General features: G+C 37.9%; 3 protein-coding genes and 1 long non-coding RNA gene across 8 annotated transcripts; 1 reads left to right on the forward strand and 3 right to left on the reverse strand.

The window, feature by feature from the left end:
- Positions 1-19,342: 19,342 nt before the first annotated feature.
- Positions 19,343-21,469, reverse strand: LOC145074771 (UDP-glycosyltransferase 76H1-like). The gene is made up of 3 exons (XM_079021099.1): positions 20,892-21,469; positions 19,857-20,756; positions 19,343-19,538 (listed from the first exon to the last, which is right to left on the reverse strand). The coding sequence occupies exons 1-2, from the start codon at positions 21,373-21,375 to the stop codon at positions 19,885-19,887; spliced, it is 1,356 nt and encodes a 451-aa protein (XP_078877225.1). The 5' UTR covers positions 21,376-21,469; the 3' UTR covers positions 19,343-19,538; positions 19,857-19,884.
- A 19,572-nt stretch (positions 21,470-41,041) lies between these two features.
- LOC145076936 (UDP-glycosyltransferase 76H1-like) lies at positions 41,042-51,260 on the reverse strand. 5 transcript variants are annotated; one of them, XM_079022728.1, is made up of 3 exons: positions 50,504-51,256; positions 49,464-50,363; positions 41,042-41,208 (listed from the first exon to the last, which is right to left on the reverse strand). In XM_079022728.1, exons 1-2 carry the CDS (start codon positions 50,982-50,984, stop codon positions 49,492-49,494), a joined length of 1,353 nt encoding a protein of 450 aa, XP_078878854.1. In that variant the 5' UTR covers positions 50,985-51,256; the 3' UTR covers positions 41,042-41,208; positions 49,464-49,491. The 5 variants fall into 5 exon arrangements, 3 of the variants coding, with proteins under 3 accessions (XP_078878854.1, XP_078878855.1, XP_078878853.1); XM_079022729.1 differs by lacking the exon at positions 41,042-41,208 and adding an exon at positions 44,754-46,557 and having other exon boundaries at positions 50,504-51,260; XR_013692875.1 differs by lacking the exon at positions 50,504-51,256 and having other exon boundaries at positions 47,068-49,493.
- A 30,324-nt stretch (positions 51,261-81,584) lies between these two features.
- On the reverse strand, positions 81,585-83,121 carry LOC145073990 (UDP-glycosyltransferase 76H1-like). Its single transcript, XM_079020438.1, has 2 exons — positions 82,598-83,121; positions 81,585-82,453 (listed from the first exon to the last, which is right to left on the reverse strand). Exons 1-2 carry the CDS (start codon positions 83,079-83,081, stop codon positions 81,585-81,587), a joined length of 1,353 nt encoding a protein of 450 aa, XP_078876564.1. The 5' UTR covers positions 83,082-83,121.
- Positions 81,658-85,380, forward strand: LOC145073991 (uncharacterized). Its single transcript, XR_013691636.1, has 5 exons — positions 81,658-81,797; positions 81,892-82,489; positions 82,607-82,741; positions 82,825-83,050; positions 85,097-85,380. It is a non-coding gene; the product is annotated as an uncharacterized LOC145073991 (long non-coding RNA).
- The last annotated feature ends 58,799 nt before the right edge of the window (positions 85,381-144,179 follow it).

Genomic DNA, 144,179 nt, shown 5'->3' on the forward strand with positions numbered 1-144,179 from the left:
ACTCGGCGAGTCCAGGCGTCAGGAATGGCCAGATTCGGGATTTTTTCATAATTATCTTATGGAAACTTACCTTAATCATAATAGATCAACCTAGATCCGATTTTTTGATATATATGACTATTATCTTGATCTAGTTAAAGGTATTTATCAACTAATAAAATATTTAATTTCCTTATATGATAATTAATTAATTATTTTAATTATTTTGGTAATTATCTTTCAAAGAAATCTTGAATAAAATCAAATATAGATAATTATGATATTAATTGTTAATTGGAATTATTTGTTATTTGATCCTCTATGTTTTAAATGTTTAAAACTTGCCCTCAAGTTTTTGAAATTTATAATTTGTGATTAAAAGTTTAATTTAGACAACTTAAATTTCAAAACCCTAGATTTTAAAAGGTTTAAAATGCAACCCTATACTAATATGATATTACTAGTATAATATATATATATGTATAACTAAATGCTAGTCTTACCGTTAGTAGGCCTCATTCACAAAGCTGATCTATAAGGTGGGTATAAGGTTGCGGCCTATAAAATGGCGCTTAATGGGTGTACACTCACACCCACCGCTTGCTTGATTGGTGGAGGGTCGTTAGCCGAACGGGTAGGATAGGGCAACCTCATCCTCTCATTAAAAGTATAATAAGTAATACAAAGTAACTACATATTTTTTTAAAATTTCACAATCTTAGTTACTTTAGGAAAAGTGAATTGATGCAATCCCATGAAATTACACTTTGCACCCTCGCTAAGAAGTTAGTGGAGCGTGTGTGGTTTACCGGCACACTAATTGGTTCTAAGCAAAGGTGGCAAAGGGTGATCCATTGTTTATCATAGTTCGATGGAGCGTGTGTGGTTTACCGGCACATCGAATAGGTGATCGTTACAATGAAGGCACAATGTGAATTTGCATGGTAATTCACACCCGCTTTGGGATCCTCGGTATCCCAGTCACAAACAAGATGGGCATATCGAGATTTAAACATGCCATTGAATAGTTTCAATGAATCTCATTCGAACCTAGGAATTCTCAATACATTTAGGACTAATAGTTTAGTTTTGTGATGGAGAATTAGTGAATCGTCATTCACTTACCTTTAATTTATTTGCATGTTAGATTACGGCATCCCTTTTCTAGTATGTAAATGTTATTGTTGGATCCTAGCCCTAATTTTCTTATTGGGTGATAATTAGGGATTCTTATTCTAATCTATCTTTGTCCTTTTTCTTTTGTAGATGTCGAACGCAAACAACGCTGCTGCTAGTTCTTTCACGTTGATGAGCCTTTGCCAAAAGGTCACCTTCGATGGAACGAACTTTAGCGAATGGATAAGGTACATTCGCACCATTGCTCGCTATGAGGACAAGGAGTATGTCCTTGATGAGAAGCTCGAGAAAATCAACCCTGAAATTGCTACTCCGGCCGAGATCACCGCTTTTGAGACTCATGAGCGAGATGCAACGAAGGTACATTGCATCATGATTGCCACTATGAACTCCGAATTCCAAAAGTCCTACGAGGACATGTACCCGTACGAGATGCACCAAGACTTATTGGAGAGATACCACCAAAACGCGAGACAAGAGCGTTATGAGATTTTCACCAACATGATTTCCGCTAAGATGGGTCATTGAGAATCTCTTACCATGCACTTGCAAAAGATGCAAAGGTATGTCGACCGCCTTCGCAAGTTAAATGTTGAATTTGGAGAAGATTTGGCGATCGACATGGTGCTTCACTCTTTGCCTCCGATGTACAACCAGTTTAGGATGACCTACCACATGAACAAAGAAGAGGTCACCCTAAGCAAGCTCCAAGGTCTCTTGAGGGTTGCTGAGAGCAACTTCAAAGACAAGTCTGTTGCACCGACTCCCAATCCACCTACTGCTCCTGTCTTGGCTATTGGTCAAGGAAAAGGAAAGAAGAGGAAGGCTTCATCGAAGAACTATCGCAAGGTCAAAGCCCGAGATGGTGCCTCTTCTAGTGGGACCAAAGTTGATCCCGCTAAGCCCTGTCCTAACCCGAAGGAGGCAGAGTGCCACCACTGCCACAAGATAGGACATTGGAAGAGAAGCTGCCCAGAGTACCTGCAAGCAATCAAAGAAGGAAAGATCAAGCCATCTTTCGCAGGTATATACACAATTAAATCTAACGATTCTAATCATGCTATTTCTTGGGTTCTTGATACCGGTTGTGGTTATCACATTTGTTCTAATGTGCAGGGACTAAGAAGAAGTAGGGATGTGGAGCAAGGAATGATCAATCTAATCATGGGAAACAGAAGATCGTCGCCTGTGACCAAGATTGGAGTGTATTCTTTAGTGCTTAGGAATAATTTGGTTTTAGATTTGAACAATTGTTGCTATTCGCCAGAAATGGCTAGAAACATCATTTCATTTCATGGTTTATACAGACAAGGATTTAGATTTTCTTTTAATAATGAGAATGGTTCTATTTTGGCTTATCTAAATGGTGTCTTTTACTTTGAAGCTATACCATGTAATGGAATATATGAAACTGTTATGATTGTTGATAACTTAGGAAATGATGTTTTGAATATTGATTCTTCCACTAGTATGGATAAAGCATCCTTGTGGCATTGTCGTCTTGGACATGTCAACAAGAAACACATAGCCCAACTCCAAAAGGATGGAGTGTTGGAGTCATTCGACCTTAGGGAAGATGACACATGCGAGTCTTGTTTACTTGGAAAGATGACTAAGTCACCCTTCACGAGTACATGTGAAAGGGGTGAAGGTCTATTGGACCTAATACATACTGATGTATGTGGACCGTTTAGATCAACCACGAAGGATGGGAACCGCTTCTACGTGACTTTTACCGATGATTATAGTAGATATGGGTATATCTATTTAATCAAGCAAAAGTCAGAAACCTTTGAAAAGTTTAAAGAGTTCAAGAATGAAGTGGAGAATCAATTGGGCAGGAAAATCAAGATGCTTCGATCCGATCGAGGAGGAAAGTACCTAAGTCTTGAATTCCACGATTATATCAAGGAGTGTGGAATAGTTTCGCAATTGACGCCTCCTAGGACACCGCAGTTGAATGGTGTGGCAGAAAGGCGTAATCGAACCTTATTGGATATGGTTCGCTCTATGATGAGTCGTGCTTCACTACCTATCTCTTTCTGGGGGTATGCCTTAGAGACTGCCGCCCATATCCTTAACCGAGTCCCTACCAAGAAGGTTGCCAAAACACCTCACGAGATGTGGACAGGGAAAGCTCCCTCGTTGGCACATATCAAGGTTTGGGGTTGTGAGGCTTTCGTAAGACGAGATACTCACGACAAGCTTGAACCTCGAAGTGAGCGATGTATTTTCATCGGCTACCCGCAGACATCCTTTGGATATCTCTTCTATAGACCGAAGGACAATGTTGTCTTCGTTGCGAGGAGAGGAGTTTTCCGAGAGTGAGAACTCATAAGCCAAGGAGACAGTGGGAGGCAAATCGAACTTGAAGAGATTCAAGAGTCGATAGATGAAGGAACCTCTACCGCTGGCACTCAACCCGAGGAGGAAACTCCGGTTGAACCAATTGACGAATCCCTACCTCTTAGACGTTCCGATAGAGTTAGAGTTCTACCCCAGTTTTATGGTTTTCATATTACTACCGAAGGGGACACGTATATTAGTGATGGTACACTAATAAATCTTGATGAACCTAATAGCTATAAGGAAGCCATGGCAGGCCCGGAGTCTGCAAAGTGGAAAGAGGCAATGGATAGCGAGATCCAATCCATGTATGATAACTAAGTTTGGAATTTGGTTGATTATGTGCCCGGACGTAAGACCATTGGGTGCAAGTGGATCTTCAAGAAGAAGACCGACGTGGATGGAAACGTGCACACATATAAAGCGCGATTGGTTGCGAAGGGCTTTACTCAAACTCCCGGAGTTGACTATGATGAGACCTTCTCACCAGTCGCGAAGATTAAATCTATTAGAGTGATGCTAGCTATTGCCGCATTTCATGATTATGAGATTTGGCAAATGGATGTCAAGACCGCTTTCCTTAACGGGAAGTTGGCTGAGGATGTTTACATGGCTCAGCCAGAGGGGTTTGTGGATCCGAAGCATCCAAATAGAGTGTGTAAGCTTGAGAAGTCCATTTATGGACTTAAGCAAGCGTCTCGCAGATGGAATCTTTGCTTCGATGAGAAAGTCAAAGAGTTTGGATTTGTACGAAGCGAAGACGAGTCTTGTGTATATGTCAAAGCCAGTGGGAGTATAGTAAGCTTCCTCGTTCTATATGTCGATGACATATTACTCATAGGAAACGACATCCCGACTCTGTAGGAGGTTAAGTCCTGGCTCGGGAAGTGCTTCGCTATGAAGGACCTCGGAGAGGCTTCTTACATTTTGGGAATAAGGATAGTAAGAGAAAGAAGTAAGAGACTAATTGGACTTAGTCAAAATACTTACTTAGAGAAGGTACTAAAACGTTTTAGTATGGAAAACTCAAAGAAGGGAGAATTACCGATACAAAGTAATGCCAAGTTGAGTAAGACTCAAAGTCCGAGTACTGAAGCTGAGATAGCAGAAATGTGCCGAGTACCATACGCTTCCGCAGTTGGCTCAATCATGTACGCTATGACTTGTACTCGCCCTGATGTAGCCTTCGCTTTGAGCATGGTTAGTAGATATCAAGGGAACCCTGGCAGAGCACATTGGATTGCGGTGAAGAATATCCTTAAGTACCTTCGGAGGACGAAGGAATGGTTCTTAGTCCTCGGAGGGAGTGATGACTTGAAGGTGCGAGGGTATAGTGACGCCAGTTTTCAGACCGACAGGGACAACTACCATTCGCAGTCGGGCTGGGTCTTTACCCTAAATGGAGGAGCAGTGACATGGAAGAGTTCCAAGCAGGAGACTGTAGCTGATTCAACGTGCGAATCAAAGTACATTGCAGCGAGCGAAGCATCGAAGGAGGCAATATGGCTAAAGAACTTCATCGGTGATCTTGGAGTCGTACCTGCCATAAAGGAGCCAATGGAGATTTTCTGTGATAACGAAGGAGCGGTTGCCTTGACCAAGGAACCGAGGGATCATGGTAGATCAAGACATATCGACAGAAAATATCACTTCATCAGACATCGTGTAGAAGAAGGACAACTCGTAGTGAAGAGGATATCATCAGAAAATAACCCAACAGATCCGCTCACGAAGGGACTGAGTAGGGTTAAGCACTTGCAGCATGCTAGGAGTATTGGGCTGAAGGATGATATTAGCATATATTAGATAGTATTAGAAACGTGTAATAGATAAATGTAATTAACATTTGATGATTAAATAAAGGAGTTTTATTTATGAGTAATGTTACTGTCTTATGTTAATTATTTAACTATTGTTTCACTTTGCATGTTTTGACTTCCAGAATAATTGAGTTTATTAGTAATAATCGAATTGTTCAAATTATCCACAATCGTTCATATGTTGGAAGTAGATATGAATGAAGATTGTCATGAATTGGTGTGTAGATTGTCTAAATGGTTTTAGACATAGCAAAGGGTTGCTGCAACGTTCATGAGTGCTTATGAACTAGTTTTGAGCATTGGAACAAACCCGCGCTTGCTGGAATCACCTTATGGAATATGATATAAAAGGGTGATCGCAAGACGATAATATCATATAGTCTTAAAACCTAGATATATGGTTTGTTATTTGTTAATTGATTGTACATTGATAATGCGAAAACGCATCAGTAACTCGGTGTTATAAAACGCATTGTTGTGTATAGTTGGTTAATGAATAAGTAAATGCATATAAGTCGAAGTTTATCTGTAACTTTTATCTAAGAAGGTAAAAGTGATATCTCGGCCGCTCGATGATTTGATTTGACTTATGTGCCGGGCCCGGTCAGAACTGAATTGATGTGTTCGATTAAGTTCTATGTCGAATAAATCAGAGATCGAGAAACCTGAATGCTTGACTAACTATTCCATAGGATTGTCAGCATGATATCTAACCGAGGACTGTACGATCCCTTATCTAAAGGACAAGATTGATTAGATCAGAGTTTGACAGTGTCTTTGAGAGCTACGATTGCAAACCGAATTGTACTTGTACATATAGTTGCTAGACTTATCCAAGTGGGAGACTGTTGGAATAGTGTCTAAGGCTGCAACTATATTAGGAAAGTATTTGACCCGGTTGTGCATGGTCCTTTTGGGTTGCCTTCACCATAGCAACTTGATAGGATGATTTATTAAGAGAGAGTAAATATTATTAATATATTATGAGAATAATATAAAGAATAATATATTGTTATTTGATTAATATAAGTCATAGAATTAATTGGAATTAATTTGGTGACTTAAAGAGGTTAATTAAATAAAGGGGTATAAACTGTCAATTGTTTGATAGTTAAGCTTTAGACTATAAATCGTTATAGATATACTAGGGACGAATTCTAGAAGCTAAAGGATAGCTAAATTCGTCCATGGCTTATCTAAGGAAAGGATTTGGATAGCCTTAAGAGAAGATTATCCAATTAGGGTTTAGGTTGTAACCCTTAAGGAGTCTACAAGTATAAATAGACCCCATGGGCAAGGGAAATCGGCACCTCACCTAAAGTAAGAGAACCCTGGCCGATTTCCTTTCCTCTCCTCTCTCCTAAATCATCTTCCTTGCTATTGGTGTTTGTAAGCCATTAGAGGAGTGACATTTGTGACTCTAGAAGCTCCAAGACCACAAGATCAACAAGGAACTCAAAGGTATGGTTCTAGATCTGTTTCAATGTTGTTATTTAATCTAATTAGCCATTAGAAGTCTTGGATTCAAAGCATGTTTATTTAGAAAGACTAGATCCAAGCATTAGGGTTTTGCATGCGCACATAGGAAAGTTCTTATGGCTAAAACCCAACATAAGCTGCATCAGGCTAACCCCGTCATCAGAGGCTCCAATGAAACCACCCTGTTTGAAGTTAACAAACAAAAAAGAATGAAAACAAAAGTAAACGAACAAAAAAGAAAGAAACAAATGAAAGGTATTCACATAGGTTAATATTTAATAATTAATAATTAATAATCTCTCACTATGAAAAGGGAAATATCGTAATTTTAACTTTTCTGTAAACAGGGAAAGAAGAATTCGGGCTATAGAGGAGAGAGTATTGTAGAAAGATATTCCAAGAACAGCTGATGATTATGAGAAGATGATAAGAAGCTCCCCAAATAGCAGCTTTATCTGGATAAAATACATGGCATTTTTTCTCTCCTTGAATGAAGTTGAAAAGGCTCGATCAATGGCTGAAAGGTATATAAAAATAAAAATTCTTCATAGTTGATTAAAAAAATTATATAAATTTACAGTTTTTTGGTTGTTGTTTAGGGCTTTGAAGACAATTAATATAAGAGAAGAGTTAGAGAAGCAGAATGTTTGGGTTGCATACTTTAACTTAGAAAATGAATACGGGTCCCCACTAGAGGATGCAGTGGTAAAAATATATCAAAGGGCATTACAATTTTTATTTAACAACTATATGCTTAGAGCTTCCAGTTAAGAAGATGAAGGTGAGTTAGTTATTGTTGTTGATTCTATTTTTTTACTTATATGGTTATGATTTATATATATATATATATATATATATATATATATATATATATATTTGTTGGATTTTGGAGTTTTTATTTAAGAAGTATCTTGAATTTGAGAAGAGCTGAATATGTTAAGGCGGAGGCTCTTAATTTTATTAAGAAGTTCTCTTACTTTTTTTGTTAAGCATGTCATATGTAGAAAAATGGAAAATACATCAGTAGTTTGTTTTTTAATATAATAGCTTACTATCTCATTTGATTTAGGGGTATATCTGTAATATCATAAATACTTTATATGATATATTTTTATGGTGATTTATCATAAACATATATTTTTTGTGACAAATACAAAGGATTTTACTAAGATTCCAACAGATAGCACTAGCCGAAAAAGTGGAAGATGGGAGAAGGAGGCTTATATGGGTTAGTCTGGACTTTACTCATTTGAAATTTTGGATTACTGTTCTTTCTGTTTTGACAACTTAATTAGGATCTTTAAGTGCTTTGGCTGATGTATTATAATCTAGGATATGTTTATTCTTATAAAATTTATTTATTTTAAAATTCAGAATATTTGGGTTTGTAATCTTATCGGGAAAATGGCTTAGAAGTAGACAAATACGCTGCAAAAGAGTGTTTGTTGTTGGATCCTGATGCTCGCCCAATACTGAGTGAAGTTGTTCAGATACTTCTAACTATAGCACCAGAAAAATCTAAAAGGCGGAATTTCTCCGTTGACTGCTTTCAGGTTTGACTTTGACTTTGAATTTGTCTCTGTCTGTTAAGTCGTTTTTTCTGTGCTCTGAAACAAATCTTAATTTCTTTAATAGGTTTATACCATTAGAATGGAACGTGAGCTTCAACAATTGTCATCCAGTAGATCATTTTCGTCTGAATCTTCATTGCTTGTGCATACCCCTCATGAAAACGAAGAACCAGTTACAGTTACAGGTCCCGGTTCACATTATGCACTGGTGAGGCTGCTGATTGATTTGACAGGATTAGGTGACCTTGATCTCTACGACAAGGTTAATATGTTTATAGTTGTACTGGGTCTCCTCCTTCAAATCTTTTATTTATATACTTAATTAATTATTAATTGGGTGTTCGTTAACATGAATTTTACATAGTAGTTTCCATCAACTATCTCCTAACATGAATTTTACATAGTAGTTTTGCATTATCAATGGTTTGTTGGATCCACACCTCTTTCAAACTTCACCCCAATTCCAAATGCTACAGCTGAGGTAATTACTAATTTGTGGTTCTTTTCTGAATTATTGCTTTTAATGATATCTCACTCTATGTAATTGTTTTATTCTTTTTGTTTAGGTGTACTGGCTAGATATCCCCCTATATTTGCTCTATCTTCACCAGTCTCCCCAGGTAAATAACAAAGAAAAACCCTAAACCCTAAACAACCTTTCCTAATTGTGTCATTTAGATATTAATTTTATCCTTTTTGCATAGGAACCAAATGCCCAAAGGTTTTGAAGCTTGATGTGCGCGGAGAACTAGTGGAGGGAAACATAATTACATGCCACCTAGAGGTTGCATGGTGTGGTGGGACCCCAGCAAATGGCATTTCTAGGTAAGCCATATTCATACAATTACTATGTAATTTGACTTGTCAACAGAAGGCTTAATTAATACTTGTTGCTTTTTTCAGTTGGTTAAGGAGAAGATGGAATAGTAGTCTAGTGGTGATTTCTGGTGCTAAAAATGAGGAGTATTTATTGACTCTAGATGACTTTGATTCATGTCTAGTTTATAAGATTACACAAAATAGGAGAAAATTTTGCTTCTAGATCTTGTGGTGATTTGTAATTCCATTATATTATTATTATTATTATTATTATTATTATTATTATTATTATTATTATTATTATACGTGCCCATTATTATTATTGTTTAATTTAACTCTGAATATTCTCTATCTTTTTTTTTATTCTTGGCAACGCATCATAGAATATATGTTGGTCAGGAAGTTGCTGTCAAAATTCTTAGATCCGAGCACTTGAATGAAGCATTGGAGCATGAATGAAGCATTGATCCTTGACAAGGCAGATATGGACAATGATCTTGAAATGGTATTTACTATTTACTATTTACTATTTACATTATTATGTCCACCAGGACAGATAATCTCTTGCCCTTGGGTTTTCCCTTGGCAGTTAACTTTTTCATGTCCTTTAAAAGTATTTAAGGAGGTGCAGGAAGAACATCATACAAGCATTTACAAGGAGCTGTTGTATCTATGCAGACTAGACTTAGAACAATGGCTGCACAAGATGAGTTCAGAAGAAGAAGAAGAAGGAGCAAGGCTGAAACTATAGTTGTGAATTCTAGCACAAGATATCGTGTACGTGTTCTTGTGTTGCTATTGTCGATTCGGGAACATCTTTGCTTACGTACTGGTCCAACTGTAAATAATTTTTTTTATGGTATTTTATATGTATTTTATTTTGTATTTTGTATGACATTAACTTTTGTGCAATGGATTGTACTTTTTGTATATGGTATTATATTTTCTATTATGAGACATGAAATGCAAATTTAATTCGAAAAATAGTAAATCTATAAATAATTTCTTTTAAAAAAAAATTAAAAATTACGATACGCAAAAATGTGTGTCATCTTCATTTATGACATGGCATTTCTTGACAGCGGCTTTAATGATACGCATTGCATGTCATAAATGCGCGTCGTCTCTCGTTATGACATGGCCTTCCTTGACGCGCAAATGCGCGTCAAGGAAGGCCCTGTCATAAAGAGAGACGACGCGCATTTACGACGCTCATTTACGACGCGCAATTACGACGTGCGTTTACGACACGCAATGCGTAAGGAAGGCCCTGTCATAAAGGAAGATGACACGCATTCGCGTGTCGTAACCTTACGACACGCGTGTTAATGACACGCAATGCGTATCAAGAAAGCCCCTGTCAAGAAAGGCCATGTCATAAATGAAGATGACACACATTTTTGCGTATCATAATTTTATATGTTTAAAAAAAATATTATTTATAGATTTATTAATTTTCAAATTAAATTTTCATTTAAAGTCTCTTAATAAATAAAATATCATATACAAAAATACAATCCATTGCACAAAATATAATGTCATACAAATAATCGTTCCATGGAAAGATAAAACAAATCAATAAAAGTTGTAACGAAAATTTACAAACTAATTAGATACAAGAAATATGAAAAACTTGAAATCTCTAAGATTAATAATTCTAACAGAAGCTTCACGTGAGATACATACAGTTGGACCAGTAAGCAAGGATGTTCCCGAATCCACAATAGCAACAGAAGAACACGTACACGATATCTTTTGCAAGAAGGTGCTGGTCCAAAACTACTGTTGAAGGTTGCCATGATAGCTGTTAAGATTTAAGCATAACAAGAAACTAATCAGTGACTATAATAAGCTAGAAAACAAGCAACTAATAAACAAAATAAGCAACTAATTAAGTCAAACTATGACTATGTATTGTTCATACAAGAAAAAGAAGGAAAAAATGTTGATTTATTGTTGTTCATACAACACTCTCCAGACGACACTTAATTGAAGAAAAGAATAAGGCTAAACTTACAAAGAAAAAGAATTCAGGAAGAAGACAAGTTTGAAAGCATACAGAATAACGTTTAGCCAAGCAAGTGTGATCTACCTGTAAAGTTGAAAACGCAAAATTCTGAGTAAATGACCTAAATACCCTCAGAATCATAAATCATAATAACACGTAACAGACCTTGTAGGAGGCAATGCAGAGGTTTGGCCAGATGGGTTTACCTGGCAAAAATGTTGGAGCAACCGGGAAATTCTGATCACATGGATCCCAATGACCACCATCTTATCATTCAACCAAGCTAAGAGAAAGCTATCAACCCCTACCATATATATATATATATATATATATATATATATATATATATATATATATATAAATTAATTGAAAAACTTGTAGTGTTTCTGTTTCATCATGTATTAAAATAGCATGAACGGTTGTACCTCTCCATCAGGTGAGAAGCTCAAAACAGAAATTGTTGTATTCCCATGCATATAATATTAACCAACAACTATAACACATGCATATAGTATTACAAATTACAACATTACCCCTTTCAAAAGCGAATGTGCTTCACTTGACAAGAATCTTGGAAGCTTTATCTTGTCCTTCACTATTTTCTCTTGAATCTTCTGCTTGTTTCCACCTCTAAACGAAGGCTGCAAAGATACATTGTCGAACAAAATTACATTATTACCCTCACGCTAAAAGTAATGGGAATTTAATAGTGATTTATTAAAAGTAATTAAGGGTGACAACACACCAACCTTTCCAGAAAGCATTTCATACATTAAAATTCCAACACTCCACCAATCAGCGGCCTTATCATGGCCCCTCCCTTGTACAATTTCAGGTGTCATATATTCTAATGTCCCACACATGGAATTTAACCTTGTGCTTTCATCAAATTGCATTGATACCCCAAAGTCAGTCAACATAACCTGAATAATAATAATTCAGTAAAGTTAAACCAAAACATTTTACCACAATAATAAACATCATCGTTTTAGTACAAGAAACATAGCCAATTTAGTTAGGCATTGATGTGGTGAAGAAAACCAAAGGAAATAATGGATTTTTTTTTCAAAAGAAGCTACAGGGGGGAAAAACAGTTTTCGAGTCAGGGGCATCAAGGGAATTTCTTGAAAAATGAAGGTTCAGGGGTTTTTGCTGGAAACCGCAAGCAGGGGCAAAAAGGGAATTATCCGAAAATTGGAAATTCTGGGGCTTCTGCTGGAATTCGCTATCAGGGGTATAATGGGAATAATCAGGAAAATTTGGAATTTAGTTTTGATAGAGGTGGGAAGACAGGGGGTAAAAATGGGCAGGGGTATTATGGGAATATTCAGCCAATGAAAGGAAAGTCTAATGATTCAAAGATTGAACAGGGGCAAAGTTGGAAAAGTAACAAGGTTATGGGAAAGAACAAGGATGGGGGTGATGTTTCGGAAGTCAAAGGGTTTGTGGGGAATAATTCTATGAGTCGGCCTGACCAGGAAGCTAAAAAATCAGAAGCAGGGGTGATCTGGAACATCAAATTGGAAGGATTGGGACAAAATTCTTACCATACTAGTTACCAATTCGAATATAAAACTAATCTGGAACATCGAATTGGAAGGATTGGGACAAAATTAGCGATCAATACGAACTGAAAAACAAATTTAGCGAATCACTTTGTTCTTCCATTTTTGTCGAGGCGATGCTTAGGGTAACAACAAATTTAGCTCCTGTTTCATGATCACGTCTATTTTCAAATGTCCGAAAAGGGTAACAACACGTATTACGGACTGATCTACAAAGAAATTTATCCAAAACTAAACTCACAAATTACACTGAGAAGAGTTGTACCTGCACGAAATTGGACATCAAAGTGGTAGCTGCAGCGACGATGAGCAATGGTCTGCGAGGATCTGTAAGGCGGAAAGGAGAAGAAAGCGTAGCGGCGAGCACTGTAGGAGATGAGGTTAGACACGAAAGGTGGAAGAAGGCGGTGGCGGGGACGGAAGTGGTTGTAGAACAGAGTAGGGAAGAAGATAGAGGATCGATAAGCGGAGGAATTGAAGCCATCTTTGGTGGTGTTTGTCGGTGTGTTGTTAGATAACAAGTGTCGATCGATCCCCAGTGGAGATTTCACGGAAGCGGTAGGAAAAAACGAAACCCTAATACACGCCTGGATCGCACAGTCGATAAAATCGCTCAACATCTGCACAATAAATGAAAATCGTTAGAATTCAAAAACATGTGCACAATAAATGAAAATCGTTAGAATTCATCGGCTGTAAATCACCCAAAAAAACTGTAAAATAACATGCAGTTTAAGAAGCACTTAGCGTTAATTTTGAATTGGGGAAACAAACCTTAGTTCTTTTTTCTTCGCCATGGAAAAGCACACAAACGGAAGGATGTGTATGATGTTTTCCTTCAAGATCTTCGCCTTCATGGATTATAACAGCAATCAAGCCGTCGCCCTCCGGAGTTCCCACCGGAGCTGTCTGCATCGCACTAACTTCTTCAACGCCAGTTAGCATCTGGTATTCTCCGAAGGGTTTGTACATGAATTCAAACACGATTTGACCTCGTGATTTATCATATGCGAATCATTGAGATCCATGTTCTTGAGTAGATTGTGAGTCAGGGTTTTTGGTTCTTCGAGAGTTAGATCTTTCAAAGGTACACGATTCATCTCCATTTTATCATGCTTCCCTACCGATTCCTAATCGAAAACCATGATTTCTAGAGCTTGAACTTTAGGTGGGGGAAGGAAGGAAGCATCATAACTAGAGCAAGAGGGAAACAAAAATGGAGGATAAAAAAGAAGCGGGTTTTCAAAATTTTGGGGATTTCATTTTCCCCATTATCTACTAAAACCCTGGCCTAGCACGTGCTAGAGAGAAGGGAGGTGGCGATGGCTTAGAGTTTACAGAGAGACGGGAGGTATAGAATGAAGGGAGATCTAGAGGAGAGAGTATTAGAGAGAGGAGAGTGGATTGCAAGGATGAAAGATAGATAGAAGATAGAAAAAACAAGGCGGGTTTTCAAAATTTTGGGGATTTCGTTTCCCCCTTGTCTACTAAAAGCGCGTTTCATTAAAATTATAAAGCGACAGGTAAAGACGACGCACGTTTAAGATAAAGCGCCCTCCGTGTTTTTAATTTTTTTTCTTGAGACACTAAATTAAGGGCACGCAGTAATGCGTGACATAAATCCTAAATTTTTTTGAAGAGATGACACTATTTTAAGGGCACGTCCTTTTGCGTATCATTAATCAGCGCGTGTCGTAAAAAGCGCGTCATTAAAGGTCTATTTTCTAGTAGTGAAATAAAAAGGAGAGATTGTAATAGTGTTTAAAAATGCAAGTACACATTGCCTCAATATAATACGATATGGGGAAGGAAATGACTAAACTAACCTCATTCCATGGGCATATGTTAGGTGTAAACGACGAAAACAAACAGAGTGAGGCATAAGGGCCACTAATGCAACTTTTAGAAACCACAATGAATATTTTCATAAAAAAATACTAATGACTAAATGTATGAATTTTTGTAAAACACAATGATCGTTTATGTAATCTTATCTGGACTATATGTCAATTTTTAATATTTTTAACCAAAAAAAGTTTTGTTAAAAGTTATTAGTTTGTAGTTATGAAATTATTAAAAAAAAATTAAAAGCGGATACTCGATATCATCATCGGTTCCAAAATCTAGAGAATATATATATATATATATATATATATATATATATATATATATATATATATATATATATATAAAGTTCAAATAAAAACAGTAAATAGTGTAAGAACGTAAAAACACTATGTTTATCTTATTATTCTGTATGTGTATTGTTGAACTAATTCTAAAATGAATATTAACGTTTGATTAGTCGTATATTAATTAGAATGTTATTATTTTTTTTTTTATAAATTTATGTATATGCATTTTTGTAGTAAATTTTAATTTTTAATCGTAAACTGTGATTATTCATTTATCATCGCTAAATAAAGATATAAAGTTGTGGATACAAAATTCATTGCAGAATAATAACATAAAAATAATGTTTTTACGTTCTCACATACTATATATATATATATATATATATATATATATATATATATATAGACAAAACTGCAAAAATGGTCCTTATGGTATGCATTTTTTCTGAGGTTTAGTACAAACCTCGACTTTTTTTTTTTGTCTTCGTGGTCCTTTTGAGTTAGTTTCGTTGCAGATTTGGTCCCCCAGTAAACTGAAATAACTGTAATACCCTTGGACTATTTGTTTTCTATTTTTCTTAAATCTAATATTTGTTTATTTATTTAAACAATTAAAAAATAAGAGGGCCCCACCTCATATATATATATATATATATATATATATATAACTCTCCTAAAACCTATAAAAGGGCCTCGAAGATCTGGGTATGCATCAAGAAAAAATTATAGAAATTATTTCATTGATTCTGGAACATTATGCTGCATATAAAGTTGAAGAAGGTGAGCAACTTAACAAAACCCATAATGTTGTAGGAACATGTTTCAAGTTTCCATGGATGTCGTCGACTCAGTGGGTCTCAAGTCTTTCTCACTTTCTTATTCTTTATCTTATATATAATACACATTCTATTTTTCATCTTGACAGTAACATTGTATCTCTGTTATATAAATTTGAAGATGATGTTAATATTCCTACTTCAGTTGCTTTAATTGATCTCGTCACCATGAATGTGAACATGATCCTGATAAAAAAACTTGCCACCATCACAGTCAACCAAAGTGAAATACAATATCCCAGAAACTAAACCAAATAAAATGAAATCAAAACCTAAAACCATTGAAAAATCAATACCTAAAACTAAATCAAATGTGAAAAGGGTAAAAATGTTTTTTACCTTTAGAAACTTGGTGGGTACGAACGCTTGTACTTCTGGTGGATGGTTTTCTGATTGGAGCTTGTAGTGGCTTCACGAGGTAGAATCAAGCTAACTATTGGTGGTCCAATTTACAAATTGGTACCCGAACCTGGAAAAAATGATCGGATTTGTTGAGAATATGAAGGAGAAGAGTATTAGGGTTGTTTCCAATGAGAGAAGAATAGAGGGTTTTCACGATGGTGATGCTTCTCCATTTAAACCTTATGGTGGGAGGTTCTCCAAGAATGTAACTCATGTAAGCTGATGCCTACTTTTAATATCGGAAAGCTGCTCACCACCATGTTTCTCAAACCCAATACCAACCTTGTCGCTGAGTTGAGCATAGAAGTGGAGAAAGAAAAAATAAAACACAGACACACATAGGGATAAACACGATGTCTCAGATTCTGTAACGCCCCATTTCTGGTATGTGATTTATATAAAGTAATTTTCTTTTCTTAAGGGGTACTCGACGAGTCAGTAGCCTGACTCGTCGAGTAGAGATGGGATTTGCACGCGGTTTAAGTTGGCGACTTGACGAGTCCATATTCTCAGAGTCGGCGAGTCTGCCAGTCGGGATGAAACCTTAATTTCAAGGGTTTGCACCCTATTTAAACGTCATTATAGCCCCAAACCAGCCTCCTTCACTTCCCAGAGACTTATTCTCGAAACCCTAGCCTCCTTGAAGTGTGTGTGAATGATCTTTACCTTGTGAAGGAGCTTTTGGTGCATTTTGGAGCAAGGAGAAGAAACAGAAGGTAGAAGAAGTCAAGGAAGAAGAAGTAGATCCAGAATACACTCCTTTTTGGCCATTCCTTCTGGTAATGAAGTTTCCATCTTGAGTATTGTGCTAATAGATCTAGTTTGTCCCCAAATGGTTTGTTTTAAGCTCAAAAACCCTAAATCCTTTGTGATAAAGCCTTATGATCGAGTCATATCTCAGATCTAGCCTCTCTTGAGCTCCAGAAGCTCAAGGAGACCACCTTTTGGCAGCCATGTCTTTGTTTTAGTCAAGTAAACCCCCATAATAGCAAAGTATGAGTGTTATTCTCTCATTGCATCTTAGATACATGTAAAGTTAGCAAATTTACGTGTTCAGATAGTCCCAGAAGCTTAGATCTACAAATTTGATGCATTAACGTTGATTAGAATCGATTATATGGAATCTGCATGCAAAGGACTCGGCGAGTCATTCTTCCGACTCAACGAGTCGGGTCGCGAGTCTTAGATTCCCGGTTCAGTTGTAGCGAGCCTGTGTAGTGAGTAGAGTAAGGACTCAATGAGTTAAGACTTGGATCTGGAAGCAAACGGACTCGACAAGTTGTTCATACGACTTGGCGAGTCATAGACCAGGTGTGTTCTTCTGTTGAAGGGGAACTCGACGAGTTGTTCATACAACTCGGCAAGTCGGATGAAGTTAGACTCGATCTTAGCATCGAAGAAGAACTTGTCGAGTCTTTGCCAAACTCGATGAGTAGAAGTGGGTAGAGGATTAGAATGGATGATAGGGACTCGACGAGTTGACAGCCTAACTCGGCGAGTCCGGTTAACTGAAAGTTGACTTTGACCAGGGGTAAATAGTCATTTTACCCTGAGATTAGTTATCAATATTTGATTTAGTGTTTATGGGATTTGTAGCCGGGGAGTTTTGGAGCAGCAGTCAGACAGTTTCAGATCTAGCATCTCAGCAGCCAGAGCTACGAGATGAGTTTTTCTTCCAGTAGGAATGGGTCTACGGCCACAATGCCGACCCGTTTATTTAGCAGTAGTTCCAGACTTTGGTCCGATGCAGTAGTTCAGTGTGCTTGATGTCTTTGTGATTCAAGCATGTCTTTGTGTTATGTGTTCTGGACTTCGGTCTGATGCAATATGCAATTTATGTGTTATGTTAGTAGATATGATTATGCTATGCTATGTTCAGTCAGTTTCCGGACTTCGGTCCGAGGCAGTTTCCAGACTTCGGTCCGATGTAGAGGGCAAGGCCCTGGTTAGTTTCCGGACTTCGGTCTGATGCAGAGGGCAAGGCCCTAGTTAGTTCCGGACTTCGGTCCGATGCAGAGGCAAGGCCTTGGTTGGTTTCCGAACTTCGATCTGATGCAGTTTCCGGACTTCGGTCTGATGCAGTTTCCGGATTTAGGTCTGATGGAGTTGGGAAGGCCCAATATGTGCTTTATATGTAGTTGTATGGTATGTGGTAGTTTGGGGGAACTCACTAAGCTTCGTGCTTACAGTTTCAGTTTTGGTTTCAGGTACTTCCGCTAGCAAGGGGAAGAGCTCGGGATGATGGCATGACACATACCACAGTTACAGTTTTATCCTGGGAGTTTTATTCAAATATTTTGATATGATGTTGACTTCAGTTTGATTTGACATCAGTTGTGATATGAGATATATTTTATGATATTTTGAGACACACGACTTATGGTTTTATTATATGATATTTCGATATATGGTTTTAGTAATGTTTTTAAACAAAAATTGTTGACTTGTATTTTTGGGATGTTTCAGATTCAAACTCAATAAACGCTGATGTAATCAAAAATCGATTTTGATAGTGATGGGGTGAAATTAGATCCTGACTTTTTGCAACCTTAGCGAGTTCAAATCTCCATCCCAGATCCTAGAGGGATTTGAGTCTAGTGTTGTCATGTACGATTTGTTTGTGAAATTTTTTAATCCTTCTTCATCTTCTTATTAACCTTCAAAACAAAAAATGGATCTATGTAGTAATGAATGTCAATTTTGCTGTTAAAGTGAAAGTTTTTCTTTTGAATGAAAATGATGGCGATGATGCTAAGAGAGAGAGAGAGAGAGAGAGAGAGAGAGAGAGAGAGAGAGAGAGAGAGAGAGAGAGAGAGAGAGAGAGAGAGAGACTTCTTATTTTTTTAATTATTAAAATAAATAAATTAGTATTAGATTTAAAAAAATAAAAGAAAAATGGAAAATAAACACCCAAGGGTATTACAGTCATTTCACTAAACTAGAACAAAAGGACCATGAAACCAAAAAAATCGAGGTTTGGACTAAACCTCTAAAAAAATGTATACCACAGGGACTATTTTTGCAATTTTGTCTATATATAAATAGTTCCAATTCTGATTTTAACATTTAAAGAACAATTGATTCTAGTTCATATTAATTCGAGTACTCGTCAATGCTCGCTTCATATGCCAACTGTACTAGCAAGCAACTTTGTATTAATTATCCAAAATCCAACTCTAATTCGGCATTAACATTTTCCTCATTATCAAACGATATAATCGGTTAATTATAAATATTTTGATAAATAAAGCAAATCATGTCGTTGTTTCCTCTTTGTCTTAGATGGATTAAACTCGTTAATAATTAGTATACATCCAAATTTATGGAACCAAAAAGACTGCAAGGTTCATGAATTTTTATATATTTATAAAATGAATATTGAAAAAAAAAAACTTCAATGCGTTCAAATGCTCCACTTGGCCGGATTTGTCCATCCTCGAGCTGCAAATACGTGTATATCTTTAGAAAATAGTAAAAACCAAACAAAAATAACAAGTTGGATGGTACTATAACAAAATCAAGTGTTGACTCTATTTCTGGTTGATGTATTACTCTTTTAATTTCTAGTTACATCAACTTGACTTCGGACATTTATTTTGCCATATTAAGAGAACAGAAACATGATATTTGAGATACTGATCAGTATATTCGAAATGTAATTAAGTTTGGCCAACAACGAAATTTTTGAGCTTTAATTTAAGACTCGAGAAACCTCATTTGAATGTGAATAAGTCGATCATTCCATTAAATATTTTGTACCTTGCAGATTCATCACATTTCTTGACTATCAACAAGACGAGATAAAACCCACTAACTCCTCCAACGAATCATATGAACAACCACCATTTTGCACTGCTTCTTTAACCATTTCCTTCATTCCGATTGCTCTAACTCTCATCTCCTCCCCTTCTTCATCCACCATAACTCTTCTAATCATACTTTCCATTTCCTCACTCTTTAAATCCTCCAATTCCAACCCTATCTTCCATACATAACTCACGTAACGTGCATTCACCATTTGGTCTACATTAAATGGTTGGCATATCATCGGAATCCCTTCCGAAATACTCTCCAATGTCGAATTCCAACCACAATGACTCCAAAATCCACCAACGGCAATATGCGCCAACACTTTCCTTTGGGGCGCCCATTTTACAATCAAACCACGTTCTCTCGTCTCCTCTATGAAACCCTCCGGCAAGAACTCAGTCCATTCCGACTCACCAACTGAACCCGGTCTAACTACCCATATGAACCGCTGGTTGCTTTTGGCTATCCCACATGCCATCTCGGTTAGCACTTTTTTATCCAACGTCATTAAGCTTCCGAAGCTAACGTAAATTACGGATTTGGGAGGTTGTTTGTCGAGCCAGGCAATGCAACTAGTGTCCTCTTCGAGAAAACTAGTAGGGAGATCAGTTGGTGTTATTTTGTGTAGAGGCCCGACTGAAAAAACAGGAACCTGGTAGTACTTCTGGATTTGGGTTAAGGCTTCATGTTCGAGAACTTTAATGGTGTTCCAAATAACTGCAGAGGGTCGTATCGATTGGCTGATAATGGCAAACAATTGCTGCCAATCTTCAATAGGTGATTTTGAAAAGGGCAGATCTTTATACCTGAGGGGATGATGATTTGGCACCATCTCCTGCATCACATAATCTTTTCAACAAATGGGAGTTACCTTAATTAGTTCGTATACCGAAAGTTAGCTAGTGGTGCTTTCAATTGAAAAAGTACTAGATTAATTAATTGAATCTTTCATCTACATATATCAAGGTTGTAAGTTTGATGTACCTTGTTCAAGATATCTGCTTTCTTGATGGAGCTGCTGACGGACAAGGTTAGCCGGAAAGTACGCTGCACTGCAACTGCGGAAGACTATGGCGACAAGATTCAGATCGACAGCAACGCTTCCTGCACAAAACATAAGGTTGTCATAGATGACAACGATTGATTTATTTCCTCTATTTTGTTCACCGATCAAACGAGTCATGTGTTTTTGGAAGGATGGTTTGCAGTTTTTGTTGAGAGTGTGGATGAAATTACTGAAGTTACCGGAGTCATCAATAGCGGATAAGTTGTCGGAAAGAGGGAGGAAAATGAAGGAAGGATGGTTAGAAGGGTTAGGAGGGTTCAGTTTGGAGTGAGCAATGGCTATAGAGAACCCATTGGCATGAAGGGCTTTGGCTAGCTGGAGAGTAGGGGTCATATGGCCATGAAACGGGGATGCTGCAAGCACCACCAGTACTGGCCACCGTCTTCCGCCGTGTTCTTCCATCTCTCTATATCTATTTATCTAACTTGGAACACTTTTTTGTTTTCTTTAGAGGGAGGTTAGTGCGATGGTAACAATGTTGGTTCCAATGACAGAATATTTAATAAAATACGAAGAAAAAGGAGTAGTAGGTAGGCATTCATTCGTCTATATGCGAAGCCACCAACATTCACATGCATGGCATACGATTGGTTTAATTAGTAGTTAAAAATTATTATCATCCATATTAATTTATTATCATCCACGATAGACATTATATTGTTTTTTTTGGAAACGATAACTTTTATAAAAAGAACCAACGACTAGCAAGAAACTAGCGAAGGAACAAACCAACAGACGTAAACATCATTCAAACTAAAGTAAATACAACAGAACGACAAACGAAAATTAAAGACATCACCCAAATGGATATGTTGACCATTCTTCCCAAGTGCACATTACTTGTTTACCCCTGCATTTTAACCAAAAATACATCATTGATTTTACTGCTTCAACACCAGTTCCAGGCTTTGCGAATACTCCTTTAAACACACGGTCATTCCTGAGTTTCCATAAGTTCCATATAAGTCCGTGACATATGGTGACGAATCTCTTTCTCGTCTTCAAATTCCGACCCCATCCGTTTGCATATTCCAGGAGTTCACCCACCGAGGTGAATGAGTTATGTTGCACACCACACCAAGAAAGGATTTTATCAGTAATAAAACGAGCAAATGGGCATTGAAGTAGTATGTGATCAGCACACTCGGATTCATTGATGCATGCATTGCATGTAACTGTCGTGAGATCGATACCGCGAGATCGTAACGCCACCGCTGAAGGGATCTTCTTTTGTAATGCCCGCCAAATAAAACAAGTTGACTTTATTAGGAGATACCTTATTCCATTTGAAGACAAAGCTGGTGGAGGCGCAAGAGGGGGATGGGGACAATTTTGAAGCAATCTTTTTCCGCATGGTACTCACCGAGAATGTCCCGCTATTATCTAGGATACAACGCCATTGATCCTCACCTGATAGACATTATATTTGGGAAGTGATACTTCCACGGCTATTTTTTATTGATCCAAGATTCTTAAAGTCAATTGACGATTTTACCCTTCAGGATGAAATGAATATTATTCAAAAAATGCTTCTTCCCGTATCTCAAAGACTACTTTCTTTCTATCTCATCCCATCCAAATGGAAAATCATAGGGAATCTCTCCTCTTTCAATAATCAGTCTGAGGTTTAAAGAAGAAGGATCACCCCATCGCTTTACGAGGCTGTGACAATCGCTGTTCACAACCTGTTGTGTTGTTTGTGCTTGCAGATGCCGCCATCGGCAATTTTAGTGCCGACTATTACAACACCTTGGTTTATTCGTCGTCTCAGTGCCAAGTCTTTCATCCCCACCGTTTGCTATTCCTTTGAAAACACATATTACGTTTCCCAATTTCCCACTCTACCGAGACCTCTCTATTGTGCATCTCCATTTTTTTTTTTTTTAAACATTAATGGGATTATTCACTTATAGCCATTTTAATTGTTAATTTAATTTCAAAGGTGAGAACCAGATAAAAGAGTTTCTCTGGTGCCCAATTCCGTTTCAATTTTCGATCTCCAAAATGTAGAGCGAGACAAAGGAAATGAGAAGACTCAATTTAGTATCCAAATTTCATTATCCCTTTCCGTTTCAGTTTTCCATCTCAAAAAGAAGAAGAATAAAAGCTTTAATAGTTGGGTCACCGGAGAAAAGAATTAAAAGTTGAGGTAGACGGAAGAAATAAACTTAAAACATTAACAATTAGTTGCGGGAAAGAACAATGACAGCAAAGAAGAAGTCGTGAATATATATATATATATATATATATATATATATATATATATATATATATATATATATATATATATATATATTAACATTATTATATTAATCAGTATATTTGCCACTTAGTCCCACCATTTTTGTGGGATACTGTTCATTCTTACATTTTGGCGTTGACGATAGCGGTCAGTTACAACTTATTTGGCCTGCAAATCACCGTTGTGCAGGTACATTGGAGTTGTCTAATGGTTTACTTAAAATCAGAACATATATATCTATGAATAATGGTTTACATTCTAAAATATAAACGAAGGGCATTATCGTCAACTTCCTTTAAAAATCTATGAATATATAAAAGACAAAACTACAAAAATGGTACTTGTGGTATGTATTTTTTTTGGGTTTTAGTCGAAACCATGAATCTTTTGGCTTCGTGGTCCTTTTAGACTAGTTTGTATGTGAAAATAGTCCCTTCGAAAATTGAAATGACTATAATACCCTTGGGGTATTTATTTTTCATTTTTCTTTCATTTTTTTTTAAATTTAATATTTATTTATTTATTTTAACATTTAAAAAATAATGGAGAGTCCACCTCTCTCTCTCTCTCATAATCACCCGAGAACATCTTCATCACGTTAAGAACATATTCATGAACTGAAGAACATCTTCATAAAGTCAAGAACATCTTCCGCCACCACTACTCTCTCTCTCTCTCTCTCTCTCTGATAATCACCCAAGAACATCTTCATCACGTTAAGAACATATTCATGAACTGAAGAACATCTTTATAAAGTCAAGAACATCTTCCGCCACCACTACCACCGGCTGCTACTTCCATCTCCACCTAAATTTTTTCTACCACTTCACATCCATCGCGATGTGAAGACTCTCCCTCCCCGTTTATGGATCTAAAAAACCCTTCTCAAATTTGTTCATCTCGTATCTGTTTAAATCCTAGGTTGGTCACATGAATGTTCACACATACATGTGTATCTGACATTGTAACAGATAAGAAGCACACAAAAATCACCACTCATCCCCTCCTTCTCATCTCTCAACATATATAAAAGTAAAAAAATCCACCTCGATTCCATCTTCGTCTTCAAAGAACTCACACCTTTATCACCGTATTTTCTTCTTCTTCTTCTTCAGGCGAATCATTGTTTTTTTGTTCATAAACGAACTCGCACACAAACACGCAAATTGATAGTTGCAGTCTTGCAGATATGTAGGGTTTGGTTTTCTTACTTTTAACTCTCAAGAATAAACCCTGAAATCAAATAGGAACTTGAATCTAAAAACTTAAGCAAATATGAACTTGTGGTTGTAGATATGCTGGTATGTTCTTGAGCGCTTTTCTCTCTCTTCAGATGAAATCGTAGTTGTGTGTGGGTGTGTGAAATCGAACTATCTTTCTTCTCTTCAAGAACAAAATCAAAATTGATACGATTTTTGCTTTTGGTTCATTAGATTTGGATACGATTTTTGTTTTTGGGTGTTCATCAGATTTGGATATTATATTTGGTGAAAGGCGAAGAAGATGAATAATAGAAACCGATGATGGTGTTTGGTGGTAGCTTCATTGAAAGGTGTGGCTGGTAAGAGAGAGAGAGAGAGAGAGAGAGAGAGAGAGAGAGAGGCCCAACTTAATTAATTATTTTCTTTATTATTTAAATTAAATAGAAAAAAACATAAAAAATAAATCCTAAGGGCATTACAGTCATTTCAATTTACCAAGGGACCAAATCCGCAACGAAACTAGCTTACAAGGACTACTAATCCAAAAAAGTCGGGGTTTGAACTAAAACCCCCAAAAAATACATACCACGAGAATCATTTTTGCAATTTTGTCTACATAAAAAGGTTGTGGACAAGATATTAAGTTATTAACTAAACTAACACATAGGCATAGCTGCTACATCAATGACACTATATTAGTTTTTCTTTTCTTCTCAAATCTCAATGTTCCACTCCTTACATCCCATCTTTTCATCACTCCCATTTTATTCAAATTTTAATTTTAAAATAAATACAAATTAATTAAAATTATACAAAACTAATTTATAAAATATAAAAAACATACAAAACTAATTAAAAAACTTAAAAACTATATATGACAGAGTTTAGGTCATATGTGACCACTTAGCTTTTGGTTTTTTATTTTGTCATTTAACTCGTTTTAAATTTTACAAGGTCTCTTAACTTTTAATTTTTTTTGATAAAATGTTAGCATATCTTTTTTAGTTATTTAAGGTTATTGGATTTTTTTTTAGGTTACTAAATTTTTTTGTAATATAACTAGTCGACAGACTTTTGAAATGGTGCTCATTTATTTTAATATATATATTTTTTTCCACAAATCATTTTTAATTCTTTGTTTTTTTTTTTTTTTTTTTTTTTTTTTTTTTTTTTTTTTTTTTTTTTTACTTTTGTGTTTACATGTTATATTTCATAATTATTTCTTAATATCTTCAATTTTATTGTATTTTTGTATTTTTTTTTCACAATCTATTTTTACAACTGAATTTTTTTTACTTTAATTTCATGTTTTTTTTTTTCAAAATTCATTTTACAACTTTTCCCTTTTTATATATGTTTTCATAATATTTTTTTAGAGCTTCATATATTTGTTTTGTCAATTAAGTATCAATATTGAACTATATAATTATTAAACCAAGTGATAATCCTAGAATTATTTGTTTCTCGTGCATCCAGTAAAGTTACATAATTAACAACTTTTTTATATAAAGTCTACATATTACAACAGTAACAACATCACATATATGTTTCTCAAACAAAAGAAAACATCATTCTTTTTTCGTTTTTGTTGTTGGTTTTTCTATAGTACTAAATTTTCGGTTTTGTCTAATTACTGGCATTATGGATCCAAGATACAATTCTCTTCGGTCAGTATACAACTTGATAACAAGAACTATGGATACTGTAAGTTATGTAATTATGTATTTTTTTTATGTGAGAAACATATATAAGGTATTGTTACTGGTGTAATAGGTAAACTATTAGATGAAAAAATTGCTAATTATGCAATATCACTAGATGCATGACAAACTGATAATTCTAGGATTATCACTTGGATTAATAATTTTGAAGTTAAGTTAATTTACATCTAAATGGAAAAACAAATATACAAAGTTTTAAAAACATTTTATCGAAAAACATACAAAAAATGAAGTTATAAAATGGATTTTGAAAAAAACATGAAAACGAAGTAAAAAAGTGAAGTTGTAAAAATAGATTGTGAAAAAACATGAAAAATAGAGTAAAAATGAAGTTAATAAAACAAATTATGAAAAAACATATAAAATGAAAGCATATATATATATATATATATATATATATATATATATATATATATATATATATATATATATATATATATATATATATATATATATATATATATATATATATATATATATATATATATATATATGAAGCATATAAAAACGAAAGAAAAATGAAGTTATAAAAATGAACTTTTGGTGTCTTGGCAAAATTGAATGGCTATGGTTTATCTATTATTTTCTATTTTCTATTAAATTTGAAATGATAGATTTTATAATTAATTCGAAATATTTAGAAAATTTCCGGAAAGGGTAAATGGTTAGGGGTTAAAAGTGTCAAAAGTGGAAAATCCATAATGATCAACAAACACCAGGGGTGAGCGCGGTGCAGTTCGGTGCGGTTATTGACCAAAACATTATCACTAACTGCAATGCGGTTAATCCATTTCCAAAATCGATTGGTGCGGTTATTTTTGCGGTGCAGTTAGGCGGTTATTTTTTCGGTGTGGTTTTGTTTTTTTGTGTTTCGATTATTAACCGTATGAATTTGATGCGGTTATTTTGTGTGGTTTTTAACCGCACTTTGGAGTTCAAACAGTTTTAAGAGTTTAAAGATATTACTTGTAATAATAAAAACCATAAGGTATAAAACAATTAGTTTAAATTACAAACAAATAATATCTTAAAAACGTTAAATCACTAGTAATTAACAATAAATATCTTAAAATTGTTAAATTTTACAATTTTCCAAAGTTAAACATAAGTAAAAACAAACACTTTTGTCCTTTAGAATTTTATCATTCTTTTATCCTTAAAACTTGTCTTACTTGTAATATTTAACATATTAATAATTAATAATAAAAAATTGTATATAATATATGTGGCGCGGTGCGGTTTTTTTGCTGTTTCTGAAAACTAATAATCGCACCGCACCGCAGATTTGCGGTTTATGAAAAACAAAAAACTCACCATCATTTTTTTTTTTATAGCGGTTACGGTTTATGTGGTTTTGCGGTTAATTTTAATTGTGATGCGATTTTTGCTCACCCCTAATCAACACAATAGACACGCCTTGATAATCGTACCTCCACTACATTACGTGTCCTCCACCCTCTAGTGACACATATCTCTTTTTGAGTATTTGTGTGTATTTATTTTTCCATCCATATTGATATAATTTTTTTTTTAAAAAAACCAAAGTTTTTAAAATTTAATTTTTTACAAAAGAAGCATAATCATGAAAACTTGAAAAAAATTATTATTATTTTAATTTTTATTATTTATAAAAAAGCCATAAAAAATTCTCCTAAAATTATAAAAATTTAAAGAATATTTATACTCACTATACTAATGACTTTGTAAAAGGAATCTTTTAAAAAAATAAGGTGTTTTAGATACTAAACTTGATTTTAAAAACATGTTAAACATAATATGATCCAAAATGAGACGATTCAAAATATTTATGATTAAAAAAAATATTATTCAAAATGTTTATGATCCTTAATTTGTTATGATCTAAAAATATTTTGATTCAAATATTTTATGATCTATAATTATCATATCTTTATGATTTAAAATTAAATGATTAGAAAAAAACTAATGATCTAGATGTTGTTATGAACAAAAAATTATTTAATACAATATATTATGATTCAAAATCATATGATGATTAAAAAGTTATATGATCCAAAATAATATGATTTAAAATGATAAGATAAAAAATGATATAATTCAAATTTTCATGATCTAAAATAGTACGATGCATAATATTGTTATGATTTTTTTTTATAATTGTTAAATATCAAAAACTCAAATCGATATTTCATTCGACAAAAAAAACATGAAAAAAAAACAAAAGCAAACACAATAACATTTAAAGGTGTATTAAAAACCTTAAAAAAATAATAAATAAAGGAAAAAAACTAAAAACAAATGCAAAAAAAGTGAAAAAACTACAAGCTACAAGTTGTCCGCTACGCGCTACGCGCTACCCGCTACCAACTAATTTTGCCGAACATACCCTTAGTATTTTAGGTTTTCATGTAGCACCTGGTTCCTGGTACGTAAATCTTATTTGAGTATTTCTCTTCTTTTAGCCTTGGACTCGGCGAGTCACAGGTCCGACTCGCCGAGTAGATGCGGGACCCGGGACACGTTTAAGTTGGCGACTCGGCGAGTCCATATTCTGGACTCGGCGAGTCACCACTGTTGGATGAAACCCTAAGTTTCAGGGGTTTGCACCCTATTTAAATAGCACATCCACCCCAGGCCAGCCCCCATTCACCCCCCCAGAGCTCCCAACCCTCGTTTAAGCTTGTTCTTTGAAGAGTTGAAGCATTTGTTGTGTGCTCTTGAAGGTTTTGAAGAAGAAGGGAAGTAGATCCAGAAGAAGGGAAGCCATCCAAGCATCATTGTGTTCTTTCAGCAGTTCCATTGAGGTATATCCCATTTTCCCCTGTTTCTATGCTTAAGGCTTTATTTAAGACATTCTTGAGCCATTCCCCAAGCTTGTATGTGCATAATATTCGTAATAAGTTGATTGGCCTCTAGATCTAGGCAAGATTGAGCTCCAGGAGCTCAGATCTGTTAGCTTTATGGACCCATATTGCTTGTTCACCCTAGATCTACCCTTTTGAGGCATTTTGAACCCTAAAATCCATATTGGTGAATATCTACACGTAAAGTTGGACACTTTACGTGTGATTCGTGTCCTAGAAGCCCAGATCTGTGAATGGCATGGACTGGAATCGAGCAGATCTGTGTATTTAGTGGGTGCATGGCAACGACTCGGCGAGTCTGTTCGCGAGTCTCCGAGTTTGTCCCCTTTTCGTAGTGTCGAGTGAGCAGTGAGTCACGGGGTGTGACTCAGTGAGTCGGAAGCTGAACTCATCTATGGAGGTACTCGGCGAGTCAATGCCCTGACTCGGCGAGTTCCAGGCAATCTCCTTAGATCAAGAACAGACTCGGCGAGTTGTTCATACAACTCGGCGAGTCTTAGCATAAGTGTTCATCGGATGAAGATGAACTCGACGAGTTGTTCATACAACTCGGCGAGTGGGATGAATGACTTGAGTATCTGTTAAGAAGGAGAACTCGTCGAGTCGTCGCCTAACTCGACGAGTAGGAACGGGATTCAGGGCAAACGTTTGAGTAGGGACTCGGCGAGTTGGAAAGCCAACTCGGCGAGTCGGGTCAATTGAAAGTTGACTATGATTTTGACTTAGGTCATGATCAGGGGTAAAATGGTCATTTTACCCAAAGGACAGTGAGCAGTGTTTGATTGAGTATGTTGTGGGAATTGCAGCCGGAGGATTTCCGGAGCAGCAACAGCAGCAGTAGACAGTCAGTTCCCGCTCAGATCAGCAGCTACTTCGAGGTGAGTTACCTTCCAGTAGCGGTGGGTCTTCGGCCACAATGTCGGCCCACCAGTAGGAGTCGTATGCTAGATGATTGTCTTTGTGATATCATCTAGGTTGCTACTATCTGATATGTTATATGCTAGCATGATATGTTATATGTGATAATAGTAGAGTTCGGTTGTTAGGACCGGAGGGTAGTCAGACACCCCAGAAATGTCTGACAGTACGTGAAGATATGTTTGCATGCTGGCCTGTTATGTTATATGCGATAGTGGTAGTAGGAGGGGACTAGTCCCCGATGATCGGTTGTTAGAACCGATGGGTAGTCAGCACCCCAGAATGGCTTGACATGGGTAGTCAGCACCCCAGAATGGCTTGACACGGGTAGTCAGCACCCCAGAATGGCCGTACCGGGTAGTCAGGCACCCCAGAATAGCTTGGTAGTATGCGTGTTATTTGTTTGTATGGTATGTGGTACGATGGGGGAACTCACTAAGCTTTGTGCTTACAGTTTACAGTTTTGGTTTCAGGTACCTCTTTGTCTAAGGGGAAGGAGCTGGCGTGGTAGCGGCACATCATACACACACACACACACTGGTTTCCGCACTTATGAGATTCTCTGGGATTTATACTCTGATATTTTGATGATTGTATGATTTGGCTTTTATACATGGTTTACGTTTTGTTATGGTTGATCAAACAATGTTTTTAACTATTAATGTTTTCTAAAGTAATGTTTTTTTAAAACGAAATTTTTGGTCGTAAATTTTGGGATGTTACATTTCAAATATCTAATCCTAATAAAAGACTCTCTAAGGCGCCACTTGTCCCCCTTCTACACCACCTTCGGTCCGCGTATCACTTATTCATCTATCTTCTGATTTGTTTTCCCACCCATTACATTTTAGAATAAATGATATCAACAACATGATCGTCTCCTATTGATTAGCCATTTAGTTTGAGGTAATTTGCATGTTTGGTCCTTAACAACTTTTTTTTAACTCGGATAGTCCCTATAATATATTTTTATTGCGTCTTTAGTCCCTTACCTACTTAAATTGACTATATTGCCCTTAATGATATTTGTTTTTAACTTTTTATTATTATCTATTACTTATAATTAAAAATAAAAAGAAATGATAATTAGCTTTGTGGATCCATCTGTCACACCCCAAAACCGGAACGGCGGAAACGTTCTGGGGTGTGACAGATTGGTATCAGAGCATTGTTTATAGTGAGCTAAGTATATCAATTCATAAAAGATATACAACCTATAAATACATAGGGATAAAACACTCTGACCAAGAATTATACTTTAAAATATAACCATATTTTACCAAAGTATAAGAACATCCAGAATCTAAACACTCGAACACAAGTATCACAAGAAGAACAAGAATAAAAGTCTTCGGATGTTGAGCATTACCGTCAAACCTGGGCAGTTATGTAACCGTAAGCTGGAATAAATGTAACCTGATCAACTACATTTATTTGAGATGCGATGAACGTGTGCTTGGGAGTGATAGTGGTGTTGCAACAGGTCTGAAACTTACCAACTAGGAATGCTAGAGCCATACATAAAGTTTAAAATACTATGGGAGTATTTTGGAATACTAAAAGACTCACATTAATCCCAGAATCATATTCAGAAGATAAGAAACAAACAAGAAATTAAAATACCATAGGGGTATTTTAGGATTCATAGACAGCCTTGTGTGAAGAACTAACCAGATCCTTATTGATATACCTACAATTACAGAGGGTATACTCCCAAGGTTATATATAACAAGGATCCCATAGGCTAAGAATGTGTGGTTTCGCTCTACTTCCTTTTCCTTGTTTGGATGTGGATATCGAGTAGTATCACATATTCGAAGGCCTATCAGATCTAAGCTATATATGATTTGTATACCCTGTGTAATCGTAGCACGACTCGATATGGATCACACAGTGAAATGTTAATAATCTCTTAGGATTCTTTAGACATTTCCATTCTCGCACGAACCCTGTAGAAAACCCTATCCACTTCAGTACTCGGCAGAAGAGTTGATTCAGACCCAGAAGAGATTCATTGAGAAGATTTCCGGTTCGGAAATAAATGAACTAGGTCGAGACTATTGAATTCACCAAGTGCCTATCTCTTTTAGGGACATCGATGAAGAAATTCGCCTAAACTTATGAGATTTTCAGTCATCTATCATGAAGTGATGACACCCCGAGTCGGATTCGGAAGTAAGGCGGAGGAGAGATTCAATATGTCCTCACGAGAAAAGAACCCTAGGTAACTACCCGAAGGAAACCAACGCCGGTCCCGGTCAGGGATACGAGAAAGACAGAGGGAGCCAGTACATGGAACCCGAGAAGTGTCTTTTCCTCGTGTTCGTCACGCTAATACACCCATAAAATAATACAATTTAGTGAGTTAATGGCTACACTACTCACGCTATGTGTTAGGTAAATCGCCTTTTCCCCGTTGCAAGTAATACGCTTAGAGCGGATCCCCACACCTCTATTGAGGTTGTTTAGCCATAAGTCTTCATGAGCTTTTCTTCCCGCGGTCTTCGTTCCGAACTGTTCTCAAATCTTTCCAAGCCGGAGAGTGAAACCTTTTCCAGTATAGAGGTAACTTAGTAGGAACGACTCACATCTTATGGCTTTTCCGATACTCACACTCCTACCTTGCATACCAGGACTACATCATAGGGATGTAGGTCGACACTCAGACAACCAATACCCGGAGCATGGGAAAAATTTAGGCCTAACCTAGTAAGGATAGATATGTCCAGGGCTAACCATCGTCTCTCATCCGCTTGAGTTCCTTTCCGTATAGGGAAAAACCATGCCTCCGAGCAAGCGTAACCAATCCACTAGCAAGAAACCTATTCTCCTACTCGATGAAGCTACCTTCCAGACTGCAGTCTCGGCAGCCGTAGCAGCTGTCATGGCTCAATTGATTGCTAACAACGCCAATGTTAGCAAGAGCCCTATCGGAAATTCCGATCCTAGTAATGGACAACAGCAACCAACCTCTGTATACCCAGCCACCCAAGAACCTCACTCAAATCCAATGAAGAGGAAGATCAAGATCGAGGAGGGAAGTACGTCGGCTCAAGGACCTTCCGAAGGGCAACGAGCTGAGACGGTCAAATTCCCTGCCAACCCTTCCATCCCTACACCTAGGAGACCATACCTAGGAAACTTTCCCCACTGCAGCAAGTGTAGCTACCATCATCATGGTGTACGCCGGGAGCTCTATGGTGCTAGGTGCCATATGAAGGGCCATGTTGCTCGTGGCTGCAGAACTCCGGTTAAGTTTATTACATCAATCGACAATGTGGCAAACAACTCAGTTTACCACCTATGTGGTAAGGATGGACCTTCAAGAAGAGCTATCCAAACTGAATAAAACAACAAGGACTCAGGAGGAGTCTGACTCTACTGCTTAGGGAGAAGCATCCAGGAACCCGGTAGAATTTTAAGTACGTCTCTCAAATTCAGATAACCAACCGAGAACATAAAAAGGCTAATTCTAAGTGTAATTATTTTAAATTAAGGCGAAAGTCGCAGCACTGTTATAAAATTTAAAATTCATCAGGTAAAATTATAATGGCTAAATATATACGTTACGACCATGTATGATTGAGATGGATAGACCTAGAGTAAGTGAAGGCCGCCTCATTTCCTGTTCCTTGTTTGGTTGTGGATTTAAGGCGGAGTCGCTCAGTCAACAGTCGTCCCCACCTTAATTATGCATGACTAGTATATGTGAGGCGATTATAGAAATGCCTCGTGATAATCCATTCATAAAAGGTACTCTACTCAGAAACACTCAGGACCCTCTATAGTTCCGCATCGACTATATCGGTCCAAGTATCCGCGACAGTGATACACGGGACGAAACCCGAGACGCCTAGAACTTGTGTGCCTGTTCAGCACATGACTCTATCGACCTTCATTCTATGTCATGTCGAAGTGTGCCAACTTCGACGCCTCTATCAATCATGGTTCGACTTCGTGCGACCATGTGTAAATCCTTAGTGTTGTGTAAAAAGAACTTTCTCCATAGCCATTCGACAAATAAAGGTTCTTCAGAACCTAAACAAAATAAAATAATAAAGACTAATGCGATCCGTCAGTTGTCAATCTTATTTCAAACCTTTTGAAGTACCCAGGAGAGGGGTACCGCGCGCTGTTAACCAACCCTCTTTAGACAGATAAAAACCGAAGCAAAAGACACTGCAAGAATTCCAGAAGGCGATAACCACCCGAAGCATACCTTGTAGATCCCTCAGAAAGACCCTTCATCCTATCCCATGGAACGGGAGCTAGAGTCAAGAGAACCCCTTGCGGGTTGAGCTACTATAATGACCACATATTCGAAGTTTGTCGTTATCCCGGTTAAGCCAACATAGTAGCTAACACCCTCGGTTGGTAAAGAAGTCTGAGTCGTAAGAGTCAAGGACATTGACTACGATCATTCATTCACACTTAATCCCCCCGAATTAGGCATTGCAGCGAATATCCCGGAAATCCGAGAGTTGCGATAAATTAAACTCTGAGAAGAGTGGATGAGGAGGTTAAAGTTCCGAGCGATGGAACCCTATACTCACTAGATTTGACCTAAACCGAGAAAACTCAGAACCTTCGGATGAGTAGTTGCCGGAGATGTTCGCACTACTCAAGCACTTCTTCCACCCCGTTACAGACGAGTAGTGCCTAGGATCCTCCGCCCTCTCACATGGAAGAAGTCACCGCCGCCTTGTAGGCGATAGACTTCATTTTTCAAAGCGAACACTAGAATACCGAGAACCACAGGATAACCTCCGCAGCCAAGAATACTTGATCAAAGTGCGAAAGTAGTTGCGTTAAGCCTGATAACCTAGATCCCAAAGAGATTATAGGCTTGACACCAGTCTAGGTGTTAGTCGATGGGTTATACAGGAGCACCCGCGTTCCGCACTAAAATAAACTAACGCCTTGGAAATTAGGGCATGTCTTACAAGATTCATTGAACTATCAGGTGTTCCACGAATACTATCTCACGCAGAAATAGTAGAACCACCTCCTGAGATAGTCCAACACTCGTCTGGTGAAACCCTATTTCCCCGACCCTGAGGGTTTCCGTTAGGAATATCTCAAGATTCATTAGTGCAGACCCATTTTGCACAAGATTGAGATAGTCACTCTACAACAAAAGATACCGTAGGCACACAACCCATCCGATGATCTAGAAAGTCTCTAAAAGCAAAGTGATAGGAAACGCGAAACCAAGGACAACCCGAGCTTCTTAAGAACCCACCCTGAAGGACTACACTTCCAGTATGAGAGAGAACGTTTGGAAACTTCGGAATGGTGATCACGCCAGTGATGATCTCGCCATAGAAGTACACTATGTTCTAAGTACTGAAAAGCTCTACCCTTACGAGAGCTTAGGAGCATCCGAGATTCTTTACGGAGATTGGTCCAACCCTCGTCAGACCACTACTACTTTTGGAAATTCCACAAGTTTCACCACAGATCGATCCACTCCTTAGACTTGATAAGTGTTTGCCCGACGTCACCCTTCGTATCCCACTCATCTTGATAGAAACCATTGAGAAACCTAGCTTTGTTGACATACTTGTAGGAAATCGCTAACTGCACGAGACAGAATCCGCAGCCCATAGGTGAAGGTTTGTTGGAATGACAAACACATGCCAGAGTTTACTTGGGAGTGCGAGGACAAACCGAATAGGAAGTACCCTCCTGCCTTTACTCGGTCATTCATACCTACTTTCTTGCCTAAACCTGAATTTCGGGACGAAATTCCCTCTAACAGGGGGATGATGTGACAACCCGAAATTTATTCAGTCATTTTAACCCCTTTTTCCGTTAATAAGCCTCGTTTTATTTAACTGTCCGTTAACTTTTGGACTGGCTAATTTATGTGGGACTTTTATGATGACCTGGAAAGGGTTGAAATAAATTAGAAACACCCCAAAATTTTCCTTTGAATTTTTTTTTTAGTTTCAACCAAGTCAAAGTACGACCACTAAATCGGGTGCGACCAAAAGCCCCGTTTAACGGCAATATCAGGTAGATTTCCACTGAGCCCAACTCAAGCCCCTATATAAGGGAGAGTAAACTCCATTTCCACCCTTTTTACTCTCTCTCTCTACAACTTATTTTTCGAGCCAAAAATCGTCCGTTTCGAGCCCCAAACGAGTAAGCAATCTACCCTAACTTGTTGTATAGCTTATCTAGCATGCAAATTCGAGTTTAAGACATAAATTAGGGGCAAGATTATGTGTTTACTGCCCAAGAACACTCTTGGACCGTGAACACCATTTAATGGGGGGTTTTTAAGCCCCAAAACCCCTCCAAATTACCCCTAAGGCTTAGATATGACTTGTAGGCTTACACATCCGGACTTAGAACACCTTGAAACGAGTTTTTGGAGAGTAAACATGAGTTTACTGCCCAAGAACATGCTTGGGCCGTAAACTCCTCTTCATGGGGAGTAAACTCAATTTTATGCGTTAGAAATGCCCACAAACACTTCCTATGGCCTTGGAAAAATGTCTAGAAGCAATTCCATTATTGTAAAGGCTTTAAACTTCAATAAAACCAAGGGAATAGGAGTTTATGGCTGTGAAATCCCATAGAATTGGTCCATGGGCCGTAAACTCCCATTAAGTGCTCAAATGATGCCTAAACTCCTTCATTTGACTTGGAAAATGCATAGAACTTTATTTCCTACCACTTAAGACCTTAAAACACCAAAAGAACATGCATATAGGAGCTTACGGCCGTAAACTCCTCAAATGGTCCATTTAAGACATTAAACCCCTTCATATGCATTATATTTGGACCTAGCCTAATTCTATGAGTGAGATGAGGCCATTTAGCATCCTAGAACACCTCCACCATGAGTTTACGGCCGTAAACTTATGGGGACATGGTCTTAGGGCTGTGAACTCTATAAAGAGTTTACTCTTGAAGAGTAAACTCCCTATTTAGGCCATACGCACCCATAAATGTTACCCGGGACACCCCTAGCACTCAACCGAAGTGTTTTCCGCACTTTAGGATGCGTATACTTGTTTAATTAGTATTATATATACTAATTGTATGTAAACATATATTATCAGATGTTAATAGGTCACTAAGTGTGTTCAAGTCTTTACTTGACACCGAGCACCCAACTGGCACCTTCGTTCGATCCACTTACAACAGGTGAGTTCATACCCCTGAATTAACCTTTTTAAATGTTTTTACATGTTTTAGGGGGGGGGGGAATACAAGTTAAACATGCCAGTTATCATATCAATCACGTGTGATTGATAACCCGCATGCACAAGGATTTATTACACTGTCAACTGTTTTACCGAGTATGATACTGCAAATGGTTTTCCAAAACATCTTTACTTGTTCAAAGCTTTTCTCAAATGTTTTCCCACGCTGTGTGTTTTACTTCAGATCCTGTTATGGCAGTATGTTAAACAAAGGATTTCTTTACCCAAAATGTTTTATCAAAGTTCATTCAAAACTTGTTTATGAAAGGTTTCCAAAGAATTTCTAAAGGTTTTCAAACTTATTTTATAAAAGAATACCAAGACGTGATTTTCTCAGGTATAAAGGTTTTCCCAAGTTTTTCATCAAAGTTTTCTCCCATGTTTTTATACTCCTACTTGGTTAAGATACTACTGCTTCACTTCTACTTAGTTTAAACTCCTACTTGATAACGCTTTCACTTCGTGATACGCTTATACTTGTTAACGCTTCTGCTTCACTTATACTTGTTAACGCTTCTACTTCACTTATACTTGTTAATGCTTCTACTTCACTTATACTTGTTAATGCTCCTACTTCACGATACACTTATACTTCACGATACGCTTATACTTCACGATACGCTTATACTTCACGATACGCTTATACTTCACGATACGCTTCTACTTCACGACACGCTTCTACTTCACGATAAGCTCCTACTTGTTAACACTTATACTTTGGGAAACACTTCTACTTCATTAAACACTTAAACTTCGTTAAATGCTTCTACTTAGTTAAATGTATGTCTGTGCTTGTATAGTTATATATAAATAATGTTTAAAGGACTTAGGAAGGCTTGTTCGCCCTATTTCCTTTTCTTCATTGAGATGTGGTCTAGTGGGATCGGATGTCCGTCCGAAGGTCGTTTGATCATTAGTTATATATTATGTATACAAGCATAGACATATAGGTTTACATTAGTCAGTTCAGTTGTGAGTCTCTATCATTAGTCCCGTATTTTACATCAGATCTCACAATATGAGATACATCTTCAGTACACGGCCTTCTCCGTTGTCAAGTTGGTAACCAGAGTCTCTTGTAGGGAGAGCGGACATTATGTGTATAGATCTATACAAGATTGACACCCCCGCACCCTGACTGCTAGCTACAGTCTACGACCTACCAAGCCAAGGGGTGACAAATGTCATACTTACACCGATGCTTGCAGGGCGTCAATTTCTCTAGTGTCTGTCAGTATGGTTACGAGTATCTCGGGGTTACCTTATAATTTATGGCCTTAAGGTAACAGGTTTTTAACACTGTATTCACTATTTTTAGACCTTGCTAGACGTATCATTCAGTTGATACTGTCTGGGGTATGTGTTCACTGTTTTTAGACCTTGCTAGACGTATCATTCAGTTGATACTGTCTGGGGTCTGTGTTCATTGTTTTTAGACCTTGCTATACGTATCATTCAGTTGATACTGTCTGGGGTTTGTGTTCACTGTTTTTTAGACTTTGCTAGACGTATCTTTCATTTGATACCGTCTTGGATCCGTGTCTCCCTTTTGTTAGATTGAGCTAGACATACCGTTCATTCGATACTCTCCTGGAGTCTATGATTTCTTTCTGCCTTAGTCAGCAGTCTTCACTGCTGAGGCATATGTTATTTTCCCTGATATCCTCCTACTTCCTTTAAAACCAAACACCATATTTTGGTAATGATAGTGTTTAAGGGAAAATTACTTTTTACAACATAACTCTGTCGAGTCTTGGTAGAAGACTCCTTTTATTTGAGAAAATATAGGATTTTCTAGAAAGGACTCTAGTACACTGTTGATCCCAAACTACTACTTTTAATTAAGTTATTTGAACAAAATGACACTAAATACTTATGAACTCACCAGCATTTGTAAAAATGTTGATACTCGCTTTTCAAATAACTTGTATTCTCAGGTCAACATTAGACAGGTACATTCCAGGAGCTTCTGTTGAAGACGGTTTAGTACCAAGCTGCACTTATATTATTACTTGTATTACTTTGATGATGTAATGTAATGTAAACCATGTAAAACTATTACTATTAATGCAATGGTTGTTGTACTTTGATTACTATACTGCATATGTTGTGATACTTGACATGACGTCATCCACCCCATAACATTTCCGCCGTTCCGGTTTTGGGGTGTGATACCCACATAACCTCATATTCCTTCCCTTGACTTTTCTCTCCGGTCAAACCTAAACCCAAACCCATGTTTCTCTCTCTAGTCTCTACCTCTCCTTACTCCTTCGATCGACGGTAACCTCCATTACCGCCACCCACCCGCCGCCAACACTATAACCTGGAAGAAGGTCACCATCCATATCGTCATCGACATCCTCTGTTCCAAACATTGATAATCTCCTTTCTCATTTACCATTGGTAACCTAAACACAAATGAAAACCCCCATCGAAAAAATCAAATTTCTTGTGTTGATAATTCTATCTCAATTTCTACCTAATTGGATTGGAGATCTATGGTGTGGTTGGATGGATATTTCGATTTATTCTTCTTTGTTTCAGATTGTTGTATTGTCATATTTGGTTATGTTTCGGATTTCTAGATCGCTGATAGAGATGAAGAGGGTGGATCTAGGCATCCCTCTTCTCTATTCCATCCTTTTCTTACCATATTTATGGATTGTCGGATCGGATGTCGCCCTGGTCCCTAAACACATTAGTGTTCTTACCATGTTAAACCTACAATTAAATCCATTACAATTACAGGTTTGTCACTAGATACCCCTTCTCCTCCCTTTAGATTGTCGAGTCTGGTGAAATCAAGATTACGTATGTGGACTAGAGGTGGTTGAAGATGAGAAGAAAAAAGGATGAAGAGACAAACCATGTGGTAGTATAGTTACGGTGCAAATCGGAGATTAGGTTCTGAAAGGGAGAGGAACATGGTCAGGATTGAAGATGCAAACTACAATTGATTAGAGCAGATCTGTACCCTTCCTATGACCCCTGTGAGAAATTTATATTGTTTTAAGATGAAGGATTCAAAGAGAGTGCAAGCGGGGAAGAAGAAGTTGAAAGGAAGGGCACCGACTGCAGAGTGAGGGTGCAGCAGAAAGGTAGGCACCGGAGGGGAAGATTGGCAGTCACCGGAAACCGGAGAGGGAAGTCGTTGAAGGCGGAAGATGAAGTCTCACATGTATTTAGTGTAGAGAGAGAAAGATTATGTTTGACATTTTTATTTATTATTTATTTTATATCTAACTTATATAATAATAATAATAATAATAATAATAATAATAATAATAAATAAACTATTAAAAAAAACATATAAGGGTATCATTGTCATTTTAAGTTGATCAGGGACCAAATTCAAAACAAAAACAAATCGTAGGGACTATCCGAGTTAAAAAAAAAAGTTGTTAAACGCATAAATTACCCCAAAACATAGGGACCATTCATGTAATTTACCCTTTTAGCAATGATGTTGAATTGCTTTATCCTTTACAAATTATTCCTCCATTATAATAGCCATGAAATAATGTTTACAACATTATCGTTGACTATTGATTTCATTTATGTTAACCGAACACCTAAACTTCTTTCCAACCTTTTCCATCTTTCGAAGTTTGAGTCCTTTATACTACTTCTTCTCTGCTATTCTAAAATACTTCTCCAAATAACTATGTCCATGGTTTTATTATTTTTCCTTATTTTGGTTGTCTTTATTATCGTAACTACTTCTCATTCTCTTACACATTTTATATACCTTCTCTTATAGTTCTTCATTACCTTTTACTTTTAAATTGAATTTTTGTTTATGCTTATATGCCATCAACACTCGAAAGGGATAACCAAATATAAGACTCTTCCCTTTAATTAGTTTAATAAGTTCAATATTTATATTTTTGTCTTGTAACGTCCCAAAATTATGAGGTAAAAATTTCATTTTTAATTTTATCAAAACACCAATTATCTTTTATTCAAACATCTAAAAGTATTTCATAATAAAACAATCATTAGAGTACAATCCCAAAATCATCACATTGTGAAAACATGGGTGGATGTGCTGCGATCAAGCCGTGCCCTTCTCTTTCGAACCGGAAATACCTGAAACCATAACCATATAAACCGTAAGCACGAAGCTTAGTAGGTTCCCTAAAATACCACATACCATACATATCAAACATATAATGGGCCCCACTCAGTATACAAATATGTCAATCATCGGGCCTTGCCCGGTATACATATAAGCATATAGACATAATAACACATAACACATGCAATAATCAAACATATGAATAGCATACAAAATGATCATCGGGCCTCGCCAGACATTGGGTCTTGCCCGGTAACATATAAACACATATCACATGCAAGAGTCATACAAACAACTAGCATACTAATCATACAATTAATGGGTCGACATTTGTGCCTTCAACTGGCTAAACACAGTGAGGAACTCACCTCAATCCGCTGATAAGCAAATAAGTGAATAATTGCTCGGCTCCCTTTACCGGATAACCTCGCACCAACTAACAATAAATACAACCATAATTAATAATTAACCCAATCACACAAAATTCAAGGCCCAATCCATAATCCAACTTCCTAAAGGGTAAAATACCATTTTACCCCTTCCATAACTGGTCCAACCTCAAATGGCATAACCCCTAAAAGGCCCAAGGCCCAAAATGGATTCCTGTGAAGTACGCCCTGCGTACTCGAAACGTATGCCCCGCGTACCCACTGTCGAAGCACAATGTACAAGACGCTGCGCAAATCATACATTACACTGAGTGTACTCCTATGCACACCTAACGTACTCAACAGAGAGCCAAAAATCCCACAAAAGCTCTTAATGGTTAAGATAAGAACATCTAAACTCATATATGACCCTAAGGAGATGTCTTAACACGTAAAGTTGGAAACTTTACTCCTTTGCATGACTTAATGAGACCAAATCCTTAATAAAATCTATAATAAACACCCAAACTCATGCATGGTCCAAAATAACTCATCAAAATGACATTTTTATGAATAAGGGACCTCACAAATGCCAAGATCGAGTATTCTAAGCTATTGGAGTAGTTTATACTCACAAAATCAACACCTTGGGACCAAAACATGGAAAAAAACCACCTAAATACAGATCTATACTTAAGAACCATAAAGCTTGAAGCTTTGTACCTCCAGATGGTAGATCAAGATGCACAAAGTCTGGATCCAAAAGCTTCAAGCAATCCTACACTTCTACAAGAAGTTCCTTCTTCTTCAATGAGCACCAAAATGCATGAAATACCACCAAAAGCTTAAGAACCACACCAATGGAGGCTAGGGTTTCATTTATAGGGTTTAATGGGATAGAGGCTGAAGATAAGAGGGTGTGGTGTTGTGTTAAGGAGCTTAAATAGGGTCTAAGATCCTAAGATCCTAAATTAGGGTTTGGGTCTGACTAGAGTATGCCATTGGTACTTCTGGTGCGCCTAACGTACTCCAAATAGAATCTGCGACTGCCTTGCCTCGTACGCCCAACGTACTTCCATGTACGCCCAGCGTACTAGGCTTAATTCTAAAACCGCCAAACTTCCGAAGTCCATAACTTCTTCATTCTAAGTCCGTTTTCGACGATACTTATATCCTTAGAAAGGTAATGAGAAGCTCTACACTTCTATCAACTCATTCTTGCCTTGAAACTTCCCGAACTAAAATCCAAAATTCAAAAAAAGCTTGAACCGCCACTTTACGGTTATATCCTTGGGCTTCAAATCACAAACCGAACTCCCGGATCATCTAACCTACATTACCCACACCCAAAATGGTCTAAATCTCTCTTTCCTAAAGGCCCTAAGCCTTATGATATCAGATCCTCGGTCACGACCCCGAATTAGGAAACGATTCGGAACAGAGTGTTACATGTCTGCTTGCACATCTTCCACCACGAAAACACCAGTAAAACTAGGGGTGAGCATTGTGCGGTTTAGTGTGGTTTTCAGACCAAACCGAACCGCAAATCACATGGTGTGGTTTTTGCATTCTTAAAACCATTGGGTGCGGTTTTTCGGTTTTTCAATACGGTTTCGGTTTGTATCGGTGCGGTTTCGGTTTTAAACCGTGTTAAGAATTTGGTGCAGTTCTTTTATGTTTTTTGGTGCAGTTTTTTTAAAACTGTAAGAACTAAAAACCATGTGCATGTAAGCTTGTATTGTGCTGTTTTTTTTTTAAACCATTCATTTTCAGTTCAAAACAAAATTACATAATCAAAAATTGTAAGTCGCTTAAAATACAACTTGTGACTACTCTCACAAACTAATTAATAATTGAAGGTTGGTTGATTTTGACTTAATTTGTTACAAGCTTATTACATGTAATCGATTAGTACGTTTGGCTAACAATATAACATTTCTTTTTGCACCCCATATAGTCTTATACAAACACAAAATAAACATATAATAAATATATTATCGTTTATAAGTATTTTAAATAGCATGTATATAATATACATTGATTGATTTATTACAATACACGCTTGCGGTGCGGTTCGGTTTTGGTGGACCGGTTTTTAGGATAGAAATCGCACCGCACCGTTGACCTTCGGTTTTTGCAAAAATTAAATTTGCACAATTGGTTTTTGCATCGGTTTCGGTTTTTCGGTTGCGGTTTATTGCGGTTTTGTAGGTTTTTCTTTAGTCGGTTCGGTTTTTGCTCACCCCTAAGTAAAACAACATTAAAAGTATTGTTATGTTTTTGTTTTTGGATGTATGTCTCTTTTCATAAAATGGTATCAAATAACATCCTATTTTTTACACTTTTGTCTATAATAATATGTTATTTTCTATGGCTGACTTTTTTTGGATCAATTTTTGTATAAAGGTGACTATATGTCTTTCTTCTTCTCGTGTGCCCTTTAAAGGGTAAAATTGTAAACAAAAAAGGTTTTTTTTGGTCTGATTGTATACTTAACCTCTAAACAAGAGTTGAGATCTCTGTTTTTTTTCGATAAGGTGTAATGTTTTGGGTTTAAATGGTTTATCTGTGGTACATTTGATATTAACTTAAAAGAAACCTAGAAATTACGGTTAGTATATTTAAGATTAAACTCAAAGTACATTGATATTAACCAAATAAGTTCATAACAAAATGCAAAGTACGTTGCCATAAACTTACAATTCCTTACTATTAGTATAGATTAAAAAATAAAAGAAAATAATAATCAAGTAGAATGATATTTGTTCTATGAACAAAAGGACCAAATTTCTCACAATTTAACATAGGGACTGTTTTGAAAATTTAGTTACATAGGGGCTGTTTTGTTGATTGAATAACTAAGGACCAGATTTCACTTAATTTATTAAGACATGGGATATTTGTAAATTTAGTAACACAGGGGCTATTTTGTCCATTGATTAGCATAGGGAGCTATTATGTAATTTTTTACAATGTATTATGAAATACATTAAGGTGTTTGTTTTTCTTGTAAAAAAAACTTTTCAGACCTCTTATTGATGCGCAATGCAGCACACACACAACACTTTTCCTCTTACAACTGTTCGTTTTTTAGAAGTCTTTGGAGTAAAAAAAAAATTATGCGTGTGTTTTGATTGGGGCAGTACTTGTATTACTTTTCCAACCTCATTTTTTTTTTCTTGCTGAAATCTTGATGAATCTTGATTATATGTTGCTGAAATCTTGCTGAATTCTTGTTTCACTTTTTTTTTTTTTCGTTTTTTTGGTTTATTCTTGTTGATTTTTTTTTCGCTTTTTATATTGAATAATGATAATTTCTTGATGAAATATCATTATTTTTTTTGTTGAAATATCATTTTTTTTTGCTAAAATATCATAAATTCTTGTTGAAATGTCATACATTATTAAAATTTGCGATATTGAAAAACTATTTTCGGTTTATAAAATCAGTTTATTTTAAATTTCTAATATCTGTAGCAGCATTCATATGTTAAAAAACAAACACATTTCTTATTACAGTCTGCAACCGTTTGGTCCACCTCTTCTGCTATAGATGGTTGTAGAGGTGGTCCGTAGACTTCATGAATTTTTGCTTCAAAAAAACAAAAAACACCTAATATAGGGAGCTATTATGTAGTTTGTTGAAACTAAAATTATATGCTTGAAAGTTTGTAACACAAGGGCTGTTTTGTAAATTTAGTCACACAGGGGTTGTTTCTCATTTCTTTCAGTAACACATGGGCCAATTTTCACACAAATTGTATGTTGTTTTCAACGGTTGACTTCTGTTTGGATCAATTTTTATATAAAGGTGACCAAATGTCTTTCTTCTTCTTGTGTGCCCTTTAAAATGTCAAATTGTAAAAAAAAATTTGTCTGTGTTCTTGTGATTTGTGTGTTGTTTGTGGGTCATGTATATGTCCCGTTTTGTGAAAAGCAAATCAACTTTAAGGGGTGACATGTTCTCTTCTACCTTCATTTTTTTTATTTTATGATAATAACATAAACCTAATGAAAGAATATTCAGGCAAAGTTTATTGCTTTGTTGCCTTTGGTACCCGGAAATTAAAAAACAACATCAAAAGTTTAAATGAATATGTTTTATTCAGATGTTAAATAAGCTCTACTCGTGGGCAAAAAATCCAAACTCAAAGGCTTTAAGCCCCGTCTCCAAAGATTACATGAATATCAACGAATTTTGAAAGATGATCACATTTTACCATCTTACATTTCAGTAAGTTCACTTCATTTTGTCATTGACAAGTTTATTAAATTGCTTATTTTCTGGGTGATTTTATGTTAGACCATCTTTTATATGACAACTCTTTTATGCCATCACACATATTACTATTAGAAAATAAATTAAATAACTAATGAATTTTGTCATTTTCGACAACAACTTTTGCATATGGTCTGGGTAGTTGGAAAGCTTACACCATGTCAAGGATAATCAAGTAGAAGTGACTGATATATACCATGATGGGGATAACAGAGTAAATGATAAAGTTTGGTGATTTCCAGGTGGTTGACAAAATAAACTCTATGTACATAGCTTGTTTGCTAAAATGCCTAAGTAAATGTTTATTGAAACTAAAATTGTATGCTTGATAGTTTATATCACTGATCTGTGTATGTAAATATTGTTATATTTATCTTAATTTTAATATTTCTGTTTTCTTTTTTTGTTCCTTCTTCGTATCCTCTTTTATATGTGATGTAGGACAAGGGTAAAATTGTCAAAATAGCCATCAACACTCTAAAGGGATAACCGGATAAGCAACAAAGTTTAAGTGCTATTTGTTTTTTCTAAAAAACTACTTCTGACTACTTATTGATGCTCCGCGCAGCACACACGTAACACTTGACCATTCGCAGCTGTTTGTTTTTCAGAAGACTTCTAACTTAAAAACTGTTGCATGTGTACTGCGTGACGCAACACTTGACCATCTGCTTCAAACCTCTTCACACCTTAGTTTAATTTATTGCAGCAGTCTGTAGAGGTTAAAAAACAAATAAACTTTTTATTACATGCTGCAACCGTTTGGTCTCTTTCTTCAGAGGGTTGCAGAGGTGGTCCGCATACTTCAAACATTTTCGCTTCGAAAAAACAAACGACACCTAGACTTGTGTTTGTTGATATGTGTTTCGATAAAGATGGTAAACTATCAAATAAAACATTTGTTGTTGTGTATAAAGAAGATTTTAGAAATTTATAAAACCTTTGTACAGTTTTATTATTTATATAGATTTCAGTTTCAGTTTTATTTATATTTATATTGCATTCTACAAAATTATAATTTTCTAACATTTTTTATATATACAAAATGCCAAATGAAATAAGATTCTTGATAATATTAAGGGTGACAATAATGTTATGAAGATGTAAAGGACGATTAACAGAAAAAAGTTTGGAGTGACCGGTATGAGTAACGGGAATAGATGAACCATTGCCAATAAGAACAGATTTAATGTGTCTCTTATTGATAAAAGATGTGAGTATACCTGTATCGGAGCCAAGGTGTGATGTGGCTCCGGTGTCCGTATACCAATTAGCATCCGCACTATCAGTAACATTCAAGGAGTTGAAGGCTTGAGCGAGGTCGATAGGCTAATTTTGAGATATTGAAGGGAACCACTGCCATGGAGGCCGAAGAGTTGGAGTGGAGGTTGTGTGATATGCAGTTGCTGTAGCGGAAGGTGGGGTACCAAGAATGCCCTATTGAATTGATTGGGCTGGTGAGTTAGGCATGCGCCGTTGGGCTGCTGAATTGGGTCTATAGCTGGGCCAAGAAGGTGGATACCCCCAAGGAAAATTCTGCCACGGTAAGGTGAATGGGTTCCAAGGAACCGGTTGGGGATGCAACATATGACCAGACCCAGAAGTATTCGGCGATGGGAGTCAGAGTTGCCGCCTCCACGACGATTCTGATTAGGACGACGACCACTACGGTTAGAGGAAGACAGTGTGCGACTACTGTTGGCGGCATACAATATCGAAGGTGCAGAGGAGTGATCCAAGTGTGAAGGTGGTGTTGGGCAGTTCGATTTTAGTCTGCTTTCTTCAACCAGAAGCTTGGAGCGGACCAAATTATAGGTTGTAAATGGGTCCCTGTGGCGAAGAAGCATGGATATGTTTTCGAACTGTGGGGATAAGCCATTCAACAGATGTGCAATAAACGACTTTTCAGGGATAGGGTTCTCGATATTGGCCAAGAGATCATTGATGGACTTCATTTTTTGACAATATTGGGCAATTGAAAGTTCACCTTGTGTCATGAATCGAAGTTCGTTTTCAAGTTCAATGGCTCGGGTATCTTTATTTTTACGAAACAAGTCTTCAAGGCTTTGCCATATGGAATGAGCGGTGGAGTTTTTCTTGACTATGGATGTGAGGAGAGGCTGAGTAAAAGTGGCATAGATCCATGACTTGACAATGTAGTCTAGGGCATACCATTCTTCATCCTTATCAGACTTTGGAAGTGAAGTCCCGTCGAGAAATCCAAGCACCCGATATCCCCTATAGTGAGTTTCAAACAATTCGCGCCAGGCATCATAGTTTAATTCATTGAAGTCAAGAATAATAGGAACATGAGTTTTGATGTTAACAACACCATATGGCTTCTGATTGATGGAGTTTTTCGAACCTGAGGATTCATCACCAGACATGGCTGATTATAGAGAGTGTAGATGGAGAGAGAGGTGAAGAAGAAAGAAGAAAAGAAAACATGGCAAAGCAGAAGGGTGATCGACGACACAATTGATGCACGTCAACAGGAGGATCGTGAAGAGGAAATTAGGGTAGATGGGTTTAGTCTGAAACCATATTGGACGAGATCTTTCCTCAATGAAGAAGCATTGTAATAATAATGATTAAATACAAGATTACATGGTCCCCATGGGCTAGGAAACTGTTGGGCTAAATACAAATACACGCTATCTAAATGTATAATACAATAATACATTAATAATTCAAACCAATATCATTTCTTAATTTCAATCAATGATTATGTCATTATGATATTACCAGGGATGAGCAACTTGCTGAACTCGGACCGGCCCGACCCGAAGACCAAAACTCGTGAATCACCTTACCCAAAAATCGGACCGTTTTTGCACTTAACATCACTATTTTTATTAAAAAAAGCTGCACTACTTTTATAAAGCAAAACTGCACTATTTTTATAAAAATTGCACTTAACAACACTATTTTTATTTTAAAAAAAATACTATATTATTTAAAAAAAACTGCACTATTTTTATTAAAAAATTATTTTAGGAAATAACTTTTGGTTTTTCGAGAAACAAAAATCAACACCATAATACGATCAAGTGAAGAGGCCGAAACAAAAAAAAAAAAATTGACACTATAATGTGATCCATTGGAGAGGTCGAATCAATTCAATCGGACAACATTTTTTTTTTTTAATTTTGGTAATTCTTGCTTACTGTTTGTCAATAAAAAAATAAAATAAATAACTTTTTGTTTTTCGGTCCGGTCCGGGTTAAATCCTTTAATTCGGGTACGGTCCGGTCCAAATCCGAAACCTGATTATTGATAAAAAATCAAACCTGAAAACTGGCCCCCTAATATGATAATCCAGTTCGGTCCGTCCCGGTCCCGGTTTTTTTCCGATCCAGTTATAATTCTCAATAACTAAGTTATAATTTAATTAAAATTATTTTTAAGTTATTCATCCGTTGTGTCCATGGTTATAACCTAGAATCTATATTATATTCTTAGTTTTTAACTAATCTAGTGTTTTGGCTTAAACGGAAAAATAAAATACGTATATATGTAAGTTTAGCCAGCAATGAAATATTTGAGATTTATAAGAATCGAAAAACCTCATTTAAATTTGAATGTGAATAAGTTGATCATTCAATAAATTGTTTTGTACCTTGCAGATTCACCACATTTCTTGACTATCAACACGACGAGATGAAACCCACTAACTCCTCCAACGAATCATATGAACAACCACCATTTTGCACTGCTTCTTTAACCATTTCCTTCATTCCGATTGCTCTAACTCTCATCTCCTCCCCTTCTTCATCCACCATAACTCTCCTAATCATAATTTCCATCTCCCCACTCTCTAAACCCTCCAATTCAAACCCTATCTTCCATACATAACTCACGTAACGTGCATTCACCATTTGGTCTATATTAAAAGGTTGGCATATCATCGGAATCCCTTCCGAAATACTCTCCAATGTCGAATTCCAACCACAATGACTCCAAAATCCACCAACAGCAAAATGGGCCAACACTTCCTTTTGGGGCGCCCATTTTACAATCAAGCCACGTTCTCTCGTCTCCTCTATGAAACCCTCCGGCAAGAACTCAGTCCATTCCGAGTCACAAACTGAACCCGGTCTAACCACCCATATGAACCGCTGGTTGCTTTTGGCTATCCCACATGCCATCTCGGTTAGCACTTTCTTATCCAACCTCATTAAGCTTCCGAAGCTTATGTAAATCACGGATTTGGGAGCTTGTTTGTCGAGCCAGGCAATGCAACTAGTGTCCTCTTCGAGAAAATTAGTAGGGGGATTAGTTGGTGCTATTTTGTGCAGAGGTCCGACTGCAAAAACTGGAACCTGGTAGTGCTTCTGGATTTGGGTTAAGGCTTCATGTTCGAGAACTTTGATGGTGTTCCAAATAACTGTAGAGGGTCGTATCGATTGGCTCATTATGGCTACCAGTTGCTGCATATCTTCAACAGGTGATTTTGAAAAGGGCAGATCTTTGTACCTGAGGGGATGATGATTTGGCACCATCTCCTGCATCACATAATCTTTTCAACAAATAGGAGTTACCTTAATTAGTTTGTATATACATCTAGTACTTTGTCGTGCTTTTAATTGAAAAAGTACTAGATTACTTAATTGAATCTTTCATCTACATAAATCAAGGTTGTAATTAAGTTTGATGTACCTTGTTCAAGAAATCTGCTTTCTTGATGGAGCTGCTGACGGACAAGGTAAGCCGGAAAGTACGCTGCACTGCAACTGCGGAAGACTATGGCGGCAAGATTCAGATCGACGGCAACGATTCCTGCAAAAAACATAAGGTGGTCATAGATGACAACGATTGATTTATTTCCTCCATTTTGTTCACCGATCAATCGAGTCAAGTGTTCTTGGAAGGATGGTTTGCAGTTTTTGTTGAGAGTCTGGATGAAATTACTGAAGCTACCGGAGTCATCAATAGTGGATAAATTGTCGGAAAGCGGGAGAAAAGTGAAGGAAGGATGGTTAGAAGGGTTAGGAGGGTTTAAATTGGAGTGAGCAATGGCTATAGAGAACCCATGGGCATGAAGGGCTTTAGCGAGCTGAAGAGTAGGGGTCATGTGGCCATGAAACGGGGATGATGCTAGCACCACCAGTGGCCACCGTCTTCCGCCGTGTTCTTCCATCTCTCTATCTCTCTATGTATCTATGTATCGATCTAGAATAGTTTTTGTTTTCTTTAGTGGTTTGTGCGCAGAGAGAATATTTAGTAAACAATGAAGAAAAGGAGTAGAGGCACTCATCTGTCTTTATGGGAAGCACCAACATTCACTGATTCACTACCATGGCCTATGATTGGTTTTGCCTTTAATTTACAAAAGAAAAAACATTTACGTAACTATAAACGCCTAACTATCAAAGTATGGTTGCTAAAACTATAAAACACGCAACAAAAATACCAAATCAGATTCAGAATCTCACAAAATAATAATTGAAAATCAGAATTAAAACTACTATAAAATCAGAACTTAATACAAGATTCAAAACTGCAACAAAATCTACTACAAACTACGTACTACAAAATAATAATTGAATATCAGAATCATAATTACTACAAAATTAGAATTGAACATCAGTTTTGGGTTTTCTCACAAAACATGTTGATTCATAATTACTACACAAAATCAAAATGATCTAAAAAAAAATCCTCGAAATTGAAAATTAGATGTAAATTAGATTCAATACTACTACAAAATATTCTAAAAAATCATAATGTTCACAAAATCATAATTGAATATGTCTCATTTCTTAGAATTGAATATCAGTTTTGGATTTCTGTTTTCTTGAACTGACGCAAAAAAGACTAAGTAGTCGAGAATCACCCTCACTACAAAAAAAAAAAAAAAAAAAAAAAAAAAAAAAAAAAAAAAAAAATAAAAATTACATTTAATAGCACAAGAAGTAGCACAAGGTTTTTAAGTGGCATAATTTTTTCGTGTCATTAATTCATTATCTTATGTTTTAGTGGCCCATATTTTGTTTTGATACTTTATAAAAGGAAGTATTATTAGCTAGGTTTGAATTGTGTTTTTGAATTAGTCAATAGTACTCATTTTCCTCTTTCCTTTATTTATTTTATTTTGGTTTCTCACTTTGTTCCTCCAAATAACTTTTCATTTTCCTTCTAAATCATTTTTAAGTTCAATCTTAACATATACACAAACCTTCACTATTGGTTTTGTGTCTTCTAAATACAACCATTTAGATGTCTAACAAACAAATATGTTTTCAGTCAGAGAAAGATTGTTTAGAGCCTTTGTCAGGAGTATGTCCGATTTAGAATCAGACAGATTGTACCAAACATTGGCAACTCCTAGCTCCCTTGTCGTTTGTTGCCTCTGTCATCATTCCAAGTAGGAATGAAAGTGGGACCGACCCGGCGTGAATGAACCAAAACCCAAAGACAAAATTACAAAAATGGTCCCTGTGGTTGGCAAAATTCTATAGTTTTGGTCCAAAACGAAATGTTGGTGTACCACTGGTCCAATTTTAGATACCTTGTGCGGTTTTGGTCCCTATGGTTATATTTTCTTGTGTTTTTGGTCCACATCCCACCTAAAATGACTAATATGCCCTTTTAGTAATTCTTTTTCAATATCTTTTGTTATTCTTTTAAGACGTTTTAATTAAAAAAAATCAAAAAAGAAAATTCTACCCACCCAATATCCCACTCTTTATTTGTGTATCTCTCCCAAAACGAAGATCCCACCCATCGCCGACACCACCGAAAACACGCTTGAGCATTAGTCGTCACCGCCACTTCATCACCCACCATCATCGGTCAACACCACCACAAGAAAAATTGGAGCACATCTATTTCAATTCGGCTCTTCCATCTGGAATCAAAGAGATCCAACAGCAATGGCCATGGCTGGTGATTTTCTCCAAGAACACAAGGCACACACAATTTTAGATTCTATTTACGGGATGATTTTAGCTCCGATTTGATTCAGCACCATCGTATCCTTTTTTGAGTCCATTAACCCTAAACACATAAATGATATGAGTGCACATATATGAATATCAATTTGTAGACATAGACTGTTCTTGAAAGCCCATAAGTTTTTTTCAGAGGGTTGTCGCAGTGGTGATGGTGTTTCTGGATAGAACAGGTGGTGGTGTTCTTACCTTTCATCTTCTCCGGCTCTGGCGGATCTGAAAACCATAGTTCTAACAAAAGATTAAAGATGGTGGTGCTCCAGATCTGCAAAAGAGCGATGTCGAGGATGGGAGAAGTGGCGATGTGTTCTTTCGTCGGTGACAAAGCAGAGGGAGTAGAGGTGTATTTTTATAGGTGGCCAACGGTGGGGAGAGGAGGCGACGCTAGGTGGAGAGGACGACTTTTTAGGTGGTGGAGAACGATGGCGAGGGTGAGAAAAGTGTTGGGGTGTTCGTTCGTCGGTGACTGTGCAGATAGGGATAGGGGAGAGAAAGAGAGAGAGAGAGAGAGAGAGAGAGAGAGAGAGAGAGAGCGAGAGAGAAAGAGAGATGCATTTTTCATAGGTGATCAGCAACGGAGGGGGAGGTGGCAGTTTCTGGCGGTGACGGAGATTATTTCCGGTTGTGGAAGCTGAAAACATGTTTCTTGAGAGAGAGAGAGAGAGGTATTTTGATTTTTAATTACTTAAAAATACTAAAATGAATAAAAAAATAAAAAACAAATATGAGGGGTATAATCGTCTTTTTAGATGGAGAGGGACCAAAACCAATAGAAAGATCCAATTTTGGACCATTGGTGCACCACTAAAACTTTTTGGACCAAAACTACATAATTTTGCCAAACACAGGGACCATTTTTGCAATTTTGTCAAACCCAAAAATCAGAATTGAAGGATTAGAAGACTTAAGAAAGAATCGACACGGTATTAAGGAACTGACTTTGGTTTGCTTCCAAGTATTAGGCCAAAGTGGGGATGAAACAGTTGGAACCAAAAATTGGTACTTGGAACTGGTTTTGGGTTTTAGACCCAGATAACCAAAAAGTTTGTTGTTGAACTTTAAAATTGGTTTGGGATGGCTTAGACTATAGGGAGTGACCCTTGCCACTCCTCACCAAGACGTCACCAACTCCGCCCTTAGGCTCTCGCCAAGGGTCTCGACAAGGATGCCTCGCAACCGGCCAACAAAAAGAGAGAATATAGAGAAAGGGGGAAATGGTCTATGAATGGTGTTCTCTATTTTTTTTACCAAACTAAAACGTAGCCATTTAAATGGAATCACCACACACCCCAATAATTCCAAGATTTTCATGTTTTATTACAAAAACTTAGGTGGCAGATTAGTGTGTTAAGTTCACCATCATTCCCTCTAGCCTTAAAAAGACATAGTTATGTTCAATTAACAAGCGATGGACCCTTAACAAATGAAATAGCTAGGTCCTATGTTTCATTTTGTTTCTATGCACTTGGATTTTTGAATTACATTTTGAACCTTCATAATTTTACATAAATTTGGTTTGCATGTATATTGTTCCTCTTTGAGTTACATATGTCAAACTAGATGTTTTTTCTTTCTGAATTTGAATGAAATAACTCTTTTTGTCTTTAAGTTAAATGTGGGAAGAATTTATATTTTTAAGTTACATAAGATGGAATTATTGGAAATTAAAGATTGCAAAGTTTTTTTTTTCTTTGGATGGTCGAGACATTGGTGCCAAATGGAAGGGCTTACAAAGACATTATTAGCTTGAGGTGTTGAAGGAAAAGTCGGGTAAAAAAGGCCATCACTATCACATCGGATTAAATGTTGTTTTGTCCTGTAATCCTTGTAATCCTTGACAGTAAAACCAAATTAGTCAAATTCAATTAAACATTTATTTTGATGGGGACATAAGATTTATTATTATTATTATTATTATTAAATATTATTATTATTATTATTATTATTATTATTATTATTATTATTATTATTTGTAACGACCCGTCTCTGGTATGTTGCTTCCACGACATTTATTTAGAAGTTTTCAAGAGGGACTCGGCGAGTATATAGCCCGACTCGTCGAGTAGGGACGAGATTTCGAGTACGTGTTAGTCGGCGACTTGGTGAGTCCATATTCGGGACTCGGCGAGTCTGCCTGCCAGGAAGAAACCCTAAATCCCCGGGTTTGCTCCATATTTAAGCAGTGTTATGTGCCCCAAACTCGCCTCCTTCACCCTCAGAGAGCTGTGAGAAACCCTAATCCATCCCTTGATTGATTAAAGTGTTTTTGTGTGGAATCTTGAAGGTTTGAAGAAGAAAAAGAAGAAAGAACCAAAGAGAAGAGGTGTAGAGCAAAGATCCAAGGGCAAAATCAGAGTTCATTGAGGTATTTCTCGGATTCCTTCTGTTTTATGCTTTAAACCTCCATTAGAACATTTCTAGGGCTAGTTTGATGTATTTTCCAACCTTATAGATGTATGGATGCCTTAATAGGTCGAGATATCCCTAGATCTGTTCATTTAGGAGTTGTAGAGCCTGGATCTATTGCCTTTTTGAAGTTGCTTTGCATGAGAACCCTAGATCTAGCCTTTATCATGCTTTTTGGAGCCTTATTATCTTCATGGATGCTTATGGACACGTAAAGATAGAATCTTTACGTGTTAATCGAGCTAAGGAAGCCCATATCTATAAGTTTTAGACGTTGGATTCAAGCAGAATCGAGTTTAGAGTAGCTGCATGGATGCGACTCGGCGAGTCGGAAGAACGACTCGGCGAGTCGAGTCGCGAGTCCCTGATTTTTCCCTTTTGAGTGATGTCGAGTGGGGACCTGTGAGTAGGAGAGTGGACTCAGTGGGTTGGAGGGAAGACTCAGTGATGAAAGGACTCGACGAGTTGTTCATACAACTCGGCGAGTCCAAGACAATCTTCTTAGCTCAAGAACAACTCGTCGAGTTGTTCATATGACTCGGCGAGTCGGATGCAGATTGCCTGAGTTTTTGAATCTAGAGGGGACTCGTCGAGTCGTTGCCATACTCGACGAGTAGCCACGAGTAGGGTGAGAAGTGAGAATAGAGACTTAGTGAGTTGGCGGCCCAACTCGGCGAGTCAGGTCAACTGTAGGTTGACTTTGACCGGGAGAGTTGACTTTAGCCAGGGGTGAAAAAGTTGTTTTACCCCAATGCAGTTATTAGTATTTGATTGAGTGTATTTGTGGAATTGTAGCCGGGGAGATACCGGAGCAGCAGCAGATAGTTTCCAGAGCCATACACTCAGCAGCCAGATCACGAGGTGAGTTTCCTTCCAGTAGGAATGGGTCTAAGGCCACAATGCCGGCCCGTGCAGTTAGCAGTAGTTTCCGGACTTCGGTCCGATGCAGTAGTTAGTATGTTTGACGCCTTCGTGGCTCAGACATGATTATGTGTTATGCGTTATGTGTTCCGGGCAACGGCCCGATGCAGTATGCAGTATATGTGTTTATGCTAGTTGATATGTTATGCTATGCTATGTTCAGTTAGTCCGGACTTCGGTGAGACATCCCCAAAATCACGGCCAGAAAAAACCGATTTTGTTTATGCTTTATAAAAATCAGAGTACTTCATTTTATAAAAAGGTTGCGGAATTTGTTCCCAGAAAAACATGGTAAATACGTTATTAAAACATTTTCGAAGAAACATATTTATTTCATTTTAAAATGTTTGGGATGTCATCGTTAATACCGAAACATAAGCATAAACAGAACTTACAATGATTTACACTAATGATCTACATCTCTTTTAAATCTATCAGTGTAATGTCACTTCACTTCGTCACCTGTGATATACATAAACTGAGTGGGTCAGGTTGGGAAACCTGGTGAGTACATAGGGTTTTCAACCCACAATAATATAATTATTATGTTCAATCAAACAATCAACCCAATTACCCATCCCCATTATCTTCTTTACTCTTTAAGGATTTAACCTAAGAGTCATCTATCCTGCATTCGTTTATTCCGAAGTCCCTTACTTCCAGGGTTATAGGACTGGCACTAAATCCATAGCCGCCAATGTTCGTTCATAAAGCACTAATTCCATAGCTGCTATAGTCTATTCATCGGGTACTAAATCCATAGCTACCAGTCTTTATCTAATAGGTACTAAGTCCATAGCTACCAATGTTCAACAGGTACTAAGTCCATAGCTACCAATTCCTACAGGTACTAAATCCTTAGCTACCAGCGTCTAACTAATAGGTACTAAGTCCATAGCTACCAATTCCCAACAGGTACTAAATCCATAGCTACCAACGTCTAAAAGGTACTAAGTCCATAGCTACCGGTGTTTGTCCCATAGGCACTAAGTCTATAGCTGCCAATGTATACTCATGTCATCTTCTATCTCTCATCATTCATCTACCCATCTCATACCCAACATTTTCGTATATATAAGATACGTATACAGTTTAAGTCCTTTAAAACATGTATAAAACGTTCAACCAGCATAGACAGCAAGTATTCAGATAATATGCACACATAGCACGTAGTTTATATAAAATACTTCATATCTATGTGTAAGATGAAAGGGACTATGCACTCACCTGGTAAGGTGGTGACTCGGCACTCGGACAACTCTTCGTTACTTCTTAAAACAATTTTCCTTGACCAAAACCTACTATTAATACCACTAAAGTTTAGTTTTAACGTTAATCGCGACTAATTAATAGTCTAGCTATTATTACTATTATATAAGCGTTAAATAACACTCAATACAACTCATAATAATAGCCCAAATAATTATTTGAAGGTCCTAATAATGTTACTATAATTAAATAAAAGCTATATTAAATATAGTATAGGCGTAACTCACTTACAACGGGTTTTTATTAAAAACCGGGTTTCGCTAGAGCAGCGTTTCCGAGCCGAAAGCTTTTCTTCTCGGAGCCGTCGGGCGCTCCGGGGCTTTCTTCTCGTGATAGGGAGGTTCCCTAGACTTGGGAGGGGTTTAGGGAGGTTAGAGAGAAGTTAGAGAGAGAAAGAAAGGCTTATGGTGTAAAGAAAATATGAGGAGTTCACCCTTGTATTTATAGGAAGTGTATAGTAAAGTAGTCTCCAAGCTTCGTCCGTAACTTTTGCATACGAGCTCCGTTTTTGTCTGTCTTTTTACTGTTGAGTTCCTATTAATGAGATCTTCAACTTTCATTTAGACCTCGTTAGCTAATTCTCATTCTATCTCGGATTTACAAAACTGTATCGAATTCGCCGCGCTCGAAAAGTAGAGACTAAGCTTCGTCCATAACTTTCGCATACGAGTTCCGTTTTTGTCTGTCTTTTTACCGTTGAGTTCCTATTAATGAGATCTTCAACTCTCATTTAGACCTCGTTGGCTAATTCTCATTCTATCTCGGATTTACAAAACTGTATCGAATTCGCCGCGCTCGAAAAGTAGAGACTAAGCTTCGTCCATAACTTTCGCATACGAGTTCCGTTTTTGTCTGTCTTTTAACCGTTGAGTTCCTATTAGTGAGATCTTCAAATTTCATTTAGACCTCGTTGGCTAATTCTCATTCTATCTCGGATTTACAAAACTGTATCGAATTCGCCGCGCTCGAAAAGTGGGGACTAAGCTTCGTCCATATCTTTCGCATACGAGCTCTATTATCGATGTTCTTTATATCCACGCGTTGGTATTTACGAGTACTACAACTTTCATTTAGATCCCGTCGGCTAAAAATCGACCGATCTAAAATTCAAATTTCGGGCTGTGCACTGCTATGCTAAATCTTAGAAAAATCATAACTTCCTCATACGAAGTCAGATTTGGGCGTTCTTTTTATCGATGTTCTTAGTTTAACATATTCTACGACTTTCGTTTAGATCGCTAAGGCTAAATATCGCTCTATCGTAAATTCACTATTTACGCTTCCCGGTATCGTGCCGGTTCCGTCGCGAAACTTCAACGGGTCATAACTTCTTCGTTATAACTCGGATTTCGGCGTTCTTTATATGTACGAAAACCTTGTAACATACTATACAACTTGGTTAAGATTATTTATTCTAAATAATCTTTTGTAGAAAAGTCGTTTTCGACCTCTATTGCCTCTAATTTGACGAGGTGAGTTTCCTTCCAGTAGGAACGGGTCTAAGGCCACAATGCCGGCCCGTTCAGTTAGCAGTAGTTTCCGGACTTCGGTCCGATGCAGTAGTTAGTATGTTTGACGCCTTCGTGGCCCAGACAGGGTCATGTGTTATGCGTTATGTGTTCCGGGCAACGGCCCAATGCAGTATGCAGTATATGTGTTTATGCTAGTTGATATGTTATGCTATGCTATGTTCAGTTAGTCCGGACTTTGGTCCGATGGAGGGGACGGGGTCCCAGTCAGTTTCCGGACTTCGGTCCGATGCAGGGGGCAAGGCCCCAGTTAGTCCGGACTTCGGTCCGATGCAGGGGACGGGGTCCCAGTCAGTTTCCGGACTTCGGTCCGATGCAGGGGGCAAGGCCCCAGTTAGTCCGGACCTCGGTTCGATGCAGTAGGCAAGTCCCGGTATGTATTTTATATGTATTGTATGGTATGTGGTAGTTTGGGGGAGCTCACTAAGCTTCGTGTACGGTTTCATTTTTGGTTTCAGGTACTTCCGCAAGTAAAGGGAAGAGCTCGGGATGATGGCATCGCACACACCACAACTTCAGTTTTTGTCCTGGGAGTTGATACAGTTTTCTTAGATATGTTTTGATACAGTTGTGACTCAGTTTTCTCACAGTATTTTAGTATGGTTTGAGATACGTAGCGTATGGTTTTACTATATGATACTCAGTTTTATGATTTTTGGTTAAATTAAAAATGAAATTCTCGGGTCGTATTTTTGGGATGTTTCATTATTATTATTATTATTATTATTATTATTATTATTATTATTATTATTATTATTATTATAGTGGGTGTGATAGGAATATTGTAAAGGTGAAGGGGACAGTGTGAATTATGTAAAAGAAATGAAGAATGATCGATCTTATTTATAGGAATATGAGATATGTTACCAGCTATAACCGAATGAAAATTATGATTATAACTAAGGGATTCGAGTATACATTCATTTACATGAACATGATCGATTGCTCTCGTATCCATAATCCAATCATTTTGGCCCGGTTCTTAAAGAGACATTGATGAAAACATTTGATGGAGGGTTGTTGCTTGATTTGGGTCCAAACTAATCCCAAGGAGTTAGGAAATTAGAAGAAGGTTGTTGTCCCATCGCATTAGTTGTGGAGGAGGTTGTCACGTGGCCATGATGAGCAAGAGGTGGAGCTGGGCCTAGAAGACCATTCTACTGCTAGGCTGGAAATCTGTTGGGACAAGAATTGAGAGAATATATGTTCGACCCACGCATGTAGGCTGGCAGTGGTATGAAGACCCAACCATAATACATGGACTCATGCATTAAAATATTGACCAGGAGGGGGCAGTCAAAGACTATTGTTGACTTCCCTGAGTCGATTGTTGTCGACGATCCTTAGTGATAGGTTTTCTATGCATCTATACACAAATATTTGTCAACGGAAGCAATTAAAATAACCCTAAGTGCACAAGTAACTTAGGATCTATGTTTAATAGTTATCGCAGCCTACTTTGAAAACTACAAAAGTAATACTACAAAGAGGGATATAATTACTTACCTTCAATAAAATTCAGATTTGCTTATTAAACATTTGTAGATCTTGAATTCCTTGATGGTCTTGGAAGACTTAGCACCCAAAGTATAGTACCTCTAAAGAATCATACCGAAAAGAGTAAACACTAGAAAATAAGGAGAGAGAAGAGAAGACTTTCAAAACTCGAATTCTGCGAGTGCAAGGGAGAGAAGAAACAAAAATTTTGAAGGCCAGTAGGGTCTATTTATAGCTGAACAAACTTGTAAAGAAAGCATATTTAAATTTATTAAATAATCAAATTTAATCCTAATTCAAATCCATGCCTTGTCAACAACTATGGACGAATTTTAGAAGGATTCTACCCTTCCTTAACACCAACCAACCTATTGGGATTCCAAAATATTCTAGTTGCTCAACTATTAAACAATTAATTTTCAGTCCTCATACCATTAAATAATTTCCTGATTAATTCTAATTAATTCTAAATCAATTCAAATTATTTTAAACTAGTTTTCTAATTAATTTATCAAGATATGATAAATTAATAAACTATTTATCTCACTCTCTTAAATCATTTTCTAGCTATTTTAGCACTTGATGGCAACCCTAAAAGGACTTTGATATTATTCCTAAAGTTATACCAATAAGTTATGACACTGGACACCCATTTCTAATAGTCACCCACTTGGACAAGTCATCAACTACTATTGGTCAAATAATCTTCGAATAACCAACAAAGCATGCCTTCCATATCATCTACCAAACTCTAATCTAACTGAAAATCATCCCTTAGATAAGTGATCAATTTTTTTTCTACAAGATATTTGTGTGAATTTAGTCATGGATTGTGAATCAACCTAACAATTCAACATTATGTTTCTTGATTTATGATTTATGATGATCAAATCAGCTACTAATTGCACACATCAATTCAGTTCGGGTAGGCATAATTATAGTTTCATTTTATTTACTTATTTTTATAGTTTATTTTAGCATATTTCATTCATAATTTAGCTAATCTTCATGCATATTTTCCTTTTTGTTATTTTACAATTATTTCAGGTACTTTCTAGTTTCGTGAACATAATTGCAGATTTAAGGAGACTAGCAGAACGAGGTATTTGGGAGGTAAACGGACTTGGAGGACAATGAAGAATCATGGGCTAAAAGACTAATGAAGATGATACAATTCTTGGGCTTGTTGATATTTGAATGACTTGAAGAAGATGGGCCTTGAATTTAGAAAATGGTTAATATTTGAACATGCGAGCATAAATGATCAGGCGAATACACAAGCTATGAGTGATTTGAAGAAGCCAAATTAGGCTTAAATTGAAGAAAACTTGAAAACATTGACTATAAATGGATTGGATTCGTTATGGACCGTTGAGCTAAGGTTGTGAAGGCCTAAGAAGTGAAAATGGACCAAATTAAGATCAGTTCCCGCGGCCATTGAATGGGCCATTCCCTGCCCGCGTGATCCCTGCTAGGGCATTTTCATAAATTTATCTTTAGTGCTATATGAGGAAGGTTGGTGTGCATATTTTGCACTCTTCTTGACATCCGAAAATTGGTCATTTCTATGGAGTTTTGGGAGGTCTTGGAGAGCTTGAAAACTTGAAGAGACATCACTATTTACTCTTTGATTCTAGCTACATGTTTGGTACAATCTATTTTTACTTTTTTCTCTTGAGTTTATCCATGCTATGCTAAACTAATCTTGGTTGAATTTGGTGAAATCACTTGAATGTTGAAGAACTCCATGAACTTGTTCTTGAATCTTTATGAGAATGTTTTATGTTTTAACATCTTCTTGCTACTTGTATGTTTTTATTCATGAGTCTAAATGTATTTTTAGTGATTAGTTGGCTATTTTCTTAATTAAGCAAAGGATCCTCAAATTAGCACGCAACAAGTGATTCTTGTGTTAGTTTTCACTTCATACAATCACAAAAGCATTTTCTCCAACATGGTAGTGAACGCTTTTGACTCCTCTTTGATTTGGTATTTTTTGGTTCTTAATGCTAGTTAACTTACACTAATTACATGCTTAATGGAAATTGTGACTTTAATGAAGGAAATATGTCACACCCCAAAACCAAGAACGGCGGAAACGTTCTGGGGCGGAGGACGTCATGTAAAGTATCACAACACAGTAAATGAAAATAGCAAACAACATCATCCATTGCATTAAATATATAATTTTAATACAAGCGTGTTCTGTACAGTTTTTAGACACCAAAAATATAAGGTAAATCAAAATAATAATATGATGAGTCTTGAATGCACTCCATCATCTCAAAAGCTGGCATCGGTACTTGTCTACTGATGACCTGAGAATACAAGTTATTTTGAAAGAGTTTATCAGCATTAAGCTGGTGAGTTCATAAGTGTTTTAGTGTCGGTGTTTGTTATTGAAAACGCTTGAACCTGTCGCAAGTATAAGTTGTAAAATATATGTAAGTGTTTGTAAAAGTTTGAATCTCTCAGAAAAACCTATATTTTCTATTAAAGTAGCCTTCTACCAAGGCTTAACTGTTTTGTATGCTTGTTTGATGTAACAGTGTGAAATTTCCCAAGTGTAACTATCTTTTAACAAAATATAGTTTGTACATTAAAGTTTAAGTGAGGTTATCACTAAAAATGTAATGGGTAAATCATTGTAGTACTGTAGTTTTGTATTATAGGAACTACTGCTATACTAACTACCTTAAACCGGATTTATATTAAGGTATAATGTGATAATTGCACCATACTATCGACTGATAACGACATAAAGAACGGTCGTAATAACGGAATGACGTTTGGCACCCGCAGACCTACAGGTCCGGCTGTAGCTAGCAGCAAGGTGTAGGATAGTCAATCCAGTATAGATCTATACGCAAACTCAACGCTCTCCCTCCAAGAGAATTCTGGCTGCAACTCGGGCCATGACATTTAAGGCATGCTCCGATACAGTGGATCACAATTGTTAACGTATTAATGTAAGGGTAATGTTTCTCGTTCTAGTATAGTTGTATATGTTCTCATAGTATAGCTGTATATGTTCTCATGAATGAACTGACTCATTGATCTAGCAGTTGTAATAGTGTGATCCTGTGTTACCCCAATGGTAACTTACTAATGGTGTGTCTAGTACGTATGAATATGGAAGTAATTTTATGTCTATATATGTATATTTGATATATAATTAATATTGAAACGACCTTCGGATGGTCACCCGAAATTCCACCAGACCACATCCAAATCGAGGAAAAGGAAATAGGGCAGGTGGCTTTCCTAAGCCCTTTAAACATTATTTATACATCTATACATATATGGGCATGCAAATTATAAGTAGTAAAACAAAGTTTAAATTAAAAGCATTTGATAAGTAAAAGAGTTTGTAAAACATTTTGAAGTAAAACAGTTTGATAAACAGTTGAACAGTGATAAAATCATTGGTTTCCTAGTTATTAATCACATGTGATTAATGCAATCACATGCGATTGAAGCAATAACTATAAGTATTTAACTTGTATCCCCCATAAAGTATTTAAACATTTAAAATCATTTCAAAGGTTGATTTAAGGGGGTATGAACTCACTTGATTGAAGATTTGAAATAGTCTAGAGAAGAATCGAGCAGAACTTCGACAGGAAGAGTTGAAAGCGGGGGAAAAATCTCGGGATTCTCGGGAATCTCGGGAACACAAAACCTTCCTTCGGGACTTGAAGGTGAAAACCGGGGCTTTGGGAGGGTCTCGGGGGCTTAAACGCAGAGTTTCGGCGCGAGAAAGAAGGGAACTGAGCAATGGAACTCGGAGCCCTTGAAATCTATTTATAGGGGCATTTTTGGGGTGTGCCACGTCGTGGCAACCTTTTTCCACGTCGTGGGCTTGGTTGTCACTGCATGCATCATCCCAAGTTGCATCTGGGTCCCAAGTTGCATCTGGGGGCCTCCCGGAGGTGTCAGGAGATTTGCCACGTCGTGGTCTCTGACAGCCTCGAATATCGGGTCTCGAACTTGTAAAATCCGTAACTTTCGCATACGAGCTCCGTTTTCGACGTTCTTTATATGCACGCGTAGCTAAAAATATGATCTACAACTCTCGTTTAGACTTCATTGGCAAATTTTGACTTTATTTTTAATTATTTATTTTTAACGGGCCGGGACACGAAAAGTCCGTTAAAAATCCATAACTTCTTCATCCGGTGTCCGTTTTCGTCAGACTTTTCATCATTGCGCTACTAATGTTGAGACCTTAGATTCTCATTTAGGTTGTTTTGGTCAAAAGTATCTCGAGCTCTATTTCGAGTTTTTAGCTGTCTACTGCTATACCCGAATCTTGGAAAAATCATAACTTTCTCATACGAAGTCAGATTTGGACGTTCTTTTCATGTACGCTCACGGTTTGAGGTTATCTATAACTTTCATTCAGATACTTAAGGCTAAAAACTATTGTATTGAAACTTTGCGTTTTTCGTTTATTCGGTGATGCCGGTTTTGCCGAGAATCTTCGGTTGGTCATAACTTCTTCGTTATAACTCGGATTTTAGGGTTCTTTATATGTACGAAAACCTTGATACGATTCCTACTACTTTATTTAACCCAAATAAGATTTTAGGAAAGTTATATTTTGACCTTAATTTGATTGGTTTTACATTACATTGTCTCGAAATATCGGGTTGTCACAAAATATGTTATGAGCTTCTCTAACTATTTTAATAACTAAGAAAAGTCTAGGTGAACTTGCATCAACATATAGTAAAAATACCCATCCGAACTATGAATTTAAATCATCTCTATCCGTCTAGAAACTCGTGTCACTATATCCTTTTAGTATAATCTCTTTTCACCACCATACACAAACAAAATGTCTTTCGTATTTCTCACATAGTTAAGTGTAACGCCCGCATATTCGGGCTAGTCAATTTAGAGATAATAAACGTGAAAATATGAATTTTTTATGGAAGATTATTTAGAATGAACAATCTTAAGTAAGTTTTAGAATATGTCACAAGGGTTCCGTACATATAAAGAATGCCGGAATCCGAGTTAGAACGAAGAAGTTATGGCTTGTCGAAGTTTTACGACAAAACCGACACGACACTGCGTGTCGTAAATAGTGAATTTACGATAGAGTACTTTTTGGCCTTAGTAATCTAAATGAAAGTTTTAGTATACGTTAAACCGAGAGTGTTCATAAAAAGAACGCCCAAATCTGACTTCGTATGAGGAAGTTATGATTTTTCTAAGATTTGGCATAGTAGTGCACAGCCTGGAATTCAAATTTTAGATCGATCGATTTTTGGCCAACGCAACCTAAATGATAATTGAAGGTCTCATTAATAGGAGCTCAACAATAAAAAGACAGACAGAAACGGAGTCCGTATGTAGAAGTTATGAATTTTACGCAGCCATTTAACAGTATAATCTTCTCATACTGTTAAATTTAAAATGGGTCGAGAATTAGTCGAATGAGTCAAAAGGAAAGTTGTAGATATTATCTTTACCTATGCGTGGATATAAAGAACATCAAAACGGAGTTCGTATGCGAAAGTTATGAATTTTTAAAGATTGGTTGTTGTAGGGATGTCAACGAGGGCAAACGGGGCGGGGAGTGCATCTCCCGCCCCCGCCCCCGAAATTTTCCCGTTCCCCCTCCTCTGCCCCCGCCCCCGGAATGTTTAGCCTTCCTACCCCAGCCCCCGCCCCCGAATCCCCTTTATTACCCCCGCCCCCGGCCCCGTTCCCCCGCCCCCGATTGATTTTGGGCTACTTTTTTTTTTTTGCTAAAAGAAGTTGTTATTTAGGCTAAAAGAAACTATTTTTTAGATAAAAAATAATTATTTATAGCGGAATTTTATATGTTAAAAATAAAAAAGTTATGGCATTTTAAAAAATTATGCTAACAACTTAAAAACATGTTTTTTGATGAATTTTGGAAGCTCAAAATCATGTTATTGTTTATTATATTTATATAATTAATATATGTAAATATATGTGTAATTTATTAACGGGGTCCCCATGGGGATTTCGGGACGAGATTGCCTACCCCCGCCCTCGCCCCCGAAATTAAAACGGGGGTTAACCTTGCCCCCGCCCCCGTCCCCGCCCCCAATTTTTTAAAAAAAATCCTCCAAACGGGACGGGGCCCCCACGGGAACGGGGTCCCACGGGACTTTTTGACATCCCTAGGTTGTTGTACCTGCGTCTGGCGCCACGTGTCAGCACTAGACTTCGCCTTGGAGCCTACGCAAAGCTCATGACATGAGAACCCTTTCTCACGACGTGAGAAGGCCCAAACAACCTATAAATAGAGGCATAAATCACCCCCAAAGCTCACACCTTTCATACTCTTGCTCTCCCATTACCCCTAAACCCTTTCTCCCCTTCCCTAGCACTTCCTAAGTGTTAGAGGTGAGTCCCGGATCACATGAAGGCTCCAAGAAGAAGAGCTTTCGGATAAGAAGTTCTGCCCCTACAGAGCCCAGATCCTATCCAAACCCCCTCGTAGGTAAGATATGCTTACCCTACTTTAAGTATAACTTATATTTAAATATAGTATTGTTATTATGAACCTATAAATACAATTTATCAGTGATTCAAAGTCGTTATACTAATTGATCTACTTATAGGGATGATGTCTAGGCTGTGATTTAGTGAGGTGTTTAAAGTGGGATTTCCAAACAGTATACTTCGTATACCAAACAGACCCTACCTCCGATATGATCCTACCTGGTTGTTCCTTACTTGATAGATCATGAAGTAGACTTTAAGTTAATGAAGAATCTAGACTAATAATTAGTCGCAATAAAGATTAGACTAAAACTTAGCGATAATAATGCTAGGTTTGGTCGAAGGAAAATAGAATAGTTAGAAGCGAAGCGTTGCCTGAGTTTGGAATCATCACTTTAACAAGTGAGTGCAGAGTTACTTTCATCTTACACATAGATATGAAGTATTTTATATAAATTACGTTTTATGTGTGCATATTATTTGAATACCTACTGTCTATCCTGAATGAACGATTTTATACATGTTTTAAATGAGTTAAATTGTATATGTATTTTATATCTACAAATACGTTGGGTAAAACATGGGTAGATGAATGAGGAGGGATGAAAGAGGTTATAAGTAAACATTGGCAACTATGGACTTAGTGCCAATTGTATAAACCCTGACGACTATGGACTTAGTGCCTATTGTATAATCCCTGACGACTATGGACTTTGTGCCACTTGCATAAACCCTGGTGACTACGGACTTAGTGCCTATTATATAAACCCCAGCGACTATGGACTTACTGCATGTTGTATAACCCTGACGACTATGGACTTAGTGCTTGTTGTATAAACCTTGGCGACGGTGGACTTCGTGCCTATTCCTTAGGATACTCCTTAGGAATGAATGAACGAGGAATAGCGGATTCTAAGGGTAGATCCTTAAGAGTAAAGAAGATAATGAGAACAGGTAATTGGGTTAACCGTTTGATGATTAAACTTAATAATTATATTATTGTGGGTTGAAAACCCTATGTACTCACCAGGTTTCCCAACCTGACCCACTAAATTCTTTTGTATCACATGTGTCGATATGAAGTTACATTACACTGAGAGATTAAGGAGATATAAATCACTAGTGATAATGAATGTAAGTTCTATTTATGCTTATGTGTCTGTATTGACGATGACATCCCAATGTTTTAAAATGAATAAAATACATTTATTCGGAAATGCTTTGATAACATATTTATCATGTTTTTCTGGGAACAAATTCCGCAACACTTTTCTTTAAAAGGTTACTCTGATTTTGAAAATAAATCATAAACAAATCGGCCTTTTCTGGCTGTGAAAATGGGGATGTCACGTTAAGGATGTTCTTGACAGCTGTCCAATGACTTAGTCCAGGATTTTTCAGATATCAACTCACCATACTCAAAGCATACGACACATCAGGACGAGTACATATCACAACATACATGATCGATACTATAGTCGAAGCATATGAGACTCGACTCATTTTGTCTTGTTCATCACTAGAAATGGGAGATTGAGACTTACTTAATTTAACATTATGATGCATTGGAACATTTCCTTTCTTGGAATTTTTCCATATTGAATCTTTTTTAATACCTTATCCACATGTGTACTCTGACTAAGTCCTATTAAATGCTTAGATTTGTCTCTATATATTCTTATACCAAGTAAATATGTCGCTTCCCTTAATTCCTTCATAGAAGAACATTTTCCAAGCCAAGATTTTACACTTTACAACTCCGGGATATCATTTCCTATGAGTAGTTTGTCGTTAACATACAATACTAGGAAGAAAACGACACTCCTAGTAGCTTTGACATGTACATAGCAATCATCTGGACTTCTAGAGAAACCATATTCTTTGACTTTCTCATGGAAGTACAAATCCTATGAGTAGTTTGTCATTAACATACAATACTAGGAAGAAAACGACACTCCTAGTAGCTTTGACATGTACATAGCAATCATCTAGACTTCTAGAGAAACCATATTCTTTGACTTTCTCATGGAAGTACAAATTCTAGCTTCATGATGCTTATTTAAGTCCATAGATGGACCTTTCAAGCTTACACACTCTATTTGGTAACTTGGCATGTTCAAACCCTTCAAGTTGTGTAATATACACATTCTATGAAAGTTTACCATTAAACAAAGCGGGTTTAACATCCATTTTCCATACCTCATAATCATAAAAGACAACTATGGAAAGAAGTATCCTAATAGAATTTATCTTAGCTACCGGTGAGAACGTTTCCTTATAATTAACTCCTTGAGTATGGTTGTAACCTTTCACCATAAATCTAGCTTTAAATGTGTGTACATTTCCATCTATGTCGGTCTTCTTCTTGAAGATCCATTTACAACCTACTGTCTTAAGACCAGGTGTTGGAGGTAAATCAGCTTCAGAGTTTGGTATATTTAGTTTCACATGAGTTTTTTTCGGTAGTGTGTGGGGTTATTGGGTTGGTTGTCAATGCATTCTCGATCATTGGTCATTTTGTTCATCGTTAAAAGTGGAGGTTCTTCAAAAGTTTCAAGTTGTGTCAGTTGAATTTCAATGGATGCGTTAACCTATCGTCAAGTTCTGTATGTTTTATATTTTCTTTGATTTCTAGGTATGCTTACCCTTAACTGTGGTATGGATTTTTGGTTTATAGCAGGCTCAGGTTTGGCAGTTGTCCTTGGTTATTGGAAGTTTGGATGTTGGGGTAGTGTTGTTCTGTTTTCCAGGTGCGACTTTGATCTACGTAGAATATAATTTTCGCATGTTGTGTCGTTAGGATTTGTAGTGGGATTGATCTGACTAAATTTTGGCAGCATGTCTAGATTACCTTGGAAGTCTTCTCGAGCTAATTACATATTAGTGGAATCTGTTCAGTTTCAATAAAGGTGTGGGATCTGGTTCCGATCTTTCATAAGGATGTTTCTGATAACGGTTGAGGATCGTCATTTCATTAGATCTATTGACACTTCACCCTTTGGGTAAGGTTGAGAGAAAGAAGGAATGCAGTAGATATAGAGATGGTTATGTGTTCCCTTTTGGGGATGTTTACTGTGGTAGCTCATCAAATATGGTCATTAAGAGGTGTATATGGACTGAGTAAGATAGCATGAAAACACTTGCTCGGAATTCATTGGTACAGTTCTTGACTGGTTTATAGCCCTTGAATTGGAGAAAGAGTATAACCGCTTATCCCATTCGTCGGTTGGGTGCGACCATGTTCTCATCTGATTTTACGTTGTTAGTAGCCTATGTTGTGCCGAAAATTATGCGTTATAGTAGGGTATGATTCGTGATGTGTTTAATTAGTGATTGAGAGGGATGGTCTTGTGTGTTCAGGACAGTGATAGAATAGCGGCAAGATAGGCGTAGTACTGTGAGCTCATCATTTTAGTGGTTAGAAGGTGTCACGATGTATCATGAACCAGTGGTTGTATGATTCACATAGGTGGAACCCGGTAGTCATTTGATTGAGACTCTTAGGTCTCGAATTGTTAGTTTACTGACATGGTTGAGTGTTAGTACATTTTTTAGAGTTGGCAGACCGATTGACAAGTTAGTTTGGATCATGTGGACAGTAAGAGCTTGTTGGGAGTATTAGTGGTGCAAAAGAAGTGTCTTGCTGAGTGGTTGTATTATGAACCTCGTTTATTGGCGGGCTTAGATACCGATGTTGGATATTGGTTCTAAACTTCGGGTCATGAAGATCGAGTTAAAAGTATCAGATGATTTGTCAAGAGGATGTATGATGGGTTTTGAGCATTCTAACACTTCCTAAGTGTACATGCAACCCTAATAACCTTGGATCTATGTTTGTCTAATTATCATGCTAAGTTGAATTCCAAGGCTATATTCCTATCTAGCATACATGGGGAACAATTTTAACTTGAATAATAGATAGAATAACTTACCTTGTTGTTGCTTGTGTTCCTTGAAACCTTGTGAGCCTAGCACCCCAAATGTGATGCCTCAAATGCTTCACACAACACCAAATGCTCTTGGAAAACTTATGAGAGAACACACACTTCTTGAAATCGGCCAAGCCCTCTTGTTTTCTTAGTGTGTAACCGATTTTGGTGGAGAATATGATTCTTATATAGTGTTGACACATCTAGGGTTACACCATGTAAACCCTAATGTGTCATGACTCTTCATTTCCATGACCCATGGGTTTGTAACTCCCATGGAGCATCCTATGGGTAGAACCCAACTTGATAATCCATGGAGCCTCTTAGCCCACTATACAAGATATGGATGATTTACATAATCAACCCATATATTTAATTAGTTCTCTTTTGACCACTTAATTAATTCTAAATTAATTATTGATCAAACTAATCAAATAATATTATTAATATATTAGAACTTATAATATATTAATAATCTCCAAGTGTTATTTCTCTCATTTAGTCTATCCAATTGCATGGTGCCATGCAACCCAAATGGACCATGCCGGGTCGGGTCAAGTACATACCAGAAATAGTTATGGACTTAGACACCTTATCCAACAATGTACATACCAGAAATAGTTATGGACTTAGACACCTTATCCAGTCAGGCTGAAGGCTCATATTTGTAGGTTGTTTTTTGTTACTAAGTTGTGGCTTACAGTTTCAGTTTATTGCTTCAGGTACTTCAGAGGATCATGGGAAAGCGAAGGTGTGATTTTGCACAACTTCCTATTTTGATGACATTGGATCTTCGGATACTCTGATTTTGAATAATACTTTTGAAACATTTGTTTTGTAAACACTTTATGGATGAAATGCGTTGTTTTTGAAAAGTTATTTATTTTTTTTATTTCTAGTGTGTTACACTCGTAATTCGAGACCTAATATGAATGATATATCTTTAAGTGTCAGAGGAAATTAGAAACATACACAGTAAGGGCAATATTCTCCGGTTGGTGCTCTTTCGAAGACCGTTGTTGATCAGGTTGGCCTAATCAATCGAGAACATAACGTCGACCTTTTCGATTGCCCACGTGCCATTCGTTTTCACCCATCGGCCCCAAGAATCCAAATAACGAGAACAAAAAAAAAGAATCACAAAAATACAGTCTGTGGAGTCTAATCCCACCAGAAAATCATGTTCTCGCCTTCTGTTGGGGGTATGAAGTCTTGTCCAACATGGAGCACTTGGATCACATTGGAGTACTTGGGGTTCATGTAGTATGTTAAGGAAAACAAGCGATACTTTTCAAGACTCAGAACAAATCTGATGCCGCTTGCCAAGTTTTGATGACCCTTGTTAGGAAGTAATGCGGATAACAAGCAAAACTATAAGCACACAAAGACATAGTATTTACGTGGTTCGGTTAAGGTGACCTATATCCACGGGCAGGAGGGGAGTATTCTTATTTCAGAGTTCTCAAACAGAGGTTATAAGTACATTTCACTGCTGATTCATCCTATTCACTAAGGGTATAAGATATAAGACAAGACGCTTCAATTGACTTTGCATGCATCCCTATTTATACTTTAGGGAACTGACCTAAAACCCTAATAGGCCAAGCCCATCGGCCCATAGGCCCATGAAAGGTGAAAACCAATCATATTCCGCCATGAAACAACTTCTAGAACATTCTTCCATGTTATACAACCCATGCGCATCAGCAACTCTACTGATGGAGCACCTTGAGCCATAGTAGAGCAGCATGATGTACAAGTGGCGCATCATGAACACTAATGGCCCAACATCCATCATGGTGGCACAACATGGTGTAATCCTTGAGCAATACCAATTTCAGAGCATCCTTGAACGATCTCGAGCATCATAGAGGACTTAGTAACATACTTGGCTCATCAAGGACGAAAATGATCCAACTTGCACCATGATGGCACAACAAGTGTATGGATGGCGCAAGATGCATCAAGAGTGGCGCAAGAATTTCTAGGTTGGAGCAACATCATCACCTTGGCGCAACAAGGACCATCTTAGCGTAACAAGGACATGCTTGGTGCAACAAGAACCTAATTAGCGCAACAAGGCTTCTTCATGTCACAATAGGGACTCTCCATGGTGCAAGAGGGAGCGTAATGGCACAAGAAGGAATTCCCTTGGCGCAACAACATCCTTCTTGGCCCATCCCTTTAACATATGGTGCAACAAGGTTCCCTTGTTGTTCCATATCACTCCCAAGTGCTCCAAACGTCTTCCAGGTGCTCCAAACCCCCTTCTGTACGATCCGTTCCTTTGTCAGACTATCCATTCCTTTCTCAGATGATCCATTCCTTTATCACATGCTCCATGAACCCCAAGTGCTCCATTGAGTTCCAAGTGCTCCAAATGCTCCATGAACATGATCTAAATGCTCCATGAACATGATCTAAGTGCTCCACGGACATGATCCAAATGCTCGATTCACATTTAACAGAGCATGTGACAAAGGAGCGAATATTATAAGAAAGGAATGGATCATCAGACAAAGGAACATATTAAGTAACAACGAAACGGATATTCTAAAAGGTGGTTTGTAGAAACTTAGAGTGGCTTGGAGCAACTTAGAGTGGTTTAGGAGCAACGTGGAGAACTTGGAGCAACATGGAGTAACATGTTGCGCAATGATGACTGATGTTGCGCCATCCCTTGTGATGTTGCGCCATATGGAGGCATCTTGCGCCATCCATGAAGATGTTGGGGAAAAAGGAGAGGAGTTATGCCAAAGGAATGGATGTTGAGTCACATATAGAAGATGTTACGCCATAAGGAAGCCAAGAAGGAGATGTTGCGCCACATCTATAAGATGTTACGCCATGAGGGTATAAATTGTGCCAAGGGAAGGATGTTGCACCATCATGGACCATCTTGGTACATGATGCGCGATCTTAATTACTTTTGTTGTGTCATGTTGATCCACATATTCTTAGAAGATGATCATGCTCAAGAAATACACCATGTTGTGCCACCATGATGGATGTTGGGCCATTAGTGATCATGATGCTCCACCTACGCATCATGTTGCTCTATTATGGTCAAGGTGGTCCATCATGTGTGTTGATGATGCTTATGGTTTGTATGGCATGGAATAATGTTCTAGAAGATGTTGTATGACGGAATATGAAAGGTTGTCACCATTCATGGGCCTATGGGCCAATGGGCTTGGCCCATTAGGGTTTTTAGTCTGACCCCTCAAGTATAAATAGTTAATACCCTCATCATTGTAAATTGCTAGATTTCTGTGACAACTCAAGGTGAGATAAATTTTAAGTACTTGTAATAGTTCCAGAAAGTTAATAAAATCCTCTCTCTCTCTCTCTCTCTCTCGTTCGCTCGTGGATGTAGGTCATCTTGACCGAACCATGTTAAACATTATGTTCTTTTGATTTACATTTTTTTAGATTTTTTCATGAGTTCACCGAAGTTTGTTTTTTTTGATATTTGTCTGAAGTGCTTAACTTGTTTTGTTGTCACCTAAAATACTATTATAGGAGTTATGGCTAAAGACGGGAGAGTTAAGATCGAGAAGTTTAATGGAAAATATTTCGGTTTTTGGAAGATGCAAATTAAATACTACCTCTACCAGAAGAATTTACGTGAACCTTTATCAGAAGATAAGTTGTTCCTTATGAAGCAAGAAGATTCAGAGTTGTTAGATCGCCAGGCACTTAGTGTTGTGCATTTATCATTGGAAAAGAACGCTCCTTACAATATTGTTAATGAGAAGACAACTTATGGGTGATCAAAGCGCTATCTAACATGTACGACAAACCTTTAGCAACGAATAAGGTTAACATGACTCAACAATTGGTAAATATGAAGATGAAGGAACGTGGCTCAATGACTGATCATGTCACTGAATTTAATTCAATCCTATCAAGGTTTACATTGGTTGAGATTAAATTTGAAGATGAAGTCCAAGCATTGATACTATTATCATCATTACCCGAAAGTTGGTCAGGAACAGTGACAATAGCCAGCTGCTCAGATGGATGTGCCAAGCTGACATTCAAAGGCATACATGACTTAATCATTGGTGAGGATGTGTGCAAATGAAGTTCTGAGAATCCTCTAACTGTCTTCTTAGTACTGAGCAAAGAAGAAGGAAGTCCAACAGAGGGAGTGGAGGTAGAGAAAGATCAAAGTTGAGGAAGAGACGTGTATCCAAAAACAGGAAGGACTTCATCTATTGGAACTGTAAAGAAAATGGTCATTTCAAGAATCAAAGTCAGAAGCCTCTTGCAAACAAAGGCAAGAATGAGATGAACATTGCATCAGACTCTGAAGGAGATGCTCTTATTTGTGCAGTTGAAAACTCAGTTGAGTCCTGGATCATGGATTCTGATGCGTTATTCCATGATATTCATTCCAAAGATGTAATGTAGAATTTCAACCAGTACCAAGGGAAGGTCAGACCAGCAGACAAAAAGACCCTTGATATTACAGGTGTTGGGGATGTGGTCCTCAAGACTACCTTGGGTATGAAGTGGACTTTAAATAATGTCATTTTTGATGGTTGCTAGAGTTCAGAAGTGAGGTACACTTTACATGGTGGAAGTTTCTGATGATGAGGCACATTTTGTTGAAGAAGTTCGGGCATCCACTTAATGGATCCAAAGACTTAGGCATATGAGTGAAAAAGGAATGAAGATGCTTGCCTCCAAAGGAAGAATGCCAGATCTGAAGAACGTGATAGTAGATTTATGTGAGTCATGTGTTCTTGGTAATCAAAAGAAAGTTACTTTCGCGAAGATAGGACACCCACCCAAGATAGGGAAATTGGAGATTGTTCATTCAAATGTTTATGGTTCCACTTTAGTTGCTTCAGTGGGAGGATCCCGATATTATGTTACTTTCATCGATGACTATACTAGGAAAGTTTGGCTCTATTTCTTGAAGCAGGAGTCTAAAGTTTTCAGTGCTTTCAAGAAATGGAAAGCGATGAAATGAAACTAACTTGAAAATCAAGTGTTTCAGATCTGATAATGTGGGCAAATATAGCAACAAAGAATTCGTTAATTTCTATGTTGAACATGGAATCAAGATGAAGAAGACCGTTACAGAAACACCTCATCAGAATGGAGTAGCTGAGAGGATAAACAAAACATTGAGTTAAAGGGAAAAGAGAATAAGACTGCAATCAGGTTTACCCAAGATGTTTTGGGTAGATGTAGTCAACACAGTTGAATACCTAATCAATAGAGGACCCTCAATTCCTATAGGGTCCAAGACTCTAGAGAAAGAATGGCAAGTTCACATGGTTTCATTAAAACACATAAAGGTCTTCGGTTGTGTCTCATATATAAAAATCAAATACTCTGATAGAGACAAGCTAAAGACAAACTTAAGGAAGTACACATTTGTAGGCTACGAGTTTGACGACATGGGATAGCGCTTTTGGGATAACGAACACAAAAGGGTTATCAGAAGTCGGGATGTGGTGTTCAATGAGGATGTGCTATACAAGGGAGAACTTGCTAAGGGCTCAAGAAGTAAAAAAAAACAACCAGAATAGGAAGAACCAGTTAAGTTAGAAGAAACGTTAGAAGACAACATTATAAAACATGTCATTACTCCTTAGATAGGTGAAAGTTCAACAATGAAACTGGAGAGAATGGGATCATGGATGATAGTAGTTTAGAAAATGAAGGTGTAGATACTGAAACTCCTACCGTCTATAGATCCACAAGATTACGAAGGCCTCCAGTCAGGTATTCTCCTCCAACAAACTTCTTGTTGCTAATAGAGAATGGTGAACCCGAGTCTTATCTAGAAGCCTTGAGGATGAAATAACCCATATAGTGGAAGAAGGCTATGGAAGAAGAATTGAGCTTACTTGACAAGAATCACACTTGGTCCTTGGTCAAGCTTGCAGCTGGGAAGAAAGCACTGCAAAACAATGGGTGTTTCGGGTTAAGGATGAGATTGATGGAACCAAGAGATACAAGGCATGGTTGGTAGTCAAAGGGTTCCAACAGAAGAATTTTTTTGATTATAATGAGATATTTTCTCTAGTTGTGAAGATGACTACAATCAGAATGATTTTGGGAATTATGGCCTCTGGAGATCTCCATCTAAAGCAACTAGATGTGAAAACAACTTTTCTCCATGGCAACCTTCAAGAAGACATATACACGACACAACCAGAATGTTTTCCTATAGTTGGTAAGGAAAATATGGTGTGTAATCTAAAGAAAAGTCTGTATGGTTTGAAGTAGGCTCCAAAGCAGTGGTACGTGAAGTTTGATAACTTCATGTAGAGGAGTGTGTATAGTAGATGTGAGATGGATCACTACTATTATTTTAAGAAATTCAAGTCCTCTTATATCATCCTATTGTTATATGTTGATGACATGTTAATTGTTGGATTTGACATGCAGGAGATCAACAAGCTAAAGAAGAAATTGGCCAGTGAGTTTGAGATGAAGGACTTAGAGAGGCTGCTAAACAAATATTAGGCATGAGCATAGCGAGGGACAAAGTTATCAGTATACTAAAACTTTCACAAGCCACGTACATCAATAAATTTTTAGAAAAGGTCAGCATGGCAGATGCGAAAGCCAGAAGTACACCATTGTGGAGTCAGTTGAGGCTTACCAAGAGGCAATCCCCCAAAATGGAAGAACACAGAGAAAACATGACCAAAGTTCCCTACGCATCTGTACTTGGTCGTTTAATATATGCAATAGAATGCACGAGACCAGATATTGCTCATGCAACGGGAGTTGTGAACAGATTCATGTCAAATCCCGGGAGACAACATTGGGAAGGAGTGAAATGGTTGTTATGCTATTTAAAAGGAACAACTAAGCGTTCCTTATGTTTCAAAAGAAAATGAGTAGTTTTAGAAGGGTTCGTTGATGCAGAATTAGGTGGATGTGCAGATTTAGGAAAGAGCACAATGGGTTATGTGTTCATAATTGGTGGTACATTAATTAGCTGGATGTCAAGGTTATAAAAGAGTGTTGCTCTTTCAACCATAGAAGTAGAATACATGACACTTGCAGAAGCTGCCAAATAGTTCATATGGTTGAAGAGTTTCTTGTCAGAACTTGAAATGCAGCAGGAGGATTATGTACTGCATTGTGACAACCAAAGTGTAGTTCATTAAGCAAAGAATCCAATGTTTCACAGTAGAATAAAACATATTTAGATGATGTACAATTTCATTCGAGAGTTAATCAATAAAGGAACTCTAAACTTAAAGAAAATACTTGAAACAAAGGATCCATGTGATATGTTCACCAAGGTGGTTACCACTAAGAAGTTGAAGCTTTGTATGGCTTTAACTGACCTTTCAAAAGTTTGAAGAGAATAGCTTGGTAGAGAGAGAGAGAGATAGAGTACTTTGAGGAATGGTAAATTTTGAATGGCATATGAAGTTGTTCAAGCCTTCAAGTGGGAGATTGTTGGGGTAAGAAGTCTTGTCCAACATGGAGCACTTAGATCACATTGGAGCACTTGGGTTCATATAGCATGTAACAAAGGAATAGATCATCTAAGAAATGAATGGATCATCAGACAAAGGAACAGATCTTCTAAAAGGTGGTTTGGAGCAACTTGGAGTGGTTTTGGAGCAACTTGGAGCACTTTGAGCAACTTGAAGCAACATAGAGCAACATGTTCCACCATGATGACTGATGTTGCACCAATCCTTAGGATGTTGCGCCATATAGAGGCATCTTGCGCCATCCATGAAGATGTTGGGTGAAAGGGAGAGGAGTTGTGCCAAAGGGTTGGATGTTGAGCCACACACAGGAGATGTTGCGCCATAAGGAAGACAATAAGGAGATGTTGCGCCACATCTATAAGTTTAAATTGGACCGTTTTCTGCAAAATAATTTAAGAACCGAAGAAAACCTGATTGCCCAAATATCTAATATCATTATTTAAGTCATAACCTGTTACATGTCGACAAAATTGAAAATTTTAGCCAAAACTCTGTTACATTCCATCAAAGTTGAAAAAAGATCATTTAAAGTTAGATGAGGGTATAAGTTTAAAAAATCCCTGTAATTCAGCCAACAATTTAAGATATTATATACAATTATAAACAATAACCAGGTTGAGATAATCAAACAAATAAAAATAGTAACGGCTCACGATCTGATCAATGTTTAAATTAAATTATTGATTTACACTTCTGATGAACATTATATATACTAAATTAATGATTTACCCTTCGGATAAAAATGGAAGTATAATGCTAAACGGATACACAAAAAAATTGATCACCTTGAATAGGAAAATGGGTAGGGTGCATTTGTCATTCTATCAAAGTAATTTGCTATGTTATGTTTTAGCTGGTTTCCATCAAAGTACATTCTTTTCTGGATTAAAGGTACGTAATATATTTTCCTATTTATTTGAAAAGTTTCAGAAAAGTTGTTAATCGATTTCTTGTAAGTTATGACAAGGAAAATTGAAATATATGAATACATATATTTGATACAGGAACAAAAAAATAATCGAAAAAAATATCAAAAAGCGAAAGAAGGTACTAACCTTCTTGTGCACAACAACGAAGTTTTGAAACGCAAAATGATGATCAAAGTTATAAGCAATAAGAATGATATTGTAGGAGAAAGTCTGGAAAAAAAAAAGCAACGATTGAAAATACGTGTGAGTAGCGGATTCCAGGATGAATCGTATATGTATGTGATAATTTGAAACTGATTTTTTGGTATTAATGGTTTTTTAATAAAAATTGATTTTATATTAATGGTTTGCTAGTATAAACAGATTTATATTAATGGTTGATATTTAATGCCTTAATTGAAATGGTTTTAGAAATATGTTTTTAAAGTTGACCATATTAATAATCTTTATAAATGGAATTCAAAATTTAAAAATGGGAAGTTTTTATTAGGATTAAATGCATTCCATTTCAATGGATTTAAGTTAATTTTGTTTGACAAGTGGAAAACTTTTATTGGAATTAAATACATTCCATTTGGGAAAGATGATATCAGCAATTTGATTTAAGGGTGGAAAACATAAGATTGAAATACAACCAATGACCCAAATTGTTTAAGATGATATCATAAGATTTTTGTTTTTATATATATATATATATATATATATATATATATATATATATATATATATTAAAGACAACATAATTATTGATATGCTTATTTAATGAGTTTTTTTTTAAAAAAAAAAAAAAAAAACTAAACAAGTTTGAATTTTGAAGCTAAAAACTATAAATAAGGGAGTTAAACTATGAATAATATTAATTATGATTAATGATGGCATAGATTTTCAAAAGATGTCTTGAAGGTGATGCTTGCTTCATTTTGTAGAGATTTGTGTGAAGCTAAAACAGAGGTGTGATAATTGAAGATGCAAGGAAGATCAATACGCAAATTCTAAGAATACATGAGCAAAAAAGAACCACCTTATGGTGTTACATTATGTTATGAGCACACAAAACATCAACTGAAGCACAACCATTGACATGAGGACAAAGAGGATTAGAGAATTATGGTTTAAGAGAAAAAAATAAAGGAGAAAGATGGGCGACTATTCATGTTTTTGGTCAGATTTATGGAGAAATTGATATCTCATATATAAATAGAATGATATGTTTTAATTGATAACATAATTGCTGATTGTAAAGATTCTATAATTAAATGTAATTACGTTCGAATTGTGAATTATATTTTAGAAAGTATGAATAGATTCTGTAATTAAAGATTCTATAATTAAATGTAATTGTGTTTGAAATATAATCGCTAAATTTAAAGATTTTATAATTAAATGTTAAAATTTTATTTGGAGAAGATGATGTCATCAACCTGATCTAAGAGTGAAAATCATATCATTTCTCTATTTGGAGAAGATTTTATGAACGTATAGTTTTTCTTTAATCCTAACCTTATTTTCATTACGGCCCTTCTTATATTGGTTATTTCTTCCTTAGGTGCCTAGTTCTTGTCATGAAGTTGGCATATCCGTGTGGTCATACTTGGGGTTCCCCGACTTTTATTGACAAGTGTCGAACTTTCCCTTCACTGGACCAATGTGTCGATATCAATCACCTAACTATCCAGCAGTTCAGATTCCGTATAGTACTCTTAGAATGGTTAATTAGTGGTCCTCCATAGATGCTTTTATAGTCTCATTCCATTTTAAATACTTACACAGTCAATGTGCCTAGACATTAGGAGTAATCACACTCATCTGACATATGCAAATCAAAGCAGTCAATAGAAAAGCATGCATCCCATAATGCTATTCGAAGTATATGATTAAACTTAATCATGTGTAAGTAGGCAAAGGTTAATTAACCACTACCATATGTTTATCTGTTGGTGTTGCTTAATTGTTGCATTGCTTTTTCCATGATCTTAAAGTTGCATTTTTGGAGTGGACCCAGTGACACCCAATTAATAAACTTTTTAGGCTATTATCTTATCTCGTTCCATTTTTTTTACAGTGGAACAAAAAGTTATAATTTCTGTCTCATTTCTCTCTTGTCAATATATATGTCTTATGCATTACAACCTATTATATATGTCATTTCGTGCATAACAAACAGGAAACCAAGTCTTACTGAACATTTGGTCATTTGAATATTCTTAATTACAAAGAAGTAAATGAATAATGAGAATAACTTCATATGTTTTTTCGGTGAGAAATTATCATTGATGATATACCGATACGCGATACATGTGTTTTCACTTTGAGGCTTCTTAAGTCTAATTCAATTGGTATCTATCTTGCGAGGGTGAATTCTACCAGATCTTTTAAGGAATTAAATGAAGACCCTCCTTTGAAGAGAGAATATTTAGCCTTTTCTTTCATGCTAATTGCTCTTTGCCTCATCTCTTGCCCTTCTTCATCCACCAAGAGTCTTCTGATTGCACTTTCGACTACTTTTATCTCAAGATTTTCCAGTTCCAGACCTACACGCCATACGTAACTCAGGTACCTGGAATTTACACATTGGTCCCCCATAACTGGTTGACATATCATTGGAACCCCTTCGGAAATACTTTCTAAAGTTGAGTTCCAACCACAGTGACTCCAAAACCCACCAACTGCAGAATGTGACAGCACCTGTTTTTGTGGAGCCCACTTCAACACAAGACCTCTTCCTCTTACTTCTTCTGTAAAACCTTCTGGCAAAAATTCAATCCACTCCGACCCACTAACTGAGCCGGGTCGGACCACCCATAAAAACGGTTGTTTGCTTTTGGCCAGCCCCCAGGCTGTCTCAGTAAGCTCGGTTTCATCCATGGTGGCTAAACTCCCCAGACTTACATAGATAACTGATCTTGGAGCTTGCTTATCAAGCCATGAAATGCAACCAGTGTCTTCTTCAAGAAAGCTAGTAGATGGACACCTAGCCATTTTTATCAGAGGTCCGATGGCGAAAATTGGAACCTGGTAGTGCTGCCTGAGTTGTGTCAGCGCTGAATGCTCAAGAAACTCCATGGTGTTCCATATAATAGCTGAAGGGTTTCTAACACGTTCCGCAAGAGCAAGCATTTCTGTTGCAACTTCTGTAGGTGTATCATTAAAAGGTAAATCCTTGTACCTGAGGGGATGGAGCTCTGGAACAAGCTCCTGCAGCATCGAATCTGTGTTGTAGAGTGGTAAAAAAGTGATACATAAAGGTTACTATATATATATATATATATATATATATATATATATATATATATATATATATATATATATATATACCGACATATCTACAGTTAAAAGCTAAAGTACTAACTAACCTTGAACAGGAAGTTTCCCTTCTGCATGTAGCCGAGGAAGAGCAAGGAAAGCCGGCATATACGATGCACTACAACTGCGCAAAACAATGCTACGAAGATTCAAATTGCTAGCAACTTCTTCAGCAAAATACATGATATTGTCGTGTATGACTGTGATCGTATGATTCATTTCATCTTTTCCTTCTTCAATCTTTCGAGTCAAGTGATCTTGAAGCTGCATTTTGCAGTTATTGTTAAGAGCTTCAAGGAACTTTGTGTAGTTGGCTGACGCATCAATGGCTGAAAAGTTGTCAGAAAGAGCAAGGAAGACGAATTCAGGATGGTTAGAAGGATCAGGGGAGTTTAATTTGGTATGGGCTAAGGTTATTGAGAAGCCTTTGGAATGAAGGACACTGCCGAGCTGAAGCATAGGCGTCATGTGACCTTGAAATGGACTTGCTACCAGTACCAAAGGTTTCCCTCTCTTTCTCTCATCTCCCATCATTCTTCCTATTGCCTACTAGCTACTTAAACTTTAATCCCTTGCAATTATATTTATATGAAAAAAAGTCAACAATAAGAGAGATTTATGTCTTTATCAGGTACACGGTATTAGGTCGTTGATAGCATATTTAGCAGCTTGTTAAAGTTGAAAAGAAATGGTTGAAAAAACATGCTTTAGATAGTATATATTAACAATGCATTTATAAATTGATTTCAAAATAAGAATACTTATTGTAAACAAGTAAGCCAATGACTAATATTTTTTAATTACATTATATATATATATATATATATATATATATATATATATATATATATATATATATACACACACGTTATTTTGTTTTTACAAACTATTGTGTGAAAGAATGTAAAGATCTGGACCAACAGATGAAATTAATCAATGGACATAATTTCAGGATGTATGATACTACAATGAGATAACATGTATCATATAATCACATAAATTTTAGCAAAATGGTATTTTGGACAATTAACTATATTTATAAAAGAAAATTTTCGGATTTTCAGGGATAATAAATTCTCTTAGTTTTAAAAATCTGATTTTTTTTCATTAATTCAATTTTAATTCTAAAGTAATTTGTAAACACAATCGATTTTATTCTGTCAGAATATTTTTTTTGTTAGAATGAGGTTCTTTCGAGAATTTTATTCTATTAGAATATTATTGAAGAATAACAAAATTCTTAAATCCGATGTTGAAAAATAACAACATTCTAATATATTTTTATACATCTGAACTTAAATACAAATTATGCATATTCTTACAAATTAAAAGTTTTATACATTTTAATATAATTGTACATATTCTAAAAGAATATCAACAAAATGAATAAAATTCTTAAAAAATAACAACATTCCTAAATTGTGTGTATGATCAAACTTTATTCATTCTTCAAGTTATTCCTATTAGGTCTTCAATGCATTCTTCCAGCCATTCCTATCACAAATACAATAAAAACTAATAATGGTTAAAAACATGTTACTTGCAATTAACTATCACTTTATATATTCTAGTAGAATAAATAGAATATGACAGAATACGTAGAATACATTATGATAGAAATACATAGATTTTATTCTGGCATAATACATTCTAACAGAATATATAGAATACATTCAAGCCATTCATATCAAAAATGCAACAAAAACATCAAATCTAACAATAAACATTAATTCATTATGAAAGAATACAAACATTTTGAAAGAATGGATTTATATAAATAAATTATGATAGGATACACACAAATTCATTCACACCTCATACTCAACTTTCACATCATAATAGACTAATTTCTTCTAAAAAACAACACTAATTGGGTTTTTTTATACATTGCAAGAGAGAAAAAGTAAAAAACAAATAGTAATGGTATCATATTGAGAATTAGTCAATTACCGGGAATTTGGTTTGAAACCTCTCTTATGCATTCTATCGAACACATTCTGTACATTATCAAATACTTCTGTGTAAAAGAAAAAACACCAACAAAGGAGAAGCTCAATACACATATACAGGGTAAAAGGAACCAACAACAAAAACAATGCTATAACTCCAGGAAGACCCCACCACACTACCACTAACCAGCAACAAACAATTGCACACAAGCCAAAGAACCAGCAACACAACAAAAAAAAACACCACAGGTAAAAAGGTCAACCACCCTGAAAACCATTCCGGACAGCAAGAATCGCAGAGGAGCCCCAGCAAAACAAAAGCAGACAGTTACGAATCGAGCCAATCAAAACTCAAACTTAGGGAAACTCCATGAAATAGAAATGCATAGGAAGAATCCATAGAAACAACCACATAAATGTGACCTGATGTAGAATAAAGAAAAAAAACAACAAAAACAATCAAATTTATTGAAAAGCTAAGTGATTTGAAATCATGAAGAAAAAATAAAATTGTTTAAAAAAAATACAAAAGATGTCAACTTTTGATTGAAGATTAAGATGTGAGATTGGCTAATGATTTCTACTCTTTTACCTGAGAAGATGAAGACCGATAGAGGAGGGTGGTCGCTTGATGACGGTGGTGGGTCATCACCGCAAACATGAGGGGGAGGCGTTGCTGGAGAGGAGGCATTGATTGAATGTTTCTGTCGTCAAAGGGGAGAGTCATTGGAGGAAGAAGATCTGTAGATGCAAATGAACGGCAGGGGTTATTTTTAGGTTTTTAAAATACTGATTTTATTTCCTTAATTGTAGGATTAAATTAAATGACCTCTTTAATTATAAATACAAAAAACTAAAAATGCCCTTATTTGATTTAATTAACTATTTAATATTTACTAATTTGTGATTGGTGCATACATTCACACAATAGTTGTTAGAAACATTTGAACATAGCGTTCTCTCTCTCTCTCTCTCTCTCTCTCTCTATATATATATATATATATATATATATATATATATATATATATATATATATATATATATATATATATATATATATATATATATATATGGTTTTAAAACATGTTTTAGATGATAAACTAACAAACGGTGTATTTGATTAATAAAATAAAATAAATTCATTAAAATGCTTGTTTGAGTATCATTTTAAAAATAGACTTTATAATTTATTTTAAGTTTGACACTCATGATAAACTAAAAAAACACAAAAAATTAGTTACATTAATTATAAGGTTGAAGTGTGAGCCACCTTGGAGCCATATTACTCTCTCTTCTTCTCACTTCGTTTATTTTTCACCTTGGAAATATTTACCTCTTATTTTCTTTCACTTTCTAATCATCATGAACTTGAATAAAAACAAACATATCAACATAAGAAGCAATAAAAGGTATGAAAAATGAGACGTGGTTCCGTGAAATCTACCACAGTGATTTGAATTTTGCGGTGAAATACATAGGTAGGACAATGTTCAGCATAGCTACTGTGTGGTCCGCATATTAGCTCGCCGTAGTGTGTGGTAACGCCACTTCGGTTAGTCTAAACTAATTGTGTCGTGTCAAAATAATATTGTGTAACTTAAGTTGGTTAAATTACTTTATTCCTGCTTTGAAAACTGAGTTCAAGCACGGATGATATTTAAAAAAAAAAAAATCCATTACCATATGGAAGTCTAATTCTTTTACATTTAAACAATAATTTTGGTAATTTGATGGGACCTTTCTTTTGTATTGGTTGCGGGCCTCATATTTGTTTGGGGTTGTGCATAATAACGTGTTTGAGTGTGATTTTAGTCCTGAAAAAAAATCAAAACTCTTCTTGATGAGATTGATTAAAAAGTGGATGGTGATTGAGTGGTCAAACATCTAACTTCTACCTATTTCTAAAAGTGGTAGTTACCCTCAAATCCCCTTTTTAGATTTTATGGAGTGGAAATGGGTGCCTAACTTGTTAGTTGGCCAAGTCCAAAGGTGCTACTTTGGGAATTAAGAATTGAAATCTTTTCTTACACGGTTAAATTTATATAATGAAGACTTAGGCTACACGGAATGGAGTTCGATGGCACTCGACACATCCGAGCTGGCGTTGATCAGGACTGATTCAAGCTGATTTGAACCCCCGGGCAAAATAAAAAAATATATATATTATTTTTTTTTCATCTATCTGCGATGACTTAATACCAAAAACTTTTTTATTTCTAAAACAAAATAAGTAGATATATAAAAATGGCCCCAAAAATATAGAGGATATGTATTGATGTCAAGATCATATCAAAGGATAGGACAGCATAGGTCATCGTCCATGCTGTTTTATCCTCTGATGCGGCCCTAACATCAATACATACCGTGCCGTCAATTCGACATGTGGAGTTTGGTGGCCAAACTCGATGAGGTTCTACCGATGAGAGAGAAAGAGCCAATTTTCAAAATTTAAAATTTTCATCTATTTTTTCTATTTGAAATATTATCGGTTTTTCCTTAAAAAATCAAATTTCTACTCACCTCTCAATCTATATAAATACTATTCATTATCTTATTTTGTACCACATTATAATATTTCATTTTTACTCATATTTGTGAAAAAATTATTTTCCCTTCTAACCTAAAATCTCCAAGAACTAGCAAGAAAAAAAACCCCAAAACATAAACCTAATCTTACATTCATCACCTACATTCATCTAAAATCAAAGTGATCACCCTATTTATCCTGTCATACTTACCATTTTTCCGGTGCATACTTCCATATCATATCCATACCCAACCACAAGTCTAATCTCAATCTCAATCCCAATCTCAACCCAGTCCTAAATCCAATCTCAAGTGGAATCCTAACCGGAAAATAAGTTCAACCCATTTGACCACCTTCCCGACTCGCAATTCCAATTCCAATCTCAAACCCAATTGGAAACTTACTCTCAACTTGAAGTCGTACCTAAAACGGATTTCGAGCCGGACGAGATTTGACCTCAACCGGAACCCAAGAAAAAGGAAAGGCATCTTCCAAGAACTGGACACAGGAGGAAGAAACGATGTTGACTCGTGCATGGGCAGATGTTTCGGAAGACCCAAAAGTCGGGAAAAACAAAAAAATTTCAACTTTTTTACTGGAAAGTTACTAGGCGTTTTCATTCGGAAATGAATATTGGAGACTACAGAAAATAAAGATCAAATTTACTAGAAGTGGAGGAACACCAAAAAAAAAGTTTTCATGGAGTTTAACGCGATATTTTCGAGCATTGCGTGAAGATGACAAAGTGGTGTAAATGATGAAACAATCTTTTTATAAAGCTCTGTCACCTTACTAGAATGATAATAGGGTACCTTTCAAATTTCTTCATGATTGGAACATTATGATGGCGTTGAAAAAGTGGCAAGATATCTAAACTTCGAAATCATTCACGGTGGTTCTTATAAAAGAACCAAAACACCATGAACCACTCATAACTAATCGTCGTCGAAGGCGCATGTCATGATTGATCTCAACGAAGACGAGCCTATAGAGGTTCCAAGAGCTAGCCGTCACATGAAAAGAGACCAAGTTAAATGAAAAGGTAAAGGGGCTGCTAGTAGTTCGAGTGACATCGAGCAAATGATTAGCAAAATGGACAACTTGAAGACTACTTTGAAGCAATACTTGAGTATCGTAAAAGAGAAGAAAAAAATCTCGTTACATGGTGACTTTAACGAAAATACTAGTCGCCTTACTGTACGCAAAAGAGAATTGGCGTTAAAGGCCAAAAACGAGATTGCAAGAAAACATAATATGTAGGTTCATATATGTTTCATAGTTTTAATTCTATATATTGTGTTTTTATGTTTCCTAGTTTTAATTTCTATGTTTCCTATTTTTAAGTGTCTTGTAATTTCCCTTTCAAGTTATTGAAATTTTGGTTTTTGAAAAAATAATTTGTTTATACTGATTATATTTTATATAAATTAGTTTTAGTAAAAAATATAAACCATGGCAAAAGTGGCAAACCACGACCTCTAAATGGAAAATTTTGAGAGGTGTGACAAATTCTACGTGACACCTATGTGGCGGTACAAAGTGTGTGGCAAAAGTGGCACCATTTCCTCTAGCCTTAATATACATTAAGATAACATAACATCACAATTTAAAGTAATTGACTTGTAACGTCCCCAAAATATAGATTAAAATTTTCATTTTTAAACAAACCTAACCAACTATAACAATTTCATAAAAATATCATCATACTATCAACTATAGTTTTCAAAACAAAACATTAGAGTATAAAAAATGATAGTGCGGAAACTCCAATAGATGCAATACAATAAAGTCCAGGTCTTCTCCTTGCTACATGAAGTACCTATAACATTTAAACTTAAAACAGTAAGCAAGAAGCTTAGTGAGTTTCTCAAGATAAAACATATCAATACTGGTCACACCCATCATACGTAACGAGCCCCACCCAAGGAACATAACACCCCCCCCCCCAAACATGTTTAAATGGCCCCCAACATATACAACGGGCCCCGTCCGACATATATAGTGGTCCCCACCCAACATACATAACGGTACCCGCCCAACATATGAACATGCAAGAGTCGCAAAGATAGTCTAGCATACTACACAGTTTAACACCTGCTTTTCATGTATGCTTCTTTTAAAGTTAAATTTATTAAATCTAAATTTTAAGGCTTTTGGTTAGCCACAACGTGGTGGTGGAGGATCACCACGGTGTGGCATTGTCCGTTAAATGAATGCATGTTTACTAGTAACCATGACGTGGTCATGTATTGGCCACGACGTAGTGACAGTTGGGGCTCAAAACCCTAGATATTGGGCCTTGGGCACTATTTAAAGGATGTATGGTTAGGCTTTCTCCCACCCTCAAAACCCTAGATATTGGGCCTTGGGGGCAAGCAAAAGTCAAGTGTGGGGTATTTTGATATGTGCATATTTAGGCATATATTTTGTATAGAATATTAATACTTTTTGACTATTTTATTGCAATTAATGAACAAAAGGTGCTTAATTACGTCTAAATTGTATTTTAAGCCTAGAAGAAGTGGTCAGAAGCAAAAGGAAGTGGAAATAACAATCGGGAGCTCAGGAAGTAAATAAAGAAGAAAAAGAGTAAAAAACATGAAGAACTTGGCCAGTCAATGCCTGACTCGACGAGTCATGACGAATATTCGCGAAGCTTAGAAGTCCTTGTCGTACACGGATTTTTAATGAAGGACTCGCCGAGTTGGTCACTGGACTCGACGAGTCGACTCTGTTTCCAGAAATCTATAAATAAGACATTCCTGCCCGAGACCAAAGACATTACTGGAACCCTTGGAGGTAAAACGATGATTAAAGGTGTTGCTGAAGTGCTGAAAACCAGAGAATCAAACCTACATTCGATTTTGAGGATGATTAAGGCAAATTCTAGTTTACTCTTTACTTAATCTTTTGATTGAACCATGTATAAATCAATTGATTTCGTTTTTGAGTTTGTTTTTGCTGTAATTATGAGCTAAAACTCGTATCTTCTGTTTAGGGTAGATAACTTTGTGAATATGGATTGATTTTATGGTTAGGATTAATTTAATTTGGTGATATTATTTTGTTAAGCTTGTTAAAGAACCTTATCTGTTAACAACAAGTATATTATGTTAATTAACCAGTATATTAAGTTGCATGAACATCTCTTAATTGCTAGTTTCGTATGATTTATGTGAAAACATTGTTATATGCCTAGGAATAACGAACGTGAAACTAGGGTTAACTAGAAAATAGGTAAGTTAATATGTGAGCTTGTGTGACGAACCATCAACACGAGGTTAATTGAACGACCAATTTGATTAACCACTACAAGTCTTACTTAACCTGAACCAATAAACTAGGAAATGTATTAATTTAGACAACTGGCCATTGCTTGAATTAATCTGTTTTCTAAGGATTAGTAATAACGAACGTGAACCTAATCACCTTAATCGGTAGCCAATGAAAAATTAATCCATTGCATTTACCATAAAATCAACCATAGGATCAAATGATTCAAACCTAAACAGAAGACTCATTCACTATTGAATTTAGTTGATTTTTGTTTGTTTAGCTGTTAGTTGCTTAGTTTAAGTGTTAGTTAAGTTTCTAGTCTTGTAAAACTAGAGAAACCCATGCTATTTTACTATTTGTTTTTTAGATAATTCTAATAATTAGTTTAATTGTCGTTCCTTGTGTTCGATACTCTGTTTGGTAAATTATACCACCAATTGACATGTACACTGTCTTTTGTGTGTCAAATTCATATTTAAAAAGTAGGATAAAACTAGTTAGTTATACACACATCAGTAAGGCAAAAGATTGTATGTATCTTTCTCTCTTGTCCCTCTCTCTTCTTTACCGGTGGTGAATACCATAACACCACACCGTAATTCTACAAATATCATAGGTAAAATTTTAAAATCTAAATGTCACCTATTGGCGACAGTGTGACACTCTTTAGCCTTACAAAACAAGGTTATAAAGTTGTTTTCTATGTTAGATGAGGTAACATTTTGTATCTTTGAAGAATATTTTTTTTGTTAACCTCGAATGTATTGTATTATTTTGGGGTAGGCTAAAAAGACATCATATTTTTCCATATAGACACCCTCTTTGATTTTTAAGATTTTTTTATTGGTTGGATTTACATTGTTTTCCAGAAAAACAAATTATAAATAGTTTATTATAGGTTGATTTTTAATAAAAATGTTCATAGGATGTCTAAGGGGTGTTTTAATAGCAACACCTCTAAAAAGACATCTTATTTTTCCATTTAGACACCCTATTAGACTTTTAAAGTTTTTTTATTGGTTGAATTTATATTGTTTTCTGAAAAAATAAATCATAAATAATTTATTATTGATTAACTTTTAATAAAAATATTCATATAGTGTCATTATTTTACCTAAATCTTGTTTATCTATGATCTTTCTTACATCTACTTTCTTTTGGAATATAGGTTACTACCATTTTTGTAGGGGTGGCAAATCGGGCCATCGTGTCAATCGGGCCATCGTGTCGTGTTTTTGTCTGACACGACACGACACGACAAGGTTTTATGTAACACGAATACGACACGACACGATCTCGGGTTTTTTTGAACTAACACGAAAACGAACCGATTAAAAAATGACAAACACGACACGACACGACAAAGATAACATTAAATAACAATTAATGTATTTAATTAATATTTATTCATACATAACACGAAAAACACGACAAACACGAAAAATACGACAAAAAATGTTAAATCGTGTCAATTTCGTGTCAAATTTTGAACACGACACGACACGACGTCGTGTTTTTTACATCCGACACGAACACGAATTCGAATTTCAATTTCGTCTCAATTTCGTTTCGTGTCGTGTATTTTTGTCGTATCGTGTCATCAATTGTCACCCCTACCTTTTTGAAAATCCATCTGATTATAACATTTTATAATTATTCTAGAAAATACGCAAACTCCCCTTCGTTGGTCTTGCTGGTCTGAACTTAAATTGAAACCCACGTCCCTAAAATTGGGGTGCCTTTCGTTCTTTATTGAACATTTTCACTTTTAGGTTTCCATTTAGTCAAAGAACAAATTTGCTTTCCTAGCGACTACATAATCTTTATATATTTTAATCAATGATTCCAAAATTCAAATAATCGTCTTGTGTTTTTAATATTCATGTATACTCAATTAAATGCCTTAAAAAAGCCAATTAAATGTCATAAACATATATAACTAAAATGTGTTTGAAATAAATAATTAATTTGAGTTTGAAATATGCACATTATTTTAATATAGTTTTAAGAAATATATATAATAAAGTTTTCCTTTGACATATCAGATACAAAAAGTTATATCGTTATCTTTTTTGGATGAAAAAAAAAACTTCTTTTAAAAGATCACATGTAATAATAATAAAAGTAAAATGGTTCAAATAAAGTTGACTATTCTTAGTTTCTTGCCGATTGAATTAAGTCGAGGAAGTCCATGTTTATTGCCCTTTACAACTCATTTGTCATATTAATGCAAAATCATTTTTTTCGTTCTTCTCTCTATTCCACCATTTTATTTCACAACACATGTATAATCTATATAATTTTTAATTTTAAAATAAATAAAACTACTTAAAATTATATAAAAAAAATTAATTTACAAAATATTAAAAACACATAAAATACTATATGAACTAATTAAAAACCAAACAAAACTATATACTTCATTTGTGTTATATTTATTTATTGTTCTTTGATTTTTGAAGTTTTTATTCTTTAATTTTGACCTTAAATATTTTTATTTGTGTTATATATTACTTGATGAAATTTATAATAATAAAAAGAAATTTAAAATTCATTCATATATTTTGCATCAATTTAATATATTAAAAACAAAAATATTAAGATTAAAGTTTAATAATAAAAATTTTAAAAATAAAAAGTAGACAATAAATATGAATGAGATTAATATACAAACATATGTATAAATAATCAAACGTAAAATGGTGGAACGGATAAACATAAAATAGTGGAACGGAGTACATAACCCGCTAAAGATGAACATTTGGGCTCAACTCATTTATTAGCAACGCAACCCAACCCAAATATTTATTAAAAAACTATTTTCTCTATCTTCCACATACACAACCTAACTATCCATAAACTTTTATCCACATTAGCAATCCAACCCAATCTTCTATTTTATTTTTAAAAAATTATCAAAAATATATCAACATTATACTCATTTTGTAGATAATTTTATTTTATGTTTTTAATATATTTTATTTATTTTTAAAAATAATATCACGTCTATTTTTTTTATAAATTAAATGAAATATAAAAAATAAAAATGAGAGAGAAAGATGGTGAACTATGGCGAGCTAGGTTGTGGGGGCAATCCACTCATACCATTTTCTTTTCTTTTTAATTTATTTTGTTAAGTTTTTCGGGTGAGCCATGGTGAGCTGCTCACCAATGGGGATAGTCTTAGGCTAAATAGAGTGGTCACCACCAGCCCACCGGAAAAGTGGTGCCACCTCTACGTCACATCATATTCACCACCAACCCACTAAACCTAGGAAATAGTCATCACTCCACAATTATCTTTTTTTATGATTAATTTAAATAAAAACATAATTTAAAACATAATAAACTATTTTACATTAATTGAAACCAAATTACATTAATTAAAAAACATAGAAAATTAAATCTAAAAACATAGAAAATTAAACCTAAATTACTAAAGAACATAAAAACACATAAAAAATTAAAATTAAAATACTAAAAAAACATTAAAAATAACATAAAAAAATAAAACTAAATTACTAAAAATCATAGAATTTAGTTGCGACATTTGTCGAGGACTTCTCGTTGGATTTTCATAAACGCCCTTAAATTTTCTGGGTCGAGATTTTGTTGCGGCACCGTGTTTATAATTTGAAAATCGGTGAGTGTCAATTGCCGCCGACGTTGTTCCTCCGTTGACTCAATTTTTTTCCCAAAAACATTAAAGTTTTGTCGATTTTCTCCGCTAGTACGTCCTCGTTGGTTGATTTTCTGCTAGAAGATGCTCCATTTCTCGCTTTGTCCCTTCCCGGTGGTCGACGAAGTTGGACGTCTGGGGGACCCTCCCCCTTGGTGGCGTCGAACTCATCATTGAGGTCGAGATTAACACCAACGTCCGACTCGGACGTTTCCGGCCTTTTGTTGGAACCGGTGGTTGATCCCGAATGAGCCGTTTCCGGATAAAAGACCTATTTTGGACCATTGCGACAAGCTTCCCATACCTTTTGGCTGGCAAACGGTTTACCATTGTTGGTAATTTTGTATTGGTACACCGCGATTGATAAAATATTGAAATCGTTGATACCATTTCGATGCATATTTTTAAGATTGTCAAATAAGCCGTTAAATTTGGTGCAAGCCGCTTGAAGGTCACGCCATTTTGCATTGACTGAGTCGTATGTCCGGCTCGTTTGCCTTCCTAATAAGGCGTGGAAGTGGTCTAGAACACGATTTCAAAAGCTTTGACCCGATTGCGTGTTGCCGACATCCCCGTCTTGTGAAATGAAAATTCACGCTTTAGCTAAAGTTTCCTCCTCCTCGTGGGTCCATTGAGTATTTTTCTTTTTTGTTGCATCTTTTGATTTTTTTTGTCTTCTACGATTTGGTTGTGTTTCTTAAACCCGTTCGTCGTCGTCGTCGTCAATGTCGAGGTTTATGGGTTGAGATTGAGATAATGGAACTTAAGATGGTTGTGGAGTTTGTTGACGTTGTGAAGTTTGGGCTGAAATTGCAGAGAAGGTTGTTGTTGAAAGACTTTGAATTGGGGTTGAACGAATTGTGGTGGTTGTTGTTATTGGTAGTAGTGTGGGTGATATGAAAGATTAGTGAATAGAGATTGTTGTGGAACGGGGGGTGATAACAATTGCATGTAGTCAATATTTGTTAACGGATCATTTGGAGTGTTTGAGGTGTTCGGGGTTGGTGGGGTATTTTGGTTTGGATCCATGGTGGAAAGAATAATTTTTTGGTAGTGTATATCTTTGTGTTCAAAACTTGTAGTGTGTGTGTTTGAAATGGGAAAAAAAGTTGATATATATAGAGAAGGTATGATAATTAATTAATTAATTAATTATTATTTTTTTACAAACGATCAAATGCATTCAATGGTCAAAAAGTCGAAATAGCCAATCAAATCGTCCGTCCTCTCGTCTCCGTGAAGACTTCAAGTTCAACCCATCGGAGTTGAGGGCGGTGTTCACGCGTCTTGGTGGCTGACACATCGGCCTCCACACGTCTTCCAGCCTTCCACTTCGGGTGGCCTTATTCATTTCCATTTTTATTTCACTTCACGTTTGTTGGGTTTCTTATAATTAAGAAAGACGTTTCCAAAAAAATATCATTGTAAGAAGATGATAAAATCGAGAAAACAACTAAGTTAATAATTTATACATAAAACTTGACAATGGATGTATATTTGGATTTTTTTATAATATAATTCGAATTATTAAATCTATTTAATAGGAAAATTTGTTGAAAAGTGTTTTGACCCATAACAATTTAATCATTATTTTTTAGTTAAGAGTAAATTACACGAATGGTCCCTATGGTTTAGGGTAATTTACGCGTTCGGTCTTTAACTTATTTTTTTAACTCGGAAGGTTCCTACTGTTTGTTTTTGTTACGCGCTTGGTCTCTGTCTTATCTAAAAAGACTATTTTTTCCTTGATTTTTTAATTTATTTAAATAAACACACTCTCAACCCCACCCTTTCACCTTACCTTACATACCCTATCATTTTTCCCTATTTAAATAATGGTATTTTTTACATAAGACAAGGATCAAGCGCGTAACACAAACAAACAATAGGGACCAAGCGTGTAACAAAAACGAATAGTAGGGACTTTCCGAGTTAAAAAAAATAAGTTAGGGACCAAACACGTAAATTACCCAAACCATAGGGACCATTCGTGTAATTTACTCTTTAGTTAATTAAGTTCCAAAAATCAATAATTTTTTGCATTTTGATTATTTTACCGCTAAAACAATTACTAGAAGAATATGAAAACTTTTTTACATATCGAAAAGTTTTTATGTTTTGATCCTATTACAGATTTAGTCATTCTATTTTTTTCTTAGTATAATCATAATGCAATACTTTTGTGTGACAAAATATTATCTTACTATTATCTTATTATATTTATCTATTATCATCGTATTATATTCTCTTTAAAATAAACATTAAAAGTTATAAAAAAAATTATCTTTAGAAAAAAAAAACTTTGTTAAATAAATGATACAACGTTTCTATGGTTGATTTATTTTATTGCAATATATAGGCTAAACATAGATCCAACTAGTGGGTTTACGCTTTTATTTTGTATGTTTTCGCTGCTTGTACCTTTATGGTTTTTAGATTGTGGTATTGTGCATAACCCAACAAATATCATAAGATTAATGTAAGATGATAGAATTTGTTAAGACTGAAATATTATAAAAATATTTATTTTTAGAAGAAAAATATTTACATAATAGATAATCTCTATCAAACAAAGAAAATGTCATAAAATTAATGTAAGATATGTGAAGAATGTGTGATCAGCTAAGTAAAGTGGTAGATGTTTTCTTCTCTAAAAAGCTTTCTCGTATAGATAAAAGATTTGGTTTTGTTCATTTTTCGGGTGTTAGGGATGATGATGCGATGGTGAAACAGTTGTGTGATATTTGGTTTGGGTATCATAAGATCTATGCTTCATTGTTTAGGTTTTTTTTCCAAAATGGTCGTGTATCATCTCTTCCTCCTATCCCGTCTAAAGCTGAAAAGAGATATGCATGTGAATTCGTATGCTAGTATAGTTAAAGGTTCTCCGTTGAATATGGTCAATCAAACTGTAAAGGAGTGCATTCATCTTGCCTCGGGTGATTATGTGGTGGAAAAAAAGAAAATTGTAGAGGAGTGCATGTCTTGTTAAAGCAAGAGATTTTCTTACTCTCCCAACCTCCGTATGTTGTGTTTGGATGAAGGGTTTGATGAATTAATGTTTAGATATGTTGGTGGATTATGGGTGATGGTGGAGTTTAAATCTAAAGAATCTTGTAAGAATTTTCTAGCTAATGAGTCTCTTGATTGTTGGTTATTGGATAAACGCCAATGGGATAGGAATTTTGTTCCCATATATCAGTTGGTTTGGCTTGATGTAGAAGGTCTATCTTTACGGACTCGAGGTAAAGGAACTTTTCATAAGATTGTTGAGAAATGGGGTTCGATTGCCCATATTGATGATGATCTCAGAGAAGACGTATAAAAGAACCGTTTGAGTGTTTTGACTTCTTGTCAAGAAATTATTTCAAAGGTTGTGAAAGTGTAGGTGGATGATATGTCCTTTCATGTTCGGATCAAGGAAGCCTCCGGTTGGACGTCTTTTTCGTCTAGAGATTCTAAAATTGAATTTGATGATAGAGACGGTTTTGTCCCATTTGAATATGAATAAAGTGTTCATTTTGGTCAAGAAAATGAGAAAGTATCTTCTTATCCATTTGGTATATATGATACTATGGAAAAAAAATGAAGAATGATGATGGTGCTAATCAAGAAAAAGTGGGTTTCAATAATTGGGAATGGCAAAGAATGTTTGGGTGAGAAGCAAGGGCACATGGGTAAATTTCTTCATGCTAAGAAGAGGGTAGACCATGCAAAGAAAAAAATTCATGTTACTGTTCAAAACAGTAGGGATGCTACTATTCCGATGACAGCGACCCCTATTAAAGCTGCTATTGTTTTCCCGGAAGTGTAGTGTGGGTCTGCTGCTATTTCGGCATCAGATGTGGTTGTTGCCACATCTTCAGTTGAGGGTCCGACTGAAATTACTAATGGTGGTCAAGTGGATTCCGACCATCATTTTTCTTCTAAACCGGTGGGTTTTACGGGTGCTTTTGGGAGTATGTCAGGAGTGTATGATTCGGAAGAGTCTATTTCTCATCCATCGAGTTTTCCCAATCAAAATTATAATTCTTTTGGAGCTAAATCTTGCTTCTCGAACGGTTCTTTTACAAATGTTCATCAAGTTGATGAGTTTCAAAATTATAATTCTTGTGGTTTGCCTCCCACCTTCTAGAAGCGTCGCGTGCTACAAGATTTAGTTATTTTCTAAAAACCATATCTTTCTCATATAATATCTTTTTCAAAGTTTTTTTATATCCACGCGTAACTATCGACGAATACTTCAATTTTCATTTAGGCTTCGTCGGCAAGTTCTCACATTATGTTTAAAATTATATTTTAACAGACTTAGACTGTTAAAGTCTGTATAAAAATCATAACTCTTTCGTATGACATCCGTTCTCGATTGTCTTTATATCGACAGACTCCTAATCATGAGATCTTCAACTCTCGTTTAGATTGGTTTGTCTATCAATCAATCAATTCTAATTTTGGTTTCTATGCTAACCCAGCTGCGTTGAAACTTCAAAAAAATCATAACATTTTCATATAAAGTCAGGTTTCGACGTTCTCTATATGAACATGTAACATCCATAAAAATCATGCCAAATTTAAACTTTTAAAACATTTCAAAACCAACGATTATTACAAAACTTGTTTCAACATAGTAAAATGTCAGAGTTTTCGAGAATCAAATCATAAAATCATAAGATATGAGGAGTTGTACGATCATGCCTTCGCCTTCCCGCGATCATCAAAAGTACCTGAAACAAAATCAACAACTGTAAGCTCGAAGCTTAGTGAGTTTTCCCAAAATACCAACGTCATACAGACATAATCATATCATATAACAAATACAACATGCATAATGAGCCATTAGTCTGACTGGACCGACTCCCAGTCCTCAGTCTATCTGGACCGCTCTTCGAGCCCTCGGCACGTCTGGACCGCCCTCCTCGGGGCCTTTAGCCTATCCGGGCCACTCGCCAGGCCTTTGGCCTGACTAATTTGCCCAGACCGGGCTTGGGTGTCTTGGCCTACACCACACAGTAGGACCTGCCTCAACCCAATCCCCCAAACCAACAAACATGTGAACATACATATAAACAAATAGGCATGTAGATCTAATAGATCACTAATCATGGCAACCATCCTATAACCAGGATACCGATCTAAACGATCACTAACATAGCAACCATCCTATAACCAAGATACTGATCTAAAGCAAAATGTGCAATAAACCCGGATACAAATCTGAAAAGGGCCAGTATTGGTACCTTCGACCTTGTTAGTATAGTGAGGACAACTCACTTCTCAAGTAGCTCGGAACGATAGTATCAACCTCCTCTAAATGCAGCTCCAATACCAACACCAACACCTACTAATGATCCAAATAAATTCCTAAATTACCAAAATGCCCCTCAAAAGTCAACTTAGTCAATCCTTGGTCAAAGTCAACTGTCACAGTCAAGGTCAACAGTCCATGTTGACACGACTCGTCAAGTTCATCCAAAACTCATAGAGTCATAAAACCCTAGTCGACTCGTCGAGTTTCCACACAACTTACCAAGTTCAAGCGTGTCCAAATGTTGGGAAACTCCATATGACTCGTCGAGTCGCCTAACCGACTTGTCAAGTCCATGCAGAAACTCAGAATGGGGAAACTCTCCCCAACTCGCTGAGTTGGATTATCTGACTCATCGAGTTCAAGCAACCCATTCCATTCCCAGACGATTCTAAACTATCTCAGTGCTCCAAACGGTAGATCTAACCACCAAGAGCACGTTTGTCACGCAAAGTTGCAAACTTTACGTGCATGCAAGGCCCTTATTGTCAAAACTAAGCTAGATAAGGGGTTTAAGGGATGGAGGAAGGCCAAAGCTTGCCAAATTCGATGCCTTTATGACAATAGAGAATTAGGGGAATCCAGATCTGAAGTTACAACTTCAAATCTTGCCCCAATACCCGAGATGATCCCCAAGCATGCTAAAGGTGACCTTAAACTCAAGAAAAAGAAGATCTAACTAAAGAAAAGCCAAGGTAACAACTTGCTACCTCCAAAACGATGCTAAGATGGAGTAGAATCCGGATCCACAACTTTCTCCTTGCTCCAAGCTCTTGGACTTCAAGTTCTTCTCACTACAATCCACTTTCCAACCTTAAAATCACACAAAATGAAGTGTAAACGACGATTTAGGGTTTCTGGACTCAAAAGGGGGCTATAGGGGAGGCTAAGGGGGCTAATGACCCTTTAAATAGGGTGCAAACCCCTAGAAATTAGGGTTTCATCCGCCAGCTCCAACTCATTGAGTTGTGTCCTCAAACTCTTCGAGTTGATCACTTAAAACCCGCGACCAAAATTTGTTCCTACTCGACGAGTCAGGGCATCCAACTTGTCGAGTAGACCTTTAAATATAAATAAAAGATTGAAAAGTTTATATCTGAGAGTTGAGGTGTTACAATTCTCCCCCACTTGAACTAGACTTCGTCCTCAAGTCCGCTACAGTGAACAACTCCGGATAGTGCTCCCGCATCTCAGCCTCCGACTCCCAAGTCCACTTAGATCCGCTCTGGTTCTCCCATTGTACCTTTACTAAAGGCACCTCTTTGTTCCGTAGAACCTTCACTTTCCTCTCCAGAATGGCTATCGGCCTCTCCATGTAATTCAGGCACTCGTCGACCTGTATGTCATCCAAGGACACCACCGCCGCCTCATCCAATACGCACTTTCGCAACTGTGACACGTGGAAAGTGTTGTGGATCTGACTAAGCTCCTCTGGTAGCTCTAGTCTATATGCCACCTTGCCAACCCTGGCAATGATCTTGAACGGCCTGATGTATTGGGGACCCAATTTTCCCCTCTTCCTAAAGAAGATCACACCCTTCCAGGGTGAGATCTTCAGAAGTACCATGTCACTGACCTGAAACTCTAACTCAGATCGGCGCCGGTCGACGTAGCTCTTCTGACGACTCTGTGCGGTTTGCAGCCGATGTATGATTTGTTGAATCCTCTCGGTAGTTTGCAAAACTACATCTGTCCATCCCATCACCCTATGACCAATCTCCCCCCAACAGACTGGGGTGCGACATCTCCGTCCATACAACAGCTCATATGGTGGGGGACCAATACTTGAATGAAAGCTATTATTGTAGGAGAACTCTACGAGGGGTAGGTAGGAGTCCTAGCTCCCACCATAGTCAATAACGCAATCTCTCAACATATCGTCGAGAGTCTGTATGGTCCGCTCACTCTATTCGTCTGTCTGTGGATGATAGGTTGTGTTGAGGTGCAGACGCGTGCTTAGTTCCTCATGGAACTTCTGCCAGAAACGGGAGGTGAACCGAACATCGCGGTCTGAGACAATAGACACCGGTACCCCATGGCGGGCAACGATCTCGCGGATATACAAGTCAGCCAGCTCCTCGGCCGATGAACTCTCCCGCATCGCCAAAAAGTGGGCGCTCTTGGTCATTCGATCCACGATGACCCAAATAGCGTCAGAGCCCCTTGCCGTCCTCGACAGCTTGGTGATGAAATCCATCGTGATCTATTCCCACTTCCACATGGGAATCTCCAGGGGCTGCAGCTGACCGTGCTGCCTCTGATCCTCGACCTTGACCATCCGACATGTCAAGCATCTCTCAACATACCATGCAATCTCCCCCTTCATGAATGGCCACCAGTAACTCAACCGTAAATCCTGGTACATCTTGGTGGCCCCCTGTAACGCCCGTAGATTGGGGCTAGTCAATTTAGAGACGATAAGCGTCAAAATAAATTTTTGATATAATATTATTTAGGATGAATAATCTTAACGAAATTGTAGTATATGTTACAAGGATTCCGTACATATAAAGAACGCTGAAATCCGAGTTATAACGAAGAAGTTATGACCAGTCGAAGTTTCGCGACAGAATCGGCACGACCCTGACTGACGTAAAAAGTGAATTTACATTAGAGCGATTTTTAGCCTTAGTAATCTAAAAGAAATTCGTAGTGTTCGTTAAACTGAGAGCGTGCATAAAAAGAACGCCCAAATCGGACTTCGCATGAAGAAGTTATGATTTTCCGAAGTTTCAGCTTAGCGATATGCAGCCCGAATACTCGATTTGATATCGAGAGATTTCTAGCCGAAACAATCTAAACGAGAATCGAAGATCTCATTGATAGTAGTGCAACGGCAAAAAGACAGATGAAAACGGACGTCGGATGAAGAAGTTATGAATTTATAACGGAGTTTTCCTGTCCCGGCCTAGTAAAAATAAATAATAAAAATAAACTCAAAATTAGCCAACGAAGTCTAAACGAAATTTGTAGAGTGTAGTCTCACCTACGCGTGGATATAAAGAACATTGAAAACGGAGTTCGTATGAAGAAGATATGAATTTTTAAATTTTATTAAATAATTAAGATATTAAATTTTAATAAAAATTCGGATATTATCCGAAGGAGGAGGAGTCATCGATCCTATCCAAAGGGTACGCCCCGCGCAACCTTTAAGTACGCCCATCATACTTCGGTTTTGTGCGGTCCGAAGAAGAGATGCGTAGCACCACCGAAACGTCGGTACCTGGAGGTATGATCCGGACTACGCCCAGCGTAATGCGAGGACTCAACCTCTATAAAAGGCATGCGAGGGCAGTCGGCTTCTTTTGCCAAAATCTCTTCTCTCTCTCCTGTTTTACCTCGTTTTTTGTGCAAGAAATGTCCCGAAGCCCCGGTATCATTCCCAAGACCCGAAGCAAGTCCCGAAGCCCCGAAGATCCTGAGAATAAATATTTCCGAGCCGAAGCTCCTCCCCCGTGAAGCCCGGTTTTAGAGGAAACCAGTTTCGTCGCAAAAGATTATTTCAAGAGACGAGGCGCTGTCCGATCATCTTCTAATCAAGTGAGTTATATGTAACGTCCCAAAAATACGAGCCAAAAATTTCATTTTTAAAACATATACTTAGCAAAACAATTGAAATAAAACGTTCACCGATCATAATATTCTATAAAGATATCACATGTCTGGAAAAACATTTCATAAAACATAATAACGTCAGAGTACAAATCCCCAGGAAGATCTCATAGTGCGGAATACAGGGCATGTGTGTGATGGGCCGCTACCACGCCAGCTCTTTCCCCTTCGAAGAAGAGGTACCTGAAACCAAAACTGAAAACTGTAAGCACGAAGCTTAGTGATTTCCCCCAACATAACACATACCATACAATCACATAACATACATATATTGTCAGGCATATCTGGGTGCCCGACCTACCCCTTCGGTCCTCTCGACCGAATACTGTCTAGTATACCTGGGAGTTGGCCTCCCCTTTGGTCCTCTCGACCGGATACTGACCAGTATATTTGGGAGCTTGCCTCCCCTTCGGTCCTCTCGACCGGATACTGACTAGCATATCTGGGTGCTGGTCTCCCCTTCGGTCCTCTCGACCGGATACTGGGGACTATTTCACCTCCTACTACTACCACATAACACATATATCTCATAATCTATCTAGCATGGCTGGGCATGACCGCCCCTTCGGCCCTATCGACCGATATACTGGGGACTATCTCCCCTACTGTCACTAGCACATAGCATCATATCATACTAGCACAATAATATATCACAGGTAGTAGCAATCCTAGATGAATATCATAGAGACAAACATCCGTCATACAATCCTACTGGTGGGCCGGCATTGTAGCCGTAGACCCACCGCTACTGGAAGGTAACTCACCTCAAAGTAGCTGCTGATCTGCGTGGGAACTGGCTGTATTCTGCTGCTGCCGCTCCAGAAATCCTCCGGCTATAATCCCCACAAAACCCTTAGTCAAATACTGCTAACTGACCTCAGGGTAAAATGACCATTTACCCCTAACCAACCACAAGTCAAAGTCAAAGTCAACTGTCAGTTGGCCCGACTCACCGAGTTGACTTGCCAGCTCGTCGAGTCCCTATCCCTTTGTCCGACCATAAACCCGTCTCTACTCTTCGAGTTAAGCATTGACTCAACGAGTTCTCCTTCTAAACTAAAGGCCAAAAGTCCTTCATCCTACTCGCCGAGTTGTATGAACAACTCGCCGATTTCATCTTCATCCGAAGAACACTCTATGCTGAGACTCGCCGAGCTATATGAACAACTCGCCGAGTCTGTTCTTGAGGCAAGAAGATTGCCTTGAACTCGCCGACTCATGGCATTGACTCGCCGAGTTACTTCATGAGTGATTCTGGCTTCCAACCCACTGAGTCACACCCCATGACACACTACTCCAACCCGCAACACGAAAAAGGGGGAAAACTCGGGGACTCGCGACTCGACTCGCCGAGTCAGATGAACGACTCGCCGAGTCGACCACATGCAAATACTATACACGCGATTCTACTTGAATCCAGCTCATGTCATTTATAGATCTGGGTTTCTAAGGCCTGATTAACACGTAAAGTTTCCAACTTTACGTGTAAATAAACACCCATGAGGGTTTTAGGGCTCAAAATGAACCAAAAGAGTAGATCTAAGGCTTTCATGCAATATGGCTCCATAAAGGCAGTAGATCCAAGCTCCTGGAGCTCAATCATGCCTAGATCTAGAGGCTAAAGAACTTATTACCAACCCTAATACACAAACAAGCTTGGGGAAAGGCTCAAGAAGGACTTTCATGGAGCTACAAGGGACAATAAGCATGAAAACAGAGGGAAACTGAGTTATACCTCAAGGAAATCACTGAGATAACCCAAATATGCCTGGCCTCCTTCTTCTCTTCTTGATCTATTCCCCTTCCCTCTCCAAATCTTCAAGAAAACACACCAAAATGCTTCAAACTCACAAGGAACGAGGCTTGAACGAAGTATAGAACTCTGAGGGTGAAGGGGGCGAGCTTGGGGGCGGATAAGAGGGTTTAAATAGGGTGCAAACCCTTGAAATTTAGGGTTTCATCAGACAGCTGGGACTCGCCGAGTCCAGAATGTGGACTCGCCGAGTCGCCAACTTAAACGTGCTCCCAAACTCGTCTCTACTCGGCAAGTCGGGCCTACAACTCGCCGAGTCCAAGGCTAAAAATGAAAATACTTAGATAGATTTTACGTATCAGGAACCAGGTGCTACAGTATAGTTACTTTCTTCTAACACATAAGTATGAAGTATTTGCTATGAAATACATGCTATGTGTTTATTTATTGTGGTTTATTTGAGATGTTGGTGGAATGGATGAACTATATAGGTTTTAATGAGTTAAACTGTATATGTATTTTGTAACTACCAATATGTGGGGTAGGACATGGGTAGATGAGATCCGTGAGTATGGATCAGATCAAGAGGTTAGTTTAGATCCGTGAGTAGGGATCAGATCAAGAGGCTAGTTTTAGATCCGTAAGTACGGATTAGACCAAGAGGTTAGTTTTAGATCCGGGAGTATGGATTAGGTAAAGAGATAAAACTTGTTATTAGTCCGGGAGTATGGATTGGGCACATCTATTGATCCGGGAGTATGGATCAGATCAGGATTAAGGTATAGTTAATTGTCCCTATTCCGGGAGTATGGATTGGGTACAATTATCAATCCAGTAGTATGGATCAGATCAGGAGGTTAGTTTTAGATCCGTGAGTATGGATCAGGTAGTTTTAGATCCGTGAGTATGGATTAGGTGAAAATGTTAGTTTTAGATCCGTGAGTATGGATCGGGTGAAGAGGATAGTTTTTGATCCGTGAGTAGGGATCAGGTAAAAAGGAAAATTTTAGATACGAGAGTTTAGATCGTGTCGTTGTGAGGATCGATGGGGTGGGATAAGAGTTGCTTGTATATAGTGAAATTGTATATTTTTGCGAGTTCTATTATATATATATATATATATATATATATATATATATATATATGATATAACATTGTGGGTTGAAAACCCTATATGCTCACCAGGCTCCCAAGCCTGACCCACTCAGTTTTCTTTGTATTACAGGTAATGGCACAAGAGTATAAGTTGGTGGACTTGACGAGAGATTTTGGATAAAAGACATGTAGTTGTAAATAACTGTTGTAAGGTCAAATTGTTCTGTTTATGCTTTTAGTCTGTATTGAACATGACATCCCGAGATTTTGTTATATAATGAAAATACGTTTTTTTTAAAGAAATGCTTTAATAAATTCATATCATATTTTGTTTTGGGAAAAAATTCTGCAACTGTTTTCTTTAAAAGATTAGTCTGATTTTAAAAACAAAGCATAAACAAATCGGTCATTTATGGCCGTGAAATTGGGGATGTCACACCCCAAGTGAATAGAAAAGCGAGACTTATGAGCGTCCTCCAATACATTTTGTCTGACCCCACCAGTCCCCGAAACCCAGACCCGACCGTCGCAGGTTAATAGCCCCCGGCTATCCTGCACAAACCGAGTGTTCTCACCCATGATCTTCTCTAGCTTCCAATTCTCCTGACGCATACCCTCAGTGTGAGCCTCTCTGATCAAATCTATAACTGGAGAATCCACTGATATCCTCATACAAGTTGTCGGGGTAGACGATCCAGCTGACTTGCGGCTCAGAGCGTCCGCAACCACGTTCGCTTTACCTGGGTGGCAAATGATCTTGCAGTCGTAGTCCTTAACTACATCCAGCCACCTGTGCTGTGTCATGTTCAGGTTCGGCTAATCCATGATGTGTCTTAAGCTCTTGTGGTCCGTATATATATTACAACAGACCCCATAAAGGTAATGTCTCAAAATCTTGAGAGCGAATACCACCGCTCCCAGCTCCAGATCATGAGTAGGGTATCTCGTCTGGTGCGGCTTCAGCTGCTGAGACGCATAAGCTATCACCCGTCCTCTCTGCATGAGGACCACCCCCAGTCATGTGATGAATGCATCATAGAACACTACAAAATCCTCAACTCCCTCTGGGAGAGTCAAGACTAGAGCCTTGCATAGTCGCTGTCGGAGGGTCTCAAATGTCCTCTGCTGCTCAGGGCCCCATCGGAAATCCACCCCCTTCCTCGTCAGACGAGTGAGGGGTACTACAATCTTGTAGAAATATTATATGAATCTCCGATAGTACCCTGCCAATACCAAGAAGCTCTTGATGTCCGAGGGAGATTTCAGAACCTCTCACTACATAACCGCCTCAATTTTGGCGAGATCGACCAAATGTCCTCCTGGTTAACGAGGTGTCCAAGGAACTGAACCTCTTGTAACCAAAACTCACACTTCGAGAATTTGGCATAAAGCCATTCCCGCCTCAAAACTCCCGAAGGTGCTCCTCGCGTTGCTCTCTGGTCTTGGAGTACACCAAGATATCGTCTATGAACATGATGACCGAGCGATCGAGCATCGGTATGCAGACTCGATACATCAGATCCATGAATACTGTTGGGGCGTTGGTGAGCCCAAATGGCATCACCACGAACTCGTAGTGTCCATAACGAGTCCGAAACGCGATCTTCTCCGTGTCCTCCTCCCTAACTCTGACTTGATGGTACCCGGACCTCAGGTCTATCTCGGAAAACTAAGATGCCCCCTGTATCTGGTCGAAAAGATCATCTATCCGCAGGAGTGGATAACAGTTATTCACCGTCAACTTGTTTAACTCCCAGTAGTCAATATACATCCGGTGTGAACCATCCTTCTTCCGGACGAAGAGGATCAACGCTTTCCACGGAGAACTGCTTGGACTAATGAACTGCTTGCCCAACAGTTCCTGCAGCTGTGATGACTACTCCTGCATCTCTGGCGGTGCCAAACGGTACGATTCCTTGGCGATAGGAGCCGCACCTGACACTAGGTCGATCCTAAAATCGACCTGTCTCTTTGGAGGCACTCCAGGTAACTCCTCCGGAAACACGTCAACAAAATCAATGACCACTGGAACCTCTGATACTAAACCCTGATCCCTGATCCGTTTATCCACCATGTACACTAAGTAACCCGCACACCCGTGCTGAATATATTGTTGCGCCTTGGCGGATAAACAAAACCCCGATCCCACTATAGTGCCCTCACCATAGACAATCAGTTCTCCCCCACTTAGGGTTCGAACTACTACCCGCTGACCCTCGCAATCAATCATGACACCAAAACGACTAAGCAAGTCCATACCCACAATCACGCACATATCCCCCATGGGAATCGGAATCAAGTCTATCGGGAAAGATACCCCGAAGATATCCAACACGCAACCCCAATAAACTGAAGAAGCAGAAACCCCGTGTTTGTTGGTGATAGAGACTCGCAACGAACACTCTAGCTTAGGGATGAGCATATGGACCGAGGAACCGGCCGGAACCGGTACCGGAACTGGAACCCGATGGAACCGGTCAGGCTGGGACCGGGACGTTATTTTTGTGGATTTTTGGAACCGGGAACCGGTAGGAACCGGAACCGATATAACCGGAACCGGTAGAACCGGTAAAAACCGGAACCGTATGATGCTATTTTTCGAGGGCCGGTTCCAACATTTGAAGACACGACAAGAACCGGGAACCGGTGGAACCGGAACCGGTAGAACCGCTGGGCCGGTTCGGTTCTTGATTTTGGCCGAAGCCGGTTCCCGGTTCCGGTCCGGTTCGGGCCGGTTCGGTCCTTTTGCTCATCCCTACTCTAGCTATCCCACTGGCACACTGAACTCCCCACTAAATATCTAAGAAAAAAAGACCGATTCTCCCCAGAGTTAAACAATACCAAAGCAGGTAAAGAGTGTTGGGTTTTAGCCATAAGAACTTTCCTATGTGCGCATGCAAAACCCTAATGCTTGGATCTAGGCTTTCTAATAAACATGCTTTGAATCCAAGACTTCTAATTACTAATTAGGCTAAATAACAACACTGAAACAGATCTAGAATCATACCTTTGAGTTCCTTGTTGATCTTGAGGTCTTGGAGCTTCTAGAGTCACAAATGTCACTCCTCTAATGGCTTACAAACACCAAAGCAAGGAGGATGATTTGGGAGAGAGGAGAGGGGAGGAATTTCGACCAGAGGTTCCTTACTTTAGGTCAAGTGTCGAATTCCATCAGCCATAGGGTCTATTTATACTTGTAGACTCCTTAAGGGTTACAACCTAAACCCTAATTGGATAATCTTCTCTTAAGGCTATCCAAATCCATTCCATAGATAAGCCTTTGGACGATTTTGGCTATCCTAATACTCTTAGAATTCGTCCAAAGCATATCCCAATGGATTTACAGTCTAAAGCTTAACTATCAAACAATTGACAGTTTATACCCCTTTATTTAATTAATCTCTTTAAGTCACCAAATTAATTCTAATTAATTCTATGACTTATATTAATCAAATAACAATATATATTATTATATTATTCCCATAATATATTAATAATATTTACTCTCTCTTATTAAATCATCCTATCAAGTTGCTATGGTGAAGGCAACCCAAAAGGACCATGCACAACCGGATATAGTTACAGCCTTAGACACTATTCCAACAGTCTCCCACTTGGATAAGTCTAGTAACTATACAAGTACAATTCGGTTTGCAATCGTAGCTCTCAAAGACGCTGTCAACTCTGATCTAATCAATCTTGTCCTTTAGATAAGGGAACGTACAGTCCTCTGTTAGATATCATGCTGACAATCCTATGGAATGGTTAGTCAAGCATTTAGGTTTCTCGATCTCTGATTTATTTGACATAGAACTTAATCGAACACATCAATTCAGTTCTGACCGGGCCCGGCACATAAGTCAAATCAAATCATCGAGCGGCCGAGATATCACTTTTACCTTCTTAGATAAAAGTTACAGATAAACTTCGACTTATATGCATTTACTTATTCATTTACCAACTATACACAACAATACGTTTTATAACATCAAGTTACTGATGCGTTTTCGTATTATCAATGTACAATCAATTAACAAATAATAAACCATATATCTAGGTTTTAAGACTATATGATATTATCGTCTTGCGATCACCTTTTATATCGTATTCCATAAGGTCATTCCAGCAAGCGCGGGTTTATTCCAATGCTCAAAACTAGTTCATAAGCACTCATGAACGTCGCAGCAACCCTTTGCTATGTCTAACACCATTTAGACAATCTACACACCAATTCATGACAATCTTCTTTCATATCTACTTCCAACATATGAACGATTGTGGACCATTTGAATAATTCGATTATTCCTAATAACCTCAATTATTCTGGAAGTCAAAACATGCAAAGTGAAACAATAGCTAAACAATTAACATAAGATAGTAACATTACTCATAAATAAAACTCCTTTATTTAATCATCAAATGTCAATTACATTTATCTATTACACGTTTCTAATACTATCTAATCTATGCTAATATCATCCTTCAGCCCAATACTCCTAGCATGCTGCAAGTGCTTAACCCTACTCAGTCCCTTCGTAAGCGGATCTGCTGGGTTATCTTCTGATGATATCCTCTTTACTACGAGTTGTCCTTCTTCTACACGATGTCTAATAAAGTGATACTTTCTGTCGATATGTCTTAATCTACCATGATCCCTTGGTTCCTTGGTTAAGGCAACCGCTCCTTCATTATCACAGAAAATCTCCATGGGCTCCTTTATGGCAGGTACGGCTCCAAGATCACCGATGAAGTTCTTTAGCCATATTGCCTCCTTCGACGCTTCGCTCGCTGCAATGTACTCTGATTCGCACATTGAATCAGCTACGGTTTCCTGCTTGGAACTTTTCCATGTCACTGCTCCTCCATTTAGGGTAAAGACCCAGCCCGACTGCGAACGGTAGTTGTCCCTGTCGGTTCGAAAACTGGCGTCACTATACCCTCGCACCTTCAAGTCATCACTTCCTCCGAGGACTAAGAACCATTCCTTCGTCCTCCGAAGGTACTTAAGGATATTCTTCACCGCAATCCAATGTGCTTTGCCAGGATTCCCTTGATATCCGCTAACCATGCTCAAAGCGAAGGCTACATCAGGTCCAGTACAAGTCATAGCGTACATGATTGAGCCAACTGCGGAAGCGTATGGTACTCGGCTCATTTCTGCTATCTCAGCTTCGGTACTCGGACTTTGAGTCTTACTCAATTTGGCATTACTTTGTATCGGTAGTTCTCCCTTCTTTGAGTTTTCCATACTAAAACGTTTTAGTACCTTCTCTAAGTAAGTATTCTGACTAAGTCCAATTAGTCTCTTACTTCTTTCTCTTACTATCCTTATTCCCAAAATGTAAGAAGCCTCTCCGAGGTCCTTCATAGCGAAGCACTTCCCGAGCCACGACTTTACCTCTTGCAGAGTCGGGATGTCGTTTCCTATGAGTAATATGTCATCGACATATAGAACGAGGAAGCTTACTATACTCCCACTGGCTTTGACATATACACAAGATTCGTCTTCGCTTCGTACAAATCCAAACTCTTTGACTTTCTCATCGAAACAAAGATTCCATCTGCGAGATGCTTGCTTAAGTCCATAAATGGACTTCTCAAGCTTACACACTCTATCCGGATGCTTCGGATCCACAAACCCCTCTGGCTGAGCCATGTAAACATCCTCAGCCAACTTTCCGTTAAGGAAAGCGGTCTTGACATCCATTTGCCAAATCTCATAATCATGAAATGCGACAATAGCTAGCATCACTCTAATAGATTTAATCTTCGCAACTGGTGAGAAGGTCTCATCATAGTCAACTCCAGGAGTTTGAGTAAAGCCTTTCGCAACCAATCGCGCTTTATATGTGTGCACGTTTCCATCCACGTTGGTCTTCTTCTTGAAGATCCATTTGCACCCAACGGTCTTACGTTCGGGCACATAATCAACCAAATTCCAAACTTGGTTATCATACATGGATTGGATCTCGCTATCCATTGCCTCTTTCCACTTTACAGACTCTGGGCCTGCCATGGCTTCCTTATAGCTATTAGGTTCATCAAGATTTACTAGTGTACCATCACTAATATACGTGTCCCCTTCGGTAGTAATATGAAAGCCATAAAACTGGGGATGAACTCTAACTCTATCGGAACGTCTAAGAGGTAAGGATTCGTCAATTGGTTCAACCAGAGTTTCCTCCTCGGGTTGAATGCCAGCGGTAGAGGTTCCTTCATCCATCGACTCTTGAATCTCTTCAAGTTCGATTTGCCTCCCACTGTCTCCTTGGCTTATGAGTTCTCGCTGTCGGAAAACTCCTCTCCTTGCAACGAAGACCACATTGTCCTTCGGTCTATAGAAGAGATATCCAAAGGATGTCTGCGGGTAGCTGATGAAAATACATCGCTCACTTCGAGGTTCAAGCTTGTCGTGAGTGTCTCGTCTTACGAAAGCCTCGCAACCCCAAACCTTGATATGTGCCAACGAGGGAGCTTTCCCTGTCCACATCTCGTGAGGTGTTTTGGCAACCTTCTTAGTAGGGACTCGGTTAAGGATATGGGCGGCAGTCTCTAAGGCATACCCCCAAAAAGAGATAGGTAGTGAAGCACGACTCATCATAGAGCGAACCATATCCAATAAGGTTCGATTACGCCTTTCTGCCACACCATTCAACTGCGGTGTCCTAGGAGGCGTCAATTGCGAAACTATTCCACACTCCTTGAGATAATCGTGGAATTCAAGACTTAGGTACTCTCCTCCTCGATCGGATCGAAGCATCTTGATTTTCCTGCCCAATTGATTCTCCACTTCATTCTTGAACTCTTTGAACTTTTCAAAGGTGTCTGACTTTTGCTTGATTAAGTAGATATACCCATATCTAATATAGTCATCGGTGAAAGTCACATAGAAGCGGTTCCCATCCTTCGTGGTTGATCTAAACGGTCCACATACATCGGTATGTATTAGGTCCAATAGACCCTCGCCCCTTTCACAAGTACTCGTGAAGGGCGACTTAGTCATCTTTCCAAGCAAACAATACTCGCATGTGTCATCTTCCCTAAGGTCGAATGACTCCAACACTCCATCCTTTTGGAGTTGGGCTATGCGTTTCTTGTTGACATGTCCAAGACGACAATGCCACAAGGATGCTTTATCCATACTAGTGGAAGAATCAATATTCAAAACATCATTTCCTAAGTTATCAACAATCATAACGGTTTCATATATTCCATTACATGGTATAGCTTCAAAGTAAAAGACACCATTTAGATAAGCCAAAATAGAACCATTCTCATTATTAAAAGAAAATCTAAATCCTTGTCTATATAAACCATGAAATGAAATGATGTTTCTTGCCATTTCTGGCGAATAGCAACAATTGTTCAAATCTAAAACTAAACTATTCCTAAGCACTAAGGAATACACTCCAATCTTGGTCACAGGCGACGATCTTCTGTTCCCCATGATTAGATTGATCCTTCCTTGCTCCACATCCCTACTTCTTCTTAGTCCCTGCACATTAGAACAAATGTGATAACCACAACCGGTATCAAGAACCCAAGAAATAGCATGATTAGAATCGTTAGATTTGATTGTATATATACCTGCGAAAGATGGCTTGATCTTTCCTTCTTTGATCGCTTGCAGGTAATCCGGGCAGCTTCTCTTCCAATGTCCTATCTTGTGGCAGTGGTGGCACTCTGCCTCCTTCGGGTTAGAGCAGGGCTTGGCGGGATCAACTTTGGTCCCACTAGAAGAGGCACCATCTCAGGCTTTCACCTTGCGATAGTTCTTCGATGAAGCTTTCCTCTTCTTTCCCTTCCCTTGTCCAATAGCCAAGACAGGAGCAGCGGGCGGATTGGGAGTAGGTGCAACAGACTTGTCTTTGAAGTTGCTCTCAGCAACCCTCAAGAGACCTTGGAGCTTGCTTAGGGTGACCTCTTCTTTGTTCATGTGGTAGGTCATCCTAAATTGATTGTATATCGGAGGCAAAGAGTGAAGCACCATGTCGATCGCCAAATCCTCACCGAAGTCAACATTTAACTTGCGAAGGCGGTCGACATACCTTTGCATCTTTTGCAAGTGCACGGTAAGAGATTCTCCATGACCCATCTTCGCGGAAATCATGTTAGTGAAAATCTCGTACCTCTCTTGTCTCGCGTTTTGGTGGTACCTCTCCAATAAGTCTTGGTGCATCTCGTATGGGTACATGTCCTCGTAGGACTTTTGGAATTCGGAGTTCATGGTGGCGATCATGATGCAATGTACCTTCGTTGCATCTTGCTCATGAGTTTCAAAGGCGGTGATTTCGGCTGGAGTAGCGATTTCGGTGTTGATTTTCTTGAGCTTCTCATCGAGGACATACTCCTTATCCTCATAGCGAGCAATGGTGCGAATGTATCTTATCCATTCGCTAAAGTTCGTTCCATCGAAGGTGACCTTTTGGCAAAGGCTCATCAACGTGAAGGAACTAGCAGCAACGTTGTTTGCGTTCGACATCTATAATTAGAAAAAGACAAAGATAGATTAGGATAGGAATCCCTAATTGTCACCCAATAAGAAAATTAGGGCTAGGATCCAACAATAACATTTACATACTAGAAAAGGGATGTCGTAATCTAACATGCAAATAAATTGAAGGTAAGTGAATGACGATTCACTAATTCTCCATCACGAAACTTAAACTATTAGACTTAAGTGTTTTTGAGAATTCCTAGGTTCGGATGAGATTCATTGAAACTATTCAATGGCATGTTTAAATCTCGATATGCCCCTCTTGTTTGTGACTGGGATGCCGAGGATCACAAAGCGGGTGTGAATTACCATGCAAATTCACATGGCGCCTTCATTGTAACGATCACCTGTTCGATGTGCCGGTAAACTACACACGCTCCATCGAACTATGATAAACAATGAATCACCCTTTGCCACCTTCGCTTAGAACCAATTAGTGTGCCGGTAAACCACACACGCTCCACTAACATCTTAGCAAGGTGCAAAGTGTAATTTCATGGGATTGCATCAATTCACTTTTCTTGAAGTAACTAGGATTGGGAAATTTTAAAATATGTGTAGTTACTTTGTATTTCTTATTATACTTTTAATGAGAGGATGAGGTTGCCCTATCCTACCCGTTCGGCTAACGACCCTCCACCAATCAAGCAAGCGGTGGGTGTGAGTGTACACCCATTAAGCGCCATTTTATAGGCCGCAACCTTATACCCACCTTATAGATCGGCTTCGTGAATGAGGCCTACTAACGGTAAGACTAGCATTTAGTTATACATATATACATTATTCTAGTAATATCATATTAGTATAGGGTTGTATTTTAAAACTTTTAAAATCTAGGGTTTGAAATTTAAGTTGTCTAAATTAAAACTTTTAATCACAAAAGTAAATTTCAAAACATGAGGGTAGGTTTTAAACATTTAAAACATGGAGGATCAAATAACAAATAATTCCAATTAACAATTAATATCCTAATTATCTATATTTGATTTATTCAAGATTTCTTTGAAAGATAATTACCAAAATAGTCAAATAATTAATTAATTATCGTATAAGGAAATTAAATATTTAATTAGTTGATAAATATCCTTTTCTAGATCAAGATAATAGTCATATTTATCATAAAATCGGATCTATTATGATTAAGGTAAGTTTCCATAAGATAAACACAAAGAAATCCCGAATCTGGTCATTCCTGACGCCTGGACTCGCCGAGTGCACAAGGGGACTCGCCGAGTCAGGCCTACTCGCCGAGTCCACCTTGGGACTCGCCGAGTCAGTGACACAGAACCCTAAAAATCGAATTTTGCAGGTTTGTTTCAGTTAATCAAGCAACAATTTAAAGAAAACCAAGCTAGGCTCTGATACCACTGTTGGGTTTTAGCCATAAGAACTTTCCTATGTGCGCATGCAAAACCCTAATGCTTGGATCTAGGCTTTCTAATAAACATGATTTGAATCCAAGACTTCTAATTACTAATTAGGCTAAATAACAACATTGAAACAGATCTAGAATCATACCTTTGAGTTCCTTGTTGATCTTGAGGTCTTGGAGCTTCTAGAGTCACAAATGTCACTCCTCTAATGGCTTACAAACACCAAAGCAAGGAGGATGATTTGGGAGAGAGGAGAGGGGAGGAATTTCGACCAGAGGTTCCTTACTTTAGGTCAAGTGTCGAATTCCATCAGCCATAGGGTCTATTTATACTTGTAGACTCCTCAAGGGTTACAACCTAAACCCTAATTGGATAATCTTCTCTTAAGGCTATCCAAATCCATTCCATAGATAAGCCTTTGGACGATTTTGGCTATCCTAATACTCTTAGAATTCGTCCAAAGCATATCCCAATGGATTTACAGTCTAAAGCTTAACTATCAAACAATTGACAGTTTATACCCCTTTATTTAATTAATCTCTTTAAGTCACCAAATTAATTCTATGACTTATATTAATCAAATAACAATATATATTATTATATTATTCCCATAATATATTAATAATATTTACTCTCTCTTATTAAATCATCCTATCAAGTTGCTATGGTGAAGGCAACCCAAAAGGACCATGCACAACCGGATATAGTTACAGCCTTAGACACTATTCCAACAAAGAGTTCACTAAAAACGTACCTAATCACAGGCACAAACATATAAGCATAAAACAGATATAATCAGTAAGATAAGGAATAGAAACATACCAGCAACCACGTTTGACGTTGCTCTTGCCTCCTCTGCTATGAGCTAGAAGGCGCGTCCCTGAGCCCTCGGGGGCTCCGCTCTGCCCTGCCTCCCGTCAGTAATCCTCAGTATAGCTGGTGCTGGGGCATGTGCCGGCCTCGCAGCGAGCAGTGGACAGTTGGTATTTCACGTGACCAACCTGATGATAATGGTAGCAGATCCTCATATCCTGAACCGGGACCGTTTGATGACAATCACTCGCAAAATGCCCCTACTGGCCGCATTTGAGTCACCCGCTAGCAGATCTACAAACCCCCAAGTGTCCTGTCTTGCACTTTCCACATATGCAATCCTGCTGTCCCCTTGACCTGTAATCAGCGGTCTTAGACCACTTTGGCGCTGGCTGCGACTGGGCCGGGGCCCTCCACTACTCCCTCAACTACAACTCAATCTCCAACTCACATTTCCTGGCGGCCTCCTGTGTCACACCCCAAAACTGAACGTTCTGGGGTGGATGACGTCATATCAAGTATCACAACACGTGCATTATAGTAATCAAAGTACAACAAAACATTGCATTAATAGTAATAGTTTTACATGGTTTACATTACAACGCATCAAAGTATACAAGTAATAGAATAAATATAGTGTGGTACTAAGCTATCTTCATCAACAGCTCCTGGGATGTACCTGTCTAATGCTGACCTGAGAATACAAGTTATTTGAAAAGCGAGTATCAGCATTTTTACAAATGCTGGTGAGTTCATAAGTATTTAGTGACATTTATCCAAATAAATTTAATAAGTAGTAGTTTAAAAGTTTACAGGGTATTAGAGTTCTTTCCAGAAAATCCTATATTTTCTTTAATAAAAGCAATCTTCTACCAAGACTGGTCAGAGTTATGTGGTAAAAGTAGTTTTTCCCTTAATTGCTATCATTATCAAAATACTGAATTTGATTATTAAAGAAAGCAAGAGACATCAGGGAATAACATATGCCTCAGCAGTGAGCACTACTGACTAAGGCAAGGAATCATAGACTCCAGGAGAGTATCGAACGAACGACACGCCTGGCTCAGTCTAACAGAAAGAGACACAGACCCCAGGCGATACCAATTGAATGATACGTCTAGCAAGGTCTAAAACAGTGAATACAGTGGATACAGTGAATACAGTAAATATAGTGGATACAGACCCCAGACAGCATCAAATGAATGATGCGTCTAGTAAGGTCTAAAACAGAGAATACAGACCGCAGACAATATCAAATGAAAGATACATATTGTAAGGTCAAAACAGAGAAAACAGACCCCAGACAGTATCAAATGAAAGATACGTCTTGTAAGGTCAAAATAGAGAAAACAGACCCCCGACAGTATCAAATGAAAGATACGTCTTGTAAGGTCAAAAACAGTGAATACATTGAATACAGTGGATACAGACCCCAGACAACATCAAATGAATGATACGTCTTGTAAGGTCAAAATAGGGTGACTCTGAAAATGAATTACCAGCATACAGTGTAAATTGTCAGTGAAATACCGTTACCTTAAGACCATGAATTATAAGGTAACCCAGGATACTCGTAACCATACTGACTAGAGTTCCAGACGCCCTACAAGAGTCTATAAAATGTGACATTTGTCACCCCTTGGCTTGGTAGGTCGTGGACTGTAGCTAGTAGTCAGGGTGCGGGGGTGTCAATCCCGTATAGATCTATACACACAATGTCCGCTCTCCCCTACAGGAGACTCTGGTTACCAACTAGACGACGGAGAAGGCCGTGTCCTGAAGATGCATCCCAAATAGTGGGTAGAGACTTCCAAATAGTGGGTTTCTAATGTAAGTGCTGAACTAGAGGTAGAGACTCATAACTGAATTAACTGAAGTAAACCCATATGTCTATGCTTGTGTACATAATATATAACTAATGAATCAAACGACCTTCGGATGGACATCCGATCCCACCAGACCACATCTCAACGAAGAAAAGGAAATAGGGCGGACAAGCCTTCCTAAGTCCTTCAATCATTATTTATATGCATCTATAAAAGCACAGACATACATCTAACTACGCTTGAGTGTGTATCAAGTGGAATCATACAGTGGGGAATAACCGACTTGTGAAGTATAAGCGTACAGTGAAATATCCGGGTCGTGAAGTATAAGCGTACAGAGTGGGATAATCAAATCGTGAAGTATAAGTGTACCAAGTATAACTGTATCACGAAGTAGAGACGACAATAAGTGAAGTAAGAGCGTCTATCAGGTATAAGCGACTACAAGTATAAGTGAAATAGAGACAATAACAGGTATAAACGCATCACGAAGTGAAAGCGTTATCGAGTAGGAGTTTAAAATACATGAAAGCGAAGCAGCGGTAACTAACAAGTAAAAATATACAACGTGAAATGGAACTTTGATGAAAACCTTGGAAAAACCTTTATACTCAGGAAAACTCGCATTTGGTATTCTTTGGTAAAATAAGTGTGAAAACCTTTAGAAATCTTTGGAATCTTTCATAAACCAGTTTAAAATGAATTTAGGTAAAACAGTATAAGTAAAAGTTTTGAAACAATTGAAATCCCTTTTGAAAACCATTATAGTGTCCTACTCGGTTAAACAGTGTACAGTGTGGTAAAATCTTATGCATGCAGGTTATCAATCACATGTGATTGATATGATAACGGACATGTTTAACTTGTATTCCCCCCTATAAAATATGTAAAAAAATTTAAAAGGTTCATTCAGGGGTATGAACTCACCTGGTGTAAGTAGGTCCGACGAGGGTGCCAGTTGGGTGTTCGGTGTCACGTAAAGACTCGAACACACTCAATGACCTATTTAACATATGATAACATATGTTCACATACAATTAGTATATTTAATACTAATTGACCAAGTATACTCACTCAAAGGAGCGGAAAACACTTTGGTTAAGTGTTTGGGGTGTCCCGGGTAACATTTAAGGGTGTGTATGGATTAGGAATGGAGTTTACTCTCCGAGAGTAAACTCCCAAAGCTTAGTTTACGGCCCATGGACATCTCACCATGAGTTTATGGCCGTAAACTCATGGTGAGGGGTTCTAGTGTGTTTTAAGGCTTCTAACTTGTTCATGGAATTATTCTAGGTCCAAAACTATATAGTATGAGTGAGTTTAAGGTCTTTAAGGGCATCTTAATGGAGTTTACGGCCCAGGGAAAACTCCTAAGGGAGTTTACGGCCGTAAACTCTTATTCTTTGAGTTTATTGAAGTTTCAAGCCCCTAATACCTTGGTAGTAATTTATAATGAAGTGTGAGGCCATTTGGGGGGACAAAAGCCATCATTTTGGCATGTTTAGGGGTGTTTACGGCCTTGGTACATACCTGGGCCGTAAAATCTTTTTTCCCCTTCATTTCATTGTGTTTAAATGGTTTAAACTTGAAATGATAAGCCCCTAATTTATGTATTAAGTCCAAGGGTGGTTTGGGAGTGTTTTTGAGGCATTTTGACATGTTTAAGAGGTGTTTACGGCCTTGGCATATGCCTGGGCCGTAAACTCTCTTTTATGCCTCAAAATGATTGTTTTAATTGATCAAACACTCCTATGCTAAATCCCCAATTTATTTCCAAGCCTTTAGGGACATTTTGGGGTCATTTTGGCCTCATTTAAGATGTTTACGGCCTAAGGAGGAGCTTAGGCCGTAAACTCCTCTTTCACAGCTTCCAAGTCCGATTTCTAAGCTATAAACATGAATCATAATGTTTAGAATAAGCTAGGGTAAGCGGACTTACGATTTGGAAGCGTTTGGTTGCGGATTCGGGTCGAAAACGAGTCTAGTGAGAGAGTATAGAGAGAGAGGGTAAAAAGCTCAAAATGGGGTTTACTCCCCCTTTTATATGGGTGGGAGTTGGAGCTCAGTGGGAATCTACCCAATACTGCCGTTATACGGGGCTTTTGGTCGCACCCGATTTAGTGGTAATAATAATAAAAACTAACTTTTTCCAATCAAATGGAAATGTGTGTTACGTGTTTTTATTTCTCTTTTATCACGACTTAACGACATATTAAATATAAACCAATGAAATGTTTATTTAATTGACGACCTCTAATTAACGGAACTTTTATAAACTGGAATATTCTGTTAACGGTAATGGAGAAATGTAACGGAACAACTTGGGTTGTCACATCATCCCCCCGTTAGAGGGAATTTCGTCCCGAAATTCAGGTCTAGGCAAGGAAGTAGGTATGAATGGACAAGTAGAGGTAAGAGATTACTTCCTATACGGTTTGTCCTCGCATTCCCAAGTGAACTCTAGTCTGTGTTTGTCATTCCAACAGACCTTCACGTACGGGATGCAGATTTCATCTCGTATAGCTAGTGGGTTTCGACTGGTGTATCTACGAGGTTAGGGTTCTCAATGGTTTCTATCGGGATGAGTGGGATACGAAGAGTGACGTCGGGCAACACTGATCAAATCTAAGAAGTGGATCGATCGGGTATGAAACTTGTGAAATATTCGAAAGTAGTAGTGGTCTAACAAGGGTTGGACCAAATCTCTGAGGATTCTCAGATGGTCCTAGGCTCTCGCAAGGGTTGAGCCTTTCAGTACTTAGAACATAGTGTACTTCTATGGCAAGATCATCACTGGCGTGATCGCCATTCCGAAGTTCCTAACGTTCTCTCCCATACTGATAGTGTAGTCCTTCAGGTTGGTTCTTAGGAAGCTCGGGTTGTCCTTGGTTTCGCGTTTCCTGTCAACTGGCTGATAGAGACTTTCTAGATCATCGAGTGGGTTGCGTGACTATGGTTATTCGTTTGCTATAGATTGTCTATCTCAAGCTTGTGCAAAATGAATCTGCACTAAGGGATCTTGAGATACGGAAACCCTGTAGGTCGGGGAGATAGGGTTTCACCAGACGAGCGTTGGACTATCTCAGGAGGTGGTTCTACTATCTCTGTGTGAGATGGTATTCGTGGAACACCTAATAGTCCAAGGATTCTCCAAGACTTTGGTTTATTCTAGTGCGGAAAGCGCATGTTCCTGCATAACCCTTCGACTAACACCAAGGTTGGTGTCAAGTCTATAATCTCTTCGGGATCTGGGTCACGAGGCTTAACGCAATTACTTTCGCACTTGATCAAGTATTCTTGGCCGCGAAGGTTATCCTGTGGTTCTCGGTATCCTAGTGTTCACTTCGGAGAATGAAGTCTATCGTCTACGGGACGACGACGATTTCCTCCATGCGAGAGGGTGGAGGGTTTATACGCACTACTTGTCTATAACAGGGTGGACGAAGTGCCTGAGTAGTGCGAACATCTTCAGCAACTACTCTTCCGAAGGTTCTGAGTTTTCTTGGTCCAGGTCGAGTCTAGTGAGTATAGGATTGTTGGAATAGTGTCTAAGGCTGCAACTATATTAGGCAAGTATTTGACCCGGTTGTGCATGGTCCTTTTGGGTTGCCTTCACCATAGCAACTTGATAGGATGATTTAATATGAGAGAGTAAATATTATTAGTATATTATGAGAATAATATAAAGAATAATATATTGTTATTTGATTAATATAAGTCATAGAATTAATTAGAATTAATTTGGTGACTTAAAGAGGTTAATTAAATAAAGGGGTATAAACTGTCAATTGTTTGATAGTTAAGCTTTAGACTGAAAATCCTTATAGATATACTAGGGACGAATTCTAGAAGCTAAAGGATAGCTAAATTCGTCCATGGCTTATCTAAGGAAAGGATTTGGATAGCCTTAAGAGAAGATTATCCAATTAGGGTTTAGGTTGTAACCCTTAAGGAGTCTACAAGTATAAATAGATCCCATGGGCAAGGGAAATCGACACCTCTCCTAAAGTAAGAGAACCCTGGCCGTTTTCCTCCCCTCTCCTCTCTCCTAAATCATCTTTCTTGCTATTGGTGTTTGTAAGCCATCAGAGGAGTGACATTTGTGACTCTAGAAGCTCCATGACCACAAGATCAACAAGGAACTCAAAGGTATGGTTCTAGATCTGTTTCAATGTTGTTATTTAACCTAATTAGCCATTAGAAGTCTTGGATTCAAAGCATGTTTAATTAGAAAGCCTAGATCCAAGCATTAGGGTTTTGCATGCGCACATAGGAAAGTTCTTATGGCTAAAACCCATCAGTGGTATCAAAGCTTAGTTTGGTTTTCTTTAAATTGTTGCTTGAATAACTGAAACAAACCTGCAAAATTCGATTTTTTGGTTTCTGAGTCATGGACTCGGCGAGTCTCAAAGTGGACTCGGCGAGTAGGCCTGACTTGGCGAGTCCCTTTGAGCACTCGGCGAGTCCAGGCATCAGGAATGACCAGATTCGGGATTTCTTTGTAATTATCTTATGGAAACTTACCTTAATCATAATAGATCAACATAAATCCAATTTTTTTGATAAATATAACAATTGTCTTGATCTAGTTATAGGTAATTATCAACTAATAAAATATTTAATTTCCTTATATGATAATTAATTGAATATTTTGATTATTTTTGGTAATTATCTTAAAAGAAATCTTGAATAAATCAAATCAAAGATAATTAGGAAATTAATTGTTAATTGGAATTATTTGTTATTTGATCCTCCATGTTTTAAATGTTTAAAAATTGCCCTCAAGTTTTGAAATTTATATTTGTGATTAAAAAGTTTTAATTTAGACAACTTAAATTTCAAAACCCTAGATTTTAAAAAGTTTAAAATACAACCCTATACTAATATGATATTACTAGTATAATATATATATATATATATATATATATATATATATATATATATATATATATATATGTATAACTAAATGATAGTCTTACCGTTAGTAGGCCTCATTCACGAAGCCAATCTATAAGGTGGGTATAAGGTTGCGGCCTATAAAATGGCACTTAATGGGTGTACACTCACACCCACCGCTTGCTTGATTGGTGGAGGGTCGTTAGCCGAACGGGTAGGATAGGGCAACCTCTTCCTCTCATTAAAAGTATAATAAGTAATACAAAGTAACTACACATTTTTTTTTAAATTTCCCAATCTTAGTTACTTTAGGAAAAGTGAATCGATGCAATCCCATGAAATTACACTTTGCACCCTTGCTAAGAAGTTAGTGGTGCGTGTGTGGTTTACCGGCACACTAATTGGTTCTAAGCAAAGGTGGCAAAGGGTGATTCATTGTTTATCATAGTTCGATGGAGCGTGTGTGGTTTACCGGCACATCGAATAGGTGATCGTTACAATGAAGGCACCATGTGAATTTGCATGGTAATTCACACCCGCTTTGTGATCCTCGGTATCCCAGTCACAAACAAGAGGGGCATATCGAGATTTAAACATGCCATTGAATAGTTTCAATGAATCTCATCCGAACCTAGGAATTCTCAAAAACACTTAGGACTAATAGTTTAAGTTTTTGTGATGGAGAATTAGTGAATCGTCATTCACTTACCTTCAATTTATTTGCATGTTAGATTACGGCATCCCTTTTCTAATATGTAAATGTCATTGTTGGATCCTAGCCCTAATTTTTCTTATTGGGTGATAATTAGGGATTCATATTCTAATCTCTCTTTGTCCTTTTTCTAATTGTAGATGTCGAACGTAAACAACGCTGCTGCTAGTTCTTTCACGTTGATGAGCCTTTGCCAAAAGGTCACCTTCGATGGAACGAACTTTAGCGAATGGATAAGATACATTCGCACCATTGCTCGCTATGAGGACAAGGAGTATGTCCTTGATGAAAAGCTCGAGAAAATCAACACCGAAATCGCTACTCCGGCCGAAATCACCGCTTTTGAGACTCATGAGCGAGATGCAATGAAGGTACATTGCATCATGATTGCCACCATGAACTCCGAATTCCAAAAGTCCTACGAGGACATGTACCCGTACGAGATGCACCAAGACTTATTGGAGAGATACCACCAGAACGCGAGACAAGAGCGTGATGAGATTTTCACCAACATGATTTCCGCTAAGATGGGTCATGGAGAATCTCTTACCGTGCACTTGCAAAAGATGCAAAAGTATGTCGACCGCCTTCGCAAGTTAAATGTTGACTTTGGGGAAGACTTGGCGATCGACATGGTGCTTCACTCTTTGCCTCCGATGTACAACCAATTTAGGATGACCTACCACATGAACAAAGAAGAGGTCACCCTAAGCAAACTCCAAGGTCTCTTGAGGGTTGCTGAGAGCAACTTCAAAGACAAGTCTGCTGCACCAACTCCCAATCCACCTGCTGCTCCTGTCTTGGCTATTGGTCAAGGAAAGGGAAAGAAGAGGAAGGCTTCATCGAAGAACTATCGCAAGGTCAAAACCCGAGATGGTGCCTCTTCTAGTGGGACCAAAGTTGATCCCGCTAAGCCCTGTCCTAACCCGAAGGAGGCAGAGTGCCACCACTGCCACAAGATAGGACATTGGAAGAGAAGCTGCCCAGAGTACCTGCAAGCAATCAAAGAAGGAAAGATCAAGCCATCTTTCGCAGGTATATACACAATTAAATCTAATGATTCTAATCATGCTATTTCTTGGGTTCTTGATACCGGTTGTGGTTACCACATTTGTTCTAATGTGCAGGGACTAAGAAGAAGTAGGGATGTGGAGCAAGGAAGAATCAATCTAATCATGGGGAACAGAAGATCGTCGCCTGTGACCAAGATTGGAGTGTATTCTTTAGTGCTTAGGAATAATTTGTGTTTAGATTTGAACAATTGTTGCTATTCGCCAGAAATGGCTAGAAACATCATTTCATTTCATGGTTTATATAGAAAAGGATTTAGATTTTCTTTTAATAATGAGAATGGTTCTATTTTAGCTTATCTAAATGGTGTCTTTTACTTTGAAGCTATACCATGTAATGGAATATATGAAACTGTTATGATTGTTGATAACTTGGGAAATGATGTTTTGAATATAGATTCTTCCACTAGTATGGATAAAGCATCCTTGTGGCATTGCCGTCTTGGACATGTCAACAAGAAACGCATAGCCCAACTCCAAAAGGATGGAGTGTTGGAGTCATTCGACCTTAGGGAAGATGACACATGCGAGTCTTGTTTACTTGGAAAGATGACTAAATCACCCTTCACGAGTACATGTGAAAGGGGTGAAGGTCTATTAGAACTAATACATACTGATGTATGTGGACCGTTTAGATCGACCACGAAGGATGGGAACCGCTTCTACGTGACTTTTACCGATGATTATAGTAGATATGGGCATATCTATTTAATCAAGCAAAAGTCAGAAACCTTTGAAAAATTCAAAGAGTTCAAGAATGAAGTGGAGAATCAATTGGGCAGGAAAATCAAGATGCTTCGATCCGATCGAGGAGGAGAGTACCTAAGTCTTGAATTCCATGATTATCTCAACGAGTGTGGAATAGTTTCGCAATTGACGCCTCCTAGGACACCGCAGTTGAATGGTGTGGCAGAAAGGCATAATCGAACCTTATTGGATATGGTTCGCTTTATGATGAGTCGTGCTTCACTACCTATCTCTTTCTGGGGGTATGCCTTAGAGACTGCCGCCCATATCCTTAACCGAGTCCCTACCAAGAAGGTTGCCAAAACACCTCACGAGATGTGGACAGGGAAAGCTCCCTCGTTAGCACATATCAAGGTTTGGGGTTGCGAGGCTTTCGTAAGACGAGATACTCATGACAAGCTTGAACCTCGAAGTGAGCGATGTATTTTCATCGGCTACCCGCAGACATCCTTTGGATATCTCTTGTATAGACCGAAGGACAATGTTGTCTTCGTTGCGAGGAGAGGGGTTTTCCGAGAGCGAGAACTCATAAGCCAAGGAGACAGTGGGAGGCAAATCGAGCTTGAAGAGATTCAAGATTCGATAGATGAAGGAACCTCTACCGCTGGCACTCAACCCGAGGAGGAAACTCCGGTTGAACTGATTGACGAGTCCTTACCTCTTAGACGTTCCGATAGAGTTAAAGTTCTACCCCAGTTTTATGGTTTTCATATTACTACCGAAAGGGACACGTATATTAGTGATGGTACACTAATAAATCTTGATGAACCTAATAGCTATAAGGAAGCCATGGCAGGCCCGGAGTTTGCGAAATGGAAAGAGGCAATGGATAGCGAGATCCAATCCATGTATGACAACCAAGTTTGGAATCTGGTTGATTATGTGCCCGGACGTAAGACCGTTGGGTGCAAGTGGATCTTCAAGAAGAAGACCGATGTGGATGGAAACGTGCACACATATAAAGCACGATTGGTTGCGAAGGGCTTTACTCAAACTCCCGGAGTTGACTATGATGAGACCTTCTCACCAGTTGCGAAGATTAAATCTATTAGAGTGATGCTAGCTATTGCCGCATTTCATGATTATGAGATTTGGCAAATGGATGTCAAGACCGCTTTCCTTAACGGGAAGTTGGCTGAGGATGTTTACATGGCTCAGTCCGAGGGGTTTGTGGATCCGAAGCATCCGAATAGAGTGTGTAAGCTTGAGAAGTCCATTTATGGACTTAAGCAAGCATCTCGCAGATGGAATCTTTGCTTCGATGAGAAAGTCAAAGAGTTTGGATTTGTACGAAGCGAAGACGAGTCTTGTGTATATGTCAAATCCAGTGGGAGTATAGTAAGCTTCCTCGTTCTATATGTCGATGACATATTACTCAAAGGAAATGACATCCCGACTCTGCAGGAAGTTAAGTCCTGGCTCGGGAAGTGCTTCGCTATGAAGGACCTCGGAGAGGCTTCTTACATTTTGGGAATAAGGATAGTGAGAGAAAGAAGTAAGAGACTAGTTGGACTTAGTCAGAACACTTACTTGGAGAAGGTACTAAAACGTTTTAGTATGGAAAACTCAAAAAAGGGAGAATTACCGATACAAAGTAATTCCAAGTTGAGTAAGACTCAAAGTCCGAGTACCGAAGCTGAGATAGCAGAAATGAGCCGAGTACCATACGCTTCCGCAGTTGGCTCAATCATGTACGCTATGAATTGTACTCGCCCTGATGTAGCCTTCGCTTTTAGCATGGTTAGTAGATATCAAGGGAACCCTGGCAGAGCACATTGGATTGCGGTGAAGAATATCCTTAAGTACCTTCGGAGGACGAAGGAATGGTTCTTAGTCCTCGGAGGGAGTGATGACTTGAAGGTGCGAGGGTATAGTGACGCCAGTTTTCAGACCGACAGGGACAACTACCGTTCGCAGTCGAGCTGGGTGTTTACCTTAAATGGAGGAGCAGTGACATGGAAGAGTTCCAAGCAGGAGACCGTAGCTGATTCAACGTGCGAATCAGAGTACATTGCAGCGAGCGAAGCGTCGAAGGAGGCAATATGGCTAAAGAACTTCATCGGTTATCTTGGAGTCGTACCTGCCATAAAGGAGCCCATGGAGATTTTCTGTGATAACGAAGGAGCGGTTGCCTTTACCAAGGAACCGAGGGATCATGGTAGATCAAGACATATCGACAGAAAATATCACTTCATTAGACATCGTGTAGAAGAAGGACAACTAGTAGTGAAGAGGATATCATCAGAAGATAACCCAGCAGATCCGCTTACGAAGGGACTGAGTAGGGTTAAGCACTTACAGCATGCTAGGAGTATTGGGCTGAAGGATGATATTAGCATAGATTAGATAGTATTAGAAACGTGTAATAGATAAATGTAATTAACATTTGATGATTAAATAAAGGAGTTTTATTTATGAGTAATGTTACTGTCTTATGTTAATTGTTTAACTATTGTTTCACTTTGCATGTTTTGACTTCCGGAATAATTGACATTATTAGGAATAATAGAATTGCTCAAATTATCCACAATCGTTCATATGTTGGAAGTAGATATGAATGAAGATTGTCATGAATTGGTATGTAGATTGTCTAAATGGTGTTAGACATAGCAAAGGGTTGCTGCAACGTTCATGAGTGCTTATGAACTAGTTTTGAGCATTGGAACAAACCCGCGCTTGCTGGAATCACCTTATGGAATAAGATATAAAAGGGTGATCGCAAGACGATAATATCATATAGTCTTAAAACCTAGATATATGGTTTGTTATTTGTTAATTGGTTGTACATTGATAATGCGAAAACGCATCAGTAACTCGGTGTTATAAAACGCATTGTTGTGTATAGTTGATTAATGAATAAGTAAATGCATATAAGTCGAAGTTTATCTGTAACTTTTATCTAAGAAGGTAAAAGCGATATCTCGGCCGCTCGATGATTTGATTTGACTTATGTGTCGGGACCGGTCAGAACTGAATTGATGTGTTCGATTAAGTTCTATGTCAAATAAATCAGAGATCGAGAAACCTAAATGCTTGACTAACCATTCCATAGGATTGTCAGCATGATATCTAACAGAGGACTGTACGATCCCTTATCTAAAGGACAAGATTGATTAGATCAGAGTTTGACAGCGTCTTTGAGAGCTACGATTGCAAACTGAATTGTACTTGTGCATATAGTTACTAGACTTATACAAGTGGGAGACTATTGGAATAGTGTCTAAGGCTGCAACTATATTAGGCAAGTATTTGACCCGGTTGTGCATGGTCCTTTTGGGTTGCCTTCACCATAGCAACTTGATAGGATGATTTAATATGAGAGAGTAAATATTATTAGTATATTATGAGAATAATATAAAGAATAATATATTGTTATTTGATTAATATAAGTCATAGAATTAATTAGAATTAATTTGGTGACTTAAAGAGGTTAATTAAATAAAGGGGTATAAACTGTCAATTGTTTGATAGTTAAGCTTTAGACTGAAAATCCTTATAGATATACTAGGGACGAATTCTAGAAGCTAAAGGATAGCTAAATTCGTCCATGGCTTATCTAAGGAAAGGATTTGGATAGCCTTAAGAGAAGATTATCCAATTAGGGTTTAGGTTGTAACCCTTAAGGAGTCTACAAGTATAAATAGATCCCATGGGCAAGGGAAATCGACACCTCTCCTAAAGTAAGAGAACCCTGGCCGTTTTCCTCCCCTCTCCTCTCTCCTAAATTATCTTTCTTGCTATTGGTGTTTGTAAGCCATCAGAGGAGTGACATTTGTGACTCTAGAAGCTCCAAGACCACAAGATCAACAAGGAACTCAAAGGTATGGTTCTAGATCTGTTTCAATGTTGTTATTTAACCTAATTAGCCATTAGAAGTCTTGGATTCAAAGCATGTTTAATTAGAAAGCCTAGATCCAAGCATTAGGGTTTTGCATGCGCACATAGGAAAGTTCTTATGGCTAAAACCCATCAAGGATTTCATTACTCGGAAATTTAATCTCCTTATCCATTCTTCTCAGAGTTTAACTCATCCCAGCTTTCAGATTTCTGGAACATCCGCTGCGATGCTCAAATCGGGGATCTGAGCGTGAATGGATGGTCGCAGTCAATGGTCTTGACTCTAGCTCTCGTTCCGTGGGATAGGATGAGGGGTCTTTCTAGGGAATCTACTAGGTATGCTTCGGATGGTTATCGTCTTCCGGAATGCATGCAGTGTCCTTTGCTTCAGTTCTTATCTGTCTAAGGAGGGTTGGTCAACAGCACGCGGTACCCCCCTCCTGGGTACTTCGGAGGGTTTGAGATAAGAGGGACGATTGACGGATCGCATTAGGTTTGATTATTTGTGTTAGGTTTAGGTTCAGGAGAACCTTTATTTGCCGATATGGCTACGGAGAAAGTTCTTTTTACACAACACTAAGGATGTACACATGGTTGCACGAAGTCAAACCATGATCAATAGAGTCGTCGAAGTTGGCACACTCCGACATGATATAAAGTGAGGGTCGATAGAGTCATGCGCCGAACAGGCACACAAGTTCTAGGCGTCTCGGGTTTCGTCCTATGTATCACTACCGCGGATACTTGGACCGATAGAGTCGACGCGGAACTATAGAGAGTTCTAAGTGTTTCCAAATAGAGTATCTTTTCATGAGTGGATTCTCACAAGGCATTTCTACAATCGCCTCACATATACTAGTCATGTATATTTAAGGTGGGGAGGATTGTTGACTGAGTGACCCCGCCCTAAATCCACAACCAAACAAGGAACAGGAAATGAGGCGGCATTCACTCACTCTAGGTCTGTCCATCTTAAATATACATGGCCGTAACGTATATGTTTAGCCATTATAGTTTTACCTGGTGAATTTTTTTTTTAAATTTGAATTTACATTTGAATTAGTCTTTTATTGTTTTTAGTTTAGTTTTCCGAGGTCGAGAGACGTACCAAAATCTAACGAGCTCCTTGACGCTTTTCCCTTAAGCAGTAGAGTCGGGCTCCTCCTGTGTCCTTGTTGTTTCCTTCAACTGGGCAATCCCTTCTGAAGTGTCCAAACTCGCCACATAGGCGGCAAACCTGCTTGGTCGCTGCATTGGCGATTGATGCAATATGCTCCACCGGAGTTCTGCATACACGGGCAATATGCCCCTTCATGTTGCACCTAGCACAATAGAGTTCCCGGCAGGCACCATGATGATGGTAGCTGCACTTGCTGCAGTGGGGGAGGTCTCCTAGGTACGGTCTTTTTGGAGTCGGGAGGGAAGGATTTACAGGAGCATTGGCCGTCTCAGCTCGTTGCCCTTCAGAAGGTCCTTGAGCCGAGGTACTTCCCTCCTCAATCTTGAGTTTTCTCTTTAGTGGGTTCAGTTGAGGTTCTTGGGTGACTGGGTATGAAAGTGTTGGTTGCTGCTGTCCATTGCCAGGATTGGAAATCCCGACAGGCACCTTGCTAACATTGGCGTTGTTAGCATTCAGGTGAGCCATGACAGCTGCTACGGCTGCTGAGACTGCAGCTTGGAACGTAGCTTCATCGAATAAGAGAGTGGGTTTCTTGTTTGTGGGCTGGCTACGCTTCTTCGGTGGCATGGTTTTCTTACACGGAAAGGAACACAAGGCAATGAGAGACGATGGTTAACCCTGGACATTTCCGTCCTGAACGTATTAGGCATAAATTTTCCCGTGCCTCGGGTATTGGTTGTCTGAGTGTCGACCTACATCCCTATGATGTAGTCCTGGTAATCGAAGTGGGTGTATGAGTATCGGAAAAATTCCATAAGATGCGATTCGTTCCCACTAAGTTACCTTTATACTGGGAAAGGTTTCACTCTCCGGCCTGGAGAGATTTGAGAATAGTTTGGAACGAAATTGCAGAAAGAGAGGCTCACAAGGGCAAATGACTAAATTCTCTCAATAGAGATGCGGGGATCCGCCCTAATCGTGTATCTGGCAACGGGAAACGACGATTTACCTAACACATAGTGTGAGTAGTGTAACCACTAACTCACTAAATTGTATTATTTTATGGGTGTATTAGCGTGACGAACACGAGGAAAAGACAATTCCCGGGTTCCATGTACTGGCTCCCGCTGTCTACCTCGTAGCTTTAACTGGAATCGGCGTTGGTTTCCTTCGGGTAGTTACCTAGGGTTCTCTCCTCGTATGGACATATTGAATTTCTACTCCGCCTTCCTTCTGATTCCGACTCTGGGTGTCATCACTTCATGATGGATGACTGGAAATCTCGGAAGTTTAGGCGAATCTCTCACCACTGTCCCTAAAAAATATAGGCACTTGGTGAATTCAATAGTCCCAACCCAGTTCATTTATTTCTGAACTGGAAATCTTCTCAATGAACTCCTTCGGGGTCGGAATCAACTCTTCTGTCAAGCACTGAAGAGGGTAGGGTTTTCTACAGGGTTCGTGCGAGAATGGAAATGTCTAAAGAATCCTAAGAGATTATTAACATTTCACTGGATGATCCATATCGAGTCCTGCTACGATTACACAGGGTATACAAATCATATATAGCTTAGATCCGATAGGCCTTCGAATATGTGATACTATTCTAGAGCCACATCCCAATGAGGAAAAGGAAATAGAGCGAAACCACACATTCTTAGCCTATGGGATCCTTATTATATATAACCTCGGGAGTATACCCCCTGTAGTTGTAGGTATATCAATAAGGATCTTTTTAGTTCTTCACACAAGTTTGGTTATGGATTCTAAAATACCCCTATGGTATTTTAATTCTTGTTTGATTCTTATCTTCTGAGTTTCATTCTGGGATTAGTGTGGATCTTTTAGTGTTCTAAAATACTCCTAGAGTATTTTAACTTTATGTTTGGCTCTAGCATTCCTAGTTGGTAAGTTTCAGACCTATTGTACACCACTATCACTCCCAAGCACATGTTCATCGCATCTCGGATAAATGTAGTTGATCAGGTTATATTTATCCCAGCTTACGATTACATAACTGCCCAGGTTTGACGGTAATGCTCAATGTCCGAAGACTTTTATTCTTGTTGTTCTTGTGATACTTTTGTTCAAGTGTTTAGATTCTGGATGTTCTTATACTTTGGTAAAATATGGTTATACTTTAAAGTATAATTCTTGGTCAGAGTGTTTTATCCCTTTGTATTTATAGCCTGTATATCTTTTATGAATTGATATACTTAGCTCACTATAAACAATGCTCTGATACCAATCTGTCACACCCCAAAACCGGAACAACGGAAACGTTCTGGGGTGGATGACGTCATGTCAAGTATCACAACACATGCATTATAGTAATCAAAGTACAACAAAACATTGCATTAATAGTAATAGTTTTACATGGTTTACATTACAACGCATCAAAGTATACAAGTAATAGAATAAATATAGTGTGGTACTAAGTTATCTTCATCAACAGCTCCTGGGATGTACCTGTCTAATGCTGACCTGAGAATACAAGTTATTTGAAAAGTGAGTATCAACATTTTTACAAATGCTGGTGAGTTCATAAGTATTTAGTGACATTTATTCAAATAACTTTAATAAGTAGTAGTTTAAAAGTTTACAGGGTATTAGAGTTCTTTCCAGAAAATCCTATATTTTCTTTAATAAAAGCAGTCTTCTACCAAGACTGGTCAGAGTTATGTGGTAAAAGTAGTTTTTCCCTTAATTGCTATCATTATCAAAATACTGAATTTGATTATTAAAGAAAGCAAGAGACATCAGGGAATAACATATGCCTCAGCAGTGAGGACTGCTGACTAAGGCAAGGAATCATAGACTCTAGGAGAGTATCGAACGAAGTATAAGTGTACCAAGTATAAGTGTATCACGAAGTAGAGACGACAATAAGTGAAGTAAGAGCGTCTATCAGGTATAAGCGACTACAAGTATAAGTGAAATAGAGACAATAACAGGTATAAACGCATCACGAAGTGAAAGCGTTATCGATTAGGAGTTTAAAATACATGAAAGCGAAGCAGCGGTAACTAACAAGTAAAAATATACAACGTCAAATGGAACTTTGATGAAAACCTTGGAAAAACCTTTATACTCAGGAAAACTCGCATTTGGTATTCTTTGGTAAAATAAGTGTGAAAGCCATTAGAAATCTTTGGAATCTTTCATAAACCAGTTTAAAATGAATTTAGGTAAAACAGTATAAGTAAAAGTTTTGAAACAATTGAAATCCCTTTTGAAAACCATTATAGTGTCCTACTCGGTTAAACAGTGTACAGTGTGGTAAAATCTTGTGCATGCGGGTTATCAATCACATGTGATTGATATGATAACTGGCATGTTTAACTTGTATCCCCCCTATAAAATATGTAAAAACATTTAAAAGGTTCATTCAAGGGTATGAACTCACCTGGTGTAAGTAGGTCCGACGAGGGTGCCAGTTGGGTGTTCGGTGTCACGTAAAGACTCGAGCACACTCAATGACCTATTTAACATATGATAACATATGTTCACATACAATTAGTATATTTAATACTAATTAACCAAGTATACGCACTCAAAGGATTGGAAAAACACTTTGGTTAAGTGTTTGGGGTGTCCCTGGTAACATTTAAGGGTGTGTATGGCTTAGGAATGGAGTTTACTCTCCGAGAGTAAACTCCCAAAGCTTAGTTTACGGCCCAGGGACATCTCACCATGAGTTTACGGCCGTAAACTCATGGTGAGGGGTTCTAGTGTGTTTTAAGGCTTCTAACTTGTTCATGGAATTATTCTAGGTCCAAAACTATATAGTATGAGTGAGTTTAAGGTCTTTAAGGGCATCTTAATGGAGTTTATGGCCCAGGGACAACTCCTAAGGGAGTTTACGGCCGTAAACTCTTATTCTTTGAGTTTATTGAAGTTTCAAGCCCTTAATACCTTGCTAGTAATTTATAATGAAGTGTGAGGCTATTTGGGGGGACAAAAGCCATCATTTTGGCATGTTTAGGGGTGTTTACGGCCTTGGTACATACCTGGGCCATAAAATCTTTTTTCCCCTTCATTTCATTGTGTTTAAATGGTTTAAACTTGAAATGATAAGCCCCTAATTTATGTATTAAGTCCAAGGGTGGTTTGGGAGTGTTTTTGAGGCATTTTGACATGTTTAAGAGGTGTTTACGGCCTTGGCATATGCCTGGGCCGTAAAATCTCTTTTATGCCTCAAAATGATTGTTTTAATTGATCAAACACTCCTAGGCTAAATCCCCAATTTATTTCCAAGCCTTTAGGGACATTTTGGGGTCATTTTGGCCTCATTTAAGGTGTTTACGGCCTAAGGAGGAGCTTAGGCCGTAAACTCCTCTTTCACAGCTTCCAAGTCTGATTTCTAAGCTATAAACATGAATCATAATGTTTAGAATAAGCTAGGGTAAGCGGAATTACGATTTGGAAGCATTTGGTTGCGGATTCGGGTCGAAAACGAGTGTGGTGAGAGAGTATAGAGAGAGAGGGTAAAAAGCTCAAAATGGGGTTTACTCCCCCTTATATATGGGTGGGAGTTGGAGCTCAGTGGGAATCTACCCAATACTGCCGTTATACGGGGCTTTTGGTCGCACCCGATTTAGTGGTAATAATAATAAAAACTAACTTTTTCCAATCAAATGGAAATGTGTGTTACGTGTTTTTATTTCTCTTTTATCACGACTTAACGGCATATTAAATATAAACCAATGAAATGTTTATTTAATTGACGACCTCTAATTAACGGAACTTTTATAAACTGGAATATTTCGTTAACGGTAACGGGGAAATGTAACGGAACAACTTGGGTTGTCACATCCTGTAACTCCAGAAGTGTATCACAACGCTGAGTCGCCACAAACTATCGAATATCCGTATTGAGCATGCTCAGATATCTGAGCCTGCTCTAAAGCAAACTCTGGGAAAAACATCACTCTATCAGTGAACGTACGGGTGATCTCCGTCACCGTCTCACCATCCTATCTCAAATACAGAAACTCTTGAGTTAGCCGCTCCTGCTCGACTCGTGGAATGTACAGCGTCTTGTTGGCTTGAGGCTGGGGAAAAGCAGTTTATGGGACCAGAGATGGTTCATCAAACTGCTGAAAAGTTGAAAATAATTAGGGAAAGAATGTTAGCAGCTCAAGATCGTCAAAAGAGCTATGCTGACCAGAAGCGAAGACCGATGACTTTTGAGGTTGGAGATTCGGTTTTGCTTAAAGTCTCGCAGTGGAAGGGACTTATAAGATTTGGTAAAAGGGGAAAGTTGAGTCCAAGATTTATTGGACCGTTTAAAGTTCTTCAGAGGATAGGGAACCAAGCTTACAAGCTCGAATTACCCGAAGAACTGAATAGAATTCACAACACTTTTCATGTGTGTTATTTGAGGAAGTTCACGGGAGAAGTTCCCGATATAATTCCAATTTCTGAATTGAGAATTGATGAGAACAAAAGGTTGGTTGAAAAACCAGAGGCAATTGTTGACCGAAAGACTAAGAAGTTGCGACGCAAAATGGTTGGGTTAGTGCTTGTCCGATGGAAACACGCGAATGGGCCGAATCTCACCTGGGAGACGGAGAGTGACATGTTGAGTCGCTATCCGCATTTGTTTGTTGATGTGTGATTCCGGGGATGGAATAATTCTAAGGTGGAGAGAATTGTAACGCCTGTGTTTCCGGGCTTGCCACTTTTAGCAATGTATAGTCTAGGTTAACCTTTGTAACCCATTTTGAAGTAATAAGATTGTATTATTTGAGTATTATGTGTTTTGTGCTTAATTGCTTAATTATGTGGTTTGATTAATTAAGAATAAAAATAAGCATCAAAATTTAAGTGTAAAATAAACTTAATAACTTTGATTTATGTTGTAGTAGTTGAAACGAGGTTTCCGAATATATATAGAACGCCCAAATCTGACTTCGTATGAGGAAGTTATGATTTATCGAAGTTTCGGCTTAGCAGTATGCAGTCTGTTTTACTCGATTTGAGATCGAGGGGTTTTTATCCGAAGCAATCTAAATGAGAATCGAAGATCTCATTGTTGGTGTCGAAGCGATAAAAAGTTAGGCGAGAACGGACGTCAAACGAAGAAGTTATGAATTTATAACGAAGTTTTTCTGTCGCGGCCTATTAAAAATAAATAATAAAAATAAATTCAAAATTAGCCGACGAAGTCTAAACGAAAGTCGTAGAGCGTAGTCTCACCTTTCCGTGGATATAAAGAATGTCGAAAACGGAGTTCGTATGAAGAAGTTATGAATTTCCGAAGTTTATTAATCATTTTGTATTTAAATTTAAATCAGAATCCGGAAGCCTTATCCGAAGGCGAGTCATCGATCTGATCCGAGGTACACCCCGCGTACTCCGAAGGTGTCGACATCGCAGCAAGTGGCTTCGGATGACGCATGCGCTTACGAACTTGGAGCAGTACGCCCCGCGTAATTGAGGCTTCCAGCCTCCTATAAATAGGATGCGAGGGTTCCGGGTTCATTTGCTAATTTCCTCTCGTTTTTGTGCCGAAGCTCTGTGCGTAAACCCCCGAAGCCATCCCGAAGCCCCGGTAATATTCCCGAGCCCCGAGGCAAGTCCTGAGATCCCGAAAATCCCGAGAAGTGCGGTTTTCGAGTCGAAGCTCTGCCCGCGAGAAGTTCGATTTTCGAGGAGATCTTCCAGATCTGCTGAGGATTACTACTTCTGCAAGTCGTAGTGCTGTCCGATCATCTTCTGATCAAGTGAGTGTATACTAACTTTCATAAACACGATAATAATACAAGTTTGGTCCGAGTGTATTAAGTGTATTGTTTTTTATAAGTGAGAGTGTGTAGTTACCTTCTTCTAACACATAAATATTAAGTATTTTCTATAAAATACGTGCTATGTGTATAGTATATTGTTGTTTATATGTGTGAATGTGTATTCACTCTCTTCTATCTCATAGATATGATTTATTCTCTATGAGATAAGTGCTATGTGTGTGTGTGCCTCATCTGTTATGTGGATTATGTGTTGATTAAAGCATGCTATACAGGTTTTTAAACTATGTATAAAAATGTATATTTTTATCTACTAATATTTTGGGTAGAACATGGGTAGATAGTTGGTGTGTAATAAACAGATGAGAGGCCTCGTTGTTGTTTGATTCAGTCATCTAGCGGAGTTTAGATGACGACCACGGACTTTTCTAGATAGTCTTGTGGAAATATTAGCAGGTTCGCCACCTGTAGGTGTTAATGAACTTGGGTGTTCATTCGCTGCACTCCATCCCCCTCATGGTTGCCTTATTTGACTTATATTGCCGAGGTACCCCCGAAGCATGTGTTGTCGCCCCGATGAAATATTCTTAGACTAGGTCCCTTGTGTTAGTTGTTTTAGGGACATAAAGTGAGAATAACGGGAATGGGTAATTGGGTTATTGTTGGTTGGTGAAAATTAAATATGATATTTATTGTGGGTTGAAAACCCTATATGCTCACCAGGCTCCCAAGCCTGACCCTCTCAGTTTTAAATTGTATTACAGGAAGTGGCGGAAGGGTATGAGATGGATGAACCATCAAGTTGTTTTGTTTACAAGTCTGCATATGTTTATATTTGTTAAATGACTTGTAATGTATTCGTTTATGCTTATTGGTCTGTATCGGAACATGACACCCCGGGTTTTGATTATAATGAAAATACATTTCTTTTATGAAATGCTTTGGTAAACATTGTTTTATCATGTTTTGTTTTTGGGAACAAATTCCGCAACTCTTTCAAATCAAAAGGATTTACTCTGAAAATATTTAAAAGCATAAATGAAAATCGGTCTTTTCTGGCCGAGATTTTGGGGATGTTATAGTTGGTATCAGAGCATTAGTTTAAGCGAACTAGGAATTTGTAGGATTTCTAGACTTAAACTTAGAATGCTAAGTGGAATTTTGAGATGTGTGTCTGTTGTGATTTAGACACGAGCACTAGTTTATTTTAGGAAAGTTGCCTAAAATGCTTTATGTGCTAAATGTTATATGTTTCCATATATGATATTATTTGTTCGGATCTATGGTCTGTTGCCGACCGGATCTAGAAACCTTATGTGTGTAGGATTCTAAGCGTACGTCTACGATATTAGAGCTAGCATGTAAACGTTTCAGAGTGATAAGGATGATTTGAATATCTATCATGATTGAGGATCTAATTTCACCTTATTCGGTGTGTAGATCAAAATGGTGAGAACAAGAAGTGGAGTTGGAAATGCTGACGAAAACAGGAATCAACCACTAGTGATTGAGCCAATACATGTCGTAGCAGCAGCACCTAAGCCAATAACCATGGCTGGTGTGCAATTGATGATTCAGACGATGTTGGATCGTCAGATGGATGAAACTAGACGGTTGCTTCAATAGAATCGTGAAGAACTGTCGATTCGTGTGGAAGAGCCTGAATTAAATGAAGGGCACTCGGAAGGTGGAAACTTCAGTGGGTCTGTTGGTCCAGCCAACCCACTGATAGTTAGGCAAGATAACCGTGAAGGAAGGAATGATGGAATGGGATGCAAGTACAAGGACTTTTTGACTTGCAAACCATCGACCTTCAATGGAAAGGAGGATCCGATTGGGGTTATGGATTGGATCTCCGAAATGGAGCTAGCCTTCATGACTTGTGGCTGCAGAGGTAAATTGCAGACTATCTATGCCGTGCGTCAATTCCGAGGTGGAGCCGTTCGTTGGTGGAACACTCTAGGGAAGACTTTAAGCCCTAATGAGCCACTGCAATTGTCATGGGCAGAGTTCTTGGTGCAGTTCAAGCGCAAGTTCTGCTCGGCTCAAAATCTGTTGGAGTTGGAGAATAAGTTTTTGACATTGACGAAAGGCAGCATGTCAGTTGATGAATACACCAATAACTTCACCGATAAGATGGAGTTTGCCTTGCGTATCGTTCCAGATGAGTTGACAAAGGTGGACCGATATGCGAAGGGACTTCCATGGGAGTACGAGGTGCCAGTACGTCAGGCACTTACTCTAGAGGCAGCTATCTGGGCTGCCAAGTCTGTTGAGAACATGATAAAGGGGAGAACCACCGTCAAGGTTGAGGTTGGTGAGAAAAGAAAGTTTGAGGGAACATCTGGTTCCGGTAAGAAAGGAAAATTTTTGAAATCCGATTTGAAAAAGTTTGGAGGAAAGGGAGGCGAAGCAAAGTGGTGTGACAAGTGTAAGAAAAAGCACTTTGGGAAATGTAGCGAGGATGTAACCTGCTACAAGTGTGGGAAGGTCGGACATTTTGCCAATGAATGTCCGAACAACAAAAGGATGTGTTTTGGTTGCAATGAAGAGGGGCATATTTTGAAAGATTGTCCGAAGAAGAAGGAGGCAGCTAGGCCCAACATTCCACCAAAGCCGAAGGCGAGAGCCTTCCAGATGACACTTGAGGCTGCGAAAGATGAAGCTGATGTCGCTTCAGGTACCTTTCTCGTAAATGAATTACCTGCTCATATATTGTTTGATTCTGGAGCCAACTACTCCTTTATTTCGCATGAGTTTGGTAGAAAGCTAGCTTTGCCTGTTGATAGACTAGATAATGCTTTATTAGTTGAAGTAGCTAGTGGCAAGTTTGTACCTGTTAGCCATCGTATGAAAGACATCTTAATTGACCTCAATGGGAATAAGTTTCACGAGGAATTATTGCCCATCGATCTTAATGGTTTCGACATCGTCTTGGGAATGGATTGGCTTAGCGCCAATGATGCCGAAATTTTATGCAAGAAGAAGATAGTTAAAGTAAACCCGCCTGGGAAAGAGTCATTTATGGTGTATGGGGACAAACACAGAGTGAATTCTAGAATCATTTCCCTAATGAAAGCCAGAAAGTGTTTGACCAAGGGATGTACATCATATTTAGCGTTTGTGATTGATGCTAAGAAAGAAAAGAAGGTGATGCAGAGCATTCCAGTGGTGTGTGATTTTCCGGAAGTATTCCCCGAGGATCTTCCTGGATTACCACCTGATAGACAAGTGGAGTTCAGAATAGACTTGTTACCAGGAACCACGCCAATAGCAAAAGCACCTTATCGATTAGCACCGACGGAGATGAAGGAGCCGATGATGCAACTTCAGGAGTTATTGGACAAAGGTTTCATTAGACCTAGTTCATCGCCCTGGGGAGCTCCGGTGTTATTTGTAAAGAAGAAAGATGGAAGTATGAGAATGTGCATCGATTACAGAGAGCTGAACAAGGCAACAATAAAGAATATATATTCATTGCCGAGGATTGATGACCTATTTGATCAATTGCAAGGTTCGAGCTATTTCTCGAAGATCGATCTGAGGTCAGGATATCATCAGCTAAAAGTAAGAGAGCAAGATATCGAGAAGACTGCATTCAGAACTAGATATGGACACTACGAGTTCTTGGTTATGTCGTTTGGACTAACCAATGCTCCTGCAGCGTTCATGGATTTGATGAATAGGGTTTGTAATCCTTTCCTTGATAAATCCGTGATAGTGTTCATAGACGACATTCTGATTTACTCGAAAAGCCAGGAGGAGCATGGCAGACACTTGCGAGAAGTGTTAGAAGTTTTAAAGAAGGAGAAGCTTTATGCAAAGTTCTCCAAATGTGATTTTTGGATTCGTGAAGTCCAATTCTTGGGTCATGTGGTCAACCAAGAAGGGATAATGGTTGATCCAGCGAAGATTGAAGCTGTGACGAAGTGGGAACAACCGAAAAGTCCCACGGAGGTTCGAAGCTTTTTGGGATTAGCCGGATATTACCGCAGGTTTATCCAAGGCTTTTCTTCGATTGCTACTCCATTAACATCTTTGACCCACAAAGGAGCTACTTATGCTTGGAGTGATAAGCATAAAGAAGCATTCGAGAAGTTAAAGAAGAAGCTATGCGAGGCACCGATACTTTCTCTACCCGATGGAGTTGAAGACTTCGCTGTTTATAGCGATGCGTCTGGGGTTGGATTGGGTTGTGTTTTGAACCAAAGAGAAAAGGTGATAGCATATGCGTCTCGATAGCTGAAAGAGCATGAAAAGAATTACCCGACTCATGATTTGGAGTTGGCAGCGGTAGTTTTCACTCTGAAAATATGGAGGCATTACCTCTATGGCACGAAGTGCAAACTTTTTACTGATCATAAGAGTCTCCAATATCTCTTTAATCAGAAGGAATTGAATATGAGGCAACGACGCTGGCTAGAATTACTTAAAGACTACGACTGCGAGATACTTTACCACCCCGGTAAAGCTAATGTTGTTGCTGATGCTCTCAGTCGGAAAGTCAATCTTGAAAGGAAGAGGCTAAGAGCGTTGAGAATTGAAGTTGTCTCGACCATTGTGGAAAGAATAAAGAAAGCTCAAGAGGAAGCTTCTGAGAAAAATGACCGAAGGGAGGAACGTTTGGGTAAAACGTTGGTGTTTGGTACTAACGGTCATGGACTGAAGGTATTCCAAGATCGTATTTGGGTACCTAAGTCAGGAGGAATTAGGGATCTTCTGATGGAAGAAGCTCACAAAACCATGTACTCAATTCATCCGGGTAGCATTAAAATGTATAGGGACCTGAAACCCTACTACTGGTGGCCGACGATGAAGCTTGATGTTGCAAAGTATGTGGCCGAGTTTGTGACTTGTGCGAGAGTCAAGACACAACATCAGAAATCTTACGGGAGTTTAGAACCATTGCCTGTGCCTATGGGTAAGTGGGAAGACATTGCTATGGATTTTGTCACTAAACTGCCCAGAACAAAGAATGGTCACGACATGATTTGGGTGGTCGTTGATCGATTCACTAAGAGTGCGCATTTCATAGCGGCCAGGGAGAAATGGTCTATGGAAAAGCTTGCGAATTCTTACGTGAAGGAAATTGTGAGGCTTCACGGTGTTCCGCTAACGATTGTATCGGATCGTGATAGCCGTTTCACCTCAAGGTTTTGGAAATGTCTACAAGAGGAAATGGGTACCAAGTTATGTTTAAGCACAGCTTACCATCCGCAGACTGATGGTCAGAGTGAAAGAACAATACAAACACTTGAAGATATGCTGAGAGCATGTACCTTGGAATTCCTAGGTAATTGGGATGAACATTTACCTTTGGTAGAATTTTCATATAATAATAGTTTCCACTCGAGCATTAAGATGGCACCTTATCAAGCTTTGTATGGACAGAAGTGTCGTACACCGTCTTGTTGGCTTGAGGCTGGGGAAAAGCAGTTTATGGGACCAGAGATGGTTCATCAAACTGCTGAAAAGTTGAAAATAATTAGGGAAAGAATGTTAGCAGCTCAAGATCGTCAAAAGAGCTATGCTGACCAGAAGCGAAGACCGATGACTTTTGAGGTTGGAGATTCGGTTTTGCTTAAAGTCTCGCAGTGGAAGGGACTTATAAGATTTGGTAAAAGGGGAAAGTTGAGTCCAAGATTTATTGGACCGTTTAAAGTTCTTCAGAGGATAGGGAACCAAGCTTACAAGCTCGAATTACCCGAAGAACTGAATAGAATTCACAACACTTTTCATGTGTGTTATTTGAGGAAGTTCACGGGAGAAGTTCCCGATATAATTCCAATTTTTGAATTGAGAATTGATGAGAACAAAAGGTTGGTTGAAAAACCAGAGGCAATTGTTGACCGAAAGACTAAGAAGTTGCGACGCAAAATGGTTGGGTTAGTGCTTGTCCGATGGAAACACGCGAATGGGCCGAATCTCACCTGGGAGACGGAGAGTGACATGTTGAGTCGCTATCCGCATTTGTTTGTTGATGTGTGATTCCGGGGACGGAATCATTCTAAGGTGGAGAGAATTGTAACGCCTGTGTTTCCGGGCTTGCCACTTTTAGCAATGTATAGTCTAGGTTAACCTTTGTAACCCATTTTGAAGTAATAAGATTGTATTATTTGAGTATTATGTGTTTTGTGCTTAATTGCTTAATTATGTGGTTTGATTAATTAAGAATAAAAATAAGCATCAAAATTTAAGTGTAAAATAAACTTAATAACTTTGATTTATGTTGTAGTAGTTGAAACGAGGTTTCCGAATATATATAGAACGCCCAAATCTGACTTCGTATGAGAAAGTTATGATTTATCGAAGTTTCGGCTTAGCAGTATGCAGTCTGTTTTACTCGATTTGAGATCGAGGGGTTTTTATCCGAAGCAATCTAAATGAGAATCGAAGATCTCATTGTTGGTGTCGAAGCGATAAAAAGTAGGCGAGAACGGACGTCAAACGAAGAAGTTATGAATTTATAACGAAGTTTTTCTGTCGCGGCCTATTAAAAATAAATAATAAAAATAAATTCAAAATTAGCCGACGAAGTCTAAACGAAAGTCGTAGAGCGTAGTCTCACCTTTCCGTGGATATAAAGAATGTCGAAAACGGAGTTCGTATGAAGAAGTTATGAATTTCCGAAGTTTATTAATCATTTTGTATTTAAATTTAAATCAGAATCCGGAAGCCTTATCCGAAGGCGAGTCATCGATCTGATCCGAGGTACGCCCCGCGTACTCCGAAGGTGTCGACATCGCAGCAAGTGGCTTCGGATGACGCATGCGCTTACGAACTTGGAGCAGTA

The sequence above is a fragment of the Lactuca serriola genome, chromosome 9 (assembly GCF_051521515.1).
Source record: "Lactuca serriola cultivar US96UC23 chromosome 9, Lser_US96UC23_V15, whole genome shotgun sequence".
In the NCBI taxonomy this organism is placed as follows: domain Eukaryota; kingdom Viridiplantae; phylum Streptophyta; class Magnoliopsida; order Asterales; family Asteraceae; genus Lactuca; species Lactuca serriola.

Excerpts from the sequence above, each read along its gene's own strand:
- LOC145074771 (XM_079021099.1), bottom strand. The coding sequence starts at position 21,375 with ATGGAAGAACACGGCGGAAGACGGTGGCCAGTACTGGTGGTGCTTGCA. Across the intron at positions 20,757-20,891 it reads AAGCAGATATCTTGAACAAG|ATTATGTGATGCAGGAGATG; the intron begins GTACATCAAACT and ends TTTGTTGAAAAG.
- LOC145076936 (XM_079022728.1), bottom strand. The coding sequence starts at position 50,984 with ATGGAAGAACACGGCGGAAGACGGTGGCCACTGGTGGTGCTAGCATCA. Across the intron at positions 50,364-50,503 it reads AAGCAGATTTCTTGAACAAG|ATTATGTGATGCAGGAGATG; the intron begins GTACATCAAACT and ends TTTGTTGAAAAG.
- LOC145073990 (XM_079020438.1), bottom strand. The coding sequence starts at position 83,081 with ATGATGGGAGATGAGAGAAAGAGAGGGAAACCTTTGGTACTGGTAGCA. Across the intron at positions 82,454-82,597 it reads AGGGAAACTTCCTGTTCAAG|ATTCGATGCTGCAGGAGCTT; the intron begins GTTAGTTAGTAC and ends TCTACAACACAG.